Source organism: Pholcus phalangioides, unplaced genomic scaffold (assembly GCF_987345545.1).
Source record: "Pholcus phalangioides strain wild (caught in Gottingen) unplaced genomic scaffold, Ppha-v1.0 ptg000015l_1, whole genome shotgun sequence".
Taxonomy (NCBI): Eukaryota; Metazoa; Arthropoda; class Arachnida; order Araneae; family Pholcidae; genus Pholcus; species Pholcus phalangioides.
The window spans coordinates 27706260-27816089 of NW_028301608.1; the positions used below are offsets into that span (position 1 = coordinate 27706260).

The 109830-nt window shown below is 36.4% G+C and overlaps 1 protein-coding gene across 2 annotated transcripts; it reads right to left on the reverse strand.

The window, feature by feature from the left end:
• Positions 1 to 431: 431 nt before the first annotated feature.
• LOC149075766 (dual specificity tyrosine-phosphorylation-regulated kinase 1B-like) lies at positions 432 to 93030 on the reverse strand. Of its 2 annotated transcripts, XM_089243269.1 has the most exons (9): positions 91783 to 93030; positions 24637 to 24845; positions 12763 to 12954; positions 10582 to 10747; positions 9744 to 10030; positions 8205 to 8351; positions 7044 to 7184; positions 5896 to 6268; positions 514 to 1480 (listed from the first exon to the last, which is right to left on the reverse strand). In XM_089243269.1, the coding sequence occupies exons 1-9, from the start codon at positions 91886 to 91888 to the stop codon at positions 645 to 647; spliced, it is 2457 nt and encodes an 818-aa protein (XP_089099395.1). In that variant the 5' UTR covers positions 91889 to 93030; the 3' UTR covers positions 514 to 644. The 2 variants fall into 2 exon arrangements, with proteins under 2 accessions (XP_089099397.1, XP_089099395.1); XM_089243271.1 differs by lacking the exons at positions 24637 to 24845; positions 91783 to 93030 and adding an exon at positions 19875 to 19936 and having other exon boundaries at positions 432 to 1480.
• Between the last annotated feature and the right edge of the window lie 16800 nt (positions 93031 to 109830).

Consider the following 109830-nt stretch of genomic DNA (forward strand, 5'->3'; position numbering starts at 1 on the left):
TGAGACCTTCGAAAAAGATCAATATCAATTTAGTAAACAAACATTAGATGACAGACATACATACTTTTCGGTTTGAAATAATAATAAAAAAAAACAAACAAAATTGGTGCTTGATTTATTTTCCTGATATAATTACAATTTTCTTTAAATATATTCTTCAAATAATCGAAAACCAGTTTCTATTATTTACACAGAGAAAGTTTGTAACGAAATGTAAAACGGTTCATTTATTTATTTTTTCAACTTAATCAGTTATGTAATACATGTATATATCACATATAGCTGCTCTTTTCCCCTCCGCTTTTATATCGCATTCTCGGCTGCACAAACAACACCTAGTCCTTTAAGAGCCAGGGCAGTGATTAGGCACACGGTTTTGTATCAAAGTGCCACTTGGTATATGCACTGTGTGTGTGTGTATATATGCGAGTGATGCTTTCCCGTTCCCCCTTTCTTTTTAATTATGAAGCATCGCATCCTGCTATCACATAGCAGCCATTGGTTTTTTTTTTTGAATTTATATATTTTTACACGTGTGCTGGCTGCAGGATGTAAATTGAAAAATCTTCTTTTTCCCCTTTTTGTTATATATATATGTATATTTATTTATTCATTATAACGCTATCTCTAAGTGATAATTTACATTAATGACTGATGAGAGAGCTAGGTTCAGTATAAACTGGAGATGAATCATCACCACCCTGTTGCTGCGAGTCCACTCGTCTTTGCATGGACAACTGAACAGAAGGTTGTGACGATGATAGGGAATCGAGAACGGGCATGCGCGTGTTCACATATAAACTTGTGGCATCACTAAACGCAGGGTCGACGAACGAGTACTGATCACGATGGTGGCTGTCGAGCTGAACATTCAAGAGGCCCACTGTGCAATCTATGGGTCGCGGGGCAGCGAACATGGAAGTGTCCATAGGAGTGACGTCGGAAGACACAGAAGCCCTGGAGAAAGAGGAAGACGCGTGGCACCTCTGCTGCTGGGAGTGGTCCAGACCCTGGTAAGACTGAATACACACGACATCCAGTTCAGAACCTTCGACGATGACAGATGATGATGATGATGATTCGGGATGGCCTTTTGTGGCCTGAAGAACTTGGGAGGGATGACAATGATCAAAACTATGTACATGTCCTGAGGTGTCACTCGAATGCGCGTGAAACACGTCGGAGCTGTCTAAACAGTGCAGCCTGGAAGTTGATGCTCCAGTCGACGTAAATGCACCAGATGTATAAAAAATGTTATTTTTGTGCAAGCACCGATTACCAACGGGAAGAATTCGTGAACTGTTACCTGCGCTAGTTAATGGGCTCTCACACTCCATGACAGACGACGTCGCTACTGCTGCAGATGATGAGGATGATGGAATTGTGCCACCTAAATGTCCGTCGAAAGTGTTCCCTTGCGAATGAAGGAGGTGTGATGAGTCGAGGAAAGATCTGCTCGAATTACTTGCTTCCAAGAGGTCTGCAAAATACACATCATTAAAACTCTCTTTAAATGAACATAGTTACAAATTCAATTTCTTGAATAAAGTAAACTGTGTGATGGTAAGCAGTCAAACCTCCATTATAACAAAATTTGAGTAGAAGAAAATTTTGTCTGAATTTGATCTAAGAGAACAGCAAATGAATGTGGCCAAAAATTTCATTCATTATATCCGGGGATTTGTTTTAAGCTTATTTTGCTACAGTTGGAATTGAATCTTGACAGGAGTTCTCGAAATCAGTTTTAGATATAATTGCTTTGTTCAACTGACAGTAATGAGATCTCATTTTGAAATACAATTTTTGTTAGTTTTTCTTCTAACTGTTCCTTATCATTCATACATGATGAACTTACTAAGCTGCTCTAATTGCTTATTGATGACACAACACTGATTTAGTTCTCACAGATATTTCAGTGAATATAAAGTGATTTTGGGGCCTTTGTTCTGATTCTGGCTTCTGGTATTGGTTTTGGCAGATTGGCTGTAGTTTATGAGATAAAGTGAAATTAAAATTTCAATAGTAATGCCATAAGCAGCATACAAATCACATTCAAAGTGTGTGGGAAATGTAAATCAATAATAAACTTAATATCAGTAAGTAAAGATCACTGACATCTGATCATGATATAAATGCAATAATATATTGAATAAAATATAAGAAAGTATTTTAAAAAATTGGAAGTAAAAATTTGACGCGAAAATTAGTGGCTGCAGACTACATTGAAATGTTGAGAGTATGCATTATTTCAAAAACTAGAGCCAATTCAGCAAAACTAACACCAATTTTAAAATCAGCAGCCCCAATATACCCTAATTGTTGAGCAATGTGCAGGGTATGAAGAAACCATTATTTAAAAAATAATTATATTTTTTTTATTTTAATTAACTGACTGCTTATTAATTAAAACAAATCTTGTTACCATTAAGGATGCATATTTTCATATCACCTATCTGCTTTTTCACCATCTCTCAAATTTAATTCAGCATTAATGAATAAACTAACAAATGAACTGCAATTAAGAAATATGAACACCAAAAATCTGTTTATGTAACATGAAAGGTTTTTTGAGCCTGAATTAACTTCATGGATTAACATTTTTCCTGTACAGAAAAGTGCTTTTATTCATGAGGGCTCCCCTCCTTGCCCTTTAAAGTAAATGCCTGGTGGCGACTCAAATATGGTGCTGATTTCTCAATTCACTCAATGTCCAATCAAAGGGCCATTCAGCATAAACAAAATAAACCAATTCTATTGACAAGATTGTTTCTTACACGATTAATGGATGGATTTATTATAGTGTTTTTCCAATTTGCCTGATGCTGTTTAATAATTTACATATTTTTATTCTTTCTCAGATTTAATGAGCTTTGGTAAAAAAACGAGCAGACTCAAAATTTTGATACAAAAAGTAAAGTCTAAAGCTTAACAATATTTATGTTGGTACAGTATCTATTATTGTTTTGAATCAACAATTAGGGCATAAAATTCAAAAGGCTTTATACAAAAAATAATTTATCTTTTTTAATCAGCAAATTCTAGTGTCATATGCATTGAAAACACTTAGTGTGGTTATATCAAAGTTTAGCCCTCTATATCTCTCTGCAATTTTTTCCATGCACAGAATCTAGAAATAGAACAGCTTTCTTTCTGCACTGTATCTAGGGATTAAGTTTAAGTCTATATTTTCATTATATTAATAATGAGCTTTACCATTTATTGATAACATGCCTACCATACCAGGTTAGTTTTATTTCAATATCATTAAAGTAATTTATATAAAGGAAAAACGAAATTTAAATTTTGTGATTTAAATCAATGATTTTCTTAAAAAAAACAAGTGATTTAAATCAATGATTTTATTAAAAAAAAAGTGATTTTAATCATGATTTTCTTAGAAAAACACAAGTAATTTTAATCATGATTAAATCAATCCTGATTTGAATTGCCATAACTCGGCAGTGTGATTTATGATGTTAAGAAAAAAATGAAAATTTTTCCTTTTGCACATATGAATTTCTCAGCCATCTTGTTGAGCATTTTGCCTGTTGTGGCGTTGTATTTGTATATTTGTATTTGAATGAAACATAGGGTTTAAATTAATCCAATTTTGTTTTACAATTTTTTCACATTTGGGTGGGAGCTTATGCTTAGAACATACATTATAAAATTTTTCATATAAAATACATACAAGAAATTAATAGCTGAGAAATTAACTAAAACTTGGTTACCCAATAAAGTGGACACTTTGCCTGTTATTGTTTCAACATAATCTAACCTTAGTGTCAGAGTTATGAAAGTAAATGAAATCTCAACAAAATCTTCTTCCAGTTATTTGAAATAGTAGGAAAAAAAATGCACGAAATCATTCATTTTTTGTGATATTTTTTTCCTGAACTAATTTATCTGCTGCCTCTTAAATTTCCATTTATCGTGAAACTTCATGCATAGCTGAGACTCTAAAATAGTTATGTGGGAGTTTCTTTCATGTGTTTCTGGTTATTTGTCTTTTTGAACTAGTTGTTTTTTTATTTTGTTTATCATTTTGTACCAGTTTGTACTTGTATTTTTGTCAAAAAAACCACCATATTTTCTGCACAGAGACAGACAAGAAAATGAGTAGATGAATTCAGTATCAACTTGAGGACTATTTATGTTATGTTTCACAAGATTCCACATCAAGATTAAATATTTAGTGAAGTGATTTTACACCTATCCCAAGCTGAATAGATGAAAACTAAATATGAAACTAAAACATGATGTGATCCTTGAGAAAATTTTTGCGCTATGGGGAGATATTTGAAAATGATGGTATTTGCAATTTTTGGTTTATTACACTTATATTCTGATACGTCTTTATGTCATCAACACAGAATAGGCAAAAAAACAAAATAAATAAAAATTAAAATTAACAAATTCATTTCATATTAATGAAATTTGAGTTTTTTTATGATCATCATTTCATAGATGTTTGTGATTTTTTTCTAAGAAAAATTCGTGTTAATGGTCTATGATGTCTGAAATTTTGGCAATCACAGATTTACTTAATCATTTTATTTCGTTATCTGGAATCCACCTTTACAGAGGTCCTACTATATTCAAGGCTGTTTCAAGCACGTCATGGGCTCTGCTCAAATAAATAGACCTTTTCTGGATATTACGCTGTGATTAACTTTGAAAGAAAAATCATTTAGCCTCTGCTGATTCTCTTGCAAAGCGTACTTGTCCAGTTTACAAAAAAAAGATGACCTGGGTTAGATTCTCGGTAGACACCAGATGACGTTTCTTTCAGAGTTCATCTCTACATAATATCCAGAAAAGGTCTATTTTATTACAATGGTTTTAATTTAGAACGATGAGCTGAGAATTGAAGTTACTTCATGTGCAAAATTTTTCAAGTGATGAATATTAAAAAAGCGCTAATAATTGTACTATTAATAATTTCACCTATCAAACATAGATTTTACAGTAATCAGCATGACAAAATGGCAGAAAAACTTCACCAATGCTACTACATTAAATTTTGTGTGAAGTTAAGTGATTCCCACGTGGAAACAATTCGCAAGATCCAACAGGTCTCCAGAGACGAAACAATAGGCACCACACAGATAAAAAGGAGTGGTACAACCGCTTCCAATGGCTACACATCAGTGGAGAGTGAATAACATTCTGGTAGACGCTCAACATCCCAAAATCAGATCACCATTGACCCAGTGAGGATTGTCAAATCATGATCAGAGAACTTGCAGACAAATCGAGCATCAGCATTGGATCCATTCATTCCATTACGACTGATGATTTGGGCTTCAGGAGAATCTCAGCAAAGTTTGTGCTAAAACTGTTAATGATCGAGCAGAAGCAACTTCATTTGGAGATCCCACAGTACTCGCTAAAGTATGATCACTTTATTATCAAATTCAATTTTGTCAAAATGACTGTTGTGCAAATATATTTTGACATTTAAAACCACAGATATTCTCAGTTTTCTTCGTACAGTAAAGAGACTTTACAGTGAAACCTGTCTAAGATGTAAACTCTTTGGAATTGAAACCTGTCTTGAATGGAATCAAAATATACGTTCATTGATGGTTAGTGCTTTGATCTGCACCTTTATAAAACTGAAACCTGTTTAAAATTTAAAATTATTTCAAAATTTCTTGATGTTTTGTTTCACACAAGTCCCACCGTGTATAAGATTATTTAGAGTTCTTTATATCTGACAGGATATGATGAAACCAGATAAAGATACAAGTAAATTTCAGTAGGAGTAAGGATGATTGGCATTTATGAAAAAATTTAGATTAGTGCCATTGTACACATAGTACAATGTCTTGATTTTTTTTGCATTATTAAAAATATGATTCTGGTCTAAGGCAGCAAGCAACACAAACTTACCTGTTGTCTCACTGGGAAACTGTAAAGTGCTACCACTTTTATCCACAGAACTAGCAAAACCACTGCCTGCACCAGCTGTACTGCAACTGGGGCTCGCCACAGTTGCTACCCGATGGTCCATCGCAGGACTAGTACTGGAGCTATGGAATGTGTTTGTACTTTCATCAGCAGTCCGTTTGAAGAAACTGTGTTGTAATGCGTGGTATGGGGTGATTCTGGTTTTTGGATCGTAATCCAACATCCTTTGAATCAAGTCTTTGAATTTTAAATAATCTGAAACGCTGTGCCCAGGTTCACCTTTTCTCCGACCTCCAGGACCTCCAGATTCCACTCCTAATATCTCATGTAATTTTCTTGAGCCAGGTGACTTGTACTGCAGAAATATGGGAAAACAAATCAATTAACAAATTGACAAAAATGCAATGCATTAGCAAAAAATTTCATTTTTTTCTTCTTCAGAATTATTACTTTTATTATGAAGCAATAAAAATTTTAACACTTGTGACGATTCCTCTTTCCTCAACTGGCCTCACAAGTTAGCTTCTATCTAGTTATTGGAAAACAGTCTTGTGCTTCTACTTTTAATACAAGTTTTAAAATGAATTTCAAAAGAAAATATATGTAGTTAAGATATTATAACAAGCGTTTTGTAATTTTTCGCTGTAGTAGCTTTCTCAAACTTCTGAAATCTGCATATGCTTTTCCAGAGGATTTTAAAATCTGCATGCACCTCCCTAAATTGAATTTGAATGAAGGAAATGCTTTTTGAAAAATTATATTACAGAGTAGTTTCCCAAATTTAGAAATTTTCATGCTTCTGTGGGGCATTTTGATATTCTCTCAAGGAAGCATATCTCACAATTTGAAACCCCTTGCACTATAACTAGAAATAACTAATTGACACACAATGTTTTTTAAGCATACAAAGAGTTTCATAATTTCAATACGATTGGCACCATCTGATCAAATACTTAAATTAGTTCCAAAAAACAATCACACACATGTTGTAAAATTAACTCTTACGGCTGAATTCTTTGACATCAATTTGGAAGCTTGATAACTAAACTAAACACGAATATACATACTTGGTTAACATTTTTAGACATTCTTCACACAACTCTAGTTTAACAATTAAATGATACAAATACCTTTTTGCCATCTTTGACTTTTTTGATGATGTAAGTTCCGTTAACAAGTCGATCAAAGAACTTCCGCGTCTTTTGTGCCTGGTCAAGAAGAGGTTTTGGTGGTATTGCATTGACTTCAACAATTTTGTTCATTTGGTCAACCTGAGTGAGTAAATATAAGAATAGAAATGTCAAAATTAACATGAAATAATCAGATTGTGTTTAATTCATATTTACATATAAATTACTGAAATAATTTACTATTTGAAAGAAGAAAAATAATCCATAAAAAAAATTGTGATTTACACCTTTATAAAGAAATTCTGAATCGGGTATTCCAGAAATTTTAGATTTCCAAGATTGTACTCCCAAACAAGATCAGCAATGAGATTCAAAAGATGAATGGAATTAACTGGATAGAATAAAAATGAGAAAATTTGGGATTTGAAAAATGAGGGATGATATTTATAATGTTGAAAAGAAGGCTAACACGCATTACAATCTTTTTGATATCTCAGGATATTTTATATGTAGTTAGTTAGATAAATATGTTGTATGTTATTCTAGAATTCATTTACACATTTTTTCAATAGAAAAAAAGTTTTAGAGCAGGGGTTTTCAACCAGGGGATTGGAACTTCATTGTCCTTGGAGAGATTTCAGGAGATCTGTGAGGATGAAAAAACAATTAACTTATTAACGAAAGAGACTTTTTTTTTGGCTATTATGTCGAGCTAAACTCAGAAATAAAAGTTTTCTGTCTGCAATAAGAATAAACCCTGGTCCTTTTGCAACTAAGGCAAGTGAGCAACCTTATACATCACAACAGACACACATGCATGAAATAAGAAAAGCAGAGTTGTTTCTCTTGTGGTGCATGAGGTAGCGCAATTGCTTGGATTGCAGAAGGACAAGGTTTGATTCCCAACAGAGAAAGAACACTTTTGAGTTTCTTTCTGAGTTTACCACAGCATAATATCCAGTAGAATATCTTTCCTTGATGTATTATGGGCTGAGAGAAATTTCTCTCTTTAATTACCTCATTGTTTTTCATTGCTGTATATAACAAGGTATTTTTTCCAAGTAATTTTGGTAGAAATTTATATCAGCAAACATGATTAGATTCAGATTTAATGCCTCCATCAATGCAAATTGGATTCAGAAATATTTATTTTGTACTAACCTCATTGGCTCCGCTAAATAATGGTTCTCCTGTGTGCATTTCAACCAAAATACACCCAAGACTCCAAACATCTATTGCCATATCATAAGGAATGCCAAGCAACACTTCGGGTGATCGATAAAACCTACTCTGTATGTATTGGTAGATCTATTAATGGGAGAAAAAAATCATTTAAATTCTTTCAGATAAAAAATGTTTTTATTTACAAACATTAGAAGTTCCCCTTCCCACAAGAAGAAAGGAATTGAACAAAGTTACAAAGTGTACAAACATTGATCTTTTAACAAAATTTGCACAATAGTAACTAATAAATCTAATTGGTTTCATTAATTCAAAATTTCTTGGAAATTTTAAATGATTTTTTTTAATTGATTATGAAATCCTTTCTTTCATTAATTGTTTTTTTTTCTGCACACTCAAACTATTCCTTTTGTAATTCTGAATACCTAACACTAGGGTTACCAACCGTTCTCCTTTAGGAAGACATGTTTTCCTTTTTGATGTTATTTCAAGCATCCTCCTATGTTTCGGAAAATTCTCCCTTTTGTCCTCTTTTTTCAGGTTTCCAGGAAATTTTTTTTCTCTCCACTTTGAAACATATATTTCTTCATTGATATGAGAGTTTTTGTGTTTTTCCCCCACACAGATTCACCAATAGACTTAGAAATTCCCAGAGTTTGTGTCTTTTTTAGTGTTGGGAAAAATTATTGTTTTGGATGGTTTCATTGGTCAGAATAATGGTGCCATCTATTTTGAAAATTGGGATAAGTGACGTCCCTAAAAGTGTGTGCGCAGGTGTCTGCCTTTCTCAGTTTGTGAATCTGGTGACCCTACCTAACAATCGAAGTGCATATTGAGTGCCACGTTACATTTTTCAGTGCTGCCATCTGTATATACAATTTTGAGTGAAATGCAGTGATTTTGAATATTTGTAATGTTTTAGGCCTGTTGCTCTCTGTGGCGAGAGTTTTTAACGGGAAGATCAGCTCTCGCATTCACACCTCTATTTTTATACTGCAGAATATTATAGATCTATCTTTAAACAAGTTTGAATTGGAAAATATATTTTTAGTATTAGGCTGAGATTACACTATAAAAGTTTGACAAAAGTCCTTTTATAAAACTTGAAAAATGTTACCAATAAGATCATCGGTTGCATTTTCAAGAATGTAACAAATAATTTTATTGGTGGCATTTTTCAAGTTTTATAAAAGTACTTTTATCAAACTTTTATAGTGTAATCCCAGCCTTAGAGAACAGGTTGAAAAAAGTGGTCACCACATGATCATATCCAAACGTTCACTTGAAGCTAATCATGCAAGAAGAGTACAGTGGATCCCTTTTACCCAATTTTCTCCTGTGGCTCCCCCCATAATATCCCATTACCACCGGGGAAGGGGCCATGTGGCCTCAGGGTGAGAGCAACTGATCTTTGTTTCCTATATTAATTTTATACAGAGTTAATGCAGAGACCATGCAGTTCCTGAAACTGCATACTAATAGTGTTATGTCATGATTTTTGATTTTTATTGTACTCACCCGCTGGCCAAGCTGACAAGAGCTACCAAAATCAACTACTTTGATGGCACTCCTCTTTGGGTTGCACAACAGGATATTTTCTGGCTTGAGGTCACAATGGATGATGCTGAGGTCAGGGTGAGACAGGAACAAAAGGGCTGTGCACATCTGCTGAGCAAATTTACGAGTGAGGTTTAAGGAAACACCACGAAAGTTTGTATTCCTTAAGAGGTCATACAAATTGTATGACAATAGTTCAAACACTAAACACAAGTGATTCTTCCACGTGAAATGGTTCTTGAGCTTTACTGTAAAACAAAGAAGGTAAACATGTTAGAAAAGGTAAATCTTTTTAATAAAAATAGTCCAAAATAAAAGTGAACTTTGAAAAGATGTCTAATCAGATGTAGTTCTTATGAATGTTATCTACTACGCCAGGTGGCTTCAACTATTGACACAGCACAGTCCATATTTGAAATTTTACTCAGGCCACTCAGCTATGTCTACACACATTTGGCCCACTGGCCAGGCGTTAAAAAACCCTGTACTACAGTGATTCAGTCCATATTCCATAGGAATTTTTAACCAACAGGTTAGGCAATTACACCAAAATACTATTAACCCTTTTCTGAAAGGAAAATAACCGATGAAGCACAACAGATATAAAGTTACAGATGCTCCTTAGGAATGAATTGGAAAGGATAAGATAATAGATGCTTCGATCAAATATAAAAAGTGTACAAAATTTAATTTTTATAATTCAATTGCATATTTTCCAACATCATAATTCAAGTTTTCAAAACATATTCAACTCAGAATTCTGTAAAATAACTCTGTGGGACAAAGACTGAAGGCTTACCAATCTTTTCTTTTCCTATCTGATAATAACTATCACTGCACTCGTGCTTGTTCATCATTTCTAATAACTTCACTTCAATTTGAGCTTGATTCAGAAATGGTTTCTTGTTTTTTATGATTTTTATTGCAACGTGACATTGCTCTTCATGGTCATATGCTTTGACAACCTGGAATCATAAAACAATGGTCAAAATACAGGCGAGTGCTATCAACACATATTTTAATTTTCATATGGCATACTAATCAGGGACCTTTTTTTATAGGATACCATTTTTACTTAAATTGCCTTATTTTTGTGGAAATGGTCATTAATTTTGTGAGAAGTAATTTCATGCAAAGTGAAACAATCTGGTTAATTTATCACAATACGACTGAAATGCAAAACTTATGGTTCCGTTAATTTGCATTTTGTGAAAGGTCCAGAAAACAGATCTGAATTTTGGTTAGTCAGACTCCTTCTAATGATATAATTTGAAAAACATACACAAAGGAAGTGGGCCAACAATTGTTCACAGTGCATATGGTAAGCTTATCATGCCTTTACAGGCATTCAGTTTTTGAGATATTTTAAACTATTGTAAATGACAGGAAATTGTGATATATGCTAACATGCTTTATAATGTAGTAATGCATTAAAGCAGGGGTGGTCAACCCATAGCACATGTACCACTTGTGGCACACCATGATATCAGAAATGAAATATGAATGGTTTCAAAAATTAAAGAAATTCTATTCTATTTCTCAATCAAAGTATTTTCTATCCAATCCTTTTCTTATGAATGATGGCCTTGTAGGCTGCCAAACCGGCATTTAGCAGGCACCCTTAAAATAATAACTACCTGATGACTTTCTATTCAAAGTGTTTCTGTTCCGTTTTTCATCTTTTGGCATATTTGCTGGATGTCCTATGTCCCAAGGGAGGATATAGATAAGATATTTTCCTTAACGAACTTGAGGCGACCACCGATAGACAGCGCCTTCATTTCCAACACATCTCATTAATGGCAGTAAATTGCAATATAGCGATATGGCCAGAGTTGGTGTTTGATGAAGTAGGATGTCCTAAGTGTACAAGATTCAGGATTGTCTGCATGGGGGACATGCATTGTAAAATATAATCACCTAATATGTCCATGAATTTTTTGGGGGGGACCAAGTCCTCTTACAAAGTAGATGGGCTTACATTGGGGAGAGGGCCCCCAAGTATTCTTACCCCAGTAGCATAATGACATAGCACAATATCTGGACCATATCATTATGTATCGGAATGTCAGAGAAATATCAGATGCCATAACTATGATATATGGAGCACAAATTATTTATGATATTGATTGATTAAGGTTTTGATTTTTTTGTTAAATATGTATTGATTCTGTGTGAATAGTCTTTGCTTTGAAGGACAACTACTTTGAACAATAAATTATTTTAATATATATATATAGTTTGAAATACATAGATCCTGAACCTGCCAGAGATCTATATCATGGACGTGACAAAGATATATATCAGGTACACAATATGTTGATATATCAAAAACATTTAATCAACTATAATTGAATCCATATATTACTGTAGGTGTAGTATTATATCATACATGTTGGTATTATAGGAGTAAGAACTTATCCATCATAACTTTAATTGCCACTTTATAATTGTTCATAATTTTTAATTTAGAAAAACTTGCTCTGTGTTGTGTTTTTCTTAAAATTATCTATTTTAATTTTTCTTGTTTTGTTCATTTTTTACCATAGATGGAGAATTTTTATTTTTTCTGTTGCGTGTGTTTTTAAATTTTTTTATTCTATTGGTATAAATAAACAAAGAGGACAGACGAATATTTTGCATGAACAGAAAGAATGCTTGTATCCTTTAAAAATGTGATGTGGCACACAAGCATCGAAAATAATCCTGATCGTGGCATGGCTTGGGAAAAGGTTGGCCACCCCTGCATTAAAGAGTTACCAAAATCATTTTGATTCATATTTATTTTTTTTAGAGAATCATTATATTTTAAATAAACATTGTTATAAAATAAGTTTATCACATATGATGGAAGTTAATGCAAATGTGGTTGAATGAAAAAACAAACAAAACAAGAACATGATTAACTTTTTTCAAAGTAAAAAAAATTGAATTACAAACATTTTTGTATGAAAAAGTAGCAGTAGCAGAGTAATCTTACTTGACCAAAGGACCCTTTCCCAATGAGACAGTCAATCTCATATCGTGTCTCCATGATGTCCCCACTTCTGATGATGTAATCATGATTTTCATCATCAAAGCCATCATTGAACACTTTCTTTTCTTTTTTGCTGCTCGTGTCATCATTTTGTGAAGACTGCTGCGCCCTACGTTTTTTCTTGGCATAATACACCTGAAGTGAAAAAAAAACACAGACTGAGGAAATCCATTTTTATTTACCTGTTATTAACCACTTTAATATCAAAGGACATAATATTGCGTCCAAACGCCAGTGGAATGAATTCAAACAAGTTCGCTCTATTTTCTTTCTTCTCTCTTCATCATCCCGAAGCTTTGTTGCGACCTTACAATTTTTTTTCTGCTTTTGGTTTTTTGTACACCCTGATAGTGACTTTTTCCCCTCATATTATGATGCACCTTTCTTATAAGAGTGAAAGAGAACAGGTAGGGTGAGGGTGAAGAGAAACCTAACTTTATACCTACATTCTTATCGTCTTATCTTTTATACTGTCTTACTCTTTTATTTGTGATTTTTTCTCCCCTTTTTCTAATGTGCAGTTCGGTTAGGACAAGATTACTATATTTTTGCCGATTCGTCAAACATAGAGCATCTGAATTTCTTGCCAATTTGCTTGTAAGTGAAGGGGTTAAAACAATCTATATTAGTTTCTTAACTCATGGCACAACATAAAATAAGGAGTGAAAAAAAAGAGGTAAATACACACCTCATTGACATAAAAGAGATTTGCTTCTCGTTTTTTTTTATTTTATTTCATCATAAACCAGATTTTTCCATTTTATATTATAAGTTAAAAATTCATTTAAATTGTTGTAACCAACTCTAAATTTTTAAAATCAGATTACAGATGTCCCTCGCTTTACATGATCATTTTTCAGAACCAATTAGATCTTGATCAGATTAGAGATGTCCCTCGCTTTACATGATTAATTGGTTCTGCAAAATGATTCTGAGTTGAATTTAACATGGGTAAGATAGAGATATGGGAAGTTTCTTCAGAAGGAACTCCCAGTTGCAAAATGAACTTTTTATGCATAAATTAATTTTATTATATATATATATTTATTTAAAATTATAAAAGTTAATTTCACAAATTCACTCTTGGTGAATGAAAAAAGTCAGACTTAAAGAGTTAAATTAAATTCAATCTGATGATGGTTCCGAAGAGTTGATGTTTCTCTATTGAAGAACCTGGGATGATAACTCTGTACTCTTACATTACCCTTACACTGTACTTTGATTTACCTGGGTCGCTTCTGAGTGAAAAAAAAAGTGGGTCCCTCTCGAAAAAAGTATGCCACCTTCCACCCCCCATAATTCACTGGTATCTCCATGAATTTTTTCCAGCATGCCCCAGGTCTTTTATCACCTGCTTACATCTCTGCATTGAGACAGAGCAGCAGGCCATGTTCTGGTTAGGAGGAGGAGGTATCTCTGTTGTGTGTGAATCAAATAATTCATTTCTAAAAACATTTTCTATCCAAAGGTTAATTTACTTTCATTGTCTACTAGTAGGAAAAACCTCTGAGAATTGAACATGTAGAATTTAGCACATGTAATAAATCTAAAACAAATATACAGTCGATTCCGCTTATAACGTTCCCATTTAGAAAGTTTTTCCACTTAGTACGACTTATTTTCATTATTTTATTATTAATAATTATACATAATATGTTAATTATTCTCATTAAGATTTCCTGTTTAAAGTGTTTTCCGCTTACAATGTTTTTATGACAGTTTTTTTGGAAAACGTTATAAGCAGGATCACATTATAGAGGAGCACATTAATATATTTACAGTATCAATCTATAAATTCCCTTCTGATTGATTTTCCATTTCTTTAAAAAAAATCTTAGCTCTTTCAATTCTTTTTATTAATAAATCTTCTGATTTAAATTTAAAGCAAATGAGATTCTCTATCATTGACCATTTTTGTTGCACCACTGTCATTTTCTGCACACGAGAGCTAATTAGACCGGTACCTATACTCATCCAGAGATTGGTACGCTAACCCCTCGATGGGGGACTCCCTGCGGTAGCAAATTTTTTCTGCAGTCAAGTTGCCATTTTTTGTTGTACCCGTGTCAGGAAAGTTTTCTGACAAGGACGAACCTTGTACCGAACTCGCGACACCTCTAAATATCCTTTGGTATTTTAGGCGAGCATCTTATCGACCAGGCTACCACGCCCAGATTCTCTATCTCAGTACACTCTCTCTCTCAGACACTTATCTTCAGGAATGACTTTTCCCTGTCTGATGGTCTATCACTCTGATCTGTCACCATTTAACTGTCACATATTTTCACACCTGAACATGAGAGCTATGTCAGATTTGTGTTGGTGAAACTCAAGTGCGTTTGTGCCCAGCATTCAGCACGTTTTGTGTTCAGTAGGTAGTGCCATCTATCTAGGGCGCCGCAACTAGATACTTTCTCAAATGGGGCAAGCACACATTTTGGCACCCAGTGTAATGTAGAAGCAATTATAAAGGGTGAATTCGGCGCCCCATCTAGTCCAGAGCCCGAAGGGGGCACTAAACCTGCCTTTTCCCCACCCTAGTTGCGGCCCTGCATCTATCCTCCAAATTGGTAATGCATGTATTTGAAATTTAATGTATACATAGTTGTGTTGTATGTCTTTGACTTTCGTGGCGACCAGAGCTTCTTCAAAGGAATAGCCAACTCAAAATTGGAAAACCTTAGAAAATCGTATTTTTAGCCGATTACCACTGCGCAATCGCGGGTTCCAAACCCGGATTTTCACCAAAGGCAAAATCGGGGGGAGGGGAAGAAAGGCCCCAGAAAAAGAAAAATATTTTTGTAGTAAATTAAAATATTGGAGAAAATACAGTCTTATACTATGTTAATATAAAATTCTTTTTGAGTGTTAATGATCCACAATTTCTGTGGAAATCCTTCTGCCGATTTTGCGTACACACCAGTGATTTTCGCGATGTGAAATGGTGACTACCACAAGCAGCTAGATGACAAAACTGGATATTCAAGATAGTTAAAAAAAAAAACGAATCTGTGTAAAAACTCTCGGAAAATGTTCCAAACCCTTCACGATTTTTCAAAAAATGAGCATTCACAATCTTGTAGGAACAACTTGAATTTACGCCATATAGACACTGCTTTCGAACGCCAGCTGATAGCCGCGAAAGTATCGTAATTTCCGGTATGTAACTGGAGGGGGGAAAATCCGCAGGGGAATAGAAAGTCTGAAACTTGAAAATTCTGTGTACACTGTCCCTCATTAAGGGTAGCAACTAAAACTCCCAGCAATCCGCGTGTATATCAATAAATACAGTACAGTATGCATAGTAGTAAAACCACTTTTCAAGATCGCGCGAACGTGATGGACTGGGGAAAAAAGTTGAAGTTTTTTCTCTACTTTTTCCTTCTTGGAACTCGGAAAGAATGAACCAAATTTTTATGCGTCCTTTTCCCAAATTCCGGGTATTTGATGCGCTATAGCATCAATGGCCTCTCTGAATGATAAGCTGATAAATTGCCACATGGCAGCTGAGTGGTTAGGGAGCTAGCCTCTCACTGTGCAAGTCTGGGTTCGAATCCCGGTTCGGGCATGGACGTCTACTAACACTAATTTTCCGGGCGGATCATGCTGATTTCTTAGAAATACGTGAGGATCACGTTATTAAAAAAAATGAATGAAACAGTAAAGATTCAGATGATAGATAGAATTCTTTGTTTCGTCTATGAAAACTGTTGCAAGGGAGTCAAAGAATTCTGTTTTAATTATTCCTCACAAATTGAACAATTAAAGTCTCTGATCACAATTTTCATGGCATTGTATAAAAATATGTTTAATAGTGATCTGTGGTAAGTTGGAATTGAGAGTTTCATCCATATTTGTCTCAATTTGTGGCTGGTCTGTCTGCTCTCTGAGGAGAAATTTTTTCAAATGGGAGACAAGCTCACATTCGCACCTCAAAGTCAGATAACTACTACTAAACCATACATGCACCTCACCTACATTCCTCCGCAGAATTTCTAATGAATTGGTACATGTTGGAATGTGCGTGAAGAGAACCTGAAGTGAAGTTTATTTCTGTGTAATGCTTATAATGTGTAGTGCTGTCATCTGCCATCAATTTTTCTAGCTGTAAGTGAAGTTAGATAACAGCAGAAAACCAACTTTAGCCGACTACCATGCCCCCAACAGGGTTCGAACCTAGATTCAGGGGTGGGAAGTGACCAACTCCATTTCGGAGTAGATTGTGAGCAGTTTTGGAGCAGCAAAATATAGGATTCAGAGCAGATATTTATAAATTGGAGCAGCAAAATTAACAATATTTTCGTTAACCCTCACTCCTTTTCAAAACAAAACAACTGCGCTGTCTTTTGTTATCAAACATCTTTTGATCAGTTTTTGGTGTTTCAGGATTTTGACACCTTGTTTGAAAAAGCGGCTGTCATAAAATTTTTCACACCAGTCTATTTAAGAGGATTTTTGCTTACTGAGGGCACTATTTGCTGTCTGAAACAGCAACCCTTCAAATGAGCTAAAGATTTTCTATAGTCTTTATATGATTTTATAAATTATTTTCTATATCAAGTTTTCAATTTTTTATACTCAGAAAGAAATTGTTGCAAAATGGGAGAGCATTTCGGAAGAATCAACACGATGGTTGGCGGTTCAGCACTCATTACTTGGCGAGATTGGCGATCTTACTCGTTATTTGACGATTTAACACTCATTATTCGGCAACATTGGCAATTTAACGCTCGTTATTCGGCAAAGTTTCTAAATTAGCAATCGTAATTCGGCGGACATTCTCTTTTTACTCCCGGAATGAAAATTTTTGTTCACGAAACATCGGGATTTCACGCAATGACGATCGACTACAGTACTTTCTGCTGCTTCCAGTGGCGACTTTTTTCCTGAAAACGGAAACTGACTCGCATTTGCGCTTTAAATCTGAAAGAACATTGCAAACCATCTTCAGTTGCATGATCACGGATATTATTGGGGTTTCGCGATGGAAAGCCTGATGATGGGCCGGTAGTTTAAATATGGCGATAAGTACAGTACAAATATGGTTGAAGTACAGTGAAATAAAACACGCTCTTTTCGGAAAGAATCGTTTCGCGATGAGCAGGAACAAAAATTTTTTAACGTCTTTTCCGAAATTCCGGGCATACTGAAGTAAAATTCGCTATTTGCCGCAGAAAAATACGAAAATACCCTATTAGAGCAAAATGGCGCAAGATGTTAATTTTGGCGTAATTGGCGCAGAGTTTCCACCCCTGTAGATTCTAAAATTTAAACTGTTAGTGAAGGAAAAATGTAAAATCCTTTCTTCCCCTCCCATAAAAGTTTTTGGGGGTTACTAAATATATGTTCTACAAGACCATCTGATGTCCATTTATAACAAAATCCACAAATATAGTCAAATCCCGTTATAACGAACTCCAAGAGACCAGAGAAATCACTTTATAACGGAATTCCGGGTATTTGCATTGTTCCTATGTAAGCTTATCTGGGGAATTAGAAGAGTGTTCGTTAAAACGAGATTTTTACTATATCGGTATTTGTTAAAACGAAATTCAACTGTATAATGATCAAGACAGCATTGGAACTGAAGTTTTTTTTTATAATTGATAGACTACAGAGCAAGCCACATAAAAAAATTTATGTCGGCATTGAACATCACACCGCCAAATCGAGAAATGCCCAGACCACACATTACCATATGGGAAATTCAATTGACTGGAGAGTGTGTAGTCAAGAAAAATTCCCATTTAACCCTTTATCTACCACATTATGAAAATTAGAATAAGAAGGAAACGATAATAAATATAATGATAACAGATACAGTACTTCTCTTCATTCGCCAGACTTTGCTTCAAATACCTTAATAACAACATCTAACAGAAAAAAAGGAAATATGAACAAACTCCAAATATGCATCTTATTTCAGAGCATATGGTAGGCATCACAGTATAGGCATTTTTACTCTTATATAGAACAACCCCCCCCCCCACCCCTCTAGTATTTGAGACAAAAATTCAGGAATGGAGGGAATATCGTGTCTTATAGTATATGGTCAGGGTTGGATAAATATTGTGATATTTTCAAAAATATTTATCAAAACTATCCGATATTTTCAATAGAATAGTCAACATAATGCTGATTATGAACGTTTTCGGGCTTGATGTAAAGCAACAGTTAGAACACATCCCTTAACCTAAAAATAATCATCTGATATTTTACAATAATATAATGTTTTAACATAACTTCTCGTATTCAACATCAATATTGGGAACCAATATTTTCCATAGTCAAGCTATTGTAGATTATAAATGTTTTCACAAATGGTGAAAAATATAAAATTTTGAACATTTCCAACTTGACATCAAGATTTACATTTCATAATTAGGGGCCGTTCAAGTATTACGTCATCATCGATGGGGGGGGGGTCTATTTGCTGACTTTTTGATGACAGGGGGGTGGGGGTTTGGATAATGCTTACGTCATCAACCCCCTCCTTTATGAAAATATGAGTTAGGATTCAGAGGGGCAAAGCTGATGACGAAATTTTGCTGACGGGGGGCAGTGCCGTCTTAACGCATGGGCCCACCCGGGCACGGCCCGGGGGCCTCAAGAGGAGAGGGGCCTCACAAAAATGAAATCCAGTTCAAATTTTCTAGGATTTACCAGATAGGGCCTCCGAAAAACCACTTGGCCCGGGGGCCCATGATACTCTTAAGACGGCCCTGCAGGGGGGTTAAAAATGGGTAAAAATTTGCTTACGTAATACTTGAACGGCCCCTTATTAATACGATATTTTGAATCCTTTTTCACATTTAACTGGAGAAGCAGGTTTAGTAAATGTATTTACAAAAGGTTTTTAAATTAGTAATTTAAAGACAGGCTTTACTGTATATTTTTTAAAATATCCTATACTTTTTGACTGAAAATATCAGCCATTAGCAACTAACAACATGAGACTAAAATATCATACTGTAACATTACTATTTAGGTCCCCGCGGAAATGGTAATGTTAATGTCCTTATTCTAGTCATTTTTAATAGATTTTAATATTTTACCTCGTTTTTGTTTCCTGGATCGATCGGCGGGATCATGTGTCGCCGATCGGCCGCCATCTTTATTTTACGTTGCTAGATTTTGTAATATTTTGTGCAATATTATTCTCTTTCTCTCTCCGAGATATGTAAATTAGACACAAGTTCAGTGCCGTACCTTCGACTTCGTGATTGGTTCAATCAAGAGGCATTATGGGAATGCTCTCGTATAAATACCAGATGCTCTTTACTTCAGCACGATAATCGATTCACCAAAACAGTTACTAACCCTAAGGCATCTCGCCCTGTAAAGAGGCGTACGTCGGGTGATCTCTCAGTAAAAATAATACAATAGTTGCAGAAGGGCGTGCTTCGGCACCTCTCGTCAGCAATGTTCCTGTGATATTCAAAGGTCGTCACGATCTCATCGGACATGTGGAGTGATCGCTAACCAGACCACCTGCTGTCTCCTACGCAGGTTGGCCTGTGTTATCAACGGACGCTTCAGGATGTAATACCGTGCGAACTCGTCTCCGGGGTTTTTTCTGATTGCGGTGCATAGAAGGCTGACGGTCACTGGACTGGATAATGGACGATCTGGACTAACACGTGAATTTCCGGACAAAGCAGTGACAGCGTTCCTTTACTATGTCAAATAATGTTGAGAGAAAATCCGTTAATTTTTAATAAATGTTTGTTTTAACGAACGTATAATGTCACATTTATTATTGGCATCCATTCAATGATCATACTGGACAGTTAATTAATAATGAATCCGGGAATGCAACACAATTTCAATTCATCCGTTGCAAAACCATTCTCAACTGAAATTGTGAGGCTGAAAATATCAGCCCAATCCATCAATTCTGGATTTGTTTCCTTCATTAATACTGAAATTATTTCTTTCATTGATTCTGAAATTATATCTCGCTAATGCTGGAATTATTTTTTTCGTTAATGCTGACAAGCTAGTCCAGATTGGACCAGTTAGCAGCTTCACGCAGGCAACTCCGTAAACTAGAGCGTCGTTTCATTAAGGCCAAGGATGATGATAGAGTACAGGCGAGGAGGGAGTTTAGAAAATTCAGAGCAGGGCATATTAACTATGGGCCGTATCAAGGCAAAAACGACTAGTTGGATTGCCTTCTGCACAGAGGAAAGCCGCCCATTTGGACAAGCATACAAATCTATGTTCAAAACGAAGCGTCTACCACCACAGGTAATGATGCCCAACGGTTCACATACTGATGCGACGATGCTGGAAGCAGCCCAAGCACAATTGGAGATTTTTCCGAACCTCCCGGATACTATAAATTTGACTCCATACACGCCCTCTATGATTATGATGGACCTACCATTCACTTACACGGAGATCAATCAAATAGTTAGAAGACAACAATAAACGAGCTCCGGGTATCGACAACATAAATATTCCTCTTTTGAAAACACTAGTCGCAGCCCATGGTCATGTTATCACAGATATCTTCAATAGTTTAGTCAAGTTATCGGTGTTTCAAAAGTGGTAAGGTCTTGCTTTTCCTGAAGAAAGCTAAGGATCCAGGGGTGCTGCAGTCGTATCGCCCCATCTGTTTACTCTCTACAATGGGTAAAGTCCTAGAAAAAATGGTGGTGCAACGGATCACCTACTATCTAGAGAAGGCAGACTGGCTTAGCCCAAGAGAGTTTGGATTTCGTACAGGTGGCTCGGCAGAAAAAGCAGTAGCATCACTGATGGAGATCACGACTGGACATCGATGAGGTCAAGTAACGGCCAGTTTCCATAGACATTCGCGGTGTGTTTGATTCAGTCCACCACGAGATAATAATTAATACTATAAGAAAATTACCGATTCCTCACAATCTTATTTAAATAGGGAAGAACATGCTAAAAAAGATCGAACGGTTGTGATACCAAATGATGGAGAAGACGCAGAAAAGAATCAGGCCATTGGCTGCCCTCAAGGCTCATGCAGCGGTCCGCTACTATGGTCTATCGTGCTTGACTCACTGCTGAAAAAGAATTGGGGACCGGATGTCTATGTCCAAGCTTTCGCCGATGATCTGGCCTTTGTGATCTCGGCGAGAACTCCCAACGACATTGGCAGCACTGCGGATGCCGCGATTTTGACGAACTGTCGAAATGGCTAGAGGATCATCGTCTCAGCATGGAGGTGACTAAAACTGAATTACTATGGCCACACTCCAAGAAAAAGCGTCCCTGCATAAGAATCAATGGTGTTCGACTGCAAATATCTAAATGCATGAAATATTTTGGAGTGCATATTGACCATCAGTTCAAATTCACGACGCATGTGGCGAAACAAATTGATAAGGTTCAAGACACCATGCAAAAATTAAGACGCATAGCAGGCCCAAAGTTGGGTATACACCAAAAATTTAGGAACATTTTGTACAGATCGGTTGTACAACGGCAAATTTCATATGCAAGCGCTATCTGGTATAAAAACCCGACACAGAGACTCCGTAAACTACTAGATGTTGCCCAACGTCCGTTCTTATTGTAACTGGTGCATACAGAACTACAGCCAATGATGCCCCGTATACTGCTACGGGAACCCTCCACTCAGCCTATATGTTGAATATGACGCTCGTCGATCTACAATCCTGCATTTGCCCAAGGAGGTTTGGATGGACGGAATTCTTATAAGACCTGATGCCTACGAAGGGAACAATAGGAGTTGTCTTCATCATCTCAGTGTGGACTTGGATGAAGCTATTAATATATTCACGGACGGCTCAAAAACAGACAGCCACGGCCTGTGCATATGTAGTTATGAATGCAGATGGATCTGTTGAGGCTTGGAGTCGACGGTTGCGTCAAGGGAACAGCATCTTTCAGGCGGAGGTTCTGGCCATACTAGCTGCATAGAGTGGGCGATTAAGCAAAATCAGCAGACGACGATATATACTGACAGCGCGTCTAGCATTAATAGGATTCGTGATCAGCGCACTTCACATGAAAATACTCGACGAATACGCAAGCATTTATACAACCATCCGTCTATCAGTAACGAATGGGTCAAAGGCCATGCAGGAATAGCGGGGAATGACACTGCGGACAGATTGGCCAAAGAGGCTCTTAATCTCACAACTGAAGAACAACTCTTGCTGCCACATCAAACAGGTGCTAAAAAATGACCTGTTACAAAAGTAGCAACTGCTATGAGACAAGAATGCATATAAAGATAATTGTCTACATAGATACAGAAACGCGTCCGTTGGAATGGTACCATTTTGTCTAGAGAGAAAGTGATTATGATAACTGAGCACGGCCATTACCAACGTATCTAGAACGTTTCAAGAAGTCGGACAACGCCATGTGTGCTTATGGTGAGATTGGATCTTTGTGGCATTACCTGATATCTTGCCCATGTACAAAAAAATTTTCATTTTGGTGCTATCCCCTGAAAACGGTCGACTGTGTTTCAAAAGGAGTTTTGAAGAGCCCCATGAGTATTGCTCGCTGCGGTGGATTATATTGTTCCTCGATAACTTACACCGCATACATACTAAGAAGACTGGCAGTGCGTGTCTGAGCGATGACGAGTTCAAACCGGCAAGAGCCCAGGGATTGATCTAAGAGGAAATATGATCTCGACCACGTCGGCGTCAACAGAAGTAACTAATAAATGGAAAACCGAAGCAAGTTCACCTGCAAGGAGATAAATCAAGCCATTGATGGCAAGGACGAATTAAGTGTGATTTCCTCGGCTATAATGAATTGTGCTGATCTTAGTTCACCCGGTCATGATTCCAGTGACGATTCCTGCAACGACTTGCGGCTTGGACGATGGCGATCTGCGACTAATTCACCGTGATTGAAATTTTATATTCCAAGATTATCGGCAATCATTCGATCAAAGAGCGATTAGTAGATTCTTATGGGATGGATGGCTATACACCACCATCTTATAATCCCGTTTATGATTTTGATTGCCCATTGGCGTTGATTGTCTATATTTTATTTATTTGTTATATGACTTCAGGAGTTGACGATCAATTTTTATGTAAATTATTTTATTTTGCTGCCTTCGTCTGAGGTGGTCATGTTATGTTGTTTTTAATAAAACTTTCCGGATACACCCATCCTTCGGGAACGCTTCGATATCTCCGAGATGGGAAGCGGGGTGTGCCCGGTCATCAAATGTCAAAGTCCAGATTGAACCGAAAACATGATGCTGAAAATAGCCCATTCTCAACTAAAAATATCAGCCCAATCTTGAGTGAAAATATCACCCTTCTCAGCGCTGACTGCCGCCAGTCCCCCCCCCCGCTCATTCTCAATTGAATATTTTTATCTTTGAACTTTTATTTATTTTCATATGAACTAATTTATAATTGATTTTAATTTATCATTTACCCATGAAAATATCAAATCATTTTAGATTGAAAATATATAATCATATATATATATATATCGATTCATGTATATCAACGAACTCTTGAGTATAGTAAATTCGAGATTCGGTAAATTTTTTGTGTTTCGAGATACGTTTTGGGCTTTCGGCACTCGAAGAGAAAATTTGCTTAATTTAAATTGAGCTTTTAATCACGTTAAAGCGGGATCCACATCAGGAGGATCAGTGTCTCCTGATAATTTTACTCAGATTGCTTAGCTGACAGAATGGTAGAGTGCCTGGATTCAACTAACTTGCTGAATTTCCAATCATTTGAAAAAAAAAAATTGGAATTTCAATTATTTTCTGTTGGATTTTATTAATTTCCAGCAAACAAAGAATTCAGAGTTGTCAATAATGTTTATTACCTCATTAATATGTTTATATGTTTTTATCAGGTCAACACTGAGTTTCCGCAACGGGGCTTGACCTGGATCTCTTATTTTTGGTGGTGCTGTTGTTTCGATTGCAACCAGATCAGCATCAGGATCCTGGGAACCAGCTCCCATTCCAGCAAGCTGATCCTGAGTGACCAGCTGTCCATACATGGCTCCACCGCCTTGTTGCTTCAGATCTCCTGCACAAGAAAAAAAAAGAAAGTTAGAATTCATTATAAAGTGAGACGGATTCGTTTACCTGTCACTTGAAGTCAATCATCATTATTTTAGGGAAGAAGAGGAATCGCATCCACAATGAGGAAGTAATGTCTGCACATACAAGTCTTTTTCTTTTCTAGTATTTTTCTAAGTATTAATCTTTCATAAGTATTTTTGCTTTTCTGGAAAGGTTGAATTCTTTTTAAAGGATTACAGGGAAAAACCTTACATTTTTTTCCCTTGAAATCCCTAGTAAACAGAAATCTTCTAGAAATAAAATTTTTGGGAAAGATGTTTATGGTTGTTATGCCGATACGAACTTTAGGGGAAAAAGTTAACTGTCTCTTTTCCGGGATCAAACTCGAATTCTCTTGCATATCAGGCGAAGTGAGGTATACAAGAGGACCTGGATTCGATTCCTGGAGGAGACAGCTAACTTTTCTTTCTGAGGTTCGTATATATATCGACATAAAAACCAGAGAAATCTTTCCCAACATATTAAAGGCCGAGAAAATAACATCATCTCGCTATAAAATTTTTCATTCACTAGTATAGGTATAGTGTATATTTTTTCTCAGCAAAACATAGCTTTTTGATCAGTGGCTTTATTTTAATGGCATGGTAGGTCCGTGGCATTCATCTAATCGGCAAAAGGGGTCTAGGGGGAGGGAACACAAAAAATTAGAATTCTTTTCGGCAAAATCATGAATTTTACAAAATTGCGAAAATTCAACGAACAATTACAAGACCCACACAGACTAAAATAAAATCAAACACCTAGTATATGTGCATACTGAAATCGGAGAGCCAAGTAGCTGCGGCATTCAAATCAAAAGAAAGAATTATTTTAATTCATTTATACGGTATTTCCGATCTGCCCAATCAGCTAAAGATTTTACAGTATTTGCAGGCGAAACACTTGATCATTCTGCTATTAAACTACGACTTGAGAGCACAAAAAAAATCTTTTACGTCCACAGACATGATTAAGTTGCCACGATATACTGGAAATCGGACCTGCCACAGTGCTAAACTATAAAAAACCCGGAATATTTCACGAATGATTTTTTTGGTTTCACGATGAAAATGCCACACCATATTCCCCGGCATGTCGGGAAATTCGAGTCATAGATTCCGGAAAATTATCAAATATCTGGACTCGCAGAATCGATTGAATTGGCTGATTTGAATCTTGTCTGTTCCTCAGTATTTTAGGAGCCTTTATGTTTTACCAACTACGTTGGAGATACTGTATTTTTAACGTGTATAAGAACCCCCCCCCCCGATTTTTTTGGCCTTAAAATTTGGAAACGTTTTCATGCATAACGAACTCCAAGAGACCGGAAAATTCATTTCGTTAAAACAAAATTTCGTTATAAAGGAATTCCAGGTCTTTGCATTGTTCCTACGCAAACTTATCTGGGTAATTAGAAAAGTTCGTTAAAACGAGATTTTCGCTATAACGGTATTCGTCTGTATTGGCGGCAACAAGTGTAATCAACCATTCGAGAGTGCAGGGTATTGTTAATGTGGTAGGTTTTCTCATGATGCAACCTGGGTAACGGAAATTCTACCACAAGTCATTATACCACTTGATCATTTGTTTGGCGCAGCATAATCTTGATGGTCCTTGTGCCAAGTAAAAAACAAACTCCAATCCAATCCGAAGGTGCATATGCACCCTTAAATAGTCGATAACACGTAACAAGAACAAAAAAAATTTTTTTGAACCTCTCTGTGTGTGTGCTCCCACATCTATAAATATATATCTTTTTTTTCCATGCCGTTGATTGTCTTAATATTTTTGCTGATCAACCTCCTTCCTCCACAGTTGCACTGTAACCTTTTTTTTGTTTATTTTTCTTTGTGTGGTTATTTATCAATTTGTTTTTTTTCTCATCAACATTTGATTTACTTGAAACAAGAGTTATACAGCCGATCTCGCTTATTGTGACTTATTTCCGTGTGGGGTCTCAACTCTAAGTAATTCGCACTAAGATTTTCTGTTTAAAGCGCTTTCCCGCTTACAATGTTTCTCATGACGGTCTTTTGAAAAACGTTATAAGCGGGATCCACTGTATATACACTTTTGATTTCATTTAATTTTTAAGTAACAAGAAGTCTGATTTTACTTTGAAAACTTTCTGCAGCTTATTGTAACACATAGTAACACGTTTACAAACAACCAGTATGAGATCTTTGGTTGGTAGGTTGTTTTTCCTTGGTTGCTTCACCAAATTCCAACTCTGGGCATATCGCTTATATTGCAATTTACTGTCATTAATGAGATGGGTTGGAAATGAAGGAGCTGTCTATCGCCTCAAGCTCGTCAGGGAAAATATCTTATCGATATCCTCCCTCGGGTTTGAACTTGGGATCGTTACAGCAACCTTCACGGTGGTAGACGGGCATCTTACCACCACGCCAATCGGGCCCTGTTTTAATATTTTATTGGCTATTTATATTTTATACTGCACAAAAAATAAATAATGAAAATATCGCAGCAAATCCGTCGCAAACGTATGATACAGTATTTGCTTTTTAAAATGCTGCTATGCATTCATTAAAAACACATCCTCTACCGCCTTTTCTATTAAGATTCGACCATACATTCTATGATCGAAAAATCTTGTTTAGGTGTCTTAATCCCCTCTTAAAGTTTGTCCAATAAATTTAGAATCACTTTGTAGACATGATACTGGAATACAAAAGCGACAGCACATTTCGATTTCTGAACATGAAAAAAAAGGGGGGGGGCACACACAAAACACCGTATTTGTATTAGGCTGGTGATACGTAAATTTTGAAATTTCATTATCGTTATTAAATTCTTGAACAAAACACATTTTTGTTCCAAGGGGAAACTACATTATTTTATTCTGATTCACGTATTTATTCTGTATTTAGTAAATTGATATCGGTCTCATAAATGTATGATTCCCATTGAACTTCGCTTTTTTCCAGCATGCCGGCTAATTGGGGGGGGGGGATACAGTATGTAGCCTATAGAGTCAGAGTATAGATTTTAAACTTGAAAGAAAAATTACTCCATAGAAATGGCAACTTTTTTTTTTACCTGATGACTCTTCTTGGTTTATTTGTGTTTCCTCCTACCCCCACTTCTTTACAGGCAGTCAGCAAGTAGACTGTGTTCTTTCGCTGTTAGAGGAATTGCTGGGAATTTTTTTGTCCACCCTTTTTTGCTCCATCGGGTCTAATGAAGACGGATCTTGGCGGCGGTGCAGAAGTGAAAGACCCGTAATTTCAGGCCGAGGCCATGGAGAAAAAGAGAGATGACCGGGCAATAAGCGTAGCCTTTTTTTTCCCCTTCCATTCCCGCCCCGTTGAAAACCTTTGAGCTCTCCACCTCCAGGCATTTTCTTTGATAGAAGGGTTAGGCACACATACACGCACAATACTAAATCAATCGATACGGCGGCCAGACAGACAGACTCTTCCTCACGAGAGGAGAAAGAGGTCTTTCTATCTGTGTAACGCGCGCTTACGAGTACACACACACACCACCGCCGCGTTCCTTTCAATAAATACCAGTACCATTGGCAGAAAACGACGGACAACGTTGAAGTAAACGATCTGTAGGAAAAAAAAAAGAAATAAAGAACCATAGACGACTAAAAGAGATAAAAACGAGCGAACGCTCTCACAAACAGTCCATCCACCCCTTTCTCCTCCTGTTCTTTTCACCTAGCCCAAAGATGCTACGTGGAATGAGATTTAAAAAAAAAAAAACAACCTTAACAGAAGCTATCCGTAAGCAGAAGCAAGCGCCGTCTGGGAAATTTTGCTGTTTTTAGTCGTTGTCTGGATTCAAGATGTCTAAGAATGCTTCTTCCCCACCCCCTTAAAGTACAACAAACTCACGTAGCACCAGAAATTTTTATTTGCATGCTTTGATCAAGATTTGTTTTATTTATTTCTTATCCGTCTCCTTTCAGTTCGAATCACTGAAAGTTGAAGAGACGAGCCGCCTAACTCTTTAATAAGTCGAAGATGAAAAATGAAAATCGTTTGCAGACAAACAACGTGATAGGAGGTGGAAAGGAGGGGGGGGGGGGTGATAGACAAACTTCTCTATGCTGCGGCATCCAGGTCGAAAAATAAATTGACGTCAATGATACACATATAAAAAGGAAAGAAAGTTCTGCAGTCTTTTTTTTCTACCAACCTCCTACAGTACAAGTCGAGAGAGAGATATTTATATAGCTCGGAAACGGATGCCTATTCGCAGAGACTGGGATATTCGGCTTCGAACTTATTATTTTACGATTTCGTACTTTAGTTAAAAAAAAAGTGTTTAATATGGTCAGCGATGTAATAAAATTAACATGACTCAAGGGATGAGAAAACAGAAGTACACGAAATTCAAGGGTATTCCCATTCATACCGAAACTAAAAATACATTATAAGACCATTTGAAAAAAAAAGTCCAAACACGCTATTACTGTATATTATGGGCGTTCAAGTAAAAGTCATCAAGTCCATAAAGAACTTTTGATGGGCCAACTATAGTCGATTACAAAAAAAAAAAATTGCCAATTAGTTAAAACAGTTTTCAACAATGAACCATTTATCATCAGTAAATCTATTGTAGAAGTTAGTAAAGAAATTATTATAAATATTTCTATTTTTCATAATGACTCAAAAGTTTAAATTGACAAAACCTCAAAACTGGACTTGGTGACTTCTGCTTGAATTCTGACGATATGCTTACCTTCATATTGCAGCATTCGATCAAGTAATGAATGCTCCTATAATAAATACAGCAGTTCCCGTTAATCAAGACTTATTTTCGTGGTCCCACAGGTTACTAATGCTACTCATCGAAATTTTCTGTTTAAAGCGTTTTCCCACTTACAACGTTTTTCATGAAGGTTTTTGAAGATCATTATGAGCGAGATGCACTGTAATTATCTGAATCTTTCATAACTAATTTTCAAACTTATTCTAACGAAAATTATGTGAATAATCATTATTTATCATGTATTGTAATTTTTTGTCTGTAAACAACCATTAATAGAATTCTCTGCAAATACCGCCAAGTTAGCACGTTTGGCGACAGTCGTGAGTTAGCGATATCATGATACCAAAGGAGAAGTGTAAATGAGATTATTCTAGGATTTTTTTACCTATATAAGTGGCATCACTAAAACGGAACTATGCCCAGTTGTTGAAATTGTATCCGGAAGACGAGACCTTATTTGTTGATAGCACTCAATTCGTAGGTCGTGTTACGTCAAGATTCCTGCTTGCAAATAGCTGTTCTGCGAAATAAATCGGTGACATCCTGCATTTTGTTTCATCCTCTGCTCATTTCAAGGTCTTGTGCCAGAAATTATCCGGAACATTATATATTATGTTCCGGCCCATGTCTGAAGTTGTAGCGTCTTCGAGAAATGCCCAGCAACTGGTCGGTTACTCAACGAATCGCCAATGTTTTCAAGTCTGGGGTAATGTTACACGTGGCCAGCAATTTCACGAATACACTTGGACCGAAACGTATACTATAATATATGTCAGCAAAATATGCTTGATCATTCCTTGACCAAAACTTCCGAAGAAAGAAATATAATTCAAAATCTTAACAAACAACAAGAGTATTTCAATGGTTATCTCCTTTTACAGAATTTTTCCGCATATTTTACATTTTCCTCGCCCATCTTTCCTTCTCCTCATTTTTCATGATTTTCCAGGTAGTCGGAGATCCTGGCATACATGCACTTCCGCTTGCTTATGCCTTAAAAATGTTTTTAAGCTTCTGTGGTACACCTCCGCATAAAAGCTTACTGAATTATTTTTTTATAAAAACAGATATAAATGGGTGCCGTTAGTATATTTTCAATTGAAACAATACAAAAACCAAATCAGCACAGCAATTTAACTAGAGCAGATTTTTTTAATTAGCTAAAATGGTTAATTAAGGGTAAAATATAAGTTTGCCTTGGTTTTGATGTTACTTATAAACAGACAAAATCTGGCTTAGCAAAGTTAAATAGCTTTTGCCTTCAAATTTATTTACAATTCCCTCAATTTTATGCGATTTTATAGATCTCTGAACACGTAAAACTTCAGCAGCTCTCAAAAAATGACACCAACAAATACAAATACCACGCCACAACAGGCAAATTGCCCAACGAGGTGGCTGACTTAAGAACATCATGGATCCCCGAGCCATTTTTTGGAGGCCCTACCTACTACTGCTACACCCCCCCCCCCCCGCGGAACCCCCAACGAATCGGTACATGCGGGAATGTGCGTGTACGTGTAGTGAAACCTGACGTGAAATTTTTTGTTTCTCTGTAATGCTTGTTATGTGTAGTGCTGCCATGTGTAGTGCTACAAGGAATTAACTTTTTCTAGAAGGGAAAAGTATTGTACTAATATAGCCGTAAATGGCGCTAAAAGATGTGCTTTTTAAAATACCAAAAAATTTGAGAAAAGAAATAGATATACAGTAGAATATCAATAATTCGAGTCTCGAAAGTTCAAGATTTCGGATAATCCAAGGTGCTGGAATTAGTCAAAATTCCTTTTCAGAAAACCTGGCATTTTTTGTCAAGAGAGAGAGAGAACACATTTTACTTAATTTTTCCTAAGAATTTCAATTTGACCATTTTTGTCGTATCATGGTCATTTTCTGCACACGAGGGCTAATTAGACCAGGACCTACAATTTATTGCAGATTCCGAACGGTATCTCTTTTATATACTCACCTGGAAGTTGGTGCGCTAACTCCTCGATGTAGGACTCCCTGCGGTAGCAATATTTTTCTGTGGCCATGTTGTCGTTTATGTTGCACCCGTGTCAGGAAAGTTTCTGACAAGGATAAACCGTTTATTGAACTCGCGACACCTCTAAGCATCCTTTGGTAACTAGGCGAGTATCTTATCGACCTGGGCTACCACGCCCACGAATTCCAATAATTTTAATTTGTAGAGATCTTGCCAGGGACTGAAAGGAGAATTGATCCCCAGGCTGGAGGGGTATTCGTTAGGCTCCGGAGTCAGAATTTTTGACAGGCCCCTCTATAGAAAATTTGTAGTTTAATAAAAACCCAAGATCATCTTTTCATATTAGGACTCAAGGGATAGAGCCCTGCCTATCTTAGTTACAAAGAAGATATGGGTCTTCACAGCCATAATTCAGTGAATCAAGAACTATAAAAGTAAAAGTACGAAAATATGACCAAAAAAATCAAGTTAGAACAATTTCATCGGATGAGAATATGTTCCAACCAGTCCGATGGCCGAGACTTTGCATTTCCCGGATTTTTACCATGCACTGTATACGGTATATTTACCATAAAATAAATATTGAAAGGCCCCTTCCCTCTCTCGAAAGCTGTTTTACGAACAATCCGAGTTTTCAGTAATCTGAGGGAGTCTCGGTCCCGTTCACTTCGGATTATCGAGATTCTACTGTAATGGGGTTTTTTTTTTTTTTTACCATGTACAGTATTTACCATAAAGGGTTAAGCGATACTAATGTTACTGCTAATTGAACATAAAATTTCGTTTCTTACGTTATTTAATACTTGTTATTAACGTAAAAAATGAAATTTCAGGGTCAACAATTTCTCGATTAGTAGCGTTACATTCTGTCTGCTATCTGTCAACGAAGAGTGAATCGATTATATTTTCAACATATAGTACGTGTATCTATTTATTTATCCATCTGAAGAAGAGAAAACCCAACGCCTTCCTTTAGTCCCTTTAAAATATGTGTCATCATCCATGAATTTTTCCGTACTCATTCGTGTTTTCGATACCATTTCAGAATCGACTTGCGGTTGCTGAAAATTTGAACTCGACCGAATGAGCAGCAACAGGAATTTCTCGACCATCCATCAGAATATCCACTCGGACAAACTCAAAAGTAAATAAACGAAACCATCAATCAGCAGCTATGCGGTAAGTCAAGGGACGAAAAATAAAATAAAAATAAAATTGAACACTTGAAATTCTCGACGCGCTCTGCCCCTGCAAAGCAGGTTTTTTTGCACAGTGCGTAGTATTGCCGCAAAGAAAGCAATAAGAAGGGAAATTTTTTTTTCTCTCTCTCTCTCTCTCTATATACCTCCTCCGCAAGAAAGAGTCCATCTCTTCCTTCTGTCACATTTACCAAAAGCACGCTCTACGCTCATAAACGTGTGTACGTACATACATACACCAGCTAACAAATTCTGTTCACGCTTTTCCTACTGCTACCGATATTTATTATTTACCGATGAAGAAGAATTCAAATATTCCGGCGAGATATGGGAATGGGAGGGGGGAAATAACTCTTGAAAACTCATCTTTTTTCAGCCCCTTCCTTTGCATTCTTCAACCTCCCCACCCCTCAGAAAGAAAGTGAAAAGAAAAACTCGAATACGAAGAAATTCCGAGAAATATGAATATTATACATCTTCGACAGGAAGGATAGAAAAAAAAAAATGAGGGTTAAAAAACCTTTACCTTTTTTCTGCATACTTCACGCGAGTGCTCTCTCATAACAGCAGTCTCTTTTTACAGTAGTTTTTTTTTACAATTTTTAACTTTAACCTCAGCAGAGTTTTTTTTTTTATCACCTCACACCCCTTACAATCTGGACAAAAGAGTGGCAATAAAAAAAGACCAAAGTGGGAAGATCTTCCGCTGGTAGATCAGGAGGCTTTTTACAGGTTCTTCATTCTTAGTTCGCGATATTTTATTGATCATTTTATTATGTAAAGCAAGGACAAGGCGATATCCATTCGACTAAGTGGGAAAAAAAAAGAATAAAATTTTTTTATATACAAGGTGATTCTGAGTTCACGGTACAAGCTATAAGGGTTGATTGAGTTCACTGAAACGTATATTCAATGAACAGCTAGACACAGATGACGCATTTTAGGTCTTGCGACCTATTCAATCACTCTCTACGTGAAAACAACACAAGTACTGCAACCTTGGCCTTTAGCATTTATTAAACAAAATGTCTTATTTATAAAGTATTTTTTTTCCATGGGTACAGGCCGCTGTTTGACTTTGCATGCTCAAAAATTTCGCCTGTCTGCTCGGAATTCATAGAGAGATAAATTGACACTACACCGACCTATGTAGCATCCGTTGTGGTGGACGAATTTCATTGAAACATGGTATATACGTTATTTGGTCCATGGGAAAAAGATAAATAAAAAGAGCCACTTTTTCACCTGGTGGTCGAAAATTGAACTTTTTTGTACTGAATCTCAATTTTTACTTATAGTCCATACATTGTCCTGCATAACAAGTTTCATCATAATACCTCGATCAGAATAGGCGCTACATACGTCTGAGTAGTATCATTTTATTTATAACCACCCTATACATATATAATTCGTATATCATACATACATATTTGCCATGTTAAATTTTTTTCCCTCTTGTAAAATACACTTCAAATCACTGCAGATTTGCAGTACTACTTTATTTCCTGCTCAAAGGCAATTTTTCCCTGTGTTTGGCAACTTTTTCGGCAAGAATTACCAATTTGCATGGATTACCTGTAGGGGTATACAGAACTAGTTTTACATACGTCATTTATTCTACTAGGGGTCCCCGCCAGTAAACTTTCTGGTCACGCTGTATTTATACGCCATAAAAACCCATACCTCCCTTATTACGCACCCATACAGTTATTGTGTTGAGTCGCAAAAATGACGGTGATTGTGGTAATTAACAGTAACATAAAATTAGTCCTTTAAGGCCTTTATTTTAAATTTCACAAAGAAGGGATGCTGGAAAAACGCTTGCATCACCGTCGATTATCATAATAAAAACCACGATGATTTGATTTTTTTTGCGTTTTTTTACATGCCTGCGTCGGGCATGTAGTTAAAAAATACATGTCCAGGGCAGGCGGGAAATAGATTTGTCCAGCACTGAACAATGTAACATTATCCACTGAATGATTCTGGCTAATATAAGCTCAACGACGAAACACGAAGAGCAAAAAAAACCCTAAAATGAAACGCAATTTCATTTTTACACGTCATCCAGAAAACGAACGAGCGTCGAATTTGAAGATACAGTCGACGTCTATTATTAAAATCACGGATAATGTTATCACTTTTCCAAATATCTTGACACGGTAAAAAAAATTCGTTTACAGTTTTTTTTACTGTAACGAAAAAGTCCCATTATTGGGACTTCGGATAATGTTATCAATTTTTCCCCCGTCGAATTATTTTTGCGTATTCCGAAGGTTCTAATGTTTAACTATATATATACAGTCGATGCTCGATGTAACGACCCCCTTAGGCCAGTTGAAAACGGACGTTATATTGGGAAATTCGTTATATCGAAAGCAAAACGTATATTATAGTCGTTCTATGAAAACATTTGGAACTTATCTTACTGGTTGATGTAATCGAATGTTCGCGGGCGAGAGAGACTTATTTTTTATTTGTAAACGCGTTTCATACAAAGGGATCTCTGATGAATTTCCCTTGAAATTTCTTTTCGATCTCTTTTAGTATTATACCTACCAAGATAGTAGTATTATTCTCCAATATTTCAGAGACTAAAACAATCATCACGTGCTCAAATTTCTACTAGCTTTCAGATAAGATTCAATGATTTGCATCACCACATTTTTGGCCATATTGGTATTTTTATTTTATAATTAGTCGATCATTAGGCCAATTAGACTGGTGATGATCTCTATAGGTAAAACTCAAAATGTCTCCGTCGATTTTTTTTTCAATTTACGATAATTGAACAGCGTTTAAGCGAATATTTAAGTATTTTTAGGAAAATTCGTGAAATTACAACATTCTAAACGATCTGGTTCATCATGAAAATCCAGAAGTTCGAAAACGGTCAAAATGATCAGCGCGGTCCTTCTAGTATTAAAATAATAATAATTCATGATATACGTTAGGCCAGTGGTTCTCAAACTTTCGTCACCCGTGCCTCCTTTGCCCAATTCATGGTTCAGCTACGGTCCCTCAGAATAGTTTAGCAGATATTTTCACTCATAAAATAACCACTTAAAAGCACAAACAGGCACAATAATCAATATCTCCAGCTCAGAAGCCGAAGATATTGACGCCCCTAGGAGCCGCGACGCACAATGCCAGAAACATTGTATTAGGCGGTTTCATTCCAAAGGCTCCCAATGGTTTAATAAAAATGAATGTAGGATTTTAGCTTAAAGGGGGAAAAAAAGTCCCATTTTAGAATTAGAAAAAAAAAAACCCCGTAACGATTGAACATTTTGCAACCCATTATGCCGGAAAGAAAAACAGTGGTCACGTTTTACCAATACCCGTTTACCATACATCCCATTTAACCAAACGGGATGTATGGTCACCGTACGAGATTTTTTTCGGTTGTAGTTATCATTCGGTTATCGTTATCAGAATCCCCGAGTTCCGATGTGATCAGATTGAGAGCGTGGACTGTATTTGAAATATTCAAAACTTTATTCGTTCATTATTTGAACAGTCCGATTCTTGAATGGAAATTCACTGTCGTTCTTTCAGTGCTGGGTAAAGCGGTATAAAAAATTATCATACGTAATATACACATACACGCGCAAGACAAGCCTCCGAAATGACCAACCAATTTCACCACCATCAGTACCACCGAGACTCGCCTCCCCGCTAGGGGGCGCTGCAGCGCACTTTCTCTTGCCGCCCGTACGTCATTGCCTGGTTCCTCTCTTCTTGCCCACGAACACTGTGCCTTCGGCCGAACAGCAGCCAACCTTCAACAGCAGGAGCCGAGTGTTTATTTTTAGCCTTCGATCAATAAAATGGCGGTGAGAAAAAGAAGGGGTGGGCGGGCGAGAGGGACGCAGCTCTGGAAGAGAACGCAAGGATTCGACCGACAAACCTTCCCTTCCCGCGTCTGGCCGATGCACCAAATTCGTCTTCTACATCTTTTTTGAAAACGACTAAAAGACTGTATGTGAATGTACGTAGCTTGTCCTTCGGTTCAACCTCCCTCCAATCAAATGAACTCTGGAAGCATTTTTCCCCCCTTTGATAGAGAAGAAAGTCCCCAGTGCCCAACACCACGCAAAGGTTTTGATGTTTCCTCCTACCCAGTCGATTTTTTTTAATTGTGGGAGAAACATCTCTGCACAACACGTACACACATTTGCGAAAATTCTGTGACGCAACATCATCACATGCAAAAAAAAATGCAAGGGGAAAAAAAGAAAAACCCCAAGATCGAAAGATCTTGCAGAGAAATGCAATGTAACAATGCAACATAATAGCAAAAAAAAAAGTGGAAATGATCTTTATTTAAGGTTAGATTTTCTTGGATTTTTTTTTGCATTAATCCTTTCTGCGGTTTCAGAAATTTCACTATTTCGTGTTATAACTGGCACAGTGAAAACAATCGAACTCACTGTTAAAAAAGCCATATGTTTTTCAAGATTTTTTTAAAAATTTTGTGCACAGGTGATAGTAGGATTTTCCATATAAATATGCGTTTATTGGGGACAGAAATTAGCTTCTTCCTTCTCACCATGGCTGCACTATTATGATGGTACTTTTCTACGGCTTCATAAAATTCAACTTCCATTGTGACTACAATCCGGTCCGGTGAAAAAGACCGTATTCTCTTGACCCTTTCAGATCCGAGTATTAAGTTTTTGTAATTTTCAAAATGTTTTTGCATTTTTGATGCTCAAAAAATTAATTAAAAACATAAATGTCAGCAAACTTTTATTTTTTTGTGAAAAATAATTTCGTTCAAAATTTTCAGCCAAGATGATGCAGAGTATATTCATCTTCACATACAATTTTTTCCAGAATTTTATTGCTAAATTTTAGGTAATAAATCACACTTGTCCCGGAGGCATTTTCTCTTGGAAGCCATCTTAAAAAAAAACCCTGAAAGTTCAATTCCAAGTGCTGTTTTCTGATAGTAGTCCTTAAAGTTCATATTCACTACATTTCTAACTCGAAACTTACGCAATCCTTTACGTCAGAGCTTAACTCCCCGAGGTCAAAAGAAAAAAAAAATTCTACAGTGAGAAAAAGCGACCCCCACATTTGTGGCTTCAGGGTCTGGAAGGGTTAAATCTCTGCAAATGAAAGTAATGACTTCTATCGAAAAAAATGAGCTGCTTGTGTTTGGAGGCAAATAAACATTCATCCATTTGTTAAAATTGAGTAAGACCTGGAATTACCATCAAAATGGGCATCACAATGAACGAACTTTTTTAAATACTGGCTGTAACGTTGGGTTTCTGGTGGAAGATGCCATATACGAGGTAAGCCATGGGATTAAATTTTTAAATAACTGTAAAGTTTCCATCTTTGTATAATGTAGAAACCAGACCACACGTAACCAGGGCTCCGTCTCGATAGGGGTAGGTAAACCCACATCACATGTTATATCTTTATATAGTGTAGTCTACCAAAAATTAACGTAGTTTCATAACACATGGTCGAACTAAACATTTCTTTATTTGATTATCCATTAATAATCTCTATTATCTGAGCAATAATCCCGTGATTATGATTGAATTTCAGAGATGTGCATTTTTCACCGAAACTGCGAAATCACGCAACTCGGGGTAGCATAAGTCGAAGTGTATTACTGTACTCTAGTTTTTCTATTAATTATATTATAGGCGTTTTATATTCCAAAACTATCCAAAGGCGGGCGGGGGGGGGGTATATTTCAAACACCGTCTCTTTCTCCTTGTTATAAAAACGTGAACAATAGCCGAGTCCGTCCACTCGCAGTTGATCCGACAGGTTGGGGGAGGGGATGGAAAACTTGTTCTCAGGAGACGTAAAGATACTAAGTATCTGAACTTGGCAGCAATAAAAAGGTTTTTAATTTTTAAGGTGAGATATCTAGTTATTACCATTGAGGGGGTTGGAAAAATCTGATTATTGAATGGACTTACCAGTTGATGGGGCTGTTCATTACCACACCGAGTTACTGAGTGATTCATGAATTATTATATAAAGCCAAACAGCCTTGGTGTATAAGAACGTAAACTTTCACAAACCATTTGAATCATAAAAATGTATATGTAATAATTTACATTAATTGCATATTGATGTGAACCAAGTAAATATGAGCACCTTGTTGAGAAAACAATCCATATATTGTACGTGCATTGAAGACAAAATTCATGAGAGTGCTCTTTAATCATACTGAGTATGACGGTATATCACCTTTTTTAATGTTTCAGTATTTGCAATACTTGGCAATAAATAGCAGTTGTTAGAGATGTGGAAAAATTAGAAGCAGCAAATTAACAAAATATTTTTTCTTGAAAAAAAAAAAATGTTATTGGTGCGAAAAGTTATTTGTGAATTTAGATTATATACGAGTAATAATGTGTAATATGTTAAATAAAACACTGATGTCAGATGTCTTAACTATTTGTGATGTTACTGATGCGTTAAATTAAAACATGAATTTTGTGAAGTCGGATATGAATCAGAGATTGAAAAGAGATAAATGGTAAAAAGATGAGAAAGTATATATGCATCTGATCCTGAAAGTACTTGTATTCGAAATTTAACAAAATTCATTTTGTAAATCATTTATATAAATAATTGTTAAACAGAAACAATATTCATATTTTAACAAATCATCAAGATATAACAACATCTACAGACATCATAACGATACTCCAATCACAAAAGTCAAACAGCAAAATTTGTTTTATGATGGTATACATTTATAAAATTTGATACACACGAAATGATGTCATTTTTGAAGCATAAAGAAAAGAATGTGTTTATAAATTAAAAAAATAATAATTTACAGTATAAAAGCAATACAAATAACCATCTCTGTTTCGGTAATTTTGAAATTAAGTGCATAAGAAGTCTTTATTGTTCTGAAAACTAGAACCATGTATTAGGTGGAGTGCGAAGTTCTTGCCAGAAATGATAGGTAGCGCCACACGAGCTGCAGTAGCCGTGTTTACAGTTTAATTTGCATAATCGCAATCGTTTTGGAAAAGTTAAAATGTGTTCTAGTAGTAAAATTGTGTAGTAGTAGCAGCAGCAGCAAAATTTTGTTCGTCTGCAACTTTTAGGTGTAATACGAGACGTGCAAAATGTCTGCCTAAAAATCTATAATTCGTCACATCATTTGTTTCCACAGAAAATCGAAACTTGGTACTTTCACAGGGCTGCAACCACGATAAATTCCATTTTCGGAGAATCATTGTAAGTCACTGTCACCAGAACAGTAGGATAATGTTTCTACTGATAATCCCCCCGACAATCCAGTTTGACATTGCTCGATGCGAGGGCAAAAAAGGCCGCCAGACGCACACTAACACACAGGAAGGTCAAATTCTCTGTTTGGTGGGATCACCGTGGAAGAATCTTCTACGACTTTCTTCAGAAAAGTTATTTCCTGCTTTTTTTTCTGCATCTTTTTTTCCACACAATAAATTTCTGGCAAGAACTTTGTTCTACAGTTAATAACATATATGAAGATTTACTCCCATTGAAAACACATGAAAAACGCGATAGCAGTAAAGGCTAGTCCTAGTGTATATAATATTGATTGATTCGGTAAAAACATTTTTTTTTCTCATTACATCGTTCTAACTAGTCACTTTATGTACACGCATATTTTTTTCCTTCAAAAAGTAACTATTTCTTTTTCAAACATTTTGGGATTTAAAAATATGTTTAATTTTTGATCGTCTGGGTGGGGGGAGGGGAAACACGAGTTTCCCTATACCCCCCATCTTGCGTACGCCTTTGAGTTGTAAACAGGAAGCTGCGTAGTGCAACAGCTTGGGACGTGCGTGGCAGTCAATCAATCAATCTATTCTGACTCTTCGCAATAGCTGGATTGAAAACAAAGACATGTTTTTTTTTCTTGAACGAAAAAAAAAAAAATTCGCTTTTAAAACAGTATAAGTTACTTTTATTATTAGTTATTTACCGAAAATGAGTGAGCAAAATGCACGACTAACATCGCGTACCCAGTTTCCTGGAGAACAAACAGAACTATCCCGCTTTTTACATAAAACGCGATGCATGGTCGTCACATTTAAATCTTGATTTTTTTCGGATACAGGTATTAATCTGTTATTATTATCGAAAACCTCCCCAAGTCCCGTTGTGATCACTTTAAGTGGCATGCATCGTATTTGCATATGCATCACACACAATCAATATTATATACAGGTTCATTTCAGCCCCCCCCCTTTTTTACATATTGCATATATCTATTTACATTCTCAAGTTGTAGACCTCAGACATCGGGATATCGCAATCTACTGGCCTCGTTTTTATACGAAATCATATCCATGATGGTAAAAATTCAACCAAAAAGACCAACGTGAGAAATATAATCGAACAGCAACCATGAAAGGAAAAAAAGGACTGGAAATAAATATGGAAGGAGCCATTGGGTATCTGTAAAGAGGAGAAAAAAGAAGACGCGAAGAAAAAACGCAGAATAGCAGCTTTCTTTATCTATTCAACCACTCTTGAAGTTCGCGTGACAGAACATACACGCACGAAAAACAGAATGTGGCACCGTCGAAACACGCACGTAATACACGACCCCGTACATGTAAAAAAAAACTAAACGCGTGCATGTTCAGCTCGGGGAAGCAACTAACAATCACCAGAAGTTAGATCCTAAGGACCAAGGGATGGAGATGTCCTCAGCGTTCATCACAGCGGGAGAGATCGGAACCGAAATTCTTCTGGCGAAACTGTCGATCCATAAAAAAAAGAGTAGTAAGGCGTAGAGTAGTAAAACCTCACTTATATCGATCGATCGACAGAACGGATTCTCGTCGGCCGTCATCGGTGCTCTTCCCCGTGACTGATACTCTTTTTAACACTCAAGCAAAAACAGAGCGAGGGAGGGACCTCACATGATTTCCCCCCCCCCCTTTCCTGAAATACAAATACACACTAGGAAAATAACAAATTGATAAATGAACGTCGATGAATACAAACTGTACGTTATTTGAGAATGATGTCACTCCATACGAAGGTTTTTAACAGCTCGCTGATGCGAAGATATATTTAGGAAAGAGAAAAAATTTCAACTGCCCTTGCGGAGAATCGAACTCGCGCCCTCTCACTCAACGGCTGAGCGTCTTAGACTACAAATCTCAATCTTTCTTTAGAGTTCGTGTGCACTGAACGGAACCGGACTGTAAATAGACAGTCAGACCTAATTCAGGCCAAAGCTCACAATTACTGACACTACCACCAGATGGCAACTTATCCGAAGATGATGTCACTCTCATCTCACGCATATATCTTCGCATCAGCCAGCTGTTAAAAACCTTCGTGCAACGTTATTGACCACAACTTACTTTGACTATAAATTCAGAGGACAATAGCACTATTAACTTCGAAAAGAAAAAATCATAAAATAGTGTCTTTTGGCGATAGGAGCAGGCAGAATCTGTGATTATGGCCGTATTCACCCACAGAGTTTAAAATACAATCACAGGTTAATGGATTGACGATCGACACGGATTGGTTAAAATCCTCAATTTAACCAATCCGTTTCGATCTTCAATCCTTTCACCTGCGATTGCAGTTTAAACTATGTTGGTGATTACGGCCGTTAGTCTCGTTACTTTTTTTTTTCCAGTTAAAAAATTACTGCGACTTTTGAATCAATTATGTTGCACGCCTCTATTACGCCGCGTTATTCTAAATTCATAGGAAAACTTTAAGAGGTGACATAAGACACCTAAACAAACATTTTTGATCATAGAATGTGCAGTCGTATTAGCAAAGGCAGTAGAGGATGTCTTTAGAGAGTGTTCACAACAACACTTTACAAAAGACAAATACCCCATATTTTTTTGACGGATTTGCTGCGACATGGGCTATTAATTACGCGAAGGTTCATATGCACCCGTGGATTGAAGTTTGTTTTTTATTGGTGCAAAAATCACCAAGGTTATGCAGTGCCAAATAGTGATCAAGCGGTATGATAACTTGTGGTAGAATTTGCGTTACCCAAGCTGCACTATGAGGAAGCCTACATTACAATACCCTGCACCCTAGAATGGTTGATTACACTTATTGCACCAAATCCGTCGTGAACATATATGTGCTTTTGGTGAAGTGCTGTTGTTCACTCTCTAAAAACATCCTCTACCGCCTTCGCTATTGCGATTCGACCGCACATTCTATGACCAAAAATTCTTGTTTAAGACTCTTATGTTAAGTCCCATGAATTTAGTATCACTTCTTGTTGTATACACTCTTTCTCTAATAAAACACTCTCAGGATTTCTGCACCTGGATTCACGACTGGCCACCTTAAACACATTTCCAAACACCAATTTTCGTGTGCTATTGCTGAAGTGCTCACGGTAAATTTTTGTTTTTCCAAAGGTTAAGTTAGTACACAGTATTTTATTTTTAGTAAAAACAATTTTTTTACAAGCTCCGTATCTTGAAATATTGTGCGATTCGAGATAGAGAGGTTCTACTGTAACTAAATCGGTCGGAAATCGACCAAACCTTGACAAACGAAACTATCTAAACCCGAGCTGGGCCAATCCTAGGTGACTAAAAAACTGGTATTGGCAACTAAAATTTTCTTTGTGTAATTACTGCCCTGAAAAAGTCAAGCATTATTTTGGATCTTTTCCTTCGGGTAAAACTTTTTTGGCACCTAAATATGTTTTTCTGGCGGCTATTTTTGCGCTTTGCCCAGTCCTAATCTAAATATATTGGAAGTGCTGAGAATGCGGACATTGGTCATGACATATACATACCAGGGCATTGCCCAACGCATGTTAATATTCTGACTCGCACAAGTGTCAATTCCTATACTCGAAAAATCAGTAGTTTGTCGTGATGAAGCATTTCGCTGCCAAAGAAAACGCGTCATACAAATAAAAGGGAAACCTACGGTTTTTCTGGGACATCCTCATCTTTGTGATTTTGGCTTTCCCGACATTTTTTTTTAAATAAAAATTGTCCCGTTTCTTCCCGTATTTTCAACAAAGCCTGATTGAATTCTCATTCTGCACTGAAATCAAGCTGATATTAAGACACATTTCACATATTCATCTCACATATTTGTCATGTTAATTGCTTTTTTTTTGGGGGGGGGGTTCATTTTAATCCACTGTGATTCGCAGTAGCACTCCATTTCCCGCCATCATCGGCAATTTTTAGACTTCAGCAATGATTCGAAACTTTGCTCAGTTTTCTTATTTGGCGACAATTGGCAATTTCCAGTACGCATTTTTATCGAGAAAACACGATCACTTTGAGGTTGCAAGGAAGAAGGGATTTTCTTTAGGGATTTTGAGTATTTTTTTTTAAAGATACGAAAAATCGGAGGAATCTGGTTTCTGACCGGAAGATTTTGATAAGGCTTGAAAATCGGAAGCATTGGCACGTATGGACCGGGCATGTATTTTTTTTAAAAATCTCATATGCCTCATGCTAACATATAAAATACTGACTGGGGCGTGCAAATTTTTGGAGATTTTTCCAGTGGATTGTCCAGGAGATTTGTGCTCTGATACATAAAAGAAGTTAAATTTGGAATTTTAGGATGAAAAGAAAATTGAAGACACATTCAGGAGAAGAAAAAAATGAAATTGTGGGGGAGAAGAACAAATCAACCCTCTCCTCCTCCCACAAATAAATCAAAAGAACTTGACAGTCGTAAAAATGGGAGCACATTCTTCGCAATACGCGATGCATGATACCTGTTTCCTGCAAAACATAATAGAAAAATATTCGTCGGAGAAGCAAAGAAAGAAACGCGTGTGTGGACAATTCGTAATACCTATGAACGCAGAACACAAACGGCGTCTCGTCGACCAACACACAAAAAAGGGGAAGAGCACTACTTGGTGGGAACAGGACAAATATTTTCACCCTTTTATGGTAAAATAGGCAAAACGTAAAATAAAATTACAAACTCCGTCTGAAAAATTAAAAATGTCTTCATACCTTCCCGCTACACACATTCGATTAAAAAATATCCTTTTTTCTCCCCCCCCCCCTTTCAACCACCCGAAATAAAAAATTTCATGTTTATGAATAGTGAAACCCGAGTATAACGATACTGTCTATAACAATATTTTCTTTGGTCCAGGATTTTCTTGGAATTCCTATTTAATAAAAATGCGAATACATTTTGCAAATGCTCAAAATGTCTCTACAACTGACTAGAGCAATGCTCTAACTCAGTGTTTCCCAAAGTGGGCGATGGAAAGGTCCAAGGAGGCGATAGAAACCACGGGTATAACATAGGATCCTATTGGTTCGCTTGAGTTGGGGGCGATGAGAGAAAAATTTCTCTGAAGAAGGGGGCGATGGAACAAAAAGTTTGGGAAACTATGCTCTAACCTGTCAACAATATTTTTCTGGGTACCTAGAATATCGTTAAAGATAGATTTTACTGTATTTTAGTTCACACACACACACCTACTGTAAACTACACTATAATAGGGATTGGCTAATTGAGACAAAAATCTAAGCACCAACCAAATATTTTAGAAACCAAGCGTATTTCTTTTGCCTGAGCCAGCAGTCATACATTGAAAATTTTAGATGCCGATATCAATTTCTTAGTCACCACGGCGACCTGGTGCCTGGGTGATTGGAAAAATCGCGAGACACCCAGGCTCTGTCGCAAGAAGCAACGTAAGCGCTTCGGCCCCCAGGGAGGAACCGAGCATCACCTGCCAGGGTAATCACTACGTAACGGTACGTGCACCTCGTACACATTCCTATGCGAAATTTCTAACGTCTATGTGACTAAAAAAAATTATTATTTGTTAAGCCATGCTCAATAACAGTAAGTTGAATGACAATAAAATTTTCAGGAAACATTAGGATAATAGTGGGCGAGAGAAGGTTCCTTCGGATTTGAATGATGACACATCGATAAGAAAATGAGTTAATTAATTCCCGAATGAATGGAGCATATGATAGCCTAAAGAACACTTTGACAAGAACTTTTAAACAAAAACGATAGTGAACTCTACATCGTGATGATGTGTGCGAAATGATATAGGTCAACTGAAGTATAGGTAAAACACGAATCGGTGAATTCAAGTCGACTTATAAACAAAATTATTAATTAAGGTGCCTATTTACCCTTTCAAACCTGGTATGCTGGGACGCGAGTGGCGCAGTGGTAAGATGCTCTTTTTACTACCGTGGAGGCTTACTTTAGGTTCGCAGGTTCAATCCCAGTAATTGGTAAGGGAAGTTCTTTTCCTATCGAACCTGCGGCGATTACCGATCGATGGTGGTCCCCCACCGGAGTCTCCCGTCCACAAAAAGTGTCATTAAGCGTTTGGTCACGTAGACCAGTATTACTTGATATGTGAACACGTATCACTTCGGTCCAAAGCGTATTAAGAAGTCTTTAATACGCCCTGCTTCTGTCTGCGAAGTTGGTTTTCTGAGGATTCAACTTGAGTAGCAAATGAGAGCCGGCTTGTCATTCGAAAAGTCTCATCACAGCAAGTATCGAACTCACAACACGCAGGTTGCTTTTTCATGTTGTATGTATTTTTTTTTTTAATCTCAAGGAGTTCATCCCTGACTTAAACAATAAAACATACACACAATCCTTGAAGTCAGGGATGAAATCCTGAGGATGAAAAAAGAATACCTGCAGTGAGAAGAAAAAAAACCCCAACCATTTGTGCTAACTGGATCTAAAAAGGTTAAAAATTCAAATGATATAAACGGATTGCGATATAAAAGACAAAAATAGCGATGCGTCGCATATGGTTAAAAGGAAAAGAGACGGTGATAAAAATATAAGCGATTTTATAGGTACCCGATGTTCCACCATTTGTGAAAAATGTAAATAATTTTATTCACAGTGATTGGTATGGTTCATCATACCAATTGTTCAATACCATTACAAATATGGTTCACAAATCCTAGCAACGTTGAAAGGAAACGTGGAAAAAGCAAATGCACAATTTCGTAACTAAAACGTATCTACTTGCAAAATCTCGGTCAAGGTCACAGACAAAGAGCTGAAACAACATTCAGTTGTGAGGTTATGTATTCCTAATCTCTTGTACTCACAAAAACATCAGCTAGAGAATGCAACATTATTAGAACTATTTCACAAGTGTTTCAAGGTTTACTACGCTCAAAGTACATTTGAGTTATACACATAATTTCTCCTACATATTTTAAATGTATTCCACTTCAAGCAACTATTTAAAAAAATCATTATTGACTTTTCAATCTCCTACAAGGTTTATATTGAAAATTACATTTTTTTGAAAAAATAAGTACCGTCGAAAACTGATTCAACGAATCAGATGAAACCGAAATTTTTATTCGTTGAATCGAAAAAATCGTTATATCGATTGGGATTAACACAAATATATCCACAGAAACTTGAAAAAAAGATTCATTGAATCAAGGAATTCGTTAAATTTGGGTTCGTTATATCGGGGTCAAACTGTATTACAACATGCCGAGGACATTTCAAACGTAGTCGATTTAAAATTCTGCAATACTGACGATGTAGAAGATAATCGTAATATGTTTTTCGATAAGACGAAAAATAAAAAAAGATTTTTTTCGACAAGAATAATACAGCGTGGTTATAAATAAACTGACACTACTCAGGCGTATGTAGCGTCCATTCTGATGGAAGTACAGTATTTTGATAAAACTTGATAAACGATAGGATATATGGATCTTAAAAAGATGATTTAATTTAAAAAAATAGTTCAATTTTTGATCACCAGGTGGAAAAGTGAAGGTTTTTATCGATTATATTTTTCCCCAATGGTCCAACTAACGTACTTAACATAACATGTTCAATATGAGTTAAATACGTCCACCACAACGGGCGCTAAATAGGCCAGAGTAGTGTCAGTATGATTAAGCAGAGTAACGTTAGTCTATTTATAACAACCATGTATTAACAGTGAAAATAACACAGAAATATGGAAATTGCAGTTGATATTATTTACAAGTGGGAAACGTCCACAAGACAAAAAAAAGAGAAAACTCAACCAAAAATGTCGCTCAACGCAGTATCCACACAAACAGATACATCATACCAGCGGAGGTAGAAGGTTTTGTGTGCGCAAGACTTCCATATTTCTGCGCTTATAAGGGGTTAATCCACAAAATGTAAAACAGTCTCAGCGATATTCGATAAAGTTGTTTGTTGGCTTAACAGAGAAAAAGAATAGAAGTTGCGCTCGTTTGCGCGTTTTGCATATTCAGCAGGTGAGTAAGTTCCTGCCGTGGTCGGAGGGCAAACAGAAAGAAAAAGGCCTCCTCACAGCAGCGGGAACACAAAGAAGGAACCTTCCTCGTCAACGGAGTTAATGATGGGAAAACATGTGTTTCTCACTCATGAAGTTGTTCCAAGGAAGAACTTCGCAACTTCCTTCATTTCTTCTTGGTTTTTTTTCTTTTTTCGTTTCTCACTTTCTTGAAATTCTCACTTCCTAAAAATCGAAAATTTTCAGCCTTGAACTTTACACGTTTCCACCCCCCCCCCCCGGCAATATACGGAACATCTCGACAATCTCATTTTCTATTCCGAAACACTTTGTACTGAGAATTTCTCACTTGCTTACTCTAACCACACAACTTAAACGAATTATAAAAAGAAAAAAAAAAAATAATGGATACGTACCGTATCAAAGAACCGAACCATCAAACACCAAAGAAGCAAGTTATTGTTATTATTCCTTGTTGAGCGATACAATAACAAAACGTATAGATAAATTTGAGAAAAGCGGTAAATTCAGTGAAAAGGGGATTAAAGATAAGTTTCATCAAATCGACGATTCTTTTACACGTGTTTGAATTTAACCCTTTTATTGGCAAGCATTGAAATATCTAGGAGAGAAAAAAAGTTGGGAGGTTATATTCGGACAACACACTGTATTTATATGATTTACATAGATTTAAATAGTTTAAAAATGTCGTTGTTTGCCAACTTACTTTCCAATCACGCTTAAAGAATGCAACGCAATGTCTCCTCCACACATGTACATTTCCCTCCAAAATAAAACGGTCGGTTAAAAATCGTTCTTGCTTGGCGTGTCAAAAAAAAAAGCAGGCATATGTGTTGGAGCCATTCCGCTGGTACTTATGTTATTACGAAACGAGCTCAAAATACACAATGCCTTTACTTGAAAAATAGAAGAAAACCATGTTGCTTTTTTGAGAGCAACTTCGCTAAATAAAGGGTCAAAATTGCATATCTTTCTAGGTCGACGCTTACAAATATTCTAGGAATAAAATTTTTTTCAATTCGACACGACTCGCACTCGTATCTTTGTCATTAAATATTTCCAGTTTCTTGATCCGCCACATTTCAATGTTTACTTCCGTTTCTAAGTCTTTGGCGCTTAGATTACATATAATTTTTTTTTAGGCTTTAATCAGAACGAAATGGCTTACCAAAAAAATCTGCATGTGATGATTATTGCATAATGTGGGGGGTCAAAGGGTTAAAACATTTGAAAAAAAGTCTAAAATTTTATTTTCGCAAGTTTTCAATTTCAACACGCGAAAATATTCAACACATAATAAAAATACAAAATCTATAAGCCAAAACAGGTGATTGCCCAAGAAAGTGGTCGAAGGGGAAAAGAAGATATAAATAAAAATATCCATAATAAATATTGATGTCCATAGTACAGCAACCCATAATTAAGAATTATAACCGGGAACAAATTAACTTATAGTAGGAAATAGTAAAAGAATAATTTATACAAAAATTGCCACGTTTTCAAGACAAATAAATTCAATTGGTCGACGCGTTGTCTTGAAAACGTGGCAATTTTTGTATAAATTAAAACCAAGCAAAGTTTCTAATTTTTGTGATAGTAAAAGAATAATCAAAACACTACGAAATAAATTATTTTTTTTCCAAGTGCACTTCAACTCGATTTATTGAAATTTTTTCGCATAAGCTGCAGAAGAGAATCTGAGAAAAACTGAAGTATGTGCAAGAGATGAAATTGCAACGACTTCGTTTTTATGTTATATTTTATTTCGAAAACCAATTTTTAGCAAGCCCAGCCTATCAATTGCCAACTTATTGGGTTTTTATTGACTGCTCTTCGATAAGTATTGACGAAAACGGGAGCCAAGCAAAGAAAAAAAGTCACAGATATAGAAAATGAAACAAATATCCAATTAAATAATTAATTATAAACCAAGTCAGATTGCGATATTAGTGAAATGTGCACCATTAAAATTGTGAGAAAACATCATCTTTGGTAGGAACCGAAATATATATTTTGCATAAACTGAATTGCTGAATCGAAATTTGCCTCAATTTAAAGCGCAATACAGTCCATGCCACTTAATGTGATCACATCGGAACTCGGGGTTTCTGGTAACAGTAACCGAATGATAACTATATCCGAAAACTCCCGGTTGCAAGTACGGTGACCATAAATCCCGTTTGGTCAAATGGGACACATGGTTAACAGGTATTGGTGGAACTCGTTCCGCTTTTTTTATTCTAAAACAGGACTCTTTTCCCCCTTTCAAGCTAAAATCCCGTATTTCTTTTATCCAGCCATTTTGAGGCGTTATAATGAAACTGTCTAATGTAAGAAATAATTTTTCTAAATGTAATATAAATACAATAGGTTTCACAGATCCTTTGAGAAAGCCTCTCGGAAAAATAAATTTGAATCTGTTTAACTGTTCTAACAGAAGGGAAGGGCTTTTCTTTGTCATACTTCTTTTTTGCCTTCACTATAGGGGAGCATTGCAAAACCAGCCCCACACGTATTGGAATCACAGGGAAATACTACGGACTGATTAAGAATTAAGGAAATGTTTGTCAACAAGGGAGAGAGGAGGTAACACCTTCTAGCTTCCTACATAGTCTTGCAGCCTGATAACAGTAACTTAAAGAAGGGGAAACAAATAAGTTTAAACCTTGGTTTAGAATGTGCAAAAAAAATTCCGACGGGAAAAGAATGCTAACGTTATCCAAAATCCCGATAACTATAAACGAATTTTTTTCCATATTATAATCTTGGTCCGTTCTATTCCTTGGAAAATCGATAACAAACCAAAACGATAATATCATCCGTGATTTTACAAAGCGGCATCGACTGCGGTTCACTCATAACATGTTTGAGATATCAGTTACGCTTAGAAAGTTGTGAATATGCACGAATTTATGAAACGCACGAAGAAAAAAGACGGTGAAATTCATTCTCTCAAGTTCATTATTATGTTTTTAGTAGTACTTGTCCGTCAAAAGTGTTTAGAATTTATTTTATTTTTTTTGGTTTCTACGCTCTTGCAATTTTATTCCTTTGTCTTGATATTCTTCGCAGTCTTGCCCTCCATTTCGGCTGCTGCGTGTGTCTGTGCCCTACATTCGAGAGTTCTCTTTCCTCTTATAGCTTTGCGCCTTCTACCAATCAATAGTTCATCCTCTGTTGGCTTCGTCTTCTTGTGTGTGTGCGCGCTCCTCACTCACTGACGACTGAAGCAGGAGCAGCACACAGCCATCATCTCTTCTCGTTCTTCTACTAATCTGCTTAAATGGTGTAAAAGCTCGTCCGGAGGAACTAACGTTTGTCTCTTTTTTTTTTTCTTCTCAAAAAGAACGCGGCTGCGTGAACAATCCATGTCGGTTGTTCGGATAAAAACGGAGATGAGAAGTGGACGGGGAGTTATTGGTGAAGAAGAACCACGGGGAAACAAAAGATGGAAAAAAAAACTCGAGACTTCTTTCTTGCAGATTTGTCTTCCCGAAATTCAACTTTTCAATGCACAAAAGAGCATTCATGAAGAGAAAAACCGGTACCAAAACTACTGTTTTGAGACACGATCGTGTGCTTTTAAAGAGCGAAAAATAAAAGAGGGCGCGCATCATCATCCTACATGTTTAACCACGGGATTCAAGGTTAAAACGAATGCACTCTCGTGACGCCAAATACATAATCCAGGGCTTGACAAAATCGTAAAAAAAAATTAATTATAAAATTTCATAGACACCAAACATTTTTTTCCTGAAAAAATTGGTCCAAAAAAATGGTAAAATTTTTTTTCTACTTGTCCGGGACTTAGGGACCCATTTCCATGCTAACAGACACACTGAAATAATTTATATAATTCTACGCTGTCCTCAGGCTTGAATTCAATTAACATACGTGAAAAAAATTAGGTGCCAATATCAATTTCTTAGTCACCGTGGAGACCTGGCGCCTGGGATTTGCCAAGCCCAGACATAATCAAAATGCGAAACACCTTTTTTAGTATCGTGAGCATTTTTAGAGCCAGAAATTTCGAATCGCTCAAAAAAATCATTTTTACATTTTCAATTTTTTTTGTGTTCATATATGTTTTCTTTTTCCTCCAACTATAAATGGATTACTTTTGCAGTTGGAATGACGATAAATAAATATGTCTATGTAGTTACGATATGATCACAGCATTTGGATACACCATCACATGTGAACCACATGAAAGATAAGGTGAATAAATGATTTAAGATTTCGAAAAAAAAAAATGCCAGAAATAAATTCGCACAAAAAAAAGTTTCTGTACCTCTGCATTTTCATTTGACCCGATTCTGATCGAATTCGACTTTTGTCGAGTTTTCTTATACGGCGGCTATTAAATTTGGAGAAAGACCGCAGTAAAGCGCACCAAAAGAATACGACGACTTTATGCAAATTCATTTTTTCCCCGCACGCACAACTCATTGAGAACTGCGAAAAGATAAGACAATAACCTAGAAATAAGGGAGCAGAAAATGTGAGCGAACCCTTTCTCTATTCTTATATAAGTTAATAAAAAAAAAAAAACAAATGACGATGAGCGAACAAACATGATTAAAACAGCCGGGCAAATCAGAGACAATAACCACGAGAGGCAATGAATGATTAAATTTATTCCGAAAGCGAAACTCTACGTACCACACAAGAATAGAAAAGTCGTTAATTGCTCTTCTATTTCTCAAAATATTCATTGAATTCGCTTCCCTTTTTGTTTTAATTTTTTTCTTCGGAATAACAAAAAATTACTGATAATTTATATTAAGATAAGAAACGCTAAATACCAGTGCTACATCGCAGATGTGAGAAATAACATCTTAAAATGTTAGGGCAGTTTTTTAGTTTTTGGCACATCAAGACGACCCGTAAGACATCGCAATTGATCCTCGTAATTTCCAACACCGTTTATAATTCACGGTTATCAATCCCACAAAGAGATATAAAATTCTTTTCTCTTCATTAAGAAGGAGGGGGGGGGGAAGAGGCTTAGTTGTACGTAGAGAGAAAACTAAACCCGGCATAAATCCAAACAGATTGCATTACAGAAGTTTCACTCACTACACCACATTATGACCAACACAGCTAAAACACGCACTTGCACATAAAACGTAATCAGTGTTTATACAATATACAAGGAAAACTGGATGTATGAAGAAATATTGATGTTCCGAAGCTATATAATAATCGCCCTTTTCAACAAATCACCATGAATTCGAGCCTATTCAGGGCTAGATTCTCCAGCAAGTATGCAAGCTGCTACTTCCAGCTAAGGCCACTATCAGATCTTGTAATGTAGGTCTCCTATGGGAATAAGTCTAGATCCGAGGATGATGTCACTCCGCTATTCATACGAAGTTTTTAACAGCTGGCTGATGTGAAGATATATTTAGGAAAGAGAAAATTCAACTGCCTTTGCGGGGAATCGAACCCACGTCCTTCCACTTTCCTGGTAAACGAACTAGACCACTTGACTACAAAGGCAATGAACATCTCAATCTTTCCTTGGAGCTCGTGTGCACTGAACGGGACCGTACATGGACGGTCGGTGAAACCTAACTCAGGCCAAAGCTCACAATTGCTGACACTATCACCAGATGGCGACTTATCCCAGGATGATGTCCGCAATTGTGAACTTTGGCCTCAGTTAAGTCCGACCGTCCATGTACGGTCCCGTTCAGTGCACATGAGCTCCAAGGAAAGATAGAGATGTTCGTTGCCTTTTTAGTCTAATGCGTTCATCCGGAAAGTGAAAGGGCTTGAGTTGGATTCCCCGCAAAGGCACACACACACAGTTGAATTTTCTCTTTCCTAAATATATCTTCGCATCAGCTAGCTGTTAAAAACTTCGTATGAGTCTAGATCCCTGCTTTCCAACGTGGGACCCACGCCCCACAAGGGGCCAATTTTAGTTTGTCCATGAAGACTTGGGAACTTCCGAACTTCCTTCATTTTTTTACATCAGTTGAAATTTTTAATTTTTAAACAATTTCTTGACTTCTTTTTTTGTTTTTCTCTTTCAGTGGAAGGGGTTTGACTAAGGGTTCTTAATGCTTTGTGTTCCAAGGAAAATTTGTGTCAATAAATGAAGGACACGAACTTATTTAAAAAAATAATATTCTGTATATTGCAATGTAAAAACAATGAATTAATTGTTCTCTCATCCAAGCTCACAGACCACCCCCACCCGAAGTCTCTTTGAGGAACCCCGATTAATAGAGAAAGCAAGAGAGCCACAGCTTTTGACTAAGTAAAAGTAAACAGAAATGGGGAGGGGGCCAAAGACTCCTAGTTTTAAAATTCAAGGCAGCAAAGCAAAAACTAATATGGTACTTACATTTGGGAGAAAAAAAACCCCTTTATTATGTAACTATGAAGTTTCACCAGCGAAAAGATGGGGAGGTGGGTACCACAAGGTGGCCATATGGCCCCAGGTTGAGAACCACCGAACCATTTTTAACACGTTGCCGACGGGAGACGCCGAAAGACGTTTTTCTTTCGGCGAAAAGACGGTAAACGTAGACTAGAGCAGTGTTTTTTACCCTTTTCAGCTCGTGCCCCCCCCCATGGACCACCTTTTCTCGTGGCCCCCCTCTACCCTCATTCAAGAGTGAGATACTTTCTATTTTTTTTATTAAGAATGAAATTTTAATAAATCAGATTAATCTCTGGAATCCTGGCTAGGCACGGATTCAAATGGTGGATTATCATCCCTCCCAGGAGTCAAATTATATGGTAAAAACGGTCTGTGTGAAACACGGGACGATCCAACGAACCTGCACGATAAATCGACCCTCCCAACACATCAACCGTTGCTCTGGCGGACCTCCATACTTGGGTGGAAATAACAGCTTACATATGAAAATAGTACCAGATCCCATATAGTGCAGTCCCCCTCTCTCCATTACAGACATGAAGACCAGGGTCATTCCCACAAAGACCCAAGGGTTAAGATGCCCCTGGTTCTATGGACGGATCTGATGGATTCTGTTTATTTTTTTGATTTATTTTTCAACCATATTTCATTTTTAAAGCTTTTTTCTCTTCACAGATCTCTAGAACTCCCTTCACCACCTGTCGTGGATCACCTTTCTTCTGATTTTCTCCCGTGGCCCCATAGAATATCCCAGGACCGCAAAGGAGCCATATGGCCCCAGGATGAGAACCACTGGGCTAGAGCATAATTCGATTTCGTGTTAAAACCTAATTGCAGCGCACGGTGGTATAGATAATTTTTTTCCCTCAAGTAACTACGAACATGATTGTGGACGAGTTTTATCCGATTCCACAAGATATCGACGTTTCACCTTGTATTGAGAACATGTGTTGGTCGGAACTAGAGGGGGCAACTGCCCCGAGCGGAAAAATTTAGGGGGCGGCAGTTTTAGTTGAGAACAAAGAACACCGTTACAAAATTATCGAATTTTAAAGTTGTGGGGGCGGCAAAAATCCTAGTTACGGCCGATTGAGAACGTGCGAGAACTGAGGATCGATCCGTTCCGTAACATACCATCCACAATATGTTAATACAAATTTATTACTTTGCACACTCTCAGAACAGATATGCGCACACCAGTGTACCGAATGAAAGAAAGCGTTATAAGCAAATAACGCGATGTTTTAATATCTGGCGCATTCCATATTGATAACGTTAGAATAAAACCGAGATTTAAAGCGAATGGGAAATGAAATGCATTTGCCATGAAAGTCGTTTTTTTTTTCCCGGCAGATACTACTGTTACTGAAATCAGTTTACATGTAAATGTTACGATATATGTAATAAATCGATTATTATTCATAATCGCCAATATTGTCTCGGTAAGTTTTTATCACTTTTACCGGCAATTATGCATAATACCCAAGTGTGGTAGTAGGTAACTTCAATAAATACTAAAAAAAAATAGGTAATTTGGTAAAGGATGCATAATATTGGGGCACGATCTCGAAATTTGTCAAATGGGATCTCATGATATTGGGGTACAATTGTAAAATTTGTTAAATGTGGGTTTGTTATATCGATGTCAGATTTAGAATTCATCTAATAGGGGTTAATTATATCAGGGTCCGGTTGTAGAACACGTTGAACAGGAGTTTGTTATAACGAGGGTCTGATTGTATATGCACAAAAACTTCTAAAAATTCGTTGAAAAGGAGTTCATCATACCGGGGAGTACGATCGTAAAATTTGTCAAGTGAAAGTTCGTTATATCGGGGTACGATCCTAGAATTCGTCTAATGGGAATTATTTAAAATAAAAATTCGTGAAATCAGTGTTCATCATATCCGGTTCAGACTCTGGCTCACAAGTACGGTGATCTAAATAATAAATCTCATTACATTTATCATGTTTACCAATACGAAATGCCAATTATGCATAATAACTGGAAAATGTAATGAATTCAGTACGATTTATTATGTTTATACCAACAACGTTTGGATATTATGCATCATCACCAGTAAAAGTGATAAATTTAGTTCAGTGACGTCACGAGCTCCGCACCTAGTCTTTTTGCTATATTTGGTGTTAGCTTGGCCCAATATTCATTGGAAAATATTTTCTTTCGGAATATTAACTATGTTTTCACTGCTGGCGTTCTCCAACCAATGTGTGGCTATCCGTATTGGAAGTTCGGGAAGGAAGATGGCTCTTTTGACTTGGGGTAAGGGCTGGAAGGTACATTTATCATAGCCGTTTTGTTCGAACAGCCTTCGAATACCTTCCAGCCTCCAACATTTAACAATTATTGCTAATGGTGGAACTACTTGCCCACGACCAACTTTGGAATGTATGGCCCTGGCTTAATACAGCACATATCGGAGCAAGGTCTGGCAGAAATTACAGGAAGTTAGTAAAAAAAAAAACCCATTTAAATAATATAAACTTTTGCTCACGGACACATGTTTGACTCTTTTATAGGCTCGAAGAAAACACACCTTAAAACGACGGATTACTGGAGAGGCCGGATTATCCAAAGTCTACTGTACTATTTCGATGCATCATTTTTACGGCAGTATTCACCGACAGAATTTAACGTGCGATTACAGTTAAACTGTCGGTGAATACGGCCGTAAATCCCGACGTAATTACCTCTAATTATCTCAAATGATTCATCGATTAGCTAATTAAAAATTGAAATGAATAGGTGATTTAAAAATTTAATTCGATTGATAAATTAGAATGAAAAAACAAGAGAAAAACCTACCCACCACCTAAAATATTACTTAGAAAAGGTCAACGTCTCTGAAGCCGCGTGTAAAAATGAAATCCAATCCATCAGAAAGTCAGAATTTGAATTATTAAATCGATCGGCCTCGTCAATTCGGAACTTGCGAGTCATTTAAAAAAAAACAAGATAAAATATTCAAGAAGACCTTGTCAAGAGCATAAAAACAAGTTTTCGGCGATTAGGAGGAAGGGGGGTCTAAGCTTAACATGCTTGTGATATGAAGTTTGTAACGTAACGAGAGCGCAATCGGTCATCACGAACGGACAAGATTGTGGCGGCACGCGAGCTGATCATCAAACAAAAAGAAGAAAATTCAATCAACACAGGCAGCCCGAAAGCACGAGCAGTGAGCGCAAAACAAAGATTGAGTAGGAGGAGGGACAAAGACTGAGTAGTGGTGAAACCCACGTTTGCTCGACCGTTCAGACCAAGTGACGGCACAACTGATGGTAATACAGTCGGAACTTGGTTAATTCGAAGCTTAAGGGGGAACAGCAAAAAAGGCCGAATTACTCAATTAATCTATATTGGATCCATAAAATGACTACAAATTGCAACTTGATCATCAATATTCACAACATAGATCAATAATAACACTGCTCAACACTGATTTCGTTATCAAAGATATTTCAGTGATTTTAGAGAGCTGATTTCGAGAATCAGATTGGCTGTAGTTTTTAACATTTAAATGACCGCATATTATTTCTCGTAGGCTTACTCTAAGACCTGCGATTTTCTCGTTTGGAAATGAAAAACAAATACATATAGGAAATTAAAAATCGAGAAATCTCGTTGCCGGTCTTTTACGTCTCAGCATTGAAACACGAGAAATCTCGTGAGCGGTCGTTTAAGTGTTAAGATAATGTGAAAATTAAATGGTAATACCATAAGTAGCATACAAATCACACTGAAACTGTGCGTTATAAATAAATACAGTAAAGTATTGGTAAAGATATTTCAGTGATTTTATATTCATTTTGGAGCGGTGATTCAAATCTGGCTGGCTCTAGTTTTAGAGATAACGCATACTAATACAAGGCTACAACAGGCAAAATGCCCAACGAAGTGCCTGAGAAAAAGATGCCCATAACAAATATTGATGCATATTTTTAAAATACAGCAACCCAATTAAAAAAAAACTATATATACATGATAAAATATTATAATGCCCATAAAAAATATTTATGGTTGTCTTATACAACAATGTCTTAAACTCTCAACAAGGTGATTTGTATGTTGCTTATGCATAACCATTGGAATTTAATTTTCACTTTATCTCAAAAACTAGAGCCTATCTGACAAAACCAATGCCAGATTCGGAATCAGCAGCCCTGATGTACCCCAAAACCATTAATTTCTTTAAGAACGTGAATTTTTTTTTCCTTCAGCAGTGTAATTGGTCTCAGTTGCTACATTATTCCACGTATATGGAATCGACACCACTGTACAATTTCTTGACCATGCTCGAAGCCTGATTTAAGAAAACAGTTACTGATATCATCAGTTACGAAACTGTTTCCCAAATTTTGCTAATCATTTGTATGGTATTAGGAAACACTTTAATCGGCGTTGTCAGTAACACCAGAAAATAGCGAATGAATTAAGCCTACTCAAAAGACAATTTTTTTTTTTACATTGTTCAATAAACAAAACTGAGTTACATGTGTTGTCGCTGTATAGCGGTTTACCGCAGTGCACCAGAGTGTGCGCAGAAAAAAACAAAAGCAACAACTTCATGAATACTTTTAGTGATCATGTGGTGAAAACTACCGATGTTATTAGAAGTCCTAGGAGAAACATAAATACGTGAAAAGTTTAAAAATACATTGAAGGATATTTGGAGCGAAATATCGTTGTAGAGATTTCAAAATCTCCTAAAAAAATAGCGTTATAGAAGGGTTTATATCGTTGTATCACAGAGAACGAATCCCAGGCGCCAAGTTACCATGATGAGTACAAAACTGGCACTAACTACAAAATTTTCTACGCATGATTAATGAATGGAAATATGAGGACAACACAAGTTTTTTGGAATTTATATCAGCACGTCTCTCAACATAGAAAGGGGGTCATAAAGTTGAAAAATATTATTTTGGAGACCATTGTACTATATTATTGTCGACCACCAATATTGTTGTAGGTGAGGTTTAACTGTAACTATCAAAAGACCCGTTTATTATGCCACCACACAGCCACCGGTAAACTAGGCTATCTCAATTTGTAATTAGACAGTGCAAATCATTTGAAGGACCACAGTGCTAATATTGCAACTCAACGAATCACACTAACATTCGCAAAGGGCTTTTTTGACGGCTGAGACGAACTGAATGCTTCAAAAATTGCGAATAGCAATCGGAAATAAAAGCAAAATAAAATCGAAGTTGAACATCGATTTCCATTTCTGATCAACACATCTGAAAATTCGAAATTAGAAAATCCTATTGGAAAAATTAGAGTAAGTTCAACTTTCCTTGGTTAAAAAAAAAAAATCTGCAGCTTTAATGTTTCAATTGGACTGATAGAATGACAAAAAAAGCTCTACTTTTCCAAAAAGAAGTGTATTGGAAGATTGATGATCCGACACCCCGTGACTACGGTTGTATGCTTCTTTGCAGGCATTATAGCTTAACCAAGGAAACAACTTTACAGTCATCGTCGGAGGGAAAAAAACCACGAACTTCAGTTATGTTAAATATGTGTGTAAGTATTTCAGTCTGGAAAAACAATTGACTCAAACGTTTCACTTGAAGAGAGAAATTGTGTGAATTAACACTTCTTTTTTTAGTATTGTTGGTTCCAACTTCTCGGGTGATTATGTGTCACCTACACGTGCGGTTGCATTCACGGAAAATGTTCTTGGTCAGCGAAAATGCACACTCAAGAAGAAAACCATTGTAGTTTTGGCATACGTCAGAAATTACAGCACCGACACAGTTATTGAAAGGAGAAAGAGCAATTCTTTATACACACTCATGTGTTTCTTGTGTACTTGGTTTGCAATGTTTTTTTTTTTTTTGCCTCGGTCTTTTTTTGAACGAAGCCCTCTCAAATAAAAACCAGCATCAACATTTATGCTAAATTGATAACTCATCAGAATTTTCATATGGGGAAAAAATGTTTCAATAAGTCGACATATAAAGTCGCCCCCCCCCCCGCTTAATCGGATAACGGATAAATGTACACTCCTCTGAAATGGATAAAATTCTCCCATAGAGACAATGTTAAAGTTCCCCACGTAATCGAATATTACGCTTCACACGTCAACTACTATACACATAATGTTTTTAATGAATAAATTAATGGAAAATATCTTACTAGGTTAAGATAAATACATATTTGACAGTTTGTACTAGCCTCTTCAAGTATTCAAGTTGTCTTCAATACGCACATTTAATAAGTTTATTTTTTGTTCACTGTTTTGATTTGCTCTCTAATTGATGAAAATGACTGCGACAACAAAAATACTTAACATGAGCAAATAAGCAACAACGAGAATTTTTTTTTTTTTTTTTTTTTTGCTTTTGATGAATTGCTTGGTTGAAGCAACAGGAACATTGTCTCATTACAAATAATGTTGGTATAAAAAACCAACCTCGTGGTACAGCTGCAAAGCAAAGGGTTACCTAATTGTCGAATACATGGTCAGTTATAAGAAGGAAAGACCAGGGCTTGATAAATCCCAGGCACTGGGTAGCCATGGCGACTAAAAGAATAGACACTAGCACGTAAAATATGGGCATAATTCTTTCAGTCACCTCGTTGGGTGATTTGCCTGCTGTGACCTTTGCGTTTATATTGGTGAAATTTTCTACGTGTGATTGCCAAGTCTGAGGACTACGTAAAATTTTCCAAATTCATTCGTGTCCATCAACATAGGAGAAGATCATCCAAGTCCCAGAGAAGGCTAAAAAAAGTGATTTTGCTCCTACAGAATTTATGATTTGTCAAGCCACAGTATAGATGATCCTGAAGCTTTAAATCAGATCAAGTTAGATATTTATTTGGATACTACTACTTCTTAGCGGTGCATGCACCATTCGATTGATTAATTAAAATCACGATTTAAGTCACTTGATTTCTTTAACCCATTAACGACAATTTTGATTTTTTTTGAAACCAAAAATAATGAGTGGAACCACTTCCACCATTTATTGGCAAAAAGACTTAAAATTTAGAATGGCAAATTTTCTTACCAACCGGCGTTAATGGGTTAAAAAAATCATTAAATCAAAAAATTTAAATTTTGTTTTTCTTTATATAACTTCAATGATATTGAAGTAAAAGAAACCTGGTATGGCATGCATATTACTGATACGTGAAGTTCATGGTTAAAAGAAGTATAGAGGATCTTTGGGTAAATACAGACTTGAATTTAATCTCTAGATACAGTGCACAAAGAAAGCTGCTCTATTTCTAGATTTTGTGCATGGGAAAAATTTCAGGAAAATCTAGGGAGTTAAACTTAGCACATAGCTAAACTGCATTAAGTATTTTCAATCCATTGCAACGACGCACTAGGGTTTCTCCTGATTAAAAACAGAGGAATAATTGGTCTCTTTGTATAAAGCCTTAAATTCTATGCCCTAATTGCTGATTCAAAATAATAACAGATGTAGTACCAAGATAAATATTGTTAGACTTTTTCACTTTTCGTATTAAAATTTTAAGTTTGCTCGTTTTTTACCAAAACTCATTAAATCTGTGAAAGAATAAAACTGCGTAAACTATTATCTAACATCATGCAAGAAGGAAATACATATACCAATTACATACCACCTACACACAAGAAACAATCTTGTCAATAGAATTTGTTTCAAGGAAACAATTATTTTTCGGATATTATGCTGAGGTGAGCTCGGAAAGTAAAGTCATCACGTCTCCGCCGGGACACGAACCCAGGTCCTCTTGCATACCGGGCAAGCATGCTACCATCTACACCACTGGAGACACATGACTCTGCCTTCCTAATTTCACGCACTGTGTCGTGAGGCGCTGAAGTAGAGGCATTAGTAGCCTCTCTTAACTTCTTTTTAATTTTTTTTGGTGTTCGTATTTTTTGCTATATTTTTGTTTGTAGTTTATTCATTAATGCTGAATTAAATTTGAGCGATTAGGAGAAAAAAGCAGTTAGGTGATATGAAAACATGAATTCTTAATGATTAACAAGATTTGTTTTAATTAGCAAGCAGCCAGTTAATTTTAATAAAAAAAATCGGATTCTTTTAATATTTTTCAAAAGAAATCAGGATTTTTTTCATACCCTGCATGCACCTCGTACACATTTCTCTACGGAATTTCTAACGAACTGGTAGATGCCTGAATATAGTGTACTTGTTTTGTGTACTGCTGCCATCAATTATTCTAACTATGAGTAAAGGCATTTGGATACTATAAGACAGTCAAGTGAAATATTGGGTTATACGAAAATCTCGATTTACGGACGCGAGTTCGTTCCAACTACGTTGAATAGACGACGCTCCACTGCAATAATAATCCAGTACATAATAATATCAACAACAACGTGATCGAAAATCTTCAAAGCTAAAGTCCGATCCGGCCGACACAATGTCGATAATAATTGCATACTGGCTACTTATCAGGGGGCTTAATTCAGTCACCCCAAATTTTATTCCAAGAAATTTACGCCAAAAGATATGACGAAATAAAACCGGAACTGCCGCCTAGAACGTTAACGAACTCTAAAGGGAAGCGGAAAAACAAAAAAAAAAAAAAAAAAAAAAACATAAGCACAAACAAACACAAGACAAGGGGGCGAAAACGTGCAACAGGATAAATTTAGTATCGGTGTCCTTTCATGTATGTGTGTATAAATATGCCTCAGACAAGGGAAACGAGGGTGAAGAGAGTTTAGACAAGCGAGACGTCGTGGTCCTAAGCATAGATAAGATTATAGGGAGGGAAGGAATAAAAAAACAGAACAACGAGGCTAAAAAGCCAATCCCTTGAATGGGCTAAAAAAAAATTCAGAGAAATAAGAAAAAGATGCGCCACTTCCCACTAAAAAAAAATCAGTGTCGTAAGTCTACGAAAAGAAGACTCTGCTCTTCCCATTCAGTAGTAGTAGTGTTCCCCGAATACAAGTTATACAACACACTGCTCTCCTCTACTTCGGGTTTCTTTCCTTGCCTGAAGTGTATGTGTGTGTGTGCAGCCAGCAGCTGAAGTCCGGGCTCTAAGCCAGACACCGGAAACACGCACGCACAACGTCGGAGCAATCAACTCATGATATGCAGCGCTAGGTGAAGCGGCAACCACATCCACACACACACACAAAACACAGGAAGAAAAGGGATTTATAGACAGACATTTTTTCTTTTCTTATTAGAGAACGAAACAATGCAGATCAAATTAAATTTACAGAAAGAAAACTTCACCGAACTCGTAATGCGCAACAGCTCTTCAGTCGCAGTAACCGGATTTTCGTTTTCCCATCGTACATCTTCATTTTTTCAAATTTATACGAGTATTACAAATAGAAACGTTCGGACTTTCTCTATATGCTTGGAGCATTAAAGAAGCGCCAAACCATTGTAAAGGGATAAACATGTTTGAAACACATTGTTTTGGAATCAAGTAAACATTCAAACACCGATATTGAAATCGAGAAAGAATAATTGTTGTCAGGTAGTTATTTTTTGGCCATTCTGGACGTTTGTCTAACTGATTTTTGAAGTAGTCTATCGTCTATGTCGGGTCCCGTTTGGTACAAAATTATGCGGAGATCAGTTCAAAATTGTACACTTGTATTGTGGACACACCAAATAGAAAGAAAATTGATTCCATGAACATGTGTATATAGGAGGGAACATATTCTAGTATACATTCTTCCGAGAAAATAACGAAATTTTTTTTCTTTACCAAACCCAAAGAAATGAGATCCATGGAAAAAAAAAGGCATAATTTTTTGCATACATGGTAAGATGAAAAACAGGTTGGTTATCCTCAGTCGGACAATGAAATCTTGATTATCCAATCGACATAATCTTGCCTTGAATAATCAATGGAACCTTGATTATTCAAGGCAAGATTATGACAATTGGGTTGTTTCTATCTCAACTTCATAAATACAGTAGATTTAAATGATTGGTTCCCAAAGGTGATGTGTCGCTAGATATTTCGGCGGTGAAGTAATATAAAATGTAGTTGGGTATTATATGCCTTTTTGGCCAAAGATACGAAATTATTTCAAAATCATTAATAGGATCAGCTCTCACTTATGTAATTATACGGAAAGATACACCCATCGATACCAAAGCGTTGTGGAGAGTTTTTTGTCAGCTTTGGCCAGTCTTAAAATTTTACAAGTAATTCAAGTTATTTAATCCTTTCGTCAGTTTAAAGTACGAAATTCAGTCACTATAGGTGACGAATTTCCCGTATTCAAGACATTAGACCCAGTTTTTATCAGGTTTGATACAGGGATCCATTGACCAATCTATTGCTTTAAAAATAGTTTATAGCGTAAAATCACTGTATTCAGTCGTAAGCCATTGGGAAATGTGGTCAGCTAACCAAGGGCAAAAATCGTATGACAGATTACAGTGTTATCATTTGGCACTATGTACTCCATTTTGAACTTTATGTTCACAATAAAACGGATGTCAAAACGTGACGGTTGACGTAGTAATTCCTATTTGTCTCAGTCGTCTTGAACGTAGACAAAAATTGCGAGATATCACCAATGACTTCTTACACAGCTTCGGAGAACATGAAAAAAAAAAAAAACGAAGTTTCCAGAATGTGCCGCCCACCAGACAACGACGACACCGCAGCTGCAGAGAGAGAGAGAGAAAGAGAAATGCATGAGCGATCGTCTCATCTCCGCCTTCGTTTTCTTCCCGTTCTTCTTCGCTATGATGATGATGATGATGTGAATATTCGCTCTTTCTTCCGCCATCAGAATTAAAAGGCCAAAGGTAAAATCTCGAACTGCGTGCTTCGCTAGCCTTTGTTCTGGCTGCCGAATCTGTTTCTGCGAACGGGGGAATATCTAGATCCAGATTTTCAAGAAAATTCGAAAGCCTTCTATTTCCTAGACCGATATAAAAACACTGACCCTTCTCAATTTTTCACTCACCATTAGACAAGTGTGAGTGGTAGAATGAATGACACTTCATCGTTGCACAAAACAAATAACGGGACGTCCTTTTCTATGCGAAGACAAGCAATTCCATTTTGTTTATTCACTGGCCCCCCATCGGTGGTTCTAGTTACTTAAGTTCGTTCTTCTTTTGTTTGGGAATCAATTCCGCACTTTTTTTTCACGGTCGGACACGAAATAGAACGAAACTTCAATAGGAAAGAGGGATGTCATTCATTCGTAGCTTTACGTGATAGATCGGTGACATGATAATATATAAACAAGTTTAATTATATAATTATACACACAATAATTATATAATTATACACACAATAATTATATAATTATACACACAATAATTATATAATTATACACACAATAATTATATAATTATACACACAATAATTATATAATTATACACACAATAATTATATAATTATACACACAATAATTATATAATTATACACACAATAATTATATAATTATACACACAATAATTATATAATTACACAATGCTTGACTTATGTGATCATTATATAATAGTCGAATTTCGTGACTAATCTATATCTGAAAAAAAAAACTCTTATCACGTAAACCTCTTAGTATTTTCAAGTTCAGTACGTACATTTATGTATAATGAAATAATGAATAAAAGCAGTTTTGTTTGTAATGAAATATAGTAGGGTCCAGGTAATCTGAGACGAACAGGACCGCGACTACCACGCATTACAAAATATCAAAATAAAACTCATTTAAGATAAAAAGACTAAAAAATATATAAAGTCATATCAAATACATCTATATATGTCAAGCCTATATAGCATTTCTTGCCTCCAAAGCAGAATGTTTTGCTTTGTTCTGCAACGAGACCTCAGCTGACTGGAAATGTTCTGCGGTAAAAGTTCCCACAACACTGCTTTCAACACTTTTCTTAAAATTCTTAGAGATTTTTTACAACAGCACTGATTATTCAGCGATGCACATCGAGGTTTTTGGCATATTCTGCTTTAGGGTTTGTTGCCATGTTATTTGTTACATGGGTGTTACAAAGAATGGAAGTAAAATGGATAGGAAAAAACACTTTGAAAACTCTTTCAAATGCTCTTTAAGCCGTTAGTCTTTTTACCTTCAACAGATTTTTTTTATACAGTAGAGCCTTGATAACTCGACATTTATTGTCATGGTTGGCACAATATGCCAAGTGAATTCAATATGCCCATTGATTTGATAGGGAGAAACTCGACACAAGATAGCCAAACTCCGCTGAAGTCAAATAAATTTTCACATTTCTTGCGTATATTTCAACAATTATTAGTTTCTTTTTCCTGCGTTTTTTGCCCGAAAACACTTCTTCATACTTTGGAGGTAGGGTAATTTTCCACTTTTTGGAGTCTAGAAACTCGACCACGGAGGACTGAGGACTACGAAAGTCACAGATAAGCGCGGATGATATCTGAAATTTTTGAGCGGGGGGTAGTAAAAAATATAGGTTTTTTTAGATCGAAATTTTTAAGTTAAAAAAAAAAAAAAATTAAAGCTTCCCTAACTTTCGGCAATCGCACTGCTCAGTTCGCTAATAACAGACATTTCGATAAACTTTTGCTTTTTTCATCATAATAGATTATTCGGAAACTTTTCGTAGAAAATTAAATATATATTTTTTAATTTATAGATGATGGAATGGAACTGTTCAACTACATGTACATGAAATAAATTATGTTTACAAATAGGGAGGGTGAGATCAATTGAAACCTCGCTAACTTGACAGCCACTTAAGTCGACATGTTCATCGATATTTTTTAAGTGTTGAGTTATAAAATATATACAGTGAAACTTCGATAAGACGCTCAAACCTCTGGACCCACCCAGAATTTAATGCAAGTACAGTTATAAAAAAAAAATCCACAAATTGAATTTAATAGAGGCAACAACCCAAAGGAAATAAAATCAATAAATTATGAAAAAGCTGGTTTTTTTTACTTTGATCTATTAATTATACTTCCATCCTTTCGTCCACTTTTTGTTACGTAAGTTGCTGCTTCGTACAACGCAGAACAAGATGATAGACAAATACCTGACTTGAATATGTTCTGTTTTTGACCAAGTAACGATTCGTTTTGATGTCAAATAATCTGAGCAACCACAGATTTAACTGTTTTGTAAAATCCTCCCTACAAAAGAAAGTCAAACGGCAAAACGAGATGGCACCGACCGATGATAATACAGATCAGAATGTTGACAAGTTGAAAAATTCACAGCTTTCTCTTAAATCTTCTTTTCATACCAATCCTGCGTAACTTCTATTTTTTCCCCCTACAGCGCATTTCATAGTTTTCAGTGTGAGAACCAGGTTTAGTTAGTTATAACGTATTGAAATATACATCTTAGGATTTTATGCATCGCATTTATAATTGTCATTATCATCGAAAGTTGCATTGGGACATATGGATTTCTCTGGGGTACCTTTGTTTATTGAGAAAAAGGCGTTATATAAGACAAATTTTTATGGCATTTACCTTCATACGACTTGCTCACTTATAATTTACAGTCGACGCTCGCTATAACGAACACGATCGTTCCACAGAAGACGGGGGGGGGGGGAATCTCGAAAGTTTGAAAGAAATTAGCTTCTTTTGAAAGAATTCCATACCTAGGCAATAAAAAATTATGTATTCGTTATAGCTGTTGCAATGAAAATGAATCAGATAATAGAATAATGATAAAATTACAATAATTAATTACATGCACGCACTTTATGAACCGAATGTCAAGGGCAAACACTAGGAACTGATTGTTAATTTCTTTGCAAGAAAAAAAAAACTGGCGGGCAGAGATGAGTTCGGACGTTGTATTGGATTGAGTGGTTTTGTAGGTCGGTATATTGAATGAAAAATAATATAGCATGATGAATTTGGGAGTTAGGGGCCATTCAAGTATTACGTAAGCATATTTTCAGCCATTTTTGACCCCCCCCCCCGTACCGTACAGAGCGTACGGTACGGGGTTGCGGAGCGTTCCGAAAATTATAAAAAATATCGCATTTCGTGATACACATTAAACAGTTCCATTCCAACTCCTCATAGTTTCTGAATAAAAAAAATATTTTAGCTCAAAGGGGAAAAAAGCTTATATTTAGAGCAAATTGGAAAAAAAAAGCACGATTCACCATTTCGAAACTATAACACAACTATGTAGGAAAGAGAAACGGAGTTGTCCCGATGAGCATCATACTTAGTACCGTGGTGATTTTTTCGGATATAGTTATCAATCGTTATCATCATCAGAATCTCGGGAGTCCCGTAGTGATCTTATTGCGCGGCATGCAAAGTTCGTTCAATTTTATTATCTCTGCTGAGTTCCAATTACTATATTTTCTCGGGGGGGCTACGTGGACACCTATTCCTACCACCAAGATTTAAAATAAAACGGTTAAAGACAAAAACGGAAGGAATGAATTTACAAGACAGTGAAAAAATGGCATAAAACCCTATCGTTGCACGCAACAGTCAAGATATCGTCATCGGTTTCAAGGATGGGATAAAAAAAAAACCAGGGGAAAAAAAACCTTCTTCACCTTCGCAAAATGAACGAGGTCATCATCATCACACATTTATTTCACTATCGACGAAAAACATTCTCGCCATCATTTCAACTCTCCCGCATCATCTGTCTTTCCCGTTAACTAATCAGTCTCCTCCGATCCACAGAACAGATCGATCAATTGACATGCACACGGGAAAAAGACAGAGGAAGAGACGAGATACACACACACGACCTTCCTCCGGCGCGCTCAAGAGTATCGTCCCACGCACAGTTCGCCGATGTAAACTCTTGTCCGGAAATCGTTCCGCGCACCTTCGTTGGCACATGACGCCCCCGCAAGCACATTCTGGGAACACTTCCTACATACTAGTACTAAAACTACTACAACTACCCATTCACCAAAGCAGCAGCAGCACCAATCACACTCGCCCACTTAAGCCAGCTGAGGAAACCCACGCGAGTTCAAATTCGTATTCAAATATGCATATACTGTATACGGGGGAGGGGGCTTCCGCCTCCGCTCATAAAAAGGACACAAAAGCTTTTTTCGACCCCTTACTCCCCCTTTTTTAACATTTACTTCATGCTAATTGATGATCGATCTGCGAATCCTTGGAAAAATTCCGATCTCACCTTGCTCCCACGGATGATCATGAAATTTGGCCTTCGTCTTTTGTTGCCGAGAAATAACCAGAATTCTCGAGAAAAAAAAATTACTACAACAATTTTCGCATAACCGAGTAAAAAAATTTTCGTCATTTTATGAAAACTTATGAATTAAAAAGAGCGATTCTCTCGAAATTGGCGCAAATTGTGTCCCCAGCAGTTTACGTTTAATGTACTTGGCACAGAATTTTTTTCGAGTTGAAAATGAGCTACCAAAATATATAGAACGTTTCGAGTGTCAAGCATAAATATTAAGTCAAGTGCGGAAATAGGCAAAATGCCAAGTCGGATGTGCCTACGGCCGGGATCACACTATAAAAAAATTCGATAAAAGATCTTTTACAAAACTTGGGAAAAAAACAACCAATAAGCCTTTGGTTACATTCGCTTGAATTTAAGCGATACGCTTATTGGTTGCACTTCTCGAGTTTAACGGGATTTCGTTATTTTCTCGGAAGAATGTATACTAGAATATGTTCCCTCCTATATACACATGTTCATGGAATCAATTTTCTTTCTATTTGGTGTGTCCACAATACAAGTGTACAATTTTGAACTGATCTCCGCATAATTTTGTACCAAACGGGACCCGACATAGACGATAGACTACTTCAAAAATCAGTTAGACAAACGTCCAGAATGGCCAAAAAATAACTACCTGACAACAATTATTCTTTCTCGATTTCAATATCGGTGTTTGAATGTTTACGGTGTTGAATATTTTATTTACCAGCAGGTAAAGAAGTGCCCCTAAGAATTTTTTTGGTTGATGTTTATTTTCATGATTTTTTTTTTCTTTTTGACATTCCTGTAGTACACGTTTGGATGAGAAGAGCTTTTTGAGATTGCAATACGCTTTGAACACTGTCCTATTGAAAGTGCTTACAAAATGTTTGTTATGAGATATTAATTGTTCAGCAATCCAGAGCAAAAGCCCAAAATCTTTGCTACACGCAATGCAAAATTAGCATAGAAAGTAGTGAAATGTAAGTAAAATATTTTCAACATTTTCGAACTTCAATAATTGAATATGGCAGCTCCAACGAAGACATTGAATCAAGAAGTGAAAATGACAAAAAAATAGCATTCAGAAAAACCAAGGAACTTCATTGAACAGATCTAAACATTATTCCAAAGAAAAGACAACCTATATTATAATTGCGAAATATGAACACTAGTAACAGACATAGAGAAGAAATTAGAATCTTCCAGCGTTTCACGCGTAGTGGGAATTCCAGAAATTTAATTTACAGATAAACTGAAGGGATGTCCAAATCGATAAGTACAGTAAGCCGGAAGGCCCGAGGGGGGATAGGTCAGAAATTCTTTAACATGAGGATTTTTTTTTTACAAATAAACTCGCACCGATATGAAAATATAGGGATGGTACAAGGGAAGGCAATACGATAGATTCGAAAGCTCAACGGAGCGCTGAGGGGCTCTACTGTGAGCCCGCAACACAAAGTCACTTTGGCTGGCCCATAACAGTCCGCAATACAAAGTCGTTTTGGCTGGCAACGTCGAAACGTGGCTGAGAAGCATATAACCGCGCCGAATGAGTTTTATTTGAGAGCTGTTTTGCAAATTTATGGCTATTTTAATTTTATTTTCTATTTGAATTATTTTATTGTTTTTTTGTTTTTTCTTGTCGTGTGTGCACATGTAATTTACACCTGCATAATAAAGCACCCGACAGACCAGAAACGACCCAGGCTCCGTCCCTCCCGGGATATAAGCCTTTTACCCGTGCGATAATAAAGCACCCGACACCGTCCAGCCCCTCATTCGGGGCAATGGCTAAAATTGACAATGGTCGATAGAGCCTGGGCGGTGTACGGTATGAAATGAAAAATAAGATTGAGAATACAGGGCTAATTAAAATAAATTATCAGAAGGTTATAGAAATTTGTCAGCCAAATCTTCAGAGGATTTTCAAGAGAGGTTTTCACTTAAAAATTCCCCATTCAACAGTTATTATTAACATCAAAATAAGTAAAAGATAAACATTGTTTTAAAAACTTAGGATGGTAGGAAGTATTTATGCAGAGTGAGATGATTCACGCAAAAAAAAAAAAAAAAAATATATATATATGAAACAGTGCTCGTGATTTTCACCCTGTTTTAAAGACAACGATATAATTAGATTTTAACATAAAAATACCAGAAGTACACTTCGAAAAATTTGAATCCAACCTCATCGTATCACTAAAAAGGAATTTCTGATGTACCAAAGGCAAGTTTCTATTCTACACAAAGAAGTAAACGGGTCTGTGCCCGTAAAGTAAGAACTGTAGTGGGAACGTTGTTCAGAAATGGTGGGCAACAGGGGCCTTTTTTTCCATTTTTCATAATTTAAAAAAGTAATGAAACCGGGTTTTTCTTTTTTCAGAAAAATTTTCTTTCATGCATATTTTTCTAATTAGCGATAACTGGATTAAACATATTGGGATAAATCGAGAAGCTATCCATACATAGATGAGACAACCATAATTTTTTTATGGGCATCACTTTGCAGCCACCTTGTTGAGCATTTTGTCTTCTGTGGCTTTTGTATTTTGCAGATTCTGTGCGCGGCAATAACAAGAAATTCTATCTAGAAATTATTAACACTGTATAAGTCTTTTAATATACATATAGCCTTTATAACCTCCGGTGGGGGGAAAACTCCCTATTTAAGAAGGCGTAGGTATCCGACTACCTTTCTTAGCACTTTTCTATAAAATGCTACTGGAGTGATTTAATAACATTTTTTTGATAGAAAGTGTCTCAAATGTGGTGAAACAATAAATTTTGAACTACCTATGTCATTTTCTATGAAAAAGTCATTTCTACGTCAAACTTTAAAAGTTTAAACTTAGTTTTCTATAAAAACTAAGAAAAATTTCTTAATATTCGAAAAACGATTGCAAAGTTCTATAGTTCTATGAATGAATTTTTATTTTCATAGTACATTCAGCTAGTATATATATATAATGATGCAGGTTACAAACTAAAATTTAAAGAATTGCACGGAATGCTCAAAAGTTACACCCGAATCTGTTGATGTTCGAGTGAATTTTATGAAATTTCATTTTTGATATATGGTGTATAAAACACTAATTACATAAATACATGTGGTAGACCTTAGATTCTGATTCGTAACCTTAACAATATACGAGAAGATATATATTAAAATTTTGCAATGATACAATCAGTAGATGAAAATAGGATTACCAATTTGGGGGAATTCTCATTAACGAACGGCTTGGGTTTTCTAAACATTATTCACCGGTGGTCAAAAATTCGAATAGAATGCTCACTTTCATTCTCAAAAAAGTTTCTTCACGTTCTTCTAAAGTCATTCTTCTGGTTTGCCGGTTTAACCCATTTGCATCGTAAGCGCATATATGCGCGGAATTTTCCTGGCCATTAATCACCAAAGCGCAGATATGCGCGCTAGTTTTTTATGCATAAGAACAAAACACTAGAGTACTATCATATTGTATAAAACTATTAAATTTAATTTTTGAAATTATTTTCAATGTATATCTTCATTGAGAACCAAGTAAAATTATAAATTCTTTGTGTACGCCATTTTGTTTTTCGCTTTTTTAATTTTTGAAATGGGTTAAGCTATGAAGAGAGATTTGATTTCTTGAATATGTTTGCATTAGAGCAGCGGTTCTCACCCTTTTTTGACTTGCGGAGCCCTTTTCAGTAGGCTATATAATTTCTATGGCAGAGCCCTGTTAGACTCGAGGAACCCTTTTTTTGTACATAATTTTTATGGCAGAACATTGTAGGCCTCTTTAATTTACTTATCTATCAAATTTACTGAGTTATTTTATTTTCCTCGAGTCACCGGTTGAGAACCGCTACATTAGAGGATCGCAGGAGCCGGGGGGGGGGGGAAATATGATGGATGTGTTTAAAACTTTCAACGGGATGGATAGGATGGACAACAAAAAAATGAGTTATAAAAACCACTGTCAATCTACTGCTTCGACAAGGAGACATCAGTATCGTTTAGTAAGGGAGATTTTCTTTAATAGGGTTGTTAATCAATGAAACAGAATTCACTATCCCTGGAGGTATAAGCTCTAACACAATTAACACGTTTAAAAAGTACGATAAATCGAGAAGATATCCATACTACTATACTGCCATAATACTATAAGATAATCATAATCTTTTTAACGGGGGCAGTGTATTTTATTTTATTATAATCATTATTTTTTTATTAGTTTTATTTTAGTGTGTATTAGTTTTTTTTGTGGTATATTCTTTTCTATTGGGTTGCTGCTGTATTTTAGTTATATTTGACATTCATAATTTTTATGAGCACCTTTTTTTCAGCCACTTTGTTGGGCATTTTGCCGGTTGTGGTCTTTGTATTTCTCGAAAACATGTTCACAAACTCAAGTAAAATGTCAAAAATAGCATTCTTTGTAAAACATGTTCTATTTGATGTAAAAACGCAACATTTAAGTGGGCGTAACTTTAGTTCAAAGCGCATACAAACAAAACTAATTCTGTTTAGGGATTACAAGAAATGGGGTTTTCATAAAAACTGGGGTAAAAAAAAAGATGCAGCATTTCCTTCCAAAATGACATATTAAACGTAGTCGGATACCTTAATCAACGATAACGAGGTTTGTTTTTTCGAGTAAAAATCCCCTAAATTTAAAGTAAATACACATAGCTTTTAAGGAAGGTCACTTAATTCAACTATTGATCCAATTAATTTAGTTTTCTTCTGTAAATATAAAAAGAACAATAGATGAAATTAATATTATCACGTGTGTGATGTTATTAATTGGAACTGGATAAATAATTTATACTGAAACCACTCGTATCGGAAAGAAAAATGCCTCCACTCAGATAATCTGCAACTCTACAATCTTCAAATAAAATGTTCAACGCTTTTCGTCTTTAAGTTTAACTTACAAATTTGACAGAAAATACGGTCGAAACTATAAACTTGCAAATTCATGCTTAGCCTCGTGGTTAGTAAACAGAAAATAAAATGAGACATGGATTTGAGCAAGATAGTGGAGCAAATAAGGTGAATTTTGGGATTCATGTTTTCAGATGGAGAGAGCGAGATACCGAAAAACAACTCTGAAGATGCCCATGCTTTTCGAAAAAAAATTGAAAATGTGTTCGATATACCGGGAACATAGATAAAAGATTTTAAATATACAATATGTTGGTGAAGAGAGACAGAAAAGCTAGAAACCAACATTTTAGGTTTAGAGGTTGAGACTATGGATGATGATACGTTGCCCCTTCCCCCTCCCCCGTTTTTGCTGCCGCCGCGCGCGGCAGAAGCTGACCTTTAAGAAGCGGTTCAGGGACGCAGAGCCGAAATACTGATCGATAACAAGAGGATGGGGATATCACCACCACAGACTTGGCCGTCTCGCTAGCATCAGAAAAAGGGAGGAAAGGGCCAACTGGATGATGTTGTACGTACGTATGTGCACGAGTGTTCCGTCGTCCGACATACACATAAGAAAGACCTCTCGCCATCCCCGGGGGATCCGAAGTTGCACGCCAGCCACGCATGCCATTCCCCAACAACTGAACGCCCTTCTCCCGGACAAAACAGTCATAGGGTTACCACACTGCGATATTTTCTTCTCTTCTTTTATTATTATTTCGCCCAGTTGCTCTTTCCGGACCAAAATAAGGAGCAGCTCCAGCCGCAGACTGCGTTCACTACCCCTACCCGGAGGAAATCCCCCCTCCCTTCTCCTTGCTGCGCCACTGTCTCTATTCCCTTGCCCTGTGCCCGGCCGACGTTGTTTTGGCTGCTGCTGTTACATGTTCTACGAATGATCGTCGAAGCAATGGCCTCTCGGACAATACGCATTATCTTCGGCATCTAGGAAAACGAACGTATTTCTACTCATTTTCTACTTTTCGAACTATTTGAATGATCACTCATTGAAATAATTATTTGATGCATAACATTAAAAATTGCAAATATTTAAATGGTAATATTAAAAAAACCTATTCATAAATATACAATCATACTGAAAAAATTCATCAATCTATCAAAATGAGGGGGACATAGTCTACGTATTATAAAAATGTGTAAAAAATAATTTTTTTAGTAACTCATTTGGTGCTGACTTACAATGCGTCTCACGATATAGGAGGTCGGAATAAACAACTTACGTACAGTCTGGATTAGTTTTTTACGAAATACAATAAATAATAATATACTTATCAACGCATTACATAAATCAGCATACATATAACTTTATTCTAAGAATTCTTTATTCTCGAAACTAAAAAAAAAAAAAAAATTAAGTACTTATTCAAATAAATTATTTATTCGAATAGTTTATGCCAGGGCTAGACAAATCGCAAAAATTATAAGCACCAGAAAAACTTTAAAAAAATTTTACCCGAAGAAAAAGATGCTGCTTTTGACTTTTTCGGGGCATAATTGCCCTCTTTCATGTTGGCAGATACGTTGATATAAATTTCAAGTATTTTATAGTGCTCTCAGCCTGCAGTTTAGTAACTAAACAAAGAAAATTTCAGGCGCTCATATAAATTTTTTAGTCGCCATGGTGATCTGGTGGCTGGGATTTGTCCAGTCCTGGTATATACCCTCAAAGCAGAATATGCCGAAATCTGCGACGTATGTCGCAGAACAATTGCCGCTACTGCAGAACAATATAGAAGTATTTTAAGAAAGTGCAAGAAAACACTATTATCAGCCGAGGGCTTGTTGCAGAACAATGCAAAACATTCTGCTTTCGGGGTATATACATGGTTGTGGATGCGGATTTTAACTAGTGCAAAGTTTGAAGGTTACCGGCTTGTTCTCTAACCTTTCATTTAATACTTAATCTCGAAACAGGTTCAGAAGTCCAAAGGTTCGAATTCCAACATTTCGAAAATAAGAGACATTCGGCTAATAAAACTAACTGGTTCCTTTAGTTTTTAGGCATTTATAAATGGGAAATTTTCAACAGTATATCATCGTCGACTGCATGAAAACGATGAGCGAAAATGAAAAATAAAAACCGAGTAGTCCGCAAAATAATTGGATTTCTTAACGCCAAAGAAGAAATTGGAGAAAATTACCTCCATTTTTTTCAACCAAATTTCAAAAAAAGAAAAATATAATTTGGAACAACATTTTGGGATCGAAAGGATGTATTTCGTGAACTTCGTGCAATCTAAAACCACCCTCAAAGCGCAAGTCACACTTCATATAACTTCAGTTCCCACTGCGAAACAGTAACAAAATTATGGCATGAAATTCAGAAACGCTACTGAAACCAGGTGTATGGAGATGTTATGAAGAGGACTAGAAAAAGTCTTCTGTTCTGGCAGCAGAACTGTAAAGGGGGAAAAATTATGACTATATGTAGGAAGAATTATAAATACAAATACGAAAGTCACAACAGGCAAACTGTCTAACGAGGTGGCTGCACACAAAAATATGGATTCCAAAAAATTTAAAAATTCAGCAACACAAAGATATTTTCGCGAACAAACATAAAACAATGACGAAAAATATAATACATTGCGCATAAGAAGTTAAGGTTAAGTTATTCATCTAGGTAGAATTTCAGAAAAAGGAAGTGTAGGTAAATCTGAAAAAATATTTCGACGTAGACATGAGTGAATCAGGCCCTAGTGACAGCAATTCTGATGATGATTGGTGCGAAAATTAAGCTCTCAACGCAGCTATTTTATGTTAGTGATATTCATATCAGCTATTATTCGTATTATCGAAAATGATGTTCGTAACTGAATCCGTCTTCATTAGCTAAAAAATTCATAAGCTGTGGCGTTCGTTAGCCGAGATATCACTGTACTTATAGAATCTTTTTTTTAACACTTGTTACAATATTACAGTTAATTAAGAAAATTTAAACCATTATTTACTCTCACGTATTAATGCATCATAAGATTTATGACTTATTTTTCCTTTCTAGATGTTTTTTGCTCCTTTCAGTAACTCAATACGCATCTTGTTACGTACATCCTTGATAACCTCTTGCACAGAAAGGGATACGCACAACACAATAAAATGTAATCAGTAAATTTTTAATTTATGGGAAAAATTCCAATTGATATATAATTTTTTAAATAAGTTTGTAGTGCTTAGATTTACACAAATATTCGACTAAATACACAGGTATTATTCGGCCAGGCCGAATATTCATCCCATCACTAGTTTTTCACCTAATACAACAGTTGAATGGAACAAACTCCTTTCCACTATAGTTGACTTCCCACGATTTCTTGTTAAAAATTTTACTATATAAATATCTTGTGTAAATCAACCGCATTCTCTTGTACAGGCTTCTTGGCTAACAACATTGCACAAATAAATTTAATTTTTTTTACTAGGGCCAGGAAGCTTGTCGGTTGTCCTAGTCCTTATAACATTTTTCCCCCACTCGTCTCATCTACTTACATTGTTTGTTCACTGCCATTCCTGTTCTTATTTCCCTTTCACAATATGATTTTAATAAGTGTTTCCCAAGGGGTGCGATGGAATGGTACCTTAAAGGAGAATGTTTTAAATTGTTCTGGTGGAGAGCTCTCAGCTGGTCGAAAATGTTTTGCGAAGTAGTGTTTTTTACAAAAAATATTTCTTAAAATTCTTCTATTCAGCTCTAGGGGGAGGTATAGGGAGCGGTAGAAGATATGGGGTTTAGCACAGGACTGGACAAATCCCAGTAGCCAGGTCACCACGGCGACTGAAAAGTTGGAATTGACGCCAAATATTTTTTTTTTATGTATAAGTTAATTGAAGGACAGCATAAAATTATCGGAAATTATACCAGCGTGTCTACAAGCATGTAAAGAGGGCCCCCCTAAGTCCTTGAACAAGTAAAAAAAATTAACTATTTTAAAACGATTTTGTCGGGCAAAAAACTGCCGCCTATGAAATTTTTCTGGCACCTAAATTTCTTTCGGATTTGTCAAGCCCTGAATTAGCAGTATCCTACGAGTTAACTTGAGTTAGGGCCAATAAGGGAAAAAAGAACTTTTCGAAAAAGGAGGGGCGACAGACAAAATTTTGTTAACTGTGTAACTTTGTAAACTGTGTTATTAATCCTTTCACTACTTTAAAAACTACCACTTATTTTTTTACCCCCCCCCCCCGTAACATCCCTTACATACGTTGCTGGTATTTGGAAGTATAAATGATGCATAACTACTTTACTCTCTTCAGATAACAGCAAAAGCATGAAACAACTAGTTTTTTAAATATGTTAATTAATAAAATTCAGATATTTCGCCGCTGTAAAAGCGTTTAATGCACTACACAAAAAAGTAACGCAGTGAAATACTACTTTTACAAAATGTTCCTTAACAAATGTATAAAGAAAATTATGGCTTTCTTTGCTAAAAATAAATAAACATTAACTTTTATGTATTATTCAACATGTTTGAATTATTTTTTATTTTTATTGTAAGCGTATAGTGCCTACTAAATAATTTTTTTTTTAATTTTGTTTTTAAGCTTTAATTAGAACTAAAATGAGCTACCAAAAATTTACATGAAAACTATTCCATTTTTTCATGATGTAGTAGCGAAAGGGTTAAATATATCCCCCTATTCTTTTTGTACACACATATGAATATACGTTTCCATGTAAATGAATTTGTATACGTTTGAATTTGGGAAAAAACCAGTAAAGAGTTTATTTGAAGAGAGAGAGGTTGAGAATTGAAATTTTAAAATAAAAGATGGCAACTCGAGCGACTAAAAGTGGATTTACGGTAACATAAAAAAATGTGTGCGTTTTCATATCAGAATTTAAGAAAAACGGTATATAGAAATTCATACAATCATTTCGTGCATCTATATAAAAAGAAAAAAAAGGCGGGGGGAGGGGCAACATTCATCAGCCGAACAAATAATCCAGCATGCTAGTTGTGGAACTCAACATTTAAATTTATTCAAAGAACGCATGTGAGCGGGAATTAATGCTTTATTCAAGTCGGGTAGCGAATTGTTCATGGAAAAATGCGATCGTCCATCATCGATCTTACTGACCTAACTCCGGATCAGGAAACGAGCTGACTGCCACAAAGTCAAGCAAGGCCTCGAGTCAAGTGGATCAGCTGACGTCAATAAATTCGAACATCAATCGTGAAACCAGCAAAAGGCGACCAAAACAATAAAAAAAAAAAAAGATTCCGGAAAAAGTCTAAAGCCTCAAATTGTGTATTCTCAAGGATTTGTGAAGAGAAGCATCTTTCGCACACACATTTGCCCCCTCTATAAGCATAATCATAGCACTTAATGACAGCCATGAATATTTTTGGAGGCTTTTTCGGTGGAATTATTTGATTATGGCATGCACCACACGACAATTTGACAACGCCAACGCTAATATTATTTGCAAGATGGTTCTCCCACCCCCTCCATAACCTAGATATAACGTGAGGGTGGGGGGGGGGTATAATAATAAGGAACCAGTCTGTCCGCTGACACCTCTTTCCAGAGAAGAGTCCAAACTGATGCCAGCAATAAAATCCAAAACACTGTGACCGGACATTAAACCTAGAGCCAGTGGCCATATGCATCCACCAAACATAACTCTGAGGGGGCGGGAAAAGTCTGGCAAGGGAAAGGGAGGAACTCTGCGGAAAAACCAATTACGGAGATTTGGCATTCAATCAAAATTTTCGAGGGAGAAGATCCGGAGGCTTTTAAATATTATGTTGTTGTTGAGTGCGACGCGCGGCGGCACTAAGTTTGCTGGCGCCGAACGAAAGCATAATATATATATGGGCCTCCGTTTTTCTAGGCCCTAGAAGTGAGTGATAAATATGGCCAACGAGTTCCTTATTAAACATAAGAAGAAATATATAAACGCTTATAAATTTCTGGTTTTTTTAAACCCTCTCTATCAAGTTAGAGAAATGGATAGCCTTCCACAAAATTAAATTTTTTAACGCAATCACCTCCTTAAGGCTGCTCTATCACCATCGCTGCCCCCCTCCTCTCTTCTATCTCTCAAATACCCCGGTCTTAATCGTCTAAACTTAATTTCCTACAGTACATCCATGCATCGTTTGCCCTTTCGTCACAAATACTGCATTTTGGTTTTCTAATTTTCAAGGGAATAAAAACCGTCTTTGGGGCCCCACTTCAGTGTCATGGATAATGGACGCAATTAAGCAGGTATCATAATAAATTCACAACGAAAGACAGTAAATAATTAATATTTTGATATTGCATTTTTCTTGAAAAGAAAAACGCCAATACAATACTCAAAGCTATTAAAATCAACCGCTTTATAAAATCAAATCAATTACATAAAACTTCTGTTTCGTAAAATCAACACCGCTAATTTAAAAAAAAAAAAAAATTGAAATCAAATGGGCCATTCTCCCGAAATTGGCATAAATTGTGTCCCCAGCAGTTTACACCAAATATATTTGGCGCAGAACTTTCTTTTTCTCCCGTCACTTTCTATTCCTGTTTCTGACACACACAGGAGACGCCACTATAAATTTTTTCGATAGATTTTTAAAATTTGCTCCAACAAATTTTCATTTGTTAAGGAAATGCCCTTCTTCTGGCTGTTCCCAAACCATTTATGAAATTTGAAAATGATAACTTTCTCAAGTTAAAAAACATATTCTTATTTTCAATAATATATATTTTTAGGACCAATGTATTTTCATGTTTCACCTTTTTATAATTATATTTTTTATCAATATTTTATGGCCTAGAAAGAAAATTTGTTGATAGTCCATAAAAGAAAATTTTCCCCAGCTGCTCCACCCCCCCCCCCCCACCATTTGTGACATTTAGAAAACATTGGTTCAAATCCTACACCAGTTGCCACATTAAATTGTTTTTGAAAATGTTAAGAATGTAGCCCTCACTTGAACTTTCTTTTAAATCAATTAGAATTGTAAATTACTTCACAAAATTAGATTTATTCTGGATAAAAGAGTCAAGGGTCTTTATTGAAAATGTCTTTCTTCTAGTCACTTTTCAATTTACTTGATGTTCCAGTTTAGAGACTTCTATTATTTCTGAAAAGCACATGTTTTTAATATGCATGGCTTTTTATCAGTGTTGCAAAACGAGTAAAAATGTCTTTCTCCTGGCAGTAGGTAACTAGAGGGAAGGTTTGGTCATAAATTGAGGGGGGGGGGAATTAAAAAATCCAGATTTCTTGGTTGCAACATCAAGCAGTAGTAATGTTTAATCTGTGCTTTGAAAATGTAACTCGTGCTCTAGCAAAACAGAGACAAATTAGAAATGTTTTGTCCACATGAAACTGACAAAAAAGGAGCGTGAAACACAAATGAAAAAAAAAAATTTACCCATTAAAGACGACTGATTTTTTGAAAGACAAAAAATACTGAGTGGAACCACTTCCACCACTTATTGGCAAAACAAAAATAGCCATGGGGGGGGGGGGGGAAACTGTCGAGAATATCAGTACTAGCGCCCGAGTGGCGCATTGGTAAAGATGCTAGTTTTCTACTATGAAGGTTACCATCAAGGTCCATGGGTTCGAATCCGGGCATAGAACGTCAGAAGCAAGTTCTTTACCTACCAAGCCTAGGGCGACCACCGATGGATGGAGTCTTCATTTCCCACGCAACTCCACTGGTTGGAAATTGCGGTATGGCCATACATGACCGGAGTTGGTGTGCGGTAAAGTAGAATATTAGTGCTTGTCCAGAATAAAGATGAGTGATCAAAATAAGGCGCAAGGACATGCTGCGAGTGTCAAGCATAAATATAAAAGTAGTGCTGTAATAGGCAAAATGTGCCACGTCCAATTTTCCCATTTCTTAACATTGTTATACATAAACATAAATCGAAATTTTTTCACCATGAATTTTTAAAAAACTTTGCTGCTGACTATATTACATTTATTAGCAGGCAAAGAAAATGTCCCCAATTTTTACTTGAAAGGAAATTTAACTTTGTGAATTATTTGACTTTAATTTTTGGGATTTGGACTCAGTTTACATTTTCATAACGAAATAAAACTTGCATAACAAATGTGAAATTACGAAAAAATTAAGATTTTCGAAGTTTACTCACAGTATTTTTTGTTCTACTACCGCGGCTTTCACAATTTTACAAATGTAAGCGTTTTTGGAGGTTTGAGACGCTTATAATGATTCGGCACTTACGTTAATTTTTGTTTTTGAAAATACTATGTCTTAAAACTGGGAATTCGGAAAGGGCTTTGCTACTTCTAAACCAAGTATAATTTCGGTTTACCTCCATTATGGCCAATTCACCATCGTAAGGGGAAACTGCAAGCGTCGACGAAAAAATCCAATTCAGAAATCAAAAGAGATAATTGACTAGAATGATGAAGATCAAACAATTAAACTTACGCCACCTGCAGATTATGCCAGAAAGCTTTGCACGTTGTTAGACGAATAACAAGCAGGAAGTAATAGGGAAATTTATAATTTTTTTTATAAATTTTGAAATGATATTGAGAAAATAACTGTCAAAACAGAATTGGTCTTCAAGAAAATGTAAGCATACTTCAAGAACTATTTATGCACTGTTATATGCATAATTTAATAACGTTTATTAAATTATTAATACAATTTAACTTCATACATCATATATGTACTTACAGCAGTATATAATACTTGATAGAGTTTTCCTTCGGAGGGAGAGAGAGCTACTGTATATGTTTTTAAAATTCTAGTTTTTGATTCGCTGGTTATAAAAATCAGCCGCTTAATAAAATCATAATCGGATAACTGATGTTAATAAGCGGCGGGCTTTGCAATATAAGGTTTTAAAAAATAATAAAAATTCAGTTTTTCTTCTCGTTTCTTAATCTCGTGTCCCAAAAAATTATGGGCGTAAACGACTGAGCTCGTTCAAAAGTGTACGAGGAGAGAATGAAGATTAAAAGATAGAAGAGATATCACAACGTGTTCGGTGTGACGGCATTTTAGGTGTTAGACACCATAAACACACGAACTACACAAGAAGCACGTTTCGCACAGAAGTAGTGCTAAGAATACGTAATGCGATGCTTGCTGCTCAAAAAGAGGAATGCGGGAAGAAGAGAGCTTGTTCTCTAATAACGCCTGGGCTAACGATTTCTTCATCTCGCTTTTATTTCCGTAAGGTGACTGACTAGACTAAATAGGAAAAAAAATGATAACCTTAGTGTTGAATCAGACTTGGTGATGTCATCAACATCGACGCTCATCGAATCTCGGTAAAACCCTTAAGAACAGTATCTTGCAAGATGATCGATCCGTTAACAGCAGATTATAGAGAATTTGCCAGTGCGTTTCAAGATGGAGAAATCGCACCAAGAATAAAGCGTTCAATGGAAATCAAATAGAGGTAAAAAAAGAAATTTAAAAATTTGTAGAGTATTGCCAGTTGAAAACAAAATTTGTTACCATCGCCATGAATCTACAATGCAGTGATACGAAGAATTTTTTTTACGGTATTTCTACCTCGGCTAACGAATGTTTTGCTGGATTCCATTCACTAACATTAGACAGTCCGTTGTAAGCTGAATTTTTAACTGTCACTGCAGAGCTTGGTTAGTTTATTTACACCTCGGAATCAGTTTCTACATATATATATATACCTTTATTTCTCTTTCAGAAAGCCATTTCATGTAAAATGAATGATTAAACTAAAAGAGAAAATCAGTAATAAAAAAGACGGAAAGGCTAGATTTTGAATGCTGTCAGGACTCACGGTAAACTCTTACTACCAAACTGAACTGTCTGGACATTCTAGGTGTCTTTTCCATCTGCATGTATGAGACACAGAAATGAGCTGACGCATCACATGAGGGCATTTACGAACCCGACAGCATTTTGTACACAGGGTAAAATAAAAAGATCTTCAGAATTTCATCTTTCTTTAAATTCTCCTTCATCAAATGTGAAACTATTCTGCTCATCCTTCACTCAGCCCCCAAAAGCAGAATGTTTTCTGTTGTTCTGCAATGAGCAGCCCTCAGCTGACTCGAAATGTTCTGCGGTGAAAATTCCCACAATAGTGTTTTCTAGGCTTTTCTTCAAATTCCTACCGGGATCGTTCTGCACCTTACGTCGGAATTTTCGGCATATTCTGCTACGGGCCACTCAGTTTTTACCTTTCTTAGTGCTTCGTCTTTCACTTATTATTATTACACTTTGGTACATATTATTGTTGTAATTTCATATAAATTTTCGATTTGCAAAGATTGGATGATGGAAAAAAAAATTTCGGCGGAAGCCTTTGAATGAGAAAAAAAAAAATCCAACGCATCTTGATAACTTGACATAATTTGCAGCAACTGCAACCTTCCATTTATCATTTTTGACAAATTTTATCATGAGTTTCCTCGTCAGATCATGAAGTTGTTTCAAATATAAAAGAGCGCAAGTATTTTGAATTCTGAATTATTTTTCAGAACTCAGAAGCAGTCAAAAATAAATAAGTAAAATAAGCAATTTACCATTCCATAATAGGATATGTGACGTTTGCTAGCAACAAGAACCACAGAATACTAGATGATTGCCTGTGGGTTAAAACAAGAAACATTTCATGTCTCTGTGCAAAATGAAACTTAAAATGAGTGAAGGTAATGGTCTTTTAGAGATGCCAGCGATTGACAAACACAATGACATTTTTCCTTTAAAAAAGAAATAAAATTCCAAATTACAATACTTTGAATTCTTTTTAAGTTTTATCTCAGACTTTTACAAAGTATTTGTCAATTTCCTTGATTTTTTAAAGAAAAAAAAATTTTTATTTTCATTTTCTTAACTTTCCAGGTTACAGGGGACCCTGATATGCTGGCAAAAATATAAAAATTAATGAACAGCAAAGACAAAAATGACAAGATTGATATAAGCACCGCTTATTTTTACCAAACAGTGTGCTCTGCTGCTAATATTTTCGATATGTAACTCTTTAAGCAGCATTGACGAAATACCTCGCTTCCTTGAACGCCTCTTATTTCAACATTGGCAAGTCAAAATATTTTGTAAAGTTCTTTCTCAATGGAAACACTTTTCCCTATACCCCTTACCTTAAACCTGCTGAAAATCAGAAGAAAGCCCACTTAATTAAAAAGATATGACATTTTATAGGGGTTCTGCTGCGGCGCTTAAAAGGTTAAAACTGTGTAGTGTGAGCGTCATGTATAATTTGAGTATGAATAAAATATGTATAATGTGTGAAAAAAACCTAAGGCACCTAATTCTTCTAAGAGGTTACAACTCTATTAGGAACGTAGGAAGCTAACAAAATCCAACGAGGGTAGAAACCTATAAAAATGTTAGATTTGAGACAATGAAAAAATTTTACACGAAATAAATGTTTCGAATGCATTAGGGTGGGTTATTCTACAAAGCAGGTGCATCCTTTTTCCACAAGAGTTATTTGTGAAATCTCAAATTTCACATGTGCTTGCCAACTTTGTAAATATATGTTATCTGGCTACATAGCTCACAGGAAGTTCTGTTCATAAAAATTTGACCCATTCAGTTAACATTTAACACAGATGTGAGACAGGAAACAAAGTATGGCACATTTATTTCACTACATCAATTCTTGATGGATCACTTTTGAATATTTAAATTATGGGATGTCTCTCTATTCCTGAATAAAAACTTTTGCCAAAAAACTTTAAACAGGATATTTGCAATTTGTTCAGGATTTGACTAATCTCAGAAATGTTTCACTGGAATGAGATCTGCTGAATTCACTTATTTTTTGCTTTCAAAAGTGTACAATGAGACAAGGTCATACAGACACACACAAGGATATTTTTATAACCACCACCACATGTTGGTATTCAGAATTTTTTCATGAACTTTTTAGAATTCATGTCTGGAGATGAAAAATTTGTTTATTTTTCCCTATAGAAAAACATAACTGTAAATGACCTCCCCCCTCCCAAAAAATAGTGTCTTTTGACATGGTTTATAAAAAAAACATACCTCCTTATGTTATCAAATTAGAGCACTATATCATCATATGTGATCATCACACATAATTTCTCTGGATGTCATAAACACACTAAGTCTCTGTGTCTGACATAGACAAAAGTGAAAATCTATCATTGTGATACAAATCTAACATGTGATACAGCTCTCAACATGTTTTTTAATACAACTACTCTACAAGAGTAGTGATTTCTTCTATACAACATTAATGATTGATTCTTTTCAGCAATAAATATTTCATAACATTTCAACAATGAAACAATTTAGAAATACACACTTATCCCCACTGATTTTTTAGCATATGAAAAGAACTGATACTCTTTTCTGTAAAGAAAGGTTTCAATCTGGTGAAAAAGATTTAAGCCTACTTAATGTCGAAAACCTACGTTAATTGTCAATATCATTGAGTAATTTGTGTTCCAGGTTTCTATAACAAAACCACACCATACTAGAAAAGATCTCTGCAACACGATAAGTCCAGAGACAGAGTTTTGACATTTATGCCATGACATAGAGTAATTTACTATGATGGTGAGCTAGACTCAATCCCCCCTTTCTAAAAAAGTTGCAAATGCCATGCTATTGCACAATAACTTCAAACTATTACAAATACAAAGTCCACAACAGATAAAATGTCCAAGATGGCTGGAAAAAAATTCCCAAAGATAATATGAATGCCAAATATATAAGATATCTATACTATATCAAAAATACAGAAACCCAAGAAGCAATTAAAAAAACCAATAATTATGATAAATATAAATATACTGCCCCCAAAGCAGAATGTTTTGCATTGTTCTGCAACAAGCTCTCCCGGCTGACTGACTGGAAATGTTCTGCAGTAAAATCTCCACAATAGTGTTTTCTACACTTTTCTTAAAGTTCTTGCAAATTGTTCTGCAGTAGCATTGATTGTTCTGCGATGTACATGGCAGATTTTGACATATTCTGCTTTGTGGTATACTGCAAATAAATAATTATGGTTGTCGTATTCTAAGTATGGATAGCTTCTTGATTTATCCAAGTATGTTTATCATATTTCTTTTTAAACATGTCAATTGTGTTATAATTCAAGACCCCAGGAAGTAAGGTATTCCATTTATTCTCAACCCTATTAGAGGAAAAACTCCCAGTGACACCAGAACCTAGAATTGTCCCTAGCCAATCGATACTGGTGTCCTCTTGTCAAAGCAGTTGATTGACGATGTATCAACAACTCATGGTCCATTTTATCCATCCCGTTAAAAATTTTAAACACTTCAATCCTATTCCCCCACCATCTGCACTCTTCTAATGCAAATTTTCAAAAAATCAAGTCTCTCTTCATAGCTTAAGCCCCATGTGCAATCAAGAACGCAAATGGCAACCCTTAACACAAACTCTGAAGAAATGTCTGAAGCAAAGATATTTTTTAGATTTTCCTAACATTACCTAATTTGTAATGCCTATTTCTTGATTTAGCTTTGCTTTAATACAACCATTCCATTGAAACAGTGATTAGCAATATTTCTTACTACTTTACCGCACACCAATTCCAGTCATATATTGCCATATGGCAATTTTCAACTAGTGGAGTTGGGTAGGAAATGAAAGCGCCATCTATCAGTGGTTGTCCTAGGCTGGATAGGTAAAGAAATTTTTCTGATGTTCTTTTGGCTGGATTCGAACCCACAGACCTTGATGGAAATCTTCATAGTGGAAGACGAGAATCTTAAAACATTTCTTACTGGACCTCACTCCCAATTAACATTGATTTACAATGTTCTTCCATGTAATATTTCCTCCATGAAACAGTCAAAACATAAATTTAACTAAAAAACTGAATTGTGAGAGCCCAAAAAAATTCAATACCACAAAAAATAAACAAGGGGGTATTTACTGCCTTTGCTACATAGGACATACAAGAAGAACTAACTATAAACAGGATATAACAGCTGTATCCACCGACAGAGTTTAAACTACAATTGCAGGTGAAAAGAAGGATTGGAGATCAACACGGATTGGTTAATTAAGATTTTTTAACCAATTCATGTAGATCTCCAATCCTTCCACCTACAATTGTAGTTTAAACTGTCAGTGAATACGGCTGTAAGTGTGCCAACACCTGCGGCATTAAGTAGACTATACAGTTCGTACCCCGCAAAATCTGCTTGATCAGACCAATATTCCCTGAAAATATACCCTTCCAAATAGACCTTGGTGAAAACTTAAAAATTTCTGACCAAAATACCTGAAGAAAAAAATATAATTAAAAATCTTGACCAACTAAAATACTTTTAGAATTTGTTTTTTCCCTCTGTGGCATGGAATTTAGATACCCTTCAGAAAGTCACCAAACATTTTACTACATTTTCTCTGACATCCCGGGTCACTAGAAACCCTGCCATATCAACCTCTGGCTCATTTTAAACATGAATCTTAAGAAGATAATAATAAAACAAGTCTCTCAAAATCATCAGAAGATCAAATAAACCAATAAAATAATTCAGTTTCACAAGCAATTGATCAGAACATCACTCCAAAACTTCTGGCATCCAGTTTTTTTCTGACCACAGCAAACTTAATGACTTCAACAGATATTATATTTTCTGCTGAGCAACCTATGGGGATGCTATTATCGTCCAATGGGTTTGATCTCAATCTTTTTTGGCTAAGGGAGCCCTTTTCGGAATTAATTTTAATATTGGTCTCTTAATTTATTTATTCATTGAATTTACTGATGTATTTTATTTTCCAGCAGTAGAAACGAAGCCGTTGAGAAAAGCTGATCTATGTATTTTACCTTTGAAAGCGGCACCAACAGCACCCATTTTTAAGATTTTGTAAAAAAAAATTTTTTTTTCTTTCTTTCTAGTATTTACCTTGTTTAGTTTCTCCATGAAGCAAGGGACCTTTATTTCTCCAGATTCTTCCCCTTAAAATTACTAGTATCGTGAACAACTTGTATAAAATGAAAGAGATCAAATCCATATTGCTTGCAGAACCAAAAGAATGTTGCTCCATTTTTTGTGTTAAAAAAAAAGATATAGGTGAAAACTTGAATGAGAGGCTTTGAAATTCTGTTGAAACTTCACGTGTAAAAAAAATTTGACAACATTGGTTCCTTGGCTTCAACAATGACTTTGGGGATGTGTATTTGATTACCGTGGTTAAAACCAGTGCATTTTTCAACAATGGCTTTCAGGAAGTTTTATTTGCTATTTTTTATTTTAAAATAATGCCTTCACAACAGTATAGCCTTCATAATATTTTGTTGTTTGCTCACGATAGTTTTAAATCTTTCTTAACATATGGGATGAAATCATACCATTTTTACTGGTAAATAAATAATTCAAGGGGCTTTCTGCTAGCAATCATAAAAATCTCTCAGATATCCCTTGATAATGATATTAGAATTTTTCTTAAATTCTGAACTTGAATAGACCATCTAAATTTCAGAGTACTCAAATGGTGAGCATGAAATCCCAAGATCTAGATAAATGGAATAAAATCTCAACTTCAAACTCATTTTATTGCAACATGGTCATACAAAGAGATTTATACGAGCATGTTTTTAAACATAAACATTGTATTCTGATGCATATGAGATGATCTCTGAGGAAGGATCTCAGGCTGTTTGGCCATTGCAAAAGAGTCAACTCAAAGTTTGACCCAGACGAGTACCAGGTATCTCAAAGAATAGCGATAAAATTACATGATTTCGAGGACAGAGCTATTATTTACACATTTACTATTAGGCGTACTGCTTTGTCATAATTGATAAAGAAATTCTTTCACAAGTTACGACAGAAAATTACATTTATAACCATTCTTATTGGGCAAATATGTATTGAAAAAAGCATTTTTTGTGAACTACTGAGCATGGTATATTCAGTGAAGTCATTTTCTCCTTTCTGGCCTGTAGGTATCTATGGAATCCAAGGTTGGAATAACCTGGTTTTTAATCAGGCACAGAATATGTGAAACGATGAGGCTTGAAAAATCCAAAATAATTTATATATATAGGCACTACCCAAATTTCTTAAGAGCCAGGTATATCTTTTTTCCAAGAAAAGGATAAAAAATAATGGTTTTATTCTTTTACGCTTGTCAAGGACTTAGCAGTCTTTTTTTTGTGTTGGTAGACACATTGACATAATTTCAAATATTTTGCCTACTTCTCAGACTAAGTAATTAAGCATAGAAAATTTAGGATGCTAATGCGAATTTTATGACCTGGGATCTGTCAAGTTCTGGGAGAAAGACAATTATTCAACTTTGACAATTTGAAAAATAATTTAGGTGCTAGCCAAAAGTCTTCGTCTACCACCATGAAGGTTGCTGTCACAGTCCCAGGTTTGAACCCAAGGGAGGATATAGATAAGATATTTTCCCTAACGAACTTGAGGCGACCACCAATAGACAGCGCCTTCATTTCCAACCTATTTCATTAATGGCAGTAAATTGCAATATAGCGATATGGCCAGAGTTGGTTTGGTGAAATAGCCAAATGTCTTAAAAGCATTTTTATTTTCTTACTTTTCGAGTACTTGGCATGTCTTATTACACAGAAAAAAGGCACTGAAAACATAATGATTTTGGAAATTATCTCGGACTCCAATTTGATAATCCCACAGATAAAACTTTAGGTACCGATTCCATCTTCTAGTCACCATGGTGACCAGGGACCAAGTCCTGGAGACGTCCATTTAAAAACTTTTGTATTTGATATGCCATAGCATATTAGTGACTTCCTGTATGTTTATACACAGGTGTAGTTAGAATGTCTGTATGAAAGATACATACTGATCATAATGTTTCAATATTAACAAGGAACATAATATCAATCTATAACCAGGGCTGTCTCAACTCATGGGGGGGACGGGGGACAGAAACATAATGGGATATGACAATTTTTTAAAGTAATGTGTCAGAGGGTAAACTAGTACACCCAGCTCGGTACAAGGGTTCCATAACATCACATTGTCCATGATGCTGTTGAGCTAGCCCTGTAGAGCATGGTACAATAAAATCTATCAAAGTTGAACACCTGTGGTTCCATTAAAATCCGTCCAAGTTATAGAGGTATAACATTGTGGGCATTCTATGTTCTGCATAGGATTATGATTGGTTCCCTATTAAAAACCGTCCAATGTAGGGAGGTGTTTAAACCAACAGGTTTTATTGTATAATCAACATCAATGAATACAGGATAAAAGCATATACTCACTGGCACCACCAACGTCTTCCAAGTACAAAAGTTGTTGGTGCTGTTGTTCTTTGGCCCAGTCGATCAGCTGGCCTCCAACAGCAGCCGGTATTTCCGGCTGGTTCATCGGTGTTAGAGGAAGTTGAATCAATCCTCGTCTACAGTATTTATTATATATAATTTAAAAAATAATTTGTTTTGTTTATCTCGCACAGCAAATTATTATTCAACACAGGCAATAGTAGTGGTGCTCACCGAATAAATAATCAACCCAGCGCACAAAACAAACAAACATAACAAATGAAAAATACGTGGTGTAAAAAAAGGATGTTTCACATTGCCGCACATCTGGTCTCTCTCTCTCTCTTCAAAAGATGGTCTTGATGCTGCTCTCTCAGGAGAAGAGGAGCGAAAATGTCGATCCCTTCTGGATTTGTTCTAGAGTCGGACGGACCACTTTTTTAGAATAGCGAATATTAATTAATATGTGATATCAGCAATGAGTGATCCGGAGGAAGCACGAAACGCCCCACTCTCTGCCAAATGATCTCGACGGTGGAAAAGAACAATATCTCTCATCACATCTCATAGACCAACAACAACACCACATCCGCGACATTTTTCCACCTATGGACGTTCACATATACACACATACACTGGTTCAAAGTTTCCACATAGGAGTGATTCTGTGCATTCTTCTTCCTCAAAAAAAAAAGAGAATTTCAAAAGAGTCCGTCCGTTGTATATGTTTTGGTTGCGAGAGGAAGTATATATTCTTCACACTTACCACCACCACCCCACTTCCAGAAAATATGCCTCTTCTTCCACACAGAAACTGAAAGAAGTCGGTTTCTCGAGCAGACGAGAGAGCGCGCACAGACACACAAACACACACACTCACTCACTCTCCACAAAAATACTAGGAGCTGCTGCTGCGTCGTCGTCGTCTGCAGTATAGAAAGAATATCTTCTGCTTCTTTCGAGGGAAGGTGTTCGTTGTCGAATACACATCCCCGATTTCGCTTCTCGACTATGTCAGAGTGATCGAAAGTTTTTTAAAAAAAAAAACGATCAACACAAAAATTTTCAAACTCTCTTCCTATGTGGAAAAAAAATAAATAAATATTAAGCGCACAACTGCCCAACTAACCAACCAACAACACACGACAGCTGACTGACTGAGGCCGGGAAGCCCCCGGTCTCGTAAACATGGACGCCAGTCAGTACTTTACCATCCGTTGCTGCGGCAATTCTGCTGCGCATGTACACAACGAACCCCGCCGGAGCACCCCGCTCCTTCTCCTCCTTCTTCCCACTATGCGGCTGACGGAGGAGGACGACGGCGGGGAGGAGGAGAAGCCGAGAGAGAGAGAGAGAGAGCGGAGAATCGCAAACACCGCGGAGAGAGAGGATGAGAAAAAGGGAAAAAAAAGAGACCAGAGAGGGGAAAAAAATATGGTTTTTTTTTTTATTATTTTGTATTTCGGTGTATGGACCAGAAAATAAAAATATTCTTCATTGGTGGAATAAAAAAAAAATTTTTTTTTAAAAATCGGGCACGGAATTTCAGCTGTGCCTTCGGAAAAAGAATCGAATTCGGTTCCCGAGCGTTGTGTAATAAGTTTGAGGAATTCCAAAAATCCTGCAAGGGAAAAGTTCAGTTCGGTCGGTCCCGGCGGAGAGGACGGGGAGGAGGAGCACCACTAGGGTGAGAGAGAGAGAGAGAGAGAGAGAGCTTCGTATCGATTGGATGCTTACGGAGTAGGAGGAAGAGGAGAAGGGAAGCATCCCGTCTGCGGGAGAGAGAAGCGAGTCGTCATGTTTTAGGCGCGTACGTACGTCTGTACATACACACGTGACGGAGAACGAGGAGAGGGGGAAGGAGGGGAACACAGTCCGACGTTCTGATTGGCTGAAGCCGGGGTCGACAGCACCGAGGCTAGAAGAACAAAAAAAAAAAAAAAATAATAATAAAAAGACTAGGTGGTTATGGCTGCTGCTAGACGGCGTTCTCTTCACGCCCGCGTTATTATCATCCTCGTCGCCACACACATACACACACTCTCTCTCTGTGTGTCTTTTATATTTTAACTGTAATATTGTGTTTATTATATAAATATTATAAAAGAAGGAAATAAAGGGATTATATATATAAAAATTTATATATGGCCCGAATTTTCTAACTCGGGAACGGAAAATGAAAAAAGGATTGGAGAGGATGGGAAATTTTTTGGTGTGGGGGGGAAATACCGTGCAGTGGAATGTTTCAAAACAAATACTGAGCTTAAATGTTTGATTTTTCAAGAGTGTTTTGAATCGAAACTGCCCATACGAAAATAATTATAGCGATGCTCGTTATATCGACCATTCCATTAAAACGACTGGTATGACAGGTGCTAAATATTTTCAAATTTCCACCATTTTAATTGTTATGCAATGTAACGACCGGTAAACAGAGGCGGATTACTGATTTTGCCGTCTGTTGGCCTCACAAACTTTTCCCTTTCTTCTACTTTTCTGGCCTAATTTTCTTGACCACTCATTTCTCAAATTTATATATACCTAGTAAATATACCTCTGTCTTTAAGTCACTCTTTTCGTCACTCACATGCTTACACACTTTCTTGGTCAATCTTTTGGACTTTCATTGACCTTGTCCTCTTGCTTAGTAGGTCACTCTTTGGGGTCATTCCTATGCTTACACACTTTAGACATTCTCAATGCCACTCTTTTGCTGCTCCCATTCTCACACACTCTCAATGCCACATTTTTGGTCATTCCCATGCTTACACACTCTCTAGGTCATTCACTGTCCATTGCTCTCTAGGTCACTCTATTAGTCACTCAATGACCAAGGTGCTTGCACTCTATTAGTCACTTGCTCTCTAGTTCACTCTTTTGGTTGATCACATGATTGTACAATGTTTGGTCATTCACATACTCACTAGGTCACTCTTACGATCTCTCACCGACCTGATTCCACACTCTCTTGGCCACCCTTTTGGTCACTCACATACTTGCACATTATTTTGGTCATAAACTCTCTAGGTTACTTACGATCTCTCACCTACCTGATTCCAAGCTCTCCTTCCAAGCTCCACTCACATGCTTGCACTCTATTTTGGTCATAAACTCTCTTTTGCCTGCTCACTGACCTGGCCTTCGGCTCTCTAGGTCACTCATATGGCTGCTCACTGACCTGGTTCCTTGCTCTCTAGGTCACTACTTTGGTCATTTACATGGTTGCAAATTCTCTAGGAAACTCGTTGTCACTCACTGACCTAGTACCTTTCTGTCTAGAAGAGGCAGATTTATGGCCCAATGAGCAAAAACAAAAAAAAAAAGATTTCTGCTTTTTTCCCATTCTTCCTTTCTACTACTTTTCTTGCCCACTCATAACCCAAAATTTGCCCCCCCCCCCAGAACTAGCCACCCTGGGCTATAACCCGCTAAGCCTTCCCGTAAATATGCCACTGCTAGTAAATATAATTCAATTCATTACAACGACCGAACTCAACTTGACTCTCCGTTTTTATTTGCAAAGAAATGGACAAAATTGTTGTTGAGAGAGTTTGACCATGCCCTATGATGTTTGGAGAAGAAAGGGTATGAAACAGATGCTTTAAAGATAAAGCGTTTCCACTTCTACGGAAAACCCGATGGTTAACTAGCACCATCACTATGAACTTTGCTTACTATTCTGTTTAATTTTATCAAATGGTGGCTCATTTTCACTTCCCACGGGTGGATTTTTTTTTATCTTATTGTAAATTTTATTGGGCAATTTATTTTAATTTCTCAATTGGAGGATATTTTTTTTGCAAGTGAACTTATTTTGCTGCATGTAGTGAAAAACAAATGTTGTTTTTTTTGCCGTATACAGTATTTTCGCAAACACAATGTACATAATGTATTATACATTTAATTATTTTCTTTACATTTTCATTGGAACAATAACAAAAAGAATTAATTTTTTTATTCCTTCAATACAATATACAATTTTCTGGAGAAGCTTAAGTTTATGATTTTTAAAAAATGCTCGATTTAACGACTTCCCAATACACCGTCCGTTTTCCGTGGAATGAAGGGGATCGTTATAATTGTAAAACTATTGTAAACAAATACTGGACGATAACAATCGAAAAGGAATACAAATGATGAAAAAGAAAAAAAGACACATATACACTATGAGGCCCCAAGGGACACTAAGTCCTTCCAGGAATTCAAAAATAAATTGTATTACATTGTTTCGCCGCCATTGTGAGTCGTCAAGTACGCAGTATAATTATAGAAAAAGAACATATATAAAAAATTTAAGACATGATGTACCATAACAGATGTATAACAGTTCAATGTAAAATGACGTCAGATTTAGTGAAATTTAAACAGGATGATGCGAGCATATTCTGGGCACAACATTAGTACACATTAGTACACATAAAAATATGTAATTTTAAGCATAGGCGTTCGCAGAGCTTTCTCAAGGGGGGTTTCAATTTTTTTTTTCTTCACAAGGAGGGGTTTTTTACGTTTTTTCCTGCAAAATAACACTATAACCTCAGCTTGGGGGGGGGGGGTTAGAACCCCAAACCGCTCCCCCCCCCCCTTCTTTGCGTACGCCAATGATTTTAAGAAGTAATATGCAAAAAAAAATATTGTTAATTTTATATTTATTTAGCTTTTTTATGAACAGTTTCAGAACATGTCACCATAATTTTGAATGCTTTTTGCATATATGTAAATTTCATTTGTGGTTAGTAATATTAGTAGTTGGTTTTTTTGACTGAAATGAATTCATAATTTTAGGAGCAGTAAATGAGAAACACTTTTGAAAGAGATGTTTTTTGTTTTCGGCCCTTCAAAATCATGTTTGAATTTCGCTGCTGTTCTATTTGTTTTTCTCTGAAGCCAATGTTTATTTTTCGTCGCAAAGTTTATCGTTCGGTAAATATATAGTTGTCTGATGTCTATTGTGTGACAGTTAATTTTTCTATCGTTTCCAGTATAGGCTTGTGTTAGTATATTCTTACCTTGTTATATGTGTTACTCAGTTGCATGATATTACAATGGTATGGATACAACTACTCCACCCCACGCACATAAACCGTAAGTTATAATTGAGAAAACCCACGCGTTAAAGACATGCAATGCAATACAATAATAGTTACACAGGGCTTTCGGTCGTATAAAAGACATCTTTCAAAAAAATCCTTCCCTATCAAATACTTGCGCTTATATAAAAGAGCTGTGTAAAATCGAATTTTTTTTGTTATTTTATCGCAATGAATATTCCATTTCAAGTCATCCTGTATTGTTACCCCTAAGTATTCGTGTTCATGCACTCTTTGGATTCTTATGGAGTGGCAATTGTATTTGTGTTGATAATCTCTGGGATTTATTCATGAGCAGAAGGGAACACTTAGAGCAAAGACTTTATTGGGCACCCATCAAAGCCCAGGGCCGTCTTAAGAGTAGCAGGGGTACCCGAGCAAAAACATTTTTCTGAGGCCCCCCTCCTACTTCTTTAGAAATTTTCTGCTGCCAATTTACATGCTTACGCTCGAAAATTTAAACCTTATTTCATTTTGATGAGCACCCGCCCCACCCTCCCTGCACTTGAGGCCCCCGAACAGTACCCAGTTGGGCCCCATATAAGATGGCACTGCCAGGGTCGTCTTAATAGCCCCAAGAGCTATGATAAGTAGAGCCAGGAAGTTCAGACAAACTGCCATAAATGCCTTTTTTTTCCTATTTTCAAATTTTTTTTTGCAAAAATGCCTTTTCTTGAATTTTTCCTGCCATAAATTCATATTTTGATATTGTTATATATCTATTTGGGAATTTTAGAGGCCATATTCTGTAGAACTTAAATTTTTTTGGCATTAAGAACTTCAAAAGAATTTTTTTTTAAATTCTCAACCTTTAGTATCAAGGGGCGCGGCCGATTGATGGAAGTCTCTCCAGATGGAAGGATTTTGATTTTAAACGTGTTCCCGCAACCAGTCGATTGCACCCGGTCTGATTTTCTTCATTGTAAGCGATAAAATACTGGTTTAGGTAACCATTAATCACATGTAAAAATTATGTGAAATTTGGTTAAGAAATTAAAAGAACTATCACAAAAATGTGTTGATTCGTATGCTAGAAAAAAAATTGTTTTCACTAGCGGCCTCTGTTGTCCACTTAAAACATTAATTTTTGAATTAACGAATAATTATAAGAATATGGTGATTTCTTCCTTTGGAAAAAAACTGTGTTTTAAGTTATTTTTTAGATAAAATTTATTTCAGCTGAACTTTCCATTATAGGATATTCGAGAGATGCAGTCAAATACCGGTTAATATAATTTTTATTTTAAATTTTGGCCACCACAAATTTTGTTTCGTTTCGAGTTAGTTTAAGTTTCGATTTTATGCGCGCCTGAATAAATTGGTTTTGTTTTTAAGCGTCATCTATCTTTGACTTTAAATATTACTTTTTAGTTTTACAGGTATAAATTTGGTCCTATTTTTTTTCCCAAATTCATCCGAGGAACAATTTCTTATTAATTTCCAAAATGATCGATTATTTGGAAAAGTTATGTCTACTTATAAAATAATCGAATACAGTGAAATATCGGTTAATACGATGTTTCTTCTGCTTTCATGAGCCTAAATCATTAAAATAACGTTAAATATATAAGCAAATTATCACCTCTGTTCTGTTCATTTAATCAGTTTATTAGTTTGCGATACGCCCGCGAGAGACATGTATTTTGACATAAAAATTAAATTAAAATAAAAGTTGGAAGATTTTCTTCACACACTAATTATGTTCAAATAAAACAAACATTACGATCGATTGTTTTAATGAAGAATTAATTTCATATAGTGCACTGCCTAGAAGAAAAAAATTTAACAAATTTTACTGCAGCTACTGTGCAAGCCTCAGTAACTCTTACAGCCGCGTTGTAATCTGAGTTTTTTTCTACTAGGGTCAGGGCCGTCTTAAGAGAATCATGGGTCCGGGGGCCCATGATTTTTTTGATGCCCTAACAGGTGAATTCTCGGTAATTTCAATGAGATCTAATTTTTGTGAGGCCCTGCCTTCTCCTGAGGCCCCGGGCGTGCCCGAGTGAGCCCATGCGTTAAGACGGCACTGACTAGGGTAAGAAATGAAGTGAATATTTCAGTATATCTGATGATGTAATTACGTATGAAAGGATGTTTCCATGGAAGACGAAAATGTGACTCCACGACAATGTCAAAGTATATTAGTTTAAAACTATAAAAAATTAGTTAAAAAAATCACGAGTGATCATTCGGACTCTTGGATTGTCGTTCACCGAGAACAAATCCAAACAGACAAAATACAATCGAGAGCCTTCGAACTTATTACTGAAGTATCAAAACATTATTTCTGGATTCACCAAGGGTGATGGTGCAATATTGCAAATCTGACAGAAAAATAAATTTGAGATAATAATGCGGATTGATTTTAAGTTTCAAAGAGTGGGACTTTATCAGCGAGTCGAGAATTTTGAGAGTCACAAACAAAACAGAAAGAACCGACATCATAACAATAACATTTCGTAAATTTTATCACTTTAACCATAACTTCAATCACGAATATGCATTTTCAGAATGATAATTTCAGTGGCACAATTCCATGTGGATACAGCTCCCCCATAACTTCAGGCCATTTCTTGTAGAGAAGAGAAGAAGGAAGGGCCCACGTTATGCTGAAGTATCACTAAATTCCCCGTGTCCGGAAATGTACAGTGCGGATCTGTCACCAGACCGACCTATCTGCTAAGCACGATTCTATCTAATTCAGCAAGTTGCTCCCCCCCCCCACAATCCCGATCTCGTGTAAACGCCTCAAGCGTTTACCATGTTAGACCCGATTGAATGCCTTCTGGAAATCAAGATAAACAACATCGACATTTTTGCCCTTGCCCAAATCCTTAGCCACGTGATCATCGAAGCGAAGGAGGTTGGTCACACATGACTTCCCCTTTCTGAATTCATGCTGATTATCCGATGGAAACATCATTCTCGCCCATCCACTTCACCAATGCCTTTTGATAATAATTTCCAAAATTTCGAGAGGGAGCTCGTCAAACTCACTGAACGATAATTGTTGTGTGTGTGTGTGTGTGGACACGGCTTCTTTACTACCCTTTTTAAATATTGGAACCACATTAGCAATGCTTTCAGTCCCTTGGGACGATACCCTCAGCAACACTGCTTCTATATATCTGTGCGACTGGTGCCAAAAATTCATTAGCACATTACTCGAGCACTCTAGGATAGATATCATCTGGTTCTGGTGCATCTGGTGAATATCATTATCTCCATTAAACACCGACGTGAAAAAGTCATTGAAAGCACTGAAAACATGAAAATGAATGGTTATGATATCATATAGGTATTTTGAAAGCGCACACGGCTACATTGCTGTCTACCCTAGACCCTTCTATCGAGAGGGGGGCCAACTGTCCCCTTACATCTATTACTGATGTACCTGAGAAATGATTTCGGCTCAGAGCCAATGTTATCTGCCAACCTTGATTCAATTTCTTTTTTGCTATTCCTTATCGCTTTCTTCAACGCCCTTCTTTTTTGAGTAAATGATGACGGGTCACCTCTTCCACTTTTGTATTCTCTGAATGCCCTTCTCTGTTCAAGATAAAGATTACGCACGTTTTCCTTGAACCAGAGGGGATGCGATGAACAAACCCGCTTTCTATGAACAAAGTGTATGACATCATGCAGAGGAGAGTTCTAACGTTCTTAGAGTGGGTTAAACGTTTTACGCATTTAAAGTTGCTTTTTCCCAAATTTCCTCTGTTTTTATAATTCAAATATCTCGGTGAATATTGGAGACAAGGAACATTTCACTTGGAAACATGGAATTTTTAAAATAAGTATACAGCCATTGAAACATGAATGACATATGTGAGTGATACACGTTATTTGAATATCTTTTCTAATTGGAAGTATACCTTTAGGATCAACGGTCCGCCAGTAAAATGCCATACCCCTTGTTTGCTATGCACCTTGCATATAGATTATCATGCGAAAAACATAGTTGAACTAAGACCCCCTCCCCCCTCTCTGCCACCTATCAGATAAAAACAAAACTATTTGTTATCATTCTTCAAATGAAATTGGTCGCTGGGTTTTAAACCAGTGGAAAGCATGAAAATGAATAGTTATGATATCATATATTGCATTTATTTTCATGATGCACACTGGTGTACATTTTATGCGTCGTGATAGAGGTTGCCATGTTTATATGGCAATTTTGTTGGCTGGAATTCCTAAAACCAACTTCTAAAAATTGCAATAGAGCGAAACCGCATAAACCGAGGGATAACACATCAAACACATCATAACAAGATTCTAAATCGAGGTGATTTTTGTCTCAGTCTGGTAAGGGACCCAGAACATCGTTTTTGCTCTGCGGGCATCAGGCCGTCTTTAAAAAGTGCCGTGCGTATGCATGGCACATACTGAGGCAGATGGTCTCAACTTTTTGTACGCCCCAGACCCCTTTTAACGATGAGATGAAGGCCACTGACCTCTTTGTAGAATAATATTCAGTATGCAATAATATAAAACAATAAATTAATTGGTATAGAATTCATGCTCACGGATCCTGAAACCTCTCCAAGGACCCTTAAGGGGTCCATGGATAAACAAATTTAACTGGGCTAGACAAATCTATTGCGAAGATTTCGACAGATAAGCATGAAAAAAAATGCAACTGGCCTTGCGGGGAATCGAACCCACGTCCTCTCACTAATCGGGTGAGTGCCCTAGACTACAAAGGTAACGAATCATCTTTCCTTAGAGCTCATGCGCGCTGAACGGGGCCGTACATGAATAGGCTAAAGCTGATTTTTTCTTCCTGGATATATCTTCGCATCAGCCAGCTATCGAAACCTTCGTAGTAATAGTGAAGAGTGGCATCATCTTCGGACAAATCTATTGGCCGACATGTAAATAAGAGCATATAAGACTTTCAACGAGGCATGCAATTTTTTTCAACATCATGCTCGACGCTGTCGTATAAAGTACTGATTCGAACATGTTCGGGCAGAATTTTCCGGCCTTGAACAAAGCGATTCAAAAAAAAAAAAAAAAATTCAGTGAAGCCCTGGGTAAGGACCCCTGTACTAGGGAGAAGTTGGCAAAACTTTATCCACGAGGCTCGGGATCAACATTATATATACACATATAATGTATATATTTTTTAATTTTTTTTACGACAGATTTACTTGAAAAATATAATGGGTGTATTACGTAATTGGTATTACGATTTACAATCACGTAATTGGGTGTTTGTGAATTTAGATTAAATAAAGGGACTTATTCCGAGAGTTCAGTCAGACTTTTCGATAGCTAGAGAATAGTTCTTGTTTGAGCTGGAGCCGATAAAATTGTGGCGGGTCCCGTCTTGCCCATGAGTAAATCTGAGATTACATTATGAAAGTCTGATAAAAGATCTTCAACAAAACCTGAAAAAAAAAAAAACAACAACCAATAAGCCTATTGGTTGTATTCGCTCGAATGTCACCGATACGCTTATTAGTTGTAATTTCAAGTTTTATGAAAAAAAGAACTTTTCTAAAACATATAATGTGTAATGCCAGCCTAAGTCAGTACCAGGTGCCGGAAGAAATAGTCCCTCTCTTTTATACGAAGTTATATATGTTTAAAAAATTAACTGCTCGTCAAACATTTCATCCGGATATTATTTTGTCCCTTTTTCTGCGCTGTGGGGCCAGCGCCAAGTGCTTTCGTTGCACGAAACAATTCTTTGCAGTGAAAGCATCCCTCTTCACAAAACATGATTGTGTGTGTGTGTGTGTGTGAGTTAGTGAGAGAGAAAGAGAGAGAGAGAGTTTCACAGCATGAAGCAGCTTTATTCGCTGTCGTTTATGCAGGAATAATCAGAGGGTCGTAGCCAAAAACTCCTAGATTCTTCAGAGTCTGTCTAAGAGGCTTTGGCTGTAGATACACTGGGGCAGCTGGTTTGGGGTTCCCAATATCAGGGAGCCACTGGGTAAGCTAATAAGATGTAGAAAACATAATGTTTGAGCCTCGAATGATAAACTGGCCTAGGTTAATGAAAGAAATAATTGTAAATGAATTAATTAATCCACAATTATTGAAAATTCAGAATCGATAAAGTAAAACATTCTGAATTATTGAAAATGCAGAATTATTTTAATCCAGACTTTACTCATATATCAGTATCAATGAAAGAAATAATTCCAGAACTATCAAAAATTCAGAATCTAGAAGAATTAAGGTGTAATGAAACTGAACCTCGAACATGAATATCAGACGATTCGTTAGAATTTTATGAATTTTATGAACTTCCCATTATTCAATTGCTAAATCCGAGGTCCGTTTTACTAACACATGCCGAATAAATATTTCTGCAAAATTTCAGAATTTTTGGTGCAGTAGTCAAGTCATTCTTGAAAATTTGATTTCGGGGGTCGTGAGACAGAACTATCAAAAATTCAGAAACTACGTAGAAGAATTTCAAATGAATCACTAAAAATTCAGAACTATTGAATCAATGAAAGAAATAATTTCAAAATCAATGAAAGAAATAATTTCAAAATCAATGAAAGAAATAATTTCAAAATCAATGAAAGAAATAATTTCAAAATCAATGAAAGAAATAATTTCAAAATCAATGAAAGAAATAATTTCAAAATCAATGAAAGAAATAATTTCAAAATCAATGAAAGAAATAATTTCAAAATCAATGAAAGAAATAATTTCAAAATCAATGAAAGAAATAATTTCAAAATCAATGAAAGAAATAATTTCAAAATCAATGAAAGAAATAATTTCAAAATCAATGAAAGAAATAATTTCAAAATCAACGATAATAAATAATTTCAGAACCAATAATGGAATAATTTCAGATCCAATAATGGAATAATTTCAGGTCCAATAATGGAATAATTTCAGGTCCAATAATGAAATAACTTCAGATTGAAAGCGTTCAAAAATTTTGAGACTCCTGTTGATTCGGGGCCTCCTTTAAGACACCTTCGATCCATACCTCCACTGGAATTCCAACCCAGACCTGTTGAATTTGAAATCTATCGTGTAAACTGACTACTAGGTGGTTGTCCAGGGCCATTCACGACGGAGATACATGGGGGAGGGGGGCATGCATGAGAGGGGCAATGACCCCAGCGTCAATGACGGAGTCCGCTGATCTAATGTATATAAATTGACATCATCATCGTCGTGTCCCCCTCTCTCAGCCTTTAAGCCTTTGAAGTCTGTCTCCACCTATGGGGCTATCTTTAAGCATGTCTGTTCAGATTGGGTCGGGGGACGAGGTAGCCCAGGTTGATAAAATACTCATCTAAAGTACCAGAGGAGGTTGTTTGTGTGTTACAGGTGTCGTGGTTTCGATACCTGATTCGTCCTTGACAGTGACGCGGGGGTACAACAGAAACGACGATAACGTGATCACAGAAAACATTTCTACAGCAGGGAGTCCCACACCGAGGGGTTAGCGCACCAACCTGTCGTTAAGTATAAAAAAAAGCAGAAATGCCGAATGGTGCCGTTCAGAATCAGCAATAAATTGTCGGTTCTGGTCATTAGCTCTCATGTGCAGAAAATCACCGTGGCTCGACAAAATGAGCAATGATAAAAACTCAGTCCAGAGGCTTCAAATGCATTGGGAGGTCTTGTGATAATGAGATTCGGTACTATGGTTTTTGAGAGTCAGTATAAAAATTTGTAGGTTAATACTTCGAGCTCGGTAAGGGCGCCCCGCAACATCGCTCTACCCGGAGTCCAATGGTGTTAAGACAGCCCTTAAATAGATTTATGTACTTTTCGTCAAAATGCACGTATAGTCAAAAGACTTCGTAATAGGAATCGTTTCTTTTGCTTCCCTGAAATCGTTCATATGCATTTTTTGCTTTCACGATGATGGAGAAAAACCGTAAAAAATACCGACTGCGTATATAAATATGATGGGATGTGTGTGCGCAACTGGCACGGTCGTCATAATCATCACCAGAGAAATTTAAAGTAATTTTTGGTTGGCCCTGTAAAGTCGGCCAATTAGTTAGATGCGAAGTCGCAGGTGTTTGTTCGGCTCATTCCATTACGAGGAATGATTTCGAGCCAGAACCGCCGGTCCGATCTCTCCCTCCATCATTCATATATAGTATATGAGAAGAACAAAAGTGAACGCGTTGTTAATTCGAATCGCTTTCGGTGAAAATGTTTCGAAAAAAACGAGCGGCCATGTTTCTCCGTTTTTCCTCTTTTATTTCCAGGAGCTTAAATGTTTCCCCCGTTTTTCCTTTCCCTTTTCCTCATATGCGACAGATAATATCTCTCTGAAAACGCATCTGTAAAGAAAACCCGCAACGATTTATTTCTCCAATTTTCACAAAAAATATTGTGCACCGTCTCGGAAATGTGCATTAAACTCCGTATGCCTTTGGATTCGGGCACGGAGTTCTATTGAGGCCTGCAATTAGGCCGGCAGCAAAAAAACAAGCAAATAAATAGCTCAAACAATCTGTTGCTCGACATGCCCGAGGCATGTAAAAATTTTGAGCAGGTATGTATTTTTTTTTCAACCACATGCCCGACGTTGGCATATTTTAAACCCCCCCCCCCCCAGAGCGCTGCCTTTCTTTTCAACCATTACTTTTAAATTTTTTGTATTTTTTCTCAAACTATAAATGTTCCTTTGAAATTTCAATTATTTTGGATTTTTTGTGCAAATAAATAGTTCTTTTTTTACTTTTTTACGTAACTAAGTATTTAGTAGTCTCTCCACACAGAACAAGCACGCCTTCAACACGATACTTACGAAAGCACGAAAATTCAAGCACCTGTCATTTGACACCACTTCTCGAACACGAAACACGCATAACTCTGATATTATAAATACGTTAGTTTATCATACGTGTACGTACTCATCACGTTCAGGCATGCACCAATTCGATAAGAATTCTTACGTGAAGTACATATAGTCCAGGGAATAAGGGGATACCACCAAAGTAGCGAAAAAGGTGCGCAGGAGAAAGGTGACACGAGAGCTAAAGATCGACTCATTTGGCGTCAGAGACACAACCATGGGCGGAGGTACGGGAGAAATGAGGGATGGGTAATTGCCCCCCTTCCCCCCCACCATCGTCACAGGTGGAGTCGACTGGTTATATATGCGTATATATGAGCTGACATCCTCATCATCATGCCCCTCCAGCAATCATCGTCGTGCCCCCCACAGACTTTCAAGTCTATTCCGCCTATTGGCACAACCATGGAAGGATTTAAGAAGCTCTCTTTATATTAGTTTCATTGATTAGTATGGAAAGTAAACATTTTCATCTTCCAACGATGCATTTTGCATGATAATGCAAACTCAATCAACAATTCGTTTGTAGATATCTGTGATGACAATGACAGACTCTGTTTCAAATTGTAGTTGAGCATCATCACTGCATTCCAAATAGTTGTACTTCAGGAAGATTTGACCTCGCGGATCCACTATCTGCATGATTTCTTTTACTCACCGATCAACACCAAAAAGGGAGTATATATGAGTAGAAATAATAGAGCTGCACCAAATGCACTTTTCCGCCATGATGATCAATCACAGATTATTCTACCGGGACTTCCACTCATGTAGATTCGACGGTTAGGAAGAAACCCAATGCTTATGAAATACAGTAAAAGTGCTAATTTTCCTGGCCATTCCTCAAATTTGTCACCCCTCGGAACTTGCCACCTTGGGACACCCTGTAAATACACAACGAATTTTTTGCCCATCTTATTACGCCCTTCGCCCATTCTGATAATTTTCTTGTTCACCTCAAATTTGCCGCCTCTCGGAGCATGCTGTCCTGGGCCTCCCTGTAAATACACAACAAATTTGTCGCCATTCTTATTACGCCCTTCTCCCATTCTGCTAATTTTTCTGGTCACTCATCCCTCAAATTTGCCGCCCATCGGAACCGCTAAATACGCAACTGTACATAGGTAAAATATGCAGCATAATAAAAACATGCTCCTTCGTACATATTGCTAAAGTCGAATGGGTCATCTTGGCTTCTATTGTTACCGCAACAGTCTGAGATGGGTACATTGTTTTCTTATACCTATAAGAACGTGTTTTGAATTGAATATCCAGAGTTTCGGTGATGGAGGTTATTCAGTTTGATGACTGATTCGGCTTCCCCATTTTAAACTGAGATTTATGGTTTCCAAAGTGTTTAGCATGAAGTATCCCTGATGATCTGAATGGTAAGGACTTCGGTCGGTTAGCGGAGCTACTGTAAAACCTCGGAGACTTCCATCGGCAGTCAGGTTCGACAGCTTGTCGGGGCAAATCTTTCGACGTTGTCTCCCGTATCATGAAAGCTGGTGTGACAGGGTTGAACTTTCTTAAAGTTTCACTTGGAATTTTTAAGTAAGTCTCAAGTGTGTGTTTTAAAGACGTGTCGGTCAGCAAGTGACCTTGAGCGAGAGAGACCACAAAGTCGACTTAGGGGAAGAGTTGGGCTTGGAGGATCGTCGGTACTCCGGGATTGTCTCGTTAACCTCTTGGAAATGGGCGATCACACGGCAACAATTTGTCTAATGACGATATGTTGCCGAGCAAAATGTTCCGGTCTTTCAAAACAATGAAATATTGGACAAAGCCTTCAGCAGTTGAAGGATTTCACATCCTCAGAAAAGATGTTGGAAAACGGACATTATTATCAATAAACAGATTCGCATAACAAAGATATTATTCACTTGTATGTTTACCAAGTTCATGTGTTAAAATACAGTAATTTCAGAATGAGTGAAAAAAAAAAAAAATTTGAACTTGGAATAACTTTGTTCAACTCAACATACAATTTTAACAAACAAACAGTTTGTTTCTATTTGATAGGTGCAGCAGAGGTCCAAGTGCAACTCTGTCTCTTTGCCTGTATTAGATAATAGAGTAATAATTTATGTTATAGTTAAAGACACTAACCCAGGGGTCTTCAATGGCCCGTGGCCACATTTGTTCCTCGGAGCTTTTGCCGTGGGTCGCCGATCATTTTAAGAAAAATGTTGGAAACATTGAAAAAACGATTAATTCTAGAATAAATGTAAGAAATATTTCCAGAAAAAAAAAGTGATGGATATTCAGAACTACAGAAAGAAATACAGTAATTTCAAAAATTTTGAAATCAATAATTTCAGAATAAGTGAAAAAAAAAACCCCTAAAAATCAATTACAGATAAAATTTCGTAATTTTTCTGGTAGAAATCATTTCACAATTAATGGAAGAATAATTATATAATTATTGAAAGAAATGATTTCAAAATATATTGAGAAGGGAAATAATTTTTTTTCAGAATTACTGAAATAAATAGTTAAAGAATCATTTGAAAGGATCTCGGATTAAAATTAATCTCAGAATTAATTAATTTAATTATTAATTAGTAAAAAAACTTTTTTCATCATTAGTGGAAAACATTATTTCATATAGAAACTGATGATTGTGTACAAAAGAAATAATTTCAGAATAAATAATTGTTCAATTATTTTTTTCCCTGTTTAACTCGGGACCTCGTTGGCCTCTTCTATTGATATATATATATCACTAAATTACATAAGTTGGTGGCCCGCAGACTTCGTGGGAAGTTTCAATTTGTCCCGTCATGTCTAAAGACCCCTGACATAATCATACATGCACTTCGTACGCATTCCTCTGCGCAATTTTTAACGAGTACATGCCGGAACATGTGTCTGTGTGGCCCTAACGTATTTATGTTGTCTGAATTTTGCTTGTTTCGTGTTTTTGCTGGTGCTGCCATCTGCCTTACATACTTTGAAGTGAATATGGGGGAAATGTTTTAATTTTCTTGTTATGACAGTGTCGTGTTGTAGGTCTGCCTGCTCGGTGCGGAGAGATTTTATGCTAAACTGAAACCCCTGTGAATCATCTGTGAAATATAAAACAGATTACATATACTAGTGGGTTGTCGGCAGTAAAATATCTAATTATATTTAGGGTTACCAACAGTCCTACGTTTCGGGAAATTCACTCTTTTGTCCTCCTTTTCAGGTTTCCGGAATTATTTTTTTTTCGAAGGAAAAAATATTTTTCTCTACTTTGAAACACATACATGCGTGTTTGTTTTTTTTTTTCACACGCATTCACCAATAGCCATCGAAATTCTCAGAATTTTTCCTCTTTTGGCTTTTTTTTAGCGGTTCCGTTTTAGACTTGAGAAAAATAAATGTTGTGACCGGTTTTATTGGTCCGAATTGTGGTGCATCGATTGTGAAAATTGGGATAAGTGACGTCACTAAAGGTGTGTGTGTGTGTGTGTGTGTGCAGGTATCCTTCTTTCTCAGTTTGCAAATCTGGTAACCGGGGCGGCTCGAGCTTACCTGCCTAAGCGAAGCCTATTATGCCGCCTCTAATGACGACCCTGGGAGGAGGCTGACAGGGCTTCAATGACGGAGACCTCAAGATAAACTTGATTTTCTTGCAGAAGAAAGCCGCACATCATTGTTTACCATGCAAAATGTGCTTGACCATACGTCTCGCTTTTGAAGTAGAATTTTTGTTTTTTGTTTCAGAATTATTTTACCATTCGTAATAACGACAAAATAACTATCCTTGAAAGAGCTCTTATTTTTGTAAGCCATCATCACTTATCCTATAAAGATGATATATATAACGAGGTCATTTTTTTTATTAAGAAATTTTTTCAAAGTTGTTTCTGGTACTCCAGGGACCGGTCAAAGAGAAGCCGAATTTTTCCTTTGCTTTCATTTCACTATTGCAAAACAAATTCTGAATGAGAACATGCCCCCCCCCCTCTCCTAGAGCAGGGCCCATAGGCTGGGATCTTTTGCTGGTCCTTCCCTTAGTCAGACTTCTCACGGACCCTACTGTAGTTAATTTATAGCGTGAAAAAGCCAAAAAATTATGAGAATTATACCGGGCACTGTCAGCCCCGCCCATGGCCATGGGTGAGGGAACCAAAATGCACACTTGCCCCTTGTGGTAGAGTACAGTGGCGGCGT

Coding starts and splice junctions, on each gene's coding strand:
- LOC149075766 (XM_089243269.1), bottom strand. CDS start 91,888: ATGAACCAGCCGGAAATACCGGCTGCTGTTGGAGGCCAGCTGATCGAC. Junction 12,955..24,636: donor CATATAAACATATTAATGAG/GTAATAAACATT, acceptor TTTTCACTTCAG/GTGTATTATGCCAAGAAAAA. Junction 10,031..10,581: donor GATAGGAAAAGAAAAGATTG/GTAAGCCTTCAG, acceptor TTTGTTTTACAG/TAAAGCTCAAGAACCATTTC.